We start from the raw sequence: 142,062 nt of genomic DNA, 5'->3' as shown, positions 1-142,062 counted from the left end.
CAGACTAATTTTCAAATTTAAGCTAATTAAATGAGCACATGTTAAATTTTAAAGGGGGGAGGCGGTTAGCTTTCCCCCCAGTGGGCAATGTGCCCAGCCAGAAAGCTACTGTCTGCACGTCCTGTTTACTGTTCACCCGATTTACTGAATTGTTACACAGGTAAGAGCGGTCTCTGCATTTGTTTGTTCCCCAGTTTACTCTTCTTATGCTGTTGTTCGTATTACTTTGGCAAAGACTTGACGGGGTCTGGGCCGAGAGATTCGGCTGAAGTGCGGTCCAACTGGTGGTCCGGGTCCAATAACCAACAAGTCCACCGGGAGAAGGGTGGGGTGACACATATTTTAAGGCTCTCCTTTCGGTCTCTAACTGTAGAGGAGAGAGCTGCATGTTCCCAAATACTGACCACTCTGTTCCGGGGCACAGGAAGAAGAAATGTAAATTCTTAAAAGGGTTGGTTTCTCCTTTAAATGCACAACCCATGATTATAATATAGTTTTTCATCCTAAAAGTATCTGGTGCAGAAAAATAACAGACTAAAATGATAAATATTAAAGTCATGATCGAAGCCTGTTGGGGATCTTATTCAAATGATCATGTGAACTCGAAAACTTTATTCTCCACACATGTATGTGTTCTAGGATTTCACTGGACTTGACTTCATGAATATGAGCAAAGCAGAGGAAGCAGTCAGCTGGTTCCATTTCAAAGTATTTAATCTTTTGCTGGAGTTAGTCACAGTTGAGTATGAAATATGTGAAAAAAATGAATATATTCAATAATGTCCTAATTGAGCTGAACATTTTGAAGTCTGAATGGAGTTTCTGTGTTGAAGTTGTCACAAAGTCTCCTAGTATATTTCTGAGCTGCAGTGACTAAGAGTGTAAACGCATCAAGTCTGTCAGGAATCCTGGCTGGAATTAAAGACATTTTGCTCAAATAAAACGCAGCTGTAATCGTCATTATAGCCTATACTTACTGTCATAAACTATCCTTCCGTTAGTTTCAAAACCAGAGTGGACACATAAGAATGGAGCAGCAAAGTGATTCAGCTGATCTATAAAAATATCTATTGCTCTTTATTGTAAAGTTAGTACTTTTCCCCCTTTCAGGATCCTGTAGGAAAGATGACTGCAAGTTTCCAGTGATCCGATTGGTCAGTATTTGGGCTGTTGACAGGTTTTGAGCTGATTCTCTGATGTTAACCTGCTCCTGAACAGGTTTGCCATGCACTATAGGTTACCATGGTGATATAATCCGGTTGAAAGTGAGCCAGCTTCGTGATGAAAGGAAAACCTGAGTTAAGCCGAAAGATTGCTCGATAAAAAGAGACTGAGATCTGAATTAAAATAATTTTAAAAAGTCTTTATGTAATCTTAGTAGTCATTCATTCATAAGCATGATTCCTACTGAAGGAATAGGAATCAGAGTATTAGGCCTACTTCTGAAAAAATTAATGTCAGCTTTACTCGTTAAGACTTTTTCTGTTTTGTTACTTATTTATTTTTTTGGCCACAGATTTTGACAAAGTAAGACATTTCCACTGTTCCTAATATGTTACTCATGTTGAGGCCTCAGTTTTGTTCCTTTCTCTAGATACTCCTATTTTGTATGTTGTATGACTGTTTAATGAAAATCTGCTCTCAAGTTCAAGTTATATTCATAATTTAACTAAGCCAAGTACTGTATGTTAAAAATGTCACTTTGGTTGAGTCCTGACATGGTAAACACTATAAATTAATCCAAAAAGAAAATCACATAATTGTCCTGTAATATTCCAATAAAGACTTGTACAGTAACTTCACTATCACACTTTCTTGGTTGGTTTCATGAACTGTGGAGAGCTGAAACTTGGCAATGATACGATTTAGTATCTCTTTAGTAGCTGTCTCCTTTAGCTTTCTCATAAGGAAAATATAGTTTAACAAACATAAACATGTATGTGTCTAGTGAGAGCTGCTTGCTATCTATACATGAAAAAAATCCACATTTGGGTGTCTGCTACCAATGCATTTGGGCCAGCTATATTCAATTTGTGGCCTATTACGTTTTGCAGACAGGCCAGTTTGTGTGCTCGAATACTAATCTACTTGTTTCAAATATTATTCAACATGTCACTACAGAGGCAGAGGACACATGAGAAACCACTGAATATTGGTTTTGGTGTTTTTGTATTAATGTTGTTGTCTTTTCCTGACAGAATCAGGGTGACTCCAGACCTCCACCAGATTTAAGAGGCTTTACTAATGTGACTTGTGACCTGTACAAATATTGTATTCATCCATAAAATCTGCTTTCTGTGGATCATTTCTGGAGCAGGTTAGTCAATGTGACATAACAATCTAGATACACAGTCTGGTTTCCTGACCCATTTACTCACTTACCAGAAAACAAAGCTGAATTCTTAATATAAACACCCAACCCATCAAGGAACTTCCAGCCCTCACTTGGTGAGTCTTCTCTTGATTATTGACTGCTCAAAAAATGAAGGGAACACTTAATCATCACAGTACAACACAAAGTCAGTTAAACTTCAGGAATATCAATCTGCCCATTTAGGAAGCACACGTGATTGTGAATCAGTTTCACCTGCTTTGGAGAGCTGGACAGGGCCGTAGAAGGGCATCAACCCAGCAGCAGGACCGGTACCTGCTCCTTTGTGCGAGGAGGAACAGGAGGGGCACTGCCAGAGCCCTACAACATGACCTCCAGCTACTGGTGTGTTTGGTTTCTGACCAAACTGTCAGAAACAGACTCAATGAGGGCCCAATGTCCTCTAGTGGGACCGGTGCTCACAGCCCAGCACCGTGCAGCTTGATTGGCATTCACCAGAGAACACCAGAATTGGAAGGTCCACCATTGATGACCCGTTCTCTTCACAGATGAGAGCAGGTTCACACTGAGCACGTGACAGGCGTGAAGGAGTCTGGAGACGCCGTGGTGAGCATTATGCTGCCTGTAACATCATCCAGCATGACCGGTTTGGCGGTGCGTCATATACTTGGGAGGGGCGCACAGATCTCCATGTCACAGCCTCAGTGATTGTCAGACCTTACGCTGGTTCAGCTGGGTTCCTCCTGGTGCAGGACAATGTCCGGCCTCATGCGGCCAGAGTGTGTAGGCAGTTCCTGGATGACGAAGGCACTGATGCCATTGACTGGCCCTCACGTTCCCCTGACCTAAATCCAGTTGAGCACCTATGGGACGTTATGTATTGGTGCATCCGACACCGATTTTCGGTGTGATTGTGCGATATGCGACAGCCCTCAATGGGTTGATGATTTTGGTGTCCATTGACATACAATGTACATCAGTAAAGACTTTCAACACACCTCCAATGTGTGATTTAAGTGTTCCCTTAATTTTTTTGAGCAGTGTAGTTTTGATTCATAGTCTGTAAAACCAACATACTGAAAAAAGAACAAAAACTAAGTCATAATACAGACATAAGGCTCATGACTACATTGTCAGCTGTGTTGTACACAGAAGTTAATCCTTCACAGAAGCAGTGATAGAAGTAAACCCAGTCAGAGAGAAGCCCAGAACAACAAACACATTTTAACCAATAGTATTTAATGGTTTATGCAACTGTCTGCTAAGGCCCAATCTCCCCCACAGTACTATAAGGTAAACCAGTCACTTGCATTTTATTGGCCAAAAATAAATTCAAAACATACCTAAATAAATATGTGTGTGTATGGTAGGGTCAATCAAAACAGTAACAGTTCTAATTAAAGGCAACTTGAAAAACAACAGTTTCTCCATAAAACTGGTTAAATTGAAAAGTAAAAAAAAATGTAAAAGGGGTCATTCCTCAACAGCTTCCACTCCATATCACGTAACACAACTCTAAAACCATTCAATATAAAAACTGAGGTGGAACACTGCCACCAGCTGGAAGTTATAAGCTTTGGTCACAGGAGTTTGACGAGGAGATGGGAGGGAGGGGTGTGGAGGGGATAGTAGCTTCTGTCCCTCCTCGTCACAAACTATCTGGGTCTGGAATTTAAGCAGGGGGTGGAGGATCCCAGAGCAGCAAGTCAGATGACATAGTGCCATAGATATTTGGGGTTCAATACAATAACAGGCCGGACTGTTTCTCTCAGTTAGGTTCAGGGAGATGAGAACAAACAAAATGTTTGAGCTTGCAGAGTTCAGACTACCTCAGACCAGAATGGCTCATGCAGGGGTGTATGTGTGTGAGTGAGAATGTGTATGAGGCCTTCCGCAGTCCTTTTCATCTGGCCAAGCTGAAGCAGTTCTATACTCCATTTTATTTTCTTTTTTTTAAGCAGAAAAGAAAAATCCCAAACACTGAACCCCACCTTTAACCAACACAGTGCCAAACCTCGCCCCTTGCTGTGCGAGTCGTCCAGGGCTTTGACCCCCAGAGCAGTACCACCCTTTAAAGAAGGGAGGACAGGTAGGCTGGGGTGGGTGGACATGAGAGGGATGAAGGGGTGACATGGTCTCCCTTCACAACCCATCCATAACTTCTCACGCACCCCTTGCTGTCGTCTGACCAGCTTTGCTTGGACTCTTCATGGCAAGGTGGGATGCTGTTGGGAGGAGGGGACACAGTATGGCGTCGCCCCCCACCCACTCGACTCTTGCAAACGGTTCTGTCAGTCAGTTAAGGGGTGTGGGCTCAGTTTGAGGCGCTGCTGTTGGAGGAGCTGGATGTGGAGGCAACAGCCATGCCCAAAGTGCCCGAGGAGGCCACTGACTTGCGGATGTGGGGCATGAGGAAGGGGTCACTGGCCAGCTGGTGCACATCAATGCGGTCCTCCTTACGGTAGACTAGACAGCGCCTTATAAAGGCCTGGAGGGAGAAAGAATGAAAAGAGTGGATTACTGAGCAGGTGCAGATATCAGTCTTTACAATGTTTTGATAAAATAATTTCATCTTTAAATCTTTAAAAAATCCCTCCTAAAAACACATAGATGTGATGCAAACACTAGATATTTAACCAAAGCAGTGAGTGAGGGAGTCCAGTACCTTAGCTTCAGGTGTGACTACTGGTTTAGGAGGAAACTGCACATCTGTTGCCTTCAGTATGGTGTTCTCCTGGAGGATGTCCTGCTGAGACTGGTTATGGCCAAAGGGCTAGAGAGCAAAAAGAAGGACAAGAAATATTATTAAAAAACATTTGTGGACGAAAAATCAACTAAATAAATAGGAAGAATAGAAACAATTAAAGTGTGTTGGTGTTCATTTCAGTTAAAAAAACATAATACAAATGCTTAATTACATACATTTAAAATTTAATTCATGTTACCAGGGTACATATTCCCCCACTGGATTTATTTTACTTTACTAAAATAAGAATATAACTTTAGAACTCAATATCAGCTCAAATGTCTCGTTACAAAATCTTTTCTTCTGTGAGCGTCTCCTACCTTTCGGCCGTACAAACACTGGTAGAAAATAACTCCCACAGACCACACATCCACCTTGTTGGAGATTTTGGGTGGTTCCTTCCCAACAACAAAGCACTCAGGGGGCAGGTACCTGAAGGAGAAAAGAGGGGGCCACATTAACATGAATCACTTCAACAGACCTAATTATACTGTTCAGTTTAAAGGTGCACTTTGTCAAAACGACATGAAAACTTTTTTCCCCCTCAACATGAGGGCTCTCTGTCGTCATGTATGAAGGATGAGTGATTTAATTCAACACTGCACACTTGACAGCCCTGTACATCCGTACATCAAGACACATCTAAGTAATATCATAACCACTTTGAGAAAAGCTATGCATGTCCCAACTATCTTGTGGACAAACACCTTTTAGTTACAACTGAACTTTGGTGTAGATATTACAGTTAGTGTTGCTTTACAAATGCACAATCTCCAACTTCGATATTAATATCAATGTGACAAAGAACTTAACCTACTGAACATATTACATTGTGTACATACAGTGAAACTAACACTGCATCCATTTATAAAATGCTGAGGTATGTGGTGTACTGTAGTTAAGTTTTCATAGCATTTTTTCATTTAATATCAATACCACATTATTGGTATCTGTAGATATTGATTACAATCACATACACATTTTCTCTTTAACATTTACATTTACACAAAACTCCCTGAAGCACAATTTCCAAGTGTTTCGAAGGTATTTCACTGACTTGCTTGTACAGATATAGGACAGTCATTTCAGAGATTAAATGTTAGTTTGGCAGTGTGTAGCAAGGCTGAAGGTGCTAGAAATCTGTTGCTTCCTTGATGCAAGGCTCAGCAGTAAAAATAACAAACACAGTTTATTATATCACACATGATGGCATCCCTGCAACCTTACCAGTATGTCCCTGCTCCTTGTGATGTCAGCTCCATCCCGTCCACTGAGTTGTAGCTGTCATCATCCATGATCTTCGACAGGCCAAAGTCTGTGATCTTGATCTCCCCGCAGGCGGTGCCGTTCACCAAGAGGATGTTGCCTGGGCAGGTTGAGGAAAGGATATACAAACTTGAAATTAAATGTCTGCATAGTTCAGATTCATATTCACATTTTGAATCTAAAATGACAATTATACTTTGGATGATTCAACTGCACAGTGATTGTCTGTTTTCCAACGTAAAAATTGAGCACGTTCAAATCAATCTAAATGGAATAAAAGGCAGCAACACGATTAGAGGCCAAACCATCTAAATTGTTCACATATCAGACACTGTATGATTTTACCCTTCACTGGCAACAGAAACCGGGACACATTTTAATAGATTCAATCCCACTTGGTCCAATCAGTCATGATATCTAATTCATAACTATTAATGCCAAAACCAACCTACTGTGTGTCTGTCTCTTCAGCTGCTCGTTAGTAACTGCTGCGTGTGGTATGTAAACAGAATAAAAACTGTATCGACACTAAAATAGCTGCAGCAGTGAGTCAAGTGGTTAATTTAACAGTATCACTGCTAATTTAAGTCGAAGTAATGCTGTGCCAAGGACATTGAAACAAGATCATACACGCTCTTAGAGTGTAACAGACTGTGGAGTGTAGACGCACCAGGTTTAAGGTCATAGTGGATAATGGGCGGTCTGATCTCATTGAGGTACTTGAGGGCATTAACAATCTGCATGATGATGGAGCGGCCCTCTTTCTCTGACATAAGCTTGTGCTGCTTCAGGTAGAAGTCCAAGTCATTGCCCTCGCAGTACTCCAGGACTGTGCAGAACCTGCTCCACGATAAGGAGGAGTGAGTATTTAGTACATCAAGTCCAAACAAAGATATGGTTGTACGTATTGAAAAATCTGTTTTCTGGCTCAAAATTAACACCATCTGCATAAACATGAGAATAACTTTTGGAAGGCACATATTTAAAAGATGAAATTACTTACGAGTCAGTATCAAGCGAAAAGTAGTCGTAGAGTTTAACTATTCGTGGGTGGTCCAGCTCTTTATGGATTCTATATTCTCTGCATGCATGTCTGAAACAAAGAGCATTTTCAACATTTACATTTAAAAAGTAGATATTGCATATAGTGTGACAATAAATATAATGTTGTATTGCTTTAAGAACTGAACACTCACTTGTGATAATTTTCCTTCTTCTCATCCCTCCAGTTCTTGTTTAACTGGTGGATTTTGACTGCGACATACCTTTGCTCTGTTAGGTCAAAGGCCTGCAAAATAAATTCCTCCTATTAGTTATGAGCTGCATTTGGCACGACTTGGTTTTTAGCTGCAGTGAGACTCTTGCTTCACATTAAACAGCTTTGTTCATTCATCATTTTTACAGAGGTGACAACAGAGTCTTGGAACAACTCTCACATTCTGGCGCAATCATTTACTTTGAAATGCTGATGTCAACTTAGTGTAATGTAATGAAACACACATCCTCAAGTATTTTCCAAAGTATGCACCACTCAGGCAGCCAAGTTAGTTTCCAACACTGCAATTTAAAAAAAAATTCAGCACAGATTTGAACCAACTTCTGTCACATTTAAGCAGCAGAAAACTGGTATTTATTGTAAAGCTATTGTGTGAGATTGCGCCAAATCGGCATGTGACACTGAGATGATATTGTACCTCATTTTCAAGTCTGTAGAACAGCTGTATATGTGTTCACTATATTCAACCAAAAAAATGAATAAATAAAATAATAAAAAAGAAAATAGGGTAAAACGTCAGCTGATTGACATCTTCCCTTATCACTCTTGATACAAAATGTTTTTTCCTTCACAGGAAAAGGTGAAGTTTCTCTCACCTTGTAAACTTCACTGAAACCTCCCCGTCCAAGTAAATGGAGTAGTAGGTATCTGTCATTTAGCGTAGGGTGATCTTTAAATCTGCACAGGGTGAAAAACAAAAACAATACAGTTCAGGAATTTGACAGAGCACAGGGACACATCAGTACAGACTGACTAGGAAAGGAACATAGCAGAAGAAATCATACTGGGAATTATCCTCATTGTGGATCCTTTTCAGTTCACGAATATGCAGGTTCCGCACTCTCTCCAACCTCTCCAGCTCCGCCTGGATCTCAGCTTCCTCCTGCAAAGGACAACAAGAGAAATATTAAAAGCTGTGCAATAAAAAAAACAACAAAACAAAAGAAAGACCACAGTAAGTACTGTATGTTGAAACCAAAAATGTGTCACAAATATAAAGGGCATTACCTTCTTAAGATGGCCTAGTCTAAGTTTGAAAATTTCCTCTTGCTCGTGGTACTCTGCCTGTGATAATCTGCGAGAACATAGAAGCAAACTAAGTGCAACTTCAAACACAAATGCAGAGGAAAACAGCCGGTATAAAAGAGAAGATAAATAATCAAAAGCATCATACGCTTCGCTTTCTGTTCCGTTGGCCTTGCTTTTACGTTTGTTTTGCTCTAGGCTTGGAGGTGGAGTCTGAGCCATGGAGGGCGGCTTGCGTTTAGCCAGCAGCTTCCTCTGCCTTTCAATGTCCTCCCTCTGGGAGTTGATCCTTTCTTGTTGTCTGGAAACACACGGTACATTAGAGTGACATAAAGACCCATTTCATTTCTCTGGTTTGTCTGTGTATGATCTATTTTAAGCTCTTTCCTCTTCTATGAGAATACTGTGCACATTTAATTACAATTAATGATATCCATCATATATAGCGAAGTATGTTGTTCTTGTCTGATTTTACCTCTTCAACTAGCACAATTACAACAAGGACAAAGATTAAAGTTAAAACATGACAAGGCTCACTTGATGAGGTTTTGGAAGGCATATCCATCTGTCCACTGCTCAGTGAAAGACGCCCCATGTCTCACTGTGGTGAAGTGACCCAGTCGAAGCCTGTCCTGCATGCTTTTGTCCCGGCACGCCATCTTTTCTTGTTTTGACTGAAGGAAGAGCAGAGAAACACAGGCATCAAACCAGCGCTTGTTGATTCCACACTTAACTATAAACAATCTAATTTAAGAACACCAACAAATGACCCAATCACTTTGATAACCTGTAATAAATCATGGTGCTATTCAGCAAACATACTTTTTCAATCAGCAGCTTCTTAGACATGGTCACACATTTATTTAAGCGTTCCTTGTATCGCTCCAGCATCCTCTGCTGTTCATCAATCTGCCTCCTCAGGTCACAGTTTGCCTGGAGCAAACATACAAACAAGCATACCAAAAGAATTAACACAATTTTAGAGTGAACACAATTTACAGACAGAAGGAATGTGCCAACTCCAACATGCTTTGAGAGAAAAATCAAGACAGGGAACATGATATTTTTGAAACCATTGAAAATGGCAAGCAGAGTGACAGGGATGAAATGTAATGAGATTAGTACCCGAAGCAAATCGTCTATTCGGCCTTCCTTCTTCTCCAGGTCAGAGTTCTTGTTGTTCTCCATTGCTGTTAGTTTCTCTATAGTAAGGTCAGACTAAAGGGCACAGTGAGGACAAAACATTAATGACGCATCATTCTGTATCAGCAACAAATGCAGTGCAACAAGTAGAGACATCTAACAATGTCTTCCAGTTGCTGATGACTATAGTAATTCATTGGCTTATATGGCAACTATTTAACAGCTCCCTGTTAAATTATAGTAGTAGTAGTATAGTTAAATGTAGTAGTATATTTAAATCACATAAACATCCACTCAACCCTGATATTGTGTCGAGTACCTGTGTGGCTTTGTGGAGCACGTGAAGAGAAACAGGCTTCAGTGAACATGACGAGTGCTCTGTGTTGGCCGAGCTGATGGAGGAGGGGCTTCCCTGCTGCACCTGGGAGGCAGACACATTCATCCAATGAAAACCTTACACATACTGAGAGGGTGCCTTGATTTGTGAATTCCATCACACTGAAGACTTTCTAAAGACCTGGAGCTACCAGTCATCATAAAACACGAGCCCAATCTGGCACAAGAACGTTGCATAAAAATACTGACCAGCGCCAGTAGACACTCAAATCAGCCATCAGAAGCATGTGAGACTGTGCTAAATTCTCACTGAAAAAACACTTATTTTTTTATTTCAAGGCTTTTGAGCTATTAATCTTATTTGAAAAGATGAAGGCCCCCAGTTTACAAAAAAAAAAAAGCTGTGTGCAACAGGTTAATCAAAACTCTTTTCTGTTATCATTTAAATGTCTGTCCGTATGTGTGTGTTTGCATTGCAAGTATTTGCATTTTTTATCAGTATATCCCATTTCTACAACATGTTGCTCTTCATGATTGCTTTCTTTGGTTATAGCTTTTGTCGGAACTTGGGCCAATGATGACAACAGACTTAAAAACACACATTTGTGACTAAATGTTACTAGACAGAACACATCAGATTCGTCCCACCTGTAATTAGTGTTAATAACAAGCACAGAGGAGAGAATGGCAGGAAAGAGTGTTAAGAGGCTAAGAAGAAAGAAAAAAAAAAAAAAAGGCATGAGACAGACCATAGAGCAAACATGCTCACCGTGACAGGGGGGTTGGAGAGGGAGTGTTGTGGGGAAGAGCGGACCACTGGTGGAATTCCCCTGGCAGGGCTGGTACCAGGACCGCTACCTCCCGCAAACTGACAGAAATGTAAAGAGAGACGAATAGGAAAGCAGTTCAGTGGAAAGACCAAGGTGGCTATAAAGGGGTGTTAGAAACAAAGTATGGAAAGTTATGCACCCAGTACTGAAGCATTTTAGAGGATATGAGCTCTGCTGGACACACACACTCTACAAAAAAACTGAACAATTTTGTGCTACTCACCTCAAAATAATCACTAATTTTATGCCCCCTTGCTCCCGCTTTGCCTGGAAGAGAGAGGCAGGGTTCAAAGAGAGGCTGGTATTTGGGATACATGATGAGAGGATCGTAGCAAAGGGAAAAACTTACCCTGGCTGCTGTCAAAGTGGTCTGCTTTCCGTTTTCTCACTCTCTGGTCATTCGCCTTTTTCTCGGGCGTCTGTCGGGAAAGCAGTGGATGTGAATCAACCAAATGTATGATAAAGTAACAGAAAGGTGGTCGGCATAAGAAAATCCTGTTAATATGTGATGCAGACTCACCTCTAGCTCCTTGTCACTGAGCGAGCCCACGCTGCATAGACTCTGATTGGATGACTCATTTTGATTCTGACCTGAGCCCTGTTAATATGAGGTAAAAATACATGAAAACAGGGAGCAAACAAGTACAAAGATGCATAAGAGATGCAAGAGGTATATGTCTTCAAAGCGTGTGCATGTGTACTTGTTGGATACACATGCACTTGTTAGAGAGAGCGCACACAGAGTTAGAACACAAGAGTAAAATGGGTGACAAACAGAGGGAAGGGATGAGGGGGTTTGGCTAAGTACCATCGCCATTAACTTCCCAATGAATCTAGACCTCCATCAGTCGGAATGCCAGTTCCCTAGGTGATGCCTGTCAGTCAAATGAATCACATCAGAATTCAGCAGGCACTGTCCAATCAGGAAGAGATACTTAGTCATTCAGAGCACACTAGAGCTCTCTCACTGAACCCTCCTAAAATGGAGGAACATTAGGCATGCTGCTGGGGATGTATTCCTCCCTCTGTCTGTCACCTTTAGATAATGTCATCCATTTTTCTCCTGTTCACCACGGTCCTAACCATTCTTTTCTTCTCTCTCTGGAGAAAGCCAGTGAAAGATGCTTTGCTTGATCTAAAAATGACAGCTTGTTTTTACACCTCCCCTCTCCCAAAAAAATCCTGGTTGTTTGATCAGACTTGTTCAAAAGGAAATGTACTTTCCAATAATTTTCGTAGGCTCTCTCTGTTCCATTACCAAAAGGTATGCTAGCTGTTTGTCCTCAAAGGATACCAATTTCCCTTTCTTTTAAGCCAACTCAGTGATGACAGAGAGAGCAGCGATGGCACAGGGCCTTTCAAGGTCAAGAAAAAAAATCTAAGCTGCTCTGTGACATTGAAGAGCTTTTAGACGACCAACCCATATTTCTTCATGGCCATTTGTTGACACTCTTCTCTCTCACCCCCCTCTACACACATCTCATCTCTTGTCATTCAGGGTAGCTATGGCATGATGCCTTAGCGAGAGCCGCCATTTTCTCTGCGGCAGCAGCCATGCCATGCTCTGGGCTCAGCTCTGCCTATGGCTGGCACAGGGCCCACTCCTGGCGCTGACTCTCACTCCCTAACTGTTCCAAGATCACCTTCCACAAAGACAGCCCCATCCATGTAGCAAGCAAAGAGGGTGGAAGGCTAAATACAGCCTCCACTCACACCTGGTCAAGAACTATTTCTGCATTCCTCCTTTGCCTTCACTCCTCCTCCCCCTACCACCCCTGTCCCGTCTGTGGCCTTTTTGGCAGGCGTCGCTACTTGCATATACAGCCACTACATCATGAGCCAGGGAGAGATGCCATATCACACCAGCCAAAAAACACAGACACAGCTCAACCTTCTCCAGAGACAGACAAAGAAAAGGAGTGGGGCCAAGCCTGTCCAGGCCAAACAGCAGAATGATACTGAGGTGGACTGAGACAAAGAAAGGAAGAGATTCACAAAAATGTGTAATCAAAGAAATCTGTGATTATAACTTTTTTGACGGGAGAGACTTCCTGTGCTCCATCTCTGTGACATCTGTTGTAACACAAACCTTAGCCACACCAACCCCAGTGAAGCGAGCCTCCAACAGCTCCTGCCGTCGGGGGTCCAGGCTATGCAGTTCTTCCATCATAGCTGCAGAGACAAGAGCACAGATTAAGGAAGTGCATTGTGAGGTCTGGTACATTCAAATGGGAGTGACGGATCACTGTTTCAAAAGGCATTGGACGCGATGAGTCATGGCTGTTTTTAGCTATATGGATGTGGAAAATTCCTGTTCCGAGTCATCAATAAACCTGACAATAATGTTTTCCAGTGTCATGTGTGTTAACCAAGCTCCAGCCATACAATTTGGGTACTTTGTGAAATACTCAGAGTACTAAAATGCACAATCTGTATAAAATTTAGCCAATAACGTACATTAAATATGCATCAAAGACGTAGGCCAGATGTGTAGAGTCACTGTCTGGAAAATTATAGCATCATGTGATAACGCCCTGGCATTATAGGCCTAAGTTACATGGCGCTGGAGTTATGAAAGGTCACTAATGGAGGGGCTGCCAAGTATACTCACAGCAATGGAAAAGGCTACAATAGACAATAAGTGCCCAGCTTGCTAGCTTGTGCAAAGGTTAACGTTTAAGTTACACGCCCTGTTATGTCTGTGGCTTACATACATTATATGAATAATTTAACCTGCTGCATTCGTGTCCGTTTAGGGAGACGTTTTAATTACTATTGTATAACTTAAGCCCGGAGTGGGTTTGATGGCTCAGCTATCATTATAATGAACAGCATAACGTTTTGAAACATCATCACTGAATGATAACCAAGGTAGCTAGCTAACACTGACTACATGAGCTAACAAGCCATCATTTAGCATTGCATTCTAGGAGCTAACCGTTAACGTTAGCTAGCAACATTGCATCTGATTTTGCCAAGCAACGTATCCAAACTAAGCAAATGTGGATTTATATTAACCCAGTCATATTTGTCTGCTTAGATAACACTCATCAAAAATCATTACAGCTACGGTCCGCAGCATTATATTATTTTACAAACACACCTAAGATAGCTAACGTTAGGTAGCCAACATGCTAGCGTTAACTCGTCTGTCAAAAAGAAGCATCTCCTCAGTTCTGTGTTGTCAGGTGCTCGTGCCACGACGCCTGGGCTTATTAACAAAACATATGTGCCGTTATATTATTTTGTTCGGCACCCTCACAAGATACTTACTGTAAATTAATATTTTAACGGTCCTCTGGAGGGCCTGTTGTTAACCCTCAAACCGTCCCCGTTGTTTCCCCGGTGCTCGGCAGACCCTCCCAGGCTAGGCCGCATCCACAGCCGCGTTCCTCGCGTGCTGATTGTTAACGATCAAGACACGGGGGTGCGCGGTGTGGCGCAAGGTAGACGACGGAGGATTCCCTCGGAGGCCTCGACAACTCCGGGTATCCCAAACCCGCCTTTCTGTGCTCCTTAGGCGGGGATCCCCATCACATCCCTCTCCCCGAGGACCATACCGTGCCTCTGTCGGGTACCTCTCTTCCACACAATGGCGACCCTCGAGATCCTGCGTTTTTCACCAGGTATAAATGATGTCTTTAAGCCAGCGTTAGTTACCCCCTATCTTTTTCTCCCCCGGTGGTGAGATGAATTTCGGGTCCTGGCTTTCAGGTCGATCAAAACAAAGTTCGGCTCCAGTCGCCTTCCTCGCTGCGGGGGAGAAACCAATCTTTTTCGGGAGTTGTGCTGTCGCAAGCCGTTTCAGTTGAATCCGGATCGATTCGGTTCGGTTCTCATGTTTTTGCAATGTAAACAATAATCAGTAAAATCTCATATTTTCTCGTGAGATTGTTCAAGAATTTTCACCTTCGTTCAGTCCACGCCTGCCTCAAATCTCTTGTCTGGACCAATGGCAAATCCCTCTGTACACAACACAATTTAACAGCGCCCACCCACACAACCACCAAAATGATCACTTATCAGAAAGTTGCCATTCCCATCATGTTCACACCCACATACTGTACTTACATAATATCAATAAATTGCCAAACTAATGCTATTTTTAAGTAGTCATTCAAACATAAACAGGTGTTTAACCATTCACGATGCTGTGATGGCAGGCAAAGTAGTGTTATAACCAATCTCATGAAATGACTGATTCCTTTGTTAAACAAAGCACTTTGAAATACCAGATCAAATAACCAACAGATTTACAGTTTAGATTTTTATTCATCGTCCATGTACAAAAAGGTGATTGAGTGTTCTTTAAAATCATGCAATTTATATCAAAACATCAGCTGATTAAAAACAGCCTCTGGCAGAATAGAGACATTTATTTCAGGGTAACCAGCCCTTTCTCACATTACTGAACTCATCAGCAGAAAATGAGAAATCATCACTCTTGTAGATGGGATTGCAGCACCATCAGGAACACTAGACATAAAACGAGTCCATCAACATGATGGCAGCTGAGATAGTATGAGGTCTTTACAGAATACAACTATCCAGTTGCGTTCCTTTTATCTCAACCACAATAGAGCCTCTCAGTTCCATACATCCTCAGAAGAAAAAAAAGCCGGCACTGCCTTGATTTTAGCTCCCAGTTTCAGCTGGTTTTGAAAGTCAAACCCGGCGTATCCTCTCCTCTGTCTCAGTCCTGTGTCTCAGGTGGCTGAACTAGAGCCTTGCGGTACTTGCACTGGATCCACACCCTGTACATGGTGAGCTGTTTCCCTCTGTTCACCTGTAGCCTTCTGTCCACAAGGTTCTGCACTTTCTCAAGCCCTGCCTCAGTGAACAGCTCATGAAGCTCATCTGAAATAGAAATATTTTTGTATACATTATTAATGCACAATTCGGCTAAATAATCATGACACATTTTAATGAAGAGGTCCTTATTTTTTACCTTGGGTAAAGAAATATACTCTTGTTCCATCACCTCGTACGTAAAAGTTTTCTGCAAGACACCTCCCTAAAAGAAAAAAAGGGTCACAATATGTCCATTATTCCACAACAAATTGCAAACATTAAATTAACACTTATTCATTAGTGTAGTGCCATTTTAATTTAAAGTATGCCATTGAAAGTATTGAATATAAACCCCCAGTTTGGAAGGTTTTGTGCAGCCGGACTAACTGTTACTATCGGCAAGTGTGGTCTATAATATTCCATTATATATATTTAAGTGCAGAATACTTTGTCATTTAAAATACCCAAACACAAAAGATGCTTTGGTGTGACCCTAATGTAGCAGTCAGTTCTGAAATGGTGGTAATAGAAAAACAGACCTAAGTGAAGCACATTCTCTTTGTATCTGGAGGTTCTTAACAACTATCTGGACTCCAGCCTTCCTGGACTTCAGCCTGACTAACCTTTCTTGAAGCGGAGCTGTGCCATATCGTAGCGCCCATAGTCCCTGAGCAGCATCACTCCCCCAGGTTTAAGGAGCCGTGCTAATCTACTGATGGATGCCTGCATCCTGGGACAGAGGTGAGACGTTAAGACAACCAGCGCGATACCTAATGACTCACACCGAGTGAAAACAAAAAAGAAAGTGAACAAGAGCAGGAAGAGAAAAAACTTTATACTTGTTGGGATGCAATGCTGATAGCACAAAGATTAGCACTATAACATCAAGGGTTCCATCGGGGACGGGGTAATTGGCTTCCACATCACTCAAGTCGTGAACAAAGGCGAAGCAGCGCCCAGGGTCGTACTCTGGATTAATCTGATGACAAGATGGCAATTCAAATTAATTAGTTAGCCCACAACCCGAGATGAGTACCACATCATCCTTATATTAACCCAATCCTCTCACCTTGACTAACTCCACGGCAGTGCCGGAGAAATCACAGCAGTAAACAAAGAGTCCGGGGTCACTGCGAAAAGCAAAGCTGCAGTTAAGTATACAGTGCTCATTGTACCGCACTGTTCAAACATGGCCTGGAACCTCAGAATGTCAAGGTCTTGCCTGCACTTACTTGTTAGTCTTCAGTATTGGAAAAACCGTGTTCCCCACACCGCAGCCAACCTGAACATCAATTCAAACTCCACTTCAGTTTGTACTCACTGACACACAGTAACACATATAGCAGCTAGAAAGATTAGGTAACTGGCTCTCAAATTAATCTCTCACCTCCAGAATACGATATGTGGCTGAGGAGCCAGGAAAGTCACCATCAGCAACCTCTCTGCTTTGCTCCTGATCCAGACTGACTTGACTGTCCTGCTGACCGTCATCTGTGCCACATCCTTCCAGACGGGATTCATGATTCAGGCTACACTGTGGGGCCAACTCTGGGAACTCCGTGAAGAGCCAATGACGGTCTTTGAAGAAACGATTCTCATGGATTGTGTAAAAACCATTCCAGTACTCATTGGCCCTGCTGTCGTATTCCTCTGTAAGAAAAGGTGAGGCAGTAAAAGCCGGTGTTAAAGTCCTAATCTAGTACATTTTGCCATGTTTACAAATCAGATAAATAAAGATTAATAAGATAAATACTATCCATAAACAAATATAAAATTGATTGTGGTGAATTTTACTGAAGCCTGATGCCTAAACCCAATTATCAAAGACAGCTCTCAAACATGAATTAACATAACATAACATAACATAACATAACATAACATAACATAAAATGTAATATGTAATACAAATATAAACAATGAAAAGGTAAATATCTGTATCTTTTATCACATTGAAAATGAATGCATTACAACATTGGGGTACACTGTCCTCTCAATTAGAAACAGTTATAGTTCCGTTACTGAATCCTTGAGGCCGGTCACATTGTTTGGTTTATGTGTACGAGTCATGAGTCAAGGCAACAACAATGCAACCTTGTTTCTCTGGAGGTAGAGGCTGACTGTTTTCTGAGACTTTCTTCTTAGCAGCTGCTTCTTGGTCCTCAGTCCACTCCACATTGTCCCTGTTGACAACACAAAACTATTATCCAGTGTGGGGTAAGTGATGTGCTGAATTCCTGCCCTATCAGGATGGAGATACTTTATATTAGCTCTGATATAATTAGATGTGCAAAATAAGCAAACTCGTAAATGTATGTATCGGAACTGCAAGACAAAAAGTATAAAAACTATATTTAAGTTTTCATTCAAATGTCATTTTGTGATATTGGGATACAGATCTTATCCAGAACAGTTCTTACAGTTAATTTAGACAACAGAATACTATTTGGTACAAACATATAGTAAACTATATCTTTGGGATTTGGACAGTTGGCCATACAAGACAAGACATTTGAAGACTTCACTTGGGTTTTTGGGACATGACCACATGATTACTTGAGTTGCAGCCCTAATTGCCCTAACTATCATTTTTATAACAAATTGACTTAATTGGAATTAGCATTATCTTAGCATTTAACACCCTGTCCTACTGTATGTTCAGATGATATGAGCTGAAATTATGTGAGAGTTCCTCTACAAGCAGCAAATATATGCAGATATCATTGCATCAAAATAACAAGACATCGATCTCCAATCAAAACAATAAACAGAAATTATGATCAATGGCAAGCCATAGCTAACAAATGATAGCTTTTACATCTGGGATTTCTTGCTTAAGTCACCGACCATGCGTTGTGCTGGAAGACCTGCCGCGGGTCTGTGAGGAAACGAGTCCCGAACTGAGGTCTCTTTACATCTCCGGTGGATGAATCTGACAGAATCAGCCCTGTTTCGCTGCTGCTTCGCTCCACTCCGTCCACGGCATGGGGCGCCGCCATGTTGGAACTGACGCGACGGAAGAAGGGCCGTACATTTAAGCATGCTGCGTTCAAAGACTATCAGAAATATTAAATTCAAGACTGATAATAGAAATGCAACACGTACAAAAAGTTGCAGGAGGTGGGTGCAAAGCATTTCAACAGTGGTCAGAATGTTTTTTTTTTTTAACGCATTATGTTGTTTCATGGGCTGTAAATATTTGCTACTGAAATGTTTCCACTTAGTAAAACTGGTTACATATAACTCGGAACATTTTCCCTTGTTATCTTTTCCTCTGTAGTTTTGTCTGTTTCCGCAACACTACGTATCTGCGTCATTCTTTGCCACATTATAATGAACTGTTCCTATTATCCCTTGGCCAAAGAACAGACTGCATCATAAGACCTATTCTGGGCATAAATGGTCGTGATTTATATGTGTGCCATACTGTGCGAGACCCGTGAAGTTGACACGCTTCTTTATCGAGATATCGATGGATGCATAGGTAGCATACAACTAGCTCTACTAATAACTCACAACCAGGCTATAGTAATCCAGCCGTTTACACTCTACTATACGCTGCTTGACAACAAAATGATCTGCACAAGACTTTCAGGCTGCGCGTCTACAGGTATGCTGCAGCTTTTCAGCAGTGCAGTGTTCATACACTAGAGGGAGACATATGCCAGGATTATCTTTGCTAAGGCCTATTTGTGTCACTCTGACCCACATGTATGTGGAGAACGCTGAGACTGAAATTGCATGGTCTCTCTCTCTCTCTCTCTCTCTCTCTCTCTCTCTCTCTCTCTTCTCTCTCTCTCTCTCTCTCTCAAAACCACTCCTTGCAAACAAAGTGACGAACAACAGTATGCACTTAAACTTGTGTGGAAATGTTTGAAATTAAAATCAAAATAGACATTTAAACTGGTTATGGTGCATTTTTGGATTGATTTTTGTTACCACCTATAAGTTCCGCCCCAGGACATTAACCGTCTTCTTGCACTCAGAGTTTTTGTGCAGAGCCTACAGCAGCTAGTTCATAACTTTATATATATTTTTAGCCTTGAGGCAGAGATTTACTGATGAATACTTTGACAGAGACCAGTCAAGGAAATTAAGTCTCTGCATTACATTTGTCTTTTGTACAGATTCATGCACATCTGAAATTATAGCTTTTGCATGCACAGCAAGGGCAACCTTAGAATGTAATTTACTACAGTAATAATCTTGACGTAGTTGTTGTGATGACTTTCAAGTCAGGAGGTACTCAACATCTGGACTGAACTAGACTTACAAAGACCCCCTCCTGGTACTACAGATAGATACTCATCATTTAGAACAATGATGTGCTGTGAGGTTCAGCAGAAGACCGGAGAAATGCCACATGCCAGTGATCAAATATGTTAAAGTGGTGAAACCTAAGTTAATTGGAAGAGGCTTTAAACATGTGTGGTAATTTCCTCAAGAGTCACTTTGATATTATTCATAACAAATAATGAATGTAATTAGAAAATACCAGAATATGATCATATTTGAGGTACATTTAACCAGTGCGATGAGCATTACCTATAGACTCTATATTTGTTGTAGTTGTAACTTAATGTTGATTAATAGTGGAATTAATGACATATTCATACATCCATATCAGGTTGGTGTGAGCAAGATATGATGGCAGAAGTTTTATGACTACAAACAGCATCCAAGAAGTAAATAAAGAAGAGGGGAAATGACGGTTGACCACAAGGGCAGTACAACAGGAAATATTTTCGATAGTTTAAAGAGATTGGCAACAGACAGGAAATTCTCAATTCTATACACTGACATCTATTAAGTAGTATTTTTCAAACGACCACATTGTTTTACACCAAAACACTGGAATTGACTTAATTGCATGAGCAGAGAAGGAGAAGCAAGGTTCCACCTGAAAGCAGAGTAAGGTATAGTTGAGTGGCTTCATTTCTACAGTTGAAAGAAAGAATCAAATTCTATCACATTATCTCGATTACAGACTCAACTCTAAATAACATCAATCTGTACATTGATTCCTCCCTGCTTCAACACATCATAATACAAAGTTTAGATGTACAGTTTTACAGTGACGAAGTAAACGTGACTTGGAATATCAAATAAAATGGAATAAACTACTCACTCATCACATGATGATGCAGCTCAACCTCAACATCTGTTCCTGCTTCCATTGAGTGTGCTCATGTGCTCCCCACTCCAGCAGTCATGTATGGATGGAAAACGTCATGAGGTCGAGGAAAATGTGAAGGAGGATTCATAAGGACTTAGAAAAACACAACTGTGATGCAGATAGAATCCAACTGCATTTACACTAGTTTTTTTCTTAAACTAACTTTATTCATAACACATGGACGATATAAACTCCTTTCCTAACCACAAGAAGAAAGCGAACACAATTGAAATGTTGAAATAAGATAATATGAAAGGAACACAAAAGTAGAGGAAATAGAGTTATTAGAATGATAAAAATAAAAATAAGGAGCTCAGACTTGAGTATACAGAGTCTCCTGACGTGCAGATTTGACATTTTTGTATGTATGTTGTTTGTATGTGTTAGGAAGAGAAAATTAATTTTTAGTGCGTTCCATAACAGGAGGGGAGTTAGTCAAACAACATTTAGAATTTTGTTTTAATGATGATATTGTTAAGTATAAATTCAATATGCTCTTTCTTCATGATGACTCCTAACTGGACAGATCTGAAAGAGAAGAAATCTATATTTATGGATTTGGAGCTCAGTCGATCATGTAAGGATTTCCATCAGTTTTGGATCGTGGCACAAACTGATTCTCTGTTGTTTCTACATTTATGTGGGTCTGCCATGTTGAAACTACAGTGGTGCGTCGCTTTAAATGTTGCTGCAGCAAGGAATTGTGGGACAGCATTTTCTCTTTTCCTATCAAAAAGGAAGTTCCGGTGTTTCGTATGCTAAAGGAGATAAGATAGGAAGCATCGAGGCTCCTCATTTAGAAAACTGGACCAGCTCTTATCATGGCTCCTCCTCAGATACTTCAAGGTCATTTTACTCAGTTTGAACCTTCCTAAACAAAAATTTTTATTTCTCAGTATCTGGAGCTGGATGGACACACGTCTGTCTGACTATGGTTGCACTTGGATCATCTTCCGAATGCACCTACGAGAGCGAGGCAGTTGAGGATCCATCATCACTACCTGTCCACACTGAAGGCTAGTTGTGTCCTTCTGCTTCTGCTTCTTAGGTCGAGGTTGCAGGTTTGGTAGATATTGACGAATGAAACTTGCCCTCAAATTGTAAGTCAGAGTTTGACTATGTTGCCATCTCCTCTTCCCAGTCTGGTAGGTGTTGGTCACTTGAAGAAGGGAAGCATCCCATTGCCCCATGAGCAGCATATTTGGGGTGACAGGATCAGAATCGGCCATGTTGGATTATATCAAGCTCCCCTCAACCCCCACAAGTACAGTGTGGTGCGCTGGCTCAGGGATGGACTGACTTCCCAGAACCGCATGAAGAGCATCCTTATTTCCCTTTTCCAAACAAGGGAAAGGACAAAGGCAAAGAATGTGACAGTGCTGTGTCTTTAGTGGGAGTGCGTGCGTATGTGTGTATGTGTGTGTGTGTGTGTGTGTGTGTGTGTTGTGTGTGTGTGTGTGTGTGTTTTTTAGTCCATAAAAGGCTTGAAACTAGTTCAGCCTCCTAAAGCTCTCTCTCTCTCTGTCTGAGCCTCCTGACTCTAGAAATTTGATTGGTTAAGAACCCCTGCATTCATGTGATCTCATATGCTTTGTCATTTCAGACTCCATTTCCTCTTCCTGTTGTTTCTGGATTTCTTCCAATCCCATCAATTTCAGTTTGCCCAAGTAGAATGAGAACCACTCTGTACAGCTTAGCAAGAAGTATGCTGTCCATGTCGAACACTCACTGATGAGGTGATAAGCTCGAGGTCGCCTGTCTCGCTGGCTTCTAATGCTTCCTGATGATGCCATTTTTGGCTTGGCTCCTAATTGGTTAGTCTGTGTTGCTGCAAGAACTCAGCCATGGGTTTACACAGGGTTTACAGGTCCCAGCATAGTGGCTTGGCTGTCCACGAGCATGGATGTGAAAATTTCTCCAGCTTTTTTCCAGAGGGAATCAACAGGTCCTAATGGCGTTATTAGTGGAAAGAGAAGTTTTAGCCCAATCTACGATTTTTCATGAGAATGTGTCGACTCATTTCAACCAGTCCATCTCCAACATTTGCAGTAGATACTGTAAAATAGTTTAATGTGCAGGTTTCTGTGGTCATTTTGCAATAGTCTGGTGCTGGCTTCACAAAACTTAAGCACCGGTTCTGCTGTACGTTATTGTGGAGACGGAGCAGATACCTGCTGCCATCAGATGGCTATAAAGAGGCTCATAACGCATTCATTCTTGGCACTGAGATTGCAGTGCGCTGCTGGATTTTGCATCGCCACACCCATTTCGGTGTCTCCCATCCCACTGCAGAGCACAGAGAGTCACCAAATGACTAAACCTCTGTGCATCACATGAAAATACCAGTTCACCGGTGTGCCACAATCAATTGGCATGAAAATAAAACTCCATGCCATTTGATTTGTTTTGACAACCATCTCACAGAGTAAATGCAGAAGGAGTTACTTTCTCTATTCAGATGCTTTAAACACTTATTGCTTTGGATCTGAATTATGAATCTATTTTGTAAGTCTGATTAATACAGAGAAAAAACAGCTTTGACGTTTGTTGAAACAAACCCAAATGTCAAGAATCACACAGAAATTGGTGAAGTCAGGTATAACAAATCTTTATTCATTCCCTCAGTGTAAAGAACTAGAACTAAATCACAGACTTCTTTAAAAAAGTGTGCAAAAAACAAACAAACGGAACAAACAAACAAACGGAACAAACAAACAAACAGAACAAACAAACAAACAAACGGAACAAACAAACAAACAGAACAAACAAACGGAACAAACAAACAAACAGAACAAACAAACAAACAGAACAAACAAACAAACAAACAAACGGAACAAACAAACAAACAGAACAAACAAACAAACGGAACAAACAAACAAACAGAACAAACAAACAAACGGAACAAACAAACAAACAGAACAAACAAACGGAACAAACAAACAAACAGAACAAACAAACGGAACAAACAAACAAACAGAACAAACAAACAAACAGAACAAACAAACAAACAAACGGAACAAACAAACAGAACAAACAAACAAACGGAACAAACAAACAAACGGAACAAACAAACAAACAGAACAAACAAACAAACGGAACAGACAAGTATGCAGTGAGTTTTCAGGCTATGTCCTGAGAGAGGATCAGAGCTGCACAACCAAAATACACCTCACACTGAACTAAAATCCGTTATTAACAATTACATGGAACTGTGGCCGATGTTGTTTGATGTGCAATAAAATCTGCCCATATACACAAATAAAGACCATGTTATTTCAGTAAAACACAGAGCTGCTCAGTAGAAAATTGAAACTATTAAACCAAACTATTTACAGTTCAGCAATGGTTGGACAGAGAACTATTATTGAAGCACTTTTACAAATGAAATTCACACTAAAACAGCCCAACAAACACAAAAACAGGTGATGATGCAGTGTTAAAGAAACATGTCAAAGCATTAATAAAGTTACCATTGGTATGGATTTCAAAAACAATAGAGACCACGATCATCACTGTAAACCAAGTGGTGTAAATGATTGATAGGGACAAAGATCTTTACAATCGGTCCATTATTGATCAAGAACGGTATACCAGGCAACGCTAAGCAGCTGCAGCAACGTAAATAATAGGGCATTTGATCACGTCACACAAACAAACACACCGACTGATCGAGGCAGTGGTAGACCAGCATTTCCTGTGTTGTACGAGGTAAAATGAGTCTGCTGGCTTTGATCTTAGAACTGGTTAAACAAAGATCTTATTCTGTAACCAAAATGTCTATCTCTGTAAGAATCCAATCCTGCAATAACAACTCTGTCAGTGGCAATGGCACTTATAGTGGATATACTTTGACACAATCAAATACCCTGTTGTTTACATTGCAGCAGCTGTTTAGCGGTTGCTGGGTGTACTGTTATTGCTCAATAGTTGACCAAGTGCCAGAAATCATTTACACCCAAAAACATGGGAAAATAATTTGCAGGTTCAAAAATCCTGTTTAACTGTTCCACATAGTGCTGCATTCTTGTCAAAATCATTACTATTAACAATTTGTATTAGAAAAAAAAAGGAAGTGGTAATGCATACGAAAGCCCCTGAAGCATGTTGTAATAATGTATTCAAATCCTACAGTGCACATTTTAGGTTCACTGATTTCATCTGAAATTGCCATTTTCGAAAAAAGGCAATTTTGAAATAGGCTGCAGCTGCACTCTGAAAGAGAAAACTACATCATTTAAGATTCAAATGAAACAAGCCTTAGGTATAAATAATACATCAGACCTGCCTGAAGACACTGAAAAAGACCTCAGATTCTCTATGACGACTTCTTGCTATTAAATGGTGATTCCTATTTCCATCTTAAAATGTGAGCAAAAACAAAAAAGTAATACCAAAAAAAATCTCAATCAAGATTTCCCAAAAAGAAGTGACAGTGATTCCCTTAAGTGTAACCTGACAGTGGACTTGCTTGAACTTCAGTCTGATTGCATGTGCATTACTGAGAAAGCGTAAAACAGAAAAGAGAATGCAAACCGTCTGTGACTTATATTAACATTTCTAGTTATTTTTACAGTATGTACAAAGATTTCATCACATCATTGACAGCAATAATAACTGCTCTTCAGCTACAGTAGCTTGTCACGTGACAGTGTGAGCTTCTTCTCATCCATCTCTGAACTACTACATTCCACCTTTGTCATTGAGCCCTGAGTTTTTCTCATCCCACTTGGTTGTTATTTGCCTCGGTACGCTATGTTGGTGAAGGTGGACGTGGCTCCTTTATACAAAGGATTGTTAGCCTGTGGAAAGAAAACAGAGGGTCTCACACAGAGGGTAGCCATATTCTGTTACAGCACTCCATTAGTCTCCGAAGGAGAAGCTGTAGCACATGTTATTATTTTAATTATATTCATTTCTCACCGTGTCCCATTTGGCTTTGGCTCTCTCCTCCTCAAACTTGGCGAACTCTCTGCGATCGTGGATGGTGACCAGCAGCTTCCAGATGAGCAGGCCAATAAGGCCCAGGAGCAGAATGGCTCCGGCCACCGCCAGGAGCACGACCAAGATGTCTGGGCCCTCGGGGCACTCTGACAGCCGGGGGGGGGGGGGGGGGGGGGGGGGCAGGGAGAGCAACAATTCAGTACGCTGATTCATTTGGGTTTCTCTGGAGTGGCAGAGTGTAGCTGTGGTTAAGTGGCTGATGAAGTGTTTTTTAGGAAGTAGCGTATCATTACATGCACACACTGCTCCTCTGGTGCTGTGCTGCAGACTGCCAGGCACAGGGTGAAATTACATTCAAGAACACACTATTCTGTCCTAATAATGTTCCCAAAACATGATGCACAGTTTAACTGTCTCAAACATGCGCAGAAACTCTTACAGTACCTGGCTCTTTCACCACATACAGAATGGATGTGCCACTTTCATCTTCGTAGTACTGGAAGTGCACCACGCAGTCATTTTCATCTTTGTAGGAGCAATTCACTGCATTTCTGTCATGGACAACTGTGGGATGAAGATAATAATAAGAAGAAACATGGTAATGCAATGATTTAAGGTATCATAAGTTAACATATAAGATTCTGCTCATGTGATCAGCAGCAGGGAAACAACACTAAAGCCTTTCCACAACAGGTCAGAATTACACTACGTACAATGGAGATTACAGATGGAAGATTTCTCACCCAGTTTATCCACGATTATAATTTCATTTTTGCAGATTCTACTGCAGCTGTTGTCTTCGGCGTACTGCCCTCTCTTGAAGCGCTGACACTCGACACACGCCCTGCAGACAGAGTCCTGTACTGTAACCTTTATACGATTCACAGTGTCTCTTTAGTGGCAGTGTGTTCAGTTTGATACACAAGCAGTGGATGAAAGAATAGAAACACTAAGAGCTTAGCTGCACGTACATCAAGATGAACCTGTGTTAGTATCTGCTGACATATTGAGGCCACGGGGGAAGGTTTGTTATCATCCTGGAATGTTAAAGCAATCGTAAGCTCTCAAATTCTTTGCTGCAGATTGTTTTTACCGGCGAGCGGCAGGGCCTGAAGACTGCAAAGTTAGCTGTTTAATTGATGGGAGAATTTGTTAAGAGGAAAATTGTTTTAAGGTATGATAAGATTTTTTTTTTTAATTACATGATATGTCATTGGTCAATAGGCTGATCTGTCACTGAGCCCAAAACAGAGCAACATATCTCACCAGCTATTAGCCTGACTGCCATGATATTGGGTATAGATATTGATGGTCCTCAGAATGATCTCTAATAATATGATCGATCCCTTCATCTGATGCCAGTATCAGGTCAAAATAATCCAACATTTTCAGTAGTTGAATTTCTGTCATTTTTTTTCTGTGGATATCCATATTTCATGTCTCATATTTTCAGTTCTTTTAATGACACTGCAATGGCAAATGTTTTGATTTTGAAAATTTAGTGGGTTCACTGCACACATTCATGGTCCCCAAAGGATGAGCCATTTCCGGTTTGGGCACTCCTTTTGCACCACCCTCAGGATTTGGATCTCATAAACTAATTTCATGGTCTACTGCATGAAATTTGTTGAGCACACTCCTGCTCCCAGGGAAATAAAGCCCGTGGCATCTCCTCTAATGCAAACCTTAGGACAAAACTAATGTTTTTAGCCTCACGACTGCTTTAAAATGTTTGTTCTTTCTAAAACAATGCAGCATCTGGGAAGTGTGACTCTGTGCGGTTGAGAATAAGTCACATCAAAATTTACATATTTTATTTTTATATGTTTTTTTTTTCCCTGTTATTTTGTCCATTCTTTCATCTTGTCAGCTCAAACACTCACTTTTTTATGGTGCAGGAATCGGGGCAGGTGGGGCATTTCTCGCAGGTAGCTCCGTAGGCACCAGGCTGAGTGCAGTGACAAACCCCACACTCACAGTTACCGCGGGCGCTGCACAGAAGGCCGATGCTGGACATGCAGGTGTCTGTGCGGGTGGTGCAGTTGCAGTTTTCTCCTTTCCAGCCGGCATTACACTCGCAGTAGCCACAGTTACACCTTCCATTATCTGGAAGAAATAAAAAAAAAAAAAAAAAAGGGTGAGGATGATCATATAAGTCCTTTAAAATATATATTCTTATTATCTTAACACATGTTCATTCACATGTGTTTTTCAGTGTCCATAATCACATGGGTGGGGCTGGGCAAACACTGCTATGAAATACAAATTATGCAATTAGAAAATGAATTACAGAGTGAGTGTGTTTTATTGTTTTAGTTCTGTAATGTCTTTGAGTTGTGTGTAGTTGCCTATTAACCTGTGTGTTATGATTAGGCAAGCGTACCTGCGGATGTAGATTCTGCAACCCTGTAATTAATAGTTAAGTATAAAGTGTGACTAAATTGTTGTTTGCGCAATTATCTACACTTGCATTTTGTGGGTTTTTTTTGTTACAAAAGCCATGTCATTCTAGGACCAGTGTTACGATGACACAGCCGTTTGCTGACAGAATCCGGAGGCGAGCTTTTCTCCCCGGATAACGGAGAGCGACCTCACATCAGCACACTAAGCTACCTTAGAAACAAAGACAGATCCCCAGAGACTACAACGTTGTTAGCAAGAAACCAAACAGGATTTAGCACTGGATGACTAAGAGCAAAGTGAGTGAGTCAGAGCCCAGCAGGATCAGACGAGGGGAGTGACTGGTCATGAAATATCACAGAGGGTTCAAGGGTCCCTAATTCCAAGGCTCAGAACAAATCATCCAGTGTTGTAAACTCGAGGAAACAATGCCCCAGTCTGCACCCTGTCAACTATAGCTTCTCCGCAGGATTGCATTTTTAGAAGTGATGGGATCAGACACGGTTCCTGGTGGTGTTGTCACTGGTTAATGGTTAACACTCTCATGCGAGAGAGTGAGTAATATTTCTTGATGTCAGCAAGACAGCAGCAGAGACATGTTGAAAAACTTTGAAAACAAGAAAAACCGGTGATATGTTTAGTTAAAAACGTTGCGAGACAAGCCTGTCATTGTAACAATGGATATTTTTACAGTGTATAGCACTTAAACTTGACAAGAGTAGTAGTCGAGTTAGTAACTGTCTTGTTCTCATTATCCTGATGCCATTAAGTTGATTCACACACATAAAAGGGAGTTTTTTAGGTTTACATCATCCTGCTCTCGCTGTGAGACTGCACAGTAATACGTCCCATTAATCACATGGCCGGGCTTTAGGGAGGCCTAACGCGGGGGCCATGATAAAAGGATAGAAGCAGGGATGAAGACAGAACAGTTTAAACAGAACGGTGCACAGCTGGAAGAAGAGAGGGAACTGCGGAGATAGAGACATGCTGTAGAGAGAAGAGGTTGGGCAAATTGCCAGGAGAGGAATGCAAACTTTTCTTGTTCCCTCTGTCTCCCTCATATTTATGGGCCCTGGGGCTGTGCTCGCCGACTGCTGCTCCCTGGCCCTGCACCAGGAAATACACAGCCACAGGGAATATCACAGAGATGGAGCTTTTCGTAGCTCCAATTGAGCTGGGGCCGAGGGACGCTTGTTCTTTAAAGACAAAGACTGTCATGACTGTGTTGAGACACAGCGACTTAGTGGTCCAAAATTGAGCTCTGTGGACTCTCTTATAGCGGTTATGGCTTTGTCTGTGCGTGGGTGTGTGGATTCGGTGAGTGTCTGCACCCGAGCCCCTTGTCATCCCTGAATACCTTTAATACCTGTCTCTCAGACAAACAACCTTCATTTAGAAAGATTCCAGTCCTCTCCCTGTTGATACAAGCCTACCAAATTCCTGGTAACATCTGCTCCTTAAGTAATGGTGCACCAACAGGGGGGAAATGTGGGGGTCTCAATGGAGTAAAGGCTGAGATATGTTGACATTTCGTCCCTGGTATCGATCAAGCTCCTACCCTTCCCATGATTCAACTTGATAGCATCTTTTAGACCCCTGCCTGCTTAGTAACCCACTTCTTTCAAACTCGAGGCGTGTTACAGGACAAGATGACACTGGTGACATTATTTTGTCAGATAAAGCAGGGCACTCTTATCTCCATTTAAATCAGTGTTAATATGCACATTTGCTTAATGTATGTAAAGATAAAACAACAGTTTTCCCATTCTGCTATTCCTACGCTCCTCCTCCTTATAATCACAGACCCAAGCTGCTTTTACATTACATTACCCAGTGACAAAGCCTATTAAAGTTTTATCACCGTGATTGAGTAACTGTGCACTGAGCTGTGCAGACTTGTAGTAGGGAGCGATAGAACATCGTGCCCCACCGCTGTGAGTGATAAGGACACTCAGGCAGCACTAATTGGGTGTGTTCTCCGACTGCGAGCTGGTCATTTGTAAGCTTTACTGTTTATGCTCAGCAGTCGAAGTATGCAATTATTTATGTGGCTTTTACAAGCAGGCAAAGACAGTAATAATAATGGGGCATTCGCTTTGAAAAGGCTATGGATTTTTTCATTTGTCAAGCTGAGTAACAGGAAACTATGTAAACTGACTAAGGTGTGTTTACGGACTGATAGGAGAGAAAAGGAAGGGAAGGGTGACCTCATCTTTCCTGCGGCCAGGGGCATGAAATAAAGGGAATGTTCTGACCCCAAGAAAGACCAGCCTGACGTCAGTAGATGCTGGTCTTGTTTTTTTAAGCATTCAGCCCCTATTGGGAAATGGACGTTACTTACAGTATATAGCGCTTTTCTTATCAACCACTCAAAGCTCTTTACAATACATTCGCCACATTCACTCACACATTCATACATTACATACACACCCGCACAGTTACGGATCAGCCATCAGGGGAAATTTTGGGTTCAGTGTCCAACACGCGGACTGGAGGAGCCGGGGATCCAACCACTGACCTTCTTATTAGTGGACCTCCTGCTCCACCTCCTGAGCCGCCGCCGCCGCCGCCCCAAAGTATATAATAAAGGCCATAATAAAAACCTTCTTACCATGACAAAGCAGTGCGCCTTGAATTTTTAGGGGTGGACATGATTGCCTACCAGAGCATCAAGAGCACCTGTTACATCACTTCACTGGTCATGACAAAAAGAAGAAATTTACTCACTGGAGCAGAGCGCATCTTTGAAGTACGCGCAGCTGAAGTCGTCACACTCGCAGTACTTTCCCCACACCTGACCGTATTCGTTTGTATGGCAGGAGCACTGTCCACACAAACAGTTGCCTTTGCCACTGCAGATGGGGCTGCCCGGCTTCGGGATGCAGTTAACATCGTCGGTTTGGCTGTAGTCCTCCACTGAGCAGTCGCATCGAGGGCCCAGACGACCCTGGTGACACTGGCACACGCCGCACTCGTAGGTCCCGTTGCCGTTACAGAGGGGGCTGTCGACTTCTGCCGCTGCCTCACAGTCGCAACCGCAGGCGAAGTCCACCCTGACCTCCAGTGTATCCTTGAACCCCCGAGGTTTGATGGTAAAAGTGCGGCTCTTCTCCTTAGGGCAGCCACGCAACTGAGCGTCCACGCTGAATGACACCTGAAGAGGAGGACATGTCTCTGTGACAATCTGTGTGGGTGTATGTAGCTGTGAGAGAGCCTGCCACTGTGTGTGTGTGTGTGTGTGTGTGTGTGTGTGTGTGTTAACTGTGCCCCTTGCTGCTCTTCTTGAATAAATGTGCTGATCCTGATTCCTGGTGTGACTGGTATTCTGCAGCTGCTCCATGTAGACACCAGATGTGGGACATTATCAGTATCTCAGCTGCTACGTACCGTGTCTCCGATCTTGAGGCCAGAGCAGGACCTGAGTCCCTGGATAACCTCCCCATTCAGGCAGGTGGCATTGAAGGAGAGATTCAACTCCTCCGGGACTCCCAGCAGCTCCAGCTCCATATTAGAGCGAATTTTCTGCTCAACATAAATTTATCAATCACACTTTATTTAGTTGGTTGTATTACACAGATGAAATAAATAACATTCATTTGCATGTTCACCTCACTGTGTTGAACTCAGGAAGCTCTTACCGCATAAGCCTCTTCAATGAGCTGAATAACGTTCCCAGAGTCGTCGGACAGCGTCCCCACGGTCGTGCCCGGGATGAGCTGACTGTACGACTGAGGAGACGCACGTGGCGGGAAGATGAGTTTTTGAGTTTTTACAAACAAAAAATTTAAATAAATAAATTCACGCTGAGACACAAGCAGCACAGTTTGTTTACCTTGTAGAGTGGCACCACAAAGCTGGTCACGGCAAAAATTAAATTGATGTTGTTTTCAGACATTTTCTCGGTAATGAGCGCCAAGGAGGGATAGTCCTGGAGGACACAGGAAGGAAACAGTTTTCAGCAGAAGCCAACAACTCAGATAACTAATAAAAAGCATTGTGAATTACGGAAATGTCTGCCTTCACCAGCACAGTAGATTTGTTGTAAATGTTGTCACTATCTAGGTGACACTTTCCATCATTGGGCTGCACGATGCCCGCTATACGCCCATCCAGTGCAGTGTGAGTTTTGGCGTCAGTGGTGAACACCAGTAGGTGTGAGGCATCTGGGCGCCAGCCAATTTTCTCCTAAAGATGATTGACAAGTAAAAATCAAGTAAAGTTAGTGAAGGAAAGAGCAGTTTAGTTATGCACACACTCATCTCTGCACATCGCTGCACATGTGTGTGTGTGTGTGTGTATCTCTGTGTGATAACAGTTTTTATACCTTGCACACCACAGCTTGCATGACAGCATCAAATCCACCCTCTGGAGCATCTCTATTTCTAGACACATCCTGTTTCCCCACCTCCTCAGTGAAGCGCGCTACCTTATCCGTCAGCTGCAGCACGTGCTTGAACCCGAACTGAGCCTGGCATTTTTCATCAAGTCTGCATATATTGAACAGGTGAGAGGTGGATAAGAAATCAGTGAAGGAAAAAAAATTAATTTGAAGTTGTTAAACTCTGGACAGGTTTCAGAATATTAGAAAATCTCCACCTCGGCTTCTTTTCCCACTCATAACATAACAGCAACCAAAGCCTCCCCACCTACCCATAGCAAGGGTTTGTGACGGCCTCTGGAGGATAGGTGTACATGTAAGGGGACATGGTCTTGTCCACAAAGGCTCCAAACCCCATGCGTAGGTTGCTTGTGGTGCGGCCCATGGTCACAGCGAGCTCACTGCCCAGAGTCTGAAGGCGAGCCAAGTCGTCCTTCATTGAAAAGGAAAGATCCATCAGATAGTAGAGGTCCACTGGGTAATCCTCCACCTGCTTCACTGTCACAGTGAAACGCTTGGTATCGCCTGAGCGGGAAAGAGAAGAGGGCGGGAGGAGAGGGAGGAGCGAGAGGAGCGGGAGGAGGAGGCGTTACACAGGATGAATCAGATAAATTGCACTGCAGGTTAAATGAGCTCAAGAGGTGTCTCTCGACCTTTCAGTGGAAAAGATGAAATATTAACTAATAATACAGTTTTAAAACCAGCTCTGCTGCATCAGACCGTTACAGTAGATCATGTAGAACATTAGTAATGGTCCTGTAGGCGTGCAAGGGCACCAATGCATGTATCTGGTTTTGTACGGTTGTTAGTGTCTGATAAATGTGATATCTGATGTGTGTAAAAGTACCTGATCGTAGTACCATGTGAAGTCTCTGAGGTTTTATCTGAATGACATCATCAGCTGTGCCCGAGGCCTTGTCGCTGAGCGGGACATCCTCCTCAATAGTCATTGTGCTGGAGGGAAACTCCAGAGACGTCGCACTGCACCCTCCTTCCAGCAGGTTCTGCTTCAGGTCGCAGCGGGACACACTGGATCCCCCCTTACCAAATTCCTTAAACAACCACATCCGATAAGTTAAGCACTCAAAGAATTGATAAGTCAATAAAGGACCATTACATAAAAGAGAATGAATAGGAAAAAGCCTTTTTGGTCTGCTGCTTTATCCACCCAATAGCGGGCTTCGTTGTCTCTCCCATGCACCGGGGCTGGTTTCACAAAGACAGACTTTTTTACCGTGGCTTAGATATTACACATAGACTTCAGACAGACGTCTGAATTCACACCTTGCACAAAGCAGCTTAGGTCTTGACTATCTTAAACTGGACTGTGGTACAATGAATTCTGGGTAAATTAAGACTTTTCTCAAAAAGAAAAGGAAAAAAAAAAGGCCAACAGAGGAATGACATCCAACCACTCAGCTCTGTTTACTCCAGCAGAAAATGTTTGTCTTTTGGAAGAATTCAACAGCTACAAAGACATTTTACTTGAAGAGTGAAACAATAAAAAGAAAAGTCTGATTTGGAAAGCAATGGGTGCGGTGCTTACAAACTGTGCCCTTCTCTTTGCTCTCTCCATAACAGTGTTAACAAACCACTGTTTTCCTGTTTTTTTGTTGTTTCATGCTTCTGGTCAGCGCTGGTGTTATTGATTGTTACCATGGTAACATTGGTCTAAGGCCCAAGTTAGCCTGTGTACTTAAAAAGTGTTTAATGTTTCTGGCTTAAAATGAGTCAGTCTGTATTTTTGCCAAATGGTCTTACTTGTATTAAAGTACTGTATGAGCAACATTAAGAGTCTGCTGAGAGCATGTTGAAGAGTCAACCAGAACAGAACAGCAATAAGAAGAATGCAGTTGGGAAATGAGGGTTTCTGTTGCGACTTGCTGCACTGAGCGATGATGTGACTAGACACAATGTGTATGTGTGTTGTGTTTTTACCTCCTGAAAGCACCATGCACAGCTGGGGTGAACAGCCAAGCACTGTCGACAAGTGGTGACTCCTCGTGATGTGCAGATGTTGAAACCTGTGGCAACAACACATGTAACACAAAATACATGTCTTCTTTCCTTATATACAGTCATGGTTGAGGCACAGTGACACATTTATAAAGAAATGGATCAAAAGTATTATGCAACTCTAACCAACCAACCAACCAACCAACCAACCAGCCACGAACACTGATACTACGGCTATCAGGTTCTGTCTTTCACAAGAGTGCTGTTCATACATGGAAATGCTTTTTCAAGTCTCCATTACATTAATAATGCCGATCCTCATTATGCTCTCAGAAAGTTATTTCAGTATGTTAGCAAACTGCCCCAAACCTGTTATTCGATGTAAGTCCACACACATACATTAATACCAAACTCTATTTGTTATCTAGTGTGGTCTATGGGTGTGGCTCACTTGAGCTAAACAAAAGAGCACAGTCACTAATGTTAATTCACCCATGTAAAAAGTGTGAAATATGAGTAAAGATCAACAATCTGACAGATTATATATGAAAACTTGAATATCTGCCTGACATCATATAAACACTCAAATCAACTGACTAAAAAGGGCCCCTAATGTAAATACACACAACTGATGGATTTGATAAGACACATATATGATCCTTCAGTTACAACACTTGAGCTATTCCAAATAAACCCAACGGTAGCTTACAGACTGTAGAAAAGTCTGCCAGTGTTTTTATTTATTCATTTACTTATTCGTTAGGTTGGTTTTTGGCTTAATTAAGAGAAAGTAAACCCATGAAGTACACATACATACTGTATATGTATACTCAGTTATATGCTGACAATGGAACTGAAGACATCCTTGAAGTGACTGTGGAGCAGCCCAGCTCTAGGAAACAGTTTTCACTCCCTTATAAGGAAAGGTGGAGAAAGCTCCAGCGGAGCAATTACAACCAGCACTGCGGCTCCATTCACGTCAACCAACAGTGAATTACTCTTACTAGAGCACATTAGCCTATACTGAACAACTTTTACCATCAGCACATATAAAGTAAAATATATACCTTCGGGGATGCCCCTACAAGTCGGGTGGTACCCCCCCCCCCCCCCCCCCCCCAGCCCGCCTGAGCAGGTGAGCAACTTTTTAAAGTTGCCCAAAGAATAAAAAAAAACATCTTACCGAAAACTTGTGATGCCGACAGCAAGAAGAGAAACAGGATCACTTGACGGTTTAAAAACGTCCCCATGGCTGAAGAGTAACGGAGCCGAGCTGACATGAGTAGTCTGTGCGCCCTGTGGGCTTGTTCACTTCGCAACTTCAACGCCTTTCCTCATTCTTGACTCGACTGCACGCATGTTTGGTCACAAAGCTTTACCTCACACATGAAACTCTTTCCTCTCAGTCAGCTCCGTGTTTGACATGCAGAGACCCGTCTCTCTCTGCTACCATCACCTTTTAACACAAACTTGACTGATCACGACAAATCACTCAAAGCTGCTTCATTTCACTTCATTTTCAAACAGTGACAGACTTTAACAACCACTGTGGTTTTATTACGTTTTCTAAAGAAACAGCTTGACAGATTATTTAGGTCTCTACATCAAATGGATATTATGTATTTTAGCTTTAGTTTTCTTCTTAATTAAACTATACAAAGGAAATCAATCAAACTGCGACTTTAGAACACAATGCCATATTATGAATATCTATTAATAAGTGATTTACTACATTTTTTGTTTAACTTCTGCACAGTCACTTAGCAACGACCACATTCACTAATACTCACCTTTTTCCAGTTGACCTCTGTTTCAGCTGCGACTTGACCATCAGCACTAACATTAATGCACATTCATGTCTATTATTTTGTGACCTTACTGCAAACTGAGAACATGGTTAGAATTAGTGCGGGAGTAGCTCTGCGGTGGTAGAATATTTAACTTAACGTGGCAGTGGGATTAAACTCTGGAGATGGGCAGCACGTTGGACACATGCCTGCGGTGCTCAGGAGTTTGATGCTGCTTCCAGCACAGTTGCTGCTGCAGATACAGTTCATCTGAGACCACACAGCGCTTCTCTCGCGTTCAGTAAATAGGTATAAAGTGACTTAGTCCTATTAAATGTAAACCGCTTGGCATGTCACCCTGCCCTCTACTGGACTGAAGAGAGAACAGCATAACAGTTAATAGATAAACTGCACAAAAACCTATAGATAATCCTGCCATGAAACCCTGAATATCCACTTAGAACTGGCTTCAAAATCAAATCAAATTTGTTTGATTCAATCAAATCGAGTTTATTTATAAAGCACATTTAAAACAACCAGAGTTGACCGAAGTGCCGTTTGATAAAATACAAAGAAAATAGAATAATATGGCAACAGCCATAAGGCAACAAAAGCAAGGCAAGAATATTTGAACTATCCCACAGGTATAAGACAGACAGGGAACAGTTTACAATATAAAACACAAGGATAAAAGTGAAAAAACAAAACCTTAAGGAAACTCAAAAGCCTGAGAAAACATTTGTGTTTTCAGTTTAACCTTGAAAGTGTCCACGGAGGGGGAACACCGCCACAGTGAACGCACGATCCCCCTTTCCCCTCTGCCTCGACCGATGGACAGCCAGGAGCAGCTGGTCTGAGGATCTGGGAGATCTGGGGATGGAAAGGAGGTAGAGGAGCTCAGAAATGTAGGCTACTGGGGCGCCAGACCATTTCAATCCTTCAAGAACAAATAAAAGAACCTTAAACTCAATGCGATGCGAAGTACAAGTGAGATGCTGAAGGAATTACCACAAAAACGTGAAGTAAACTTTAAGTTGTGATAGAAGGACCCCTAGTGGGAAAACATGGCCTACTATATGCTAGGGTCCACACAATAATAGAAGTCATCATGAATAGGTGAAGTCAGTAATTTCCTGACTTTTCAGGGTCCAAAATGACGAGCTATTGGCATGTTATATACGTTCCTTGAAACAGCTCTCTGTCCTCCTCAATGAGTGTATGAGTCTGTTAGTGTCTGCCCCAGAAAACTTCCCATTTCAGTGGATGATGGAGCAGGTGGAAATTTGCCAGCTTCTAAAACGGGGGGTGGGGGTGGGGGTGGGGGGGGGGGGGTGGGTGATGGGGTGGGGTGGGGGGGATAAAAAGAAAATGAGGCAGAAAATGGGATAAAAGCTAAGATTGCCCTACAGAAATGAACTTTGGGAAGTGTGAGGTGGTGGCGGTGTGTATGTGCGTGGTGGGGCTTGTAAAAGCAGACAATGCTTCTTATCTCTGCACTTGTCCATTTATTGAATCTTTATCCCTTTGCCCTGCTCTTATTCTGCAGCTGGTTGCTAAGTTACTGCCACCCGTGTCCAGGAACTGCAGCTAGAAGAAATGACAGAAATAGAGAAGTAAGTAGAAAAGCAATAATAGTCAACTCTTCTGCCGCTGGCATTAAGCTCTTGGTGTGGGTGAATGGTGCAGGTGATACACTGTGGACAATCAAACTCCCTCTCCTGTATTGACTGATTTGAACCTATTGGTTCCGTCGCCCTCTGTGGCGACCACCCCCACAGATGAATGGCATTCTGGGAAGAGCATAGCGCCAGTTGTCCTGTGTAAAAAGCCAGAGAATGGGTCAGATGGCAGCCAATTAAGACGGAACAAGTAGCGAGAAGGAGGGGGGGTTGCTGGAGGAGGAAAGGGGTGGGGGTGGGGGGGGTCCTGACCTGTGTTACATATCTATCTGGAGCCCTTTAAGCTTTTCACTGAGTCTGAGAACGCCGTTGCAGAGGGAGCCAATATCAAAACGGAATCGCTCTCAGACAAAATCTGTGTTTGGTTAGCTACACCTGGCTTACCCTTTCCTGCTTTGCTGGGTTTAACAGGCGGAAGGTGGAGTGGGGTCAAGTAGGGAGATGAGAGTTTTTCTCAGGTGAAAGGGTTGGCCGGCTTATTAAATGTGCCCCAGAGTCGCTGATGTTTGACAATGTGTATTTGTGTTGTGATGCTTTGCTATCTGATCAGCCTCCTCCTCTTCCTCCTCCTCCTCCTCCTCTTCCTCATCCTCCTCCTCCTCCTCCGGCCCCTCTGGATCTGCAGCTTAAACTCCCTCTCAGGGGGGGCGACCACTTATATGAGGAGAAAGTAAAAATAAATAAATAAATAAACATACAACTGAGAACACATGAGGGATGGAGAAATGGAAGAGGGCTTTTCTGTTCTTGCTTCTTTTTTTTTGTTTAAAGCACATCCAGACTTCAGAGCGGTGAGGAGTCCAGTGTAGCCTGCTGTTCAGCTGGAAAGAGAGAAGCTGAGGGAACAGAGAAGACAAACTGGGTGAATGTGGCAAATGAAGGAACAGCAAAGACAAGACAGATCATGGCAGCCTCAGCGTTGCTGTGATGTGGAGAGGCGTTTAAATGGAAATGAGGTTAATGGGCAGCGGCTGAGTGCATGAGATGTCTGCACTGCAGAATCAGAGCGAGGTTTGTTTTGTTTTGTTTTTTCCAATTAGATTCATGAGATCTGTAATGTGTATCTCAAACAAACAGATTTTCTCCAGCCATTCAGACAGACAGGCTGCAGTAGGTGAGGCACACAGGGAGTCTAATATCTCCCTGCAAAGAAAAGCAAAACAAAAGCAATGAAGTCATTACCTCCTTAAAGTACCTTTAATGACTGATGGTTTCTTAGTGCGGGGTGGATGTGTGGAGCCAGTCTGCTGTGGCACTGCACCCCTGCGATCTGTATCAGTGTGTAATAAATGACTGTGTTTACATGTGCGTGATTTAGAGTCCGCAAAGGTGGCAAACCCCTTAAGATCACAACATGACCTCCGACACTTTAACTGCATCTTGTGATACTTGATTTATTCATACTTAACAGCTGAAACACACTTTCTTTTCAGTGTGCCTGTTACTCTCTCTGGTGTTTCCTGGCTGCACACACACACACACACACACACACACACACACACACACACATACTTTTTTTCCAGCACACACAGAGACAAGGCGACTGCCTCTCGGTCCTGCTTTAATCAGTTAATAACGGGACATCTTCAGGGGGAATCTGTTCATTGAAAAGAGGGGGAGTTGTGAGGGAAGTGTGTTCACTCTGGGGTGAAGGGGTTTGAAGGGGGCGTGTCCGTTTTGATTCATGCCAGAACAAAAATGATGAAGGGGTAAGGAGCAGAGGGGAGGTAGGTAGAGGGTCAAACACCACCTCCTTGTTGCTAGGGATGTCTTCACTTAGTTTGTGTTGCTAGGCTGCCAATTCCCTCATGTTAAGTGGAAACGCCCCCCCCCCCCCCATCTTCTCTCCTTCGTCCAGGCACCTCATCGCTCCCTCCCTCTCCTTCTCCTCTAAACCAAAATAACTTCACCAACCATCTGTCACTGGGCTCACAGGTCTACTGTTGCTTAGGAACAAGTCAGACACTCACATTCATGTCTATATGCATCCTCATATGAATACTGTATATCTTCATATACAGCGATATCAACAAGAAGCACTAGTCAGAGTCGTCTCTCTGCCAGTGAGCGGTGCGTCAATGAAATGTGGAGCGTTCGCAACATTTCCTCGGTGTGCTGCTCCAAAGAGTTTGAAGTTATACATCAGCAACAGGTTCGTCAGTCTATGAGGCTTTTCAAAGGGCAAAACTTTTTGAAAGACATTTAATTTAGTTTTCAAAAAGATTTTTCCTCATTTGTAAACTCTTTCAAGTTTTGTAGTTGTCGGGTTCATTGTAAGGTTTTAACTGTAGCGGAGGATTTACATATTGACAGAGAAGATGAAGTGAAAGTACAAGCTACTTTCCATAATCACACTGCAATGAATAATAGAACAGAATCAAATCGCACAGCATTGATTCACATGCTGCCAATTAATTTGCAACGATCAAATCCAAAGGCTAATGAGATTATTTGATCTTATTGTGCACACACACAGAACACTCCTTGTTTCTCTGTTAGCGGAACATTAATAAATGATCTTCAAGTAAACTGTACCTCCTGGCTTATGAAAGGTATTTGTGGATGGAGCTAATCATTGTTTGTACACATGCTTGTCAGGCGGTGGCTGAAAGCTGCTTACCCAGACGCCAGGAGCATCCCAGATTGAATTTCATGGCCTTTGTTTTTAGACAAACAGCAGATTAATCTGACAGGCTCCACTGACAAGTCTTGGGGAGACATTTCAAAATGTCTGAGGCAGTTTTTTTTTTTTATTAGTTTTTTTTATTACCCTGTCCAAGTTCATCACCTCAACTGTTAAATTTCATCCTGGACATGTGAGGTATTAGAATCAAATAGGAAAAGACATGTGTGAGTGTGTTTACATATGGCATGATATTAACTGCTGTTAACATTTGGCTGTGGAATTAGATAATGAATATCAAATCGGTGCGCAGTCTACCTCATTTTAATGTTCCTCCCTCCTCACAGCACTCACAAACTGCGCAGATATTTTCATAAATTTGACATTTCAAAGCACAAACTAAAATCACATCCATTGCATCATTATCGTCATTATCTTGGGCAACTTTCAAACCCAGTGGGCACATTTCCATCCATCGAGTACAAACACTTGTCTTGATGTCTAATTGTATGAAATAGATCCAACATAAGAAAACATGGCAGTCAGGCTTTGTACGCAGATGGAAGTCAATTTATATTATTAACAATATTTAGAAGTAATCTGGTAAGAAAATTACCCCAAATTATTTTAAATTATAGGAGCTAATTATGACAAATTACCTGCCAACGTTAAGAGGGATGACTCAAAGAATCCCAGACTGACTGACTGCTGTTTCATGCAGCCTGTCAATAAAGTATTGACCTCATAAAATGAAACCTCACATTATGCATGAAGTGGGTGATGAGGGACAATAAATGCAGCATCATTTAGATAGAATAATACTTTTGAAACTTCTATTTTCAGTTCATCCATCAAATTGTATATTTGCACTGAGGAATTTTTCTTTACAGTTCAGGGTGGAGGGGCTTCATCTCCACTTCAGTGGGGCAACAGTTACACACAATGACACTTGAAAGACAAACTGATAAATTGAATAACACAGTTCAATAAAACCAAAGCTGTCTGCTGTTCAGGTGGGGTGGGGTGGAGTGGGGGTGAGGTGGGGTTGGGAGGTTTCATTTCAGCTGCTGCCCATAGGGAAGGAAACAGCAGGTGCAGTGAAAGCAGCAGAGCCAATATTTCTGATAAATATTTGCCATGGTTCAATCATGATTTATTAATTCATGTCTTCATTTCTCAACTATAGCATGCTGTGCCTTTATTGGTCCATCTCTCAGGCTTGGGAGTCACAGTGACAGTTTCCTAAGCAACAGACATTAAACTCTATAAATACCTATAAAAGTTTTAATTGTTTTTTTAGTGCAGATAACGATCTGCTTCTCATATTGATTCCAACTGAATGTTGAATGTTTTCAGGTCTTAAAGTATTTTCAACACTTTCATGTGAACACTTTAAAGCTAATATAAGTCTGAATCAATATTGGGGAGGCTCTCAGGCGTCACTGATGTGCATAAATGAGTGCTAAGTGGGTTTCAGAAGAGCACACTTCTGAAGGACTCAAAATATCCATGTTTATGAGTCATTTAGCCTCAGTCCTTAATATTCTTGACTAAACAGACTGGCAGGAACTACCACTTGTAGGAAATGTATCCACTTGTTGAAGGATTTTCAGGAAACATCTTGTTTCCTGGGGAAAAAGGAGGGGGGATAGAACAGCTACACTGCCCCCAGAAAAAAAACATGACAAGTAAAATGTGCATGTTATAGTAAACTCTTATTTAGGAAAGATCTATTTGTTCTCTTATTGTTCTTCATTGGTCGTTACTCACAAGAAAATAAGAAGAAAAATACTAAGTAGACCGAATGCCATAGACTTCAAATTCTCTTTTTGTACATCTGAGGAGCAGCACATTATCTGCGGCCACCTGACTACATCCCCTGGTGATGAGTGGTGGTGTGGTCCACGGGGAGCTCATCATCACTTTAAAACGCACCAGAGACTTGGCACAAAAGAAGCGCTCGCAGGCGAGCACAGGGACTGTCTCCTATTACACCAGAGGGAAACACGTTTTGCACCTTGCGCGCTGCCTAAGAAGACTAATTGAGAGTCAGACAAAAACGCGGAATTTAACTTGTAGAAACTTACTTTTGGTTGCACCTGATGAGACCCTCCTTGACTGCAAGAGACAGTCCGGTGATGTGGATGTGGTCGTTACGCGCCGGAGCTGTACAAAACTCGGTGTTTGCCTGTAAACCTCGACTTTAACAGCCTGCTTTTTATTTTATTTCTTTTATTTCCTCTTATTTTCGTCTGAACAGTCACATGACGCAAAGTTTTGCTTGGACTCCAGGTTTTGTGGTGAGACTGTGTGCCTGCCAAGTTGAGTCGCGTGTCTATCTGCTGATAACCCACAAGGAAACATGAACGTCTCCTTCTTCGATGTGACCCAGGGCGCACTGTTTAACGGGAGTCAGACCCTCGCCGGGACTCTGGCGACTTACTCCGGCAATGGCACCGACAACGTGGTGACCGGCGATGGCGGAGGCTCCCTAGTGCTGCTGCAAGACGAGCGCAAACTATTTGTCATGCGTGTGGTGCAGATCGCGGTGCTGTGCGTGCTGTCGCTCACCGTCGTATTCGGTATATTTTTCCTCGGGTGCAACCTGATGATCAAATCGGAGAGCATGATCAACTTCCTGGTGAAGGAACGGAGACCCTCCAAAGACGTGGAGACGGTCATGATCGGGCTCAGCTAGAATAGGGGGAAGCAGGTACAGTGGAGAACTGGAGCGGAGATCCGGTATGAGGATCTGGTGCGCATTTCCAGCCGCAGGTCAAGACCTGCACCTGCATGTACTTTAAAAGACGCTCTCTCTCTCTCTCTGTGTCCTAGTGAGGAAAGATATGCAAAAACTTCACATTTCCTTCCGCAAATGACCACAGGAAAGTAGTCCAGCGACCAATGTTTGTGCGTAAAGTTTGTGCCTAAGCAGGCAATTGTTTACACGTGGGCCGATCTGTTGAATCTATTGAGTGAATTTCAATATTGCCAACTCGAACAAAGTGACGAAAATGTTTACAAGCGGTTACCTCAAATTTGTGTATTCTTTTTTCTTCCTTTTTGTAAATTTGAAATGATCGTTAATGAATGTTTTTAAAACTGTCAAAAGCATGATTGTGGGTCTGCCAGTGTACTCCGTGGACTTGATGGATATGTGGGTATTCTCTATACAAAGTATTTTTCTTGGTCTCGTTTTGTAAATACTCTTAAGTACTGAAAACTTGCACGTTTTTCAACAGATTCCGTCACAGCTTTATGGGGTGGTTCTGGTCCTGTTTGGCATGCTCGCTAATTGATCTGTAAAGTGATTTTTGGACCCGTTTTGCACTTTTGAAACCACTGATGCTGCATGAATTATTTTGTACCAAAAAAACTTTGAACTTGAAACTGCAGCATGCAATTAAAACACTGAAACGACCATATTAATCTCTGTCATCTGTTATCATTATATCACTACTATCATTATAATTTCAACATTGTATGCATTTAAATCTTTTTTTCTGTGTGTTTCAGAAAATCTTGTTTGCAAAGATATTTTTCTTCCCATATTGTGTTGAAAACATTCAATGTAGAACTCAGTTATTACTTGTTTAAAATTATACCAATCTTTTTCACTTTTTCATTTTAAAGTTATCAAATCACCCTTGTGAAGTTTTCTCTGATCTCTCCCTTCACATCAAATCAGATCCTACCAGTTTATGCACAAGATGAAAGCAATAAGTGAATCCATTAATGCACTAAAGTGGATGCACTTTTAAAAATGAGTGGATCATTTAAAGAAATTAGAGAAGGTTATTTTACATAGTGCTACCTTGAAATGAAGATTTAAAAAATCTGAAGCAGTGAGCTCATATGGCGCAATCACACTTAATAGATAAGTACTCAGTAAAAGCAGCCTGGCATTTATTGCACCTTTATATAGCGAGGCGATGAGGGGCCAGGCTGAGTTATCCATCTTGAGGACAACAGGCCGAGCTCATATTGGCTTCACAGCATTTAATCTGATCTCTCTGAGGAGTGGCCAGCTGCAATCAAGACACATTCAAACTCACCACTTCACTTCCCAGCAGCTGCGGCTGCGCCTGACGAGTTTACAGAGAAGAAAGGAATCCAGAGAAGTCCATGTTCTTCTTCTTTTGTTCCATCAGGAAGTGTGTGAAAGAAAACGCAGATGTGAACAAGCCAGCAGCGAGACAACCTGTAATATCTCAGTATCACAAAGAGGACATATAGGGAAATTCACGAACTGTCATTTTGCTTTATATCATTGCTCTTCCTGCAGATGTGTCTGCAGATTGCACACACCTATTTTCCTTTCTCAAGAAAAAATAGTTGTTTGTTAACTAATTGTATTTGAGACAGACACAAAACCCACAAAAAGTTTCATTCGAGGTGTCAGAATAAAGATTTCAGTTGTGTCCAGCTCAGAATTTTGCTTCAATTTCTCTTCAGTTTCTTCTCTATTTCTATCTACTACCCCCTCTTCCTCTTCCATCTCTCTTATGTGCCCCACTCAGAAGCAACCAATGTTCTCATTATTATTTCAGTGCTTGTTAGGAGAGATGGGATAGATGAATCCTTACAAACACAGCCATGCATTCACACATGTGCCCATTCACCATGCACACATAGGACACTGATGCTCAACAGACCAGCAAAGTCTGACATCAACCAAAAGCATCTCAGAAAAACAACATGAATAAATAAAAGTCATTAGATAAATAGACTTTAATAGCTGACACAACACATATCAAGCATACATATAATAAATACTGTGGATTTAAAGGTCCTATTTTGTATTAAGGTAGATGTCCATGTCTTTTTTGGTCATAAAGCAGGTCTAGGTTCTGTATTAATACTATGAAAGTATCAAAGCCTCAGTCCACAGAGAAATGCACACAGCCTGTATTCAGAAACTGTCCTCTTGGAATAAATGAGTCCATCAGTCCTCTGTGCAGCAGGTTATTATGACCCATAGTTTGGTTTTCTTATTAGACGACATCTAGTGGTAGTAATTATGACAGGAGCAAAGGAAAAAGTGCGGTGACGTAGTATAAAGAGCAACAAAGTCAATGTCAAGATGGAGGATGAGGTGGATGGATGGGTTGACAAAACACAGGAATATGTCACAAAAGAGCGGAGTTTGATTCCCATGTGAAAGTGGCAGTTTATGTTGTATTTTCTATTATCCGTGAGAGGTTCGGCAAAGTTAACCACTTGTTATTATTGTAACCACGACAACAAAGATCGTCTAATGATGAAGAAGTACTTATTTTAACCCAAATCTCGATATTTTCATAAACCTAACAAAGTAGTTTTAGTGCCTAAACCTACTGTTATCATAGTAACCATGGCGACCTAGGTAGGTCATTGTGTTGATTATTGTAATCATGACAATCAAGGTCCAGTACTCTATTTCAGGAGACACTCCTATGGGTCATATCAGAGGGATGAAAATACGACCTATGGCGTTGTTTAGGTTGGAAGACTGGTTGGCCTTAAAACCAGCCGTCAGGACTTTTGTAACTTTGTGATGTCATAACAAAGCAGTCACCACTCTCCACCATGTCCAAAGCCCCAACCACCTGGACCCACCATCCAACCTTGCAGGATTTGGTTTCTCTGAGTGTTTACCTGAAATCTGCTATATTTTCATTGGATCACTCAGTAAACAGTCAGAAGAGAGGCTCAGAGCCTCCTCTCTTCTGATTGGCTCACCAACCTGTTGTTATTAGGGCTCCAGAGAGAAGCCTGAGACAGGATATGTAAAACTACAATGAGATAATTTATGCTTCTTAAAACCACAAAAATATCTTCTTATGGATCAACACTTGAAACTAAACACAAGTGGAAAAGAGGAAAATACGGGTCCTTTAAACATGTTGACATGGTAACCACTACAAAAGATATAAGTGCATCATTTTTCAGAGCACGGCAAAGAGTAATTAATATGAAACCATAGATGATTATTCATCCTCACAGAGTTCAATTAAAGCTGCCATGTCATATTTTCTTTTGAAGCAGGACAACATGTGGTAAAGCATCCAAATTAACAGTAGGCCACTGATTTCACACTGAGATATAAACTGTAGCAGATTTTATATAGAGAGGAGGTCAAATGGTTAAGCTTTATTGTAGTGAATACAGTCATTCTGGTGGAAAGAACTGCTATTATAAAAATCTATTACAGTTCTTTGCAAACCGCTTCCTTTCTTCCAAAGTGTGTGATGTAATCCTCTGGGAAAAAACAAACAGAATTGTTCTGGTATTGTTACCATGCACCAGTGAATGCTTGTTGGAATCAGTAAGTATGTATGCTATTTTTAGAGAGAAAGTAGTTAACTGTTCTGTTCTTCACTTGTTGCACTAAAATGCAGTTTCAAAAAATACTGTATGGTAAATCATGACACAGTTCTCAATGATTTGAAGGGTCCATTGACAGAGGCCCTGGAACATGTCAGGGTTTATAGATGTAACAGGGTGTACTAACATCCAAAACACTTGCACAGGTGCTGGATCAAAAATCAAACTCTTAAGACAAAACAGCTACCAGAGATCTCTGCTAGATCGAAGCATTGCTTTATTTAAATTGCTGTGTAGCATATTAGCATAGTGTGCAGATCTTTTGTCGTATACTTGCCTACAGAATATACAATAGATGTGTATTGTTTTGCTGTTATCATGCCCTATCTAACGTTAGCCTGCTTCCAGACATACACACACATTTTTTTCCCCTTGGTGTTTTTTTCTAATGAGAGCTTTGAAGGTAGAGATGTCAGAATATAAGAATGGAAATGTCATCTTAGTGTGCCAGAGCCAGACGAAAGCAACAGAAAGAAAATAGCCCAGAGAAATGGTAACAAGCATGGAAGGTTGCAGATATAACAAACCTAAAATATCTACGATTAACATGACAAATGTATCAGTGGCAGCAGCTGCTAACACTGACCACATTTGGGATGGGATATGTCACTCACTGACGGTTCACTAACACTGCGATCGTAGAAACAAAGCAGCTAGCATCCACTGCTAGCATAAAGCAGAACAGTTAGCACATCAATGTGAACCAATCTGGCTACATTGATGTTTAGTCTTTAACAAACAGTCAAGCAGATTCTGCTCTGAACAGCCTCAAACTAAAACTATTGTCACTGTTAAATCAGTGTGTTTGCAGTATCCATGGTGTTAAATCTTGCTTGACTTTTGGCCTATATGGACTAGTTATACTGTATATGACACATTCAGTCATACAGTCTGTGCACGACTACTAAGTCACTTAGGAATTAGCATCACACAGTCTACATGGGAAACAACCAACTTAAAAGTTTGTGACAGAAACAAAGGCTGCTGGAGTGAAATGCTGATATCCAAAATCATCACACCCTCACTTCATACTGCACTAAACAACTATTATTAGCATTGGCACGGAATGTTGCAACTGAACATTCAGTGCTAGTGCAAAATCGCCGCACATGAATGCATTCAGGATTTGATAAAACCCTAAAAAACTGGAATATCATGACCACAATGTTAGTGCCAAGAAGTCCCACTTTCTGATTCAATTAAAAGAAAGCATTCAAAATACATTATTGTTCTCTGCCTTTTTTCTTTTTTTTCTTTCTTCACAAAAATCCCTTCTCTTTACTTGGCTCAGCGCCAGTTAAATTACACGCCATCTTGCCTAAAGTTAAGCTTAATGTTACAGGTTTCTCACTTCTGAGTCACAACGAGTCGCCCACCACCGCTGAGCATATGCCAAAGAGTTAGCATGGAGCATCATCCATGTGTCCACAATCTGCTGTGGACACATGGATCGTTATGGTGCTTTTCTTCACTAACTGAATCATCTGCAATAATCATATATTCTTTGGAGAAGGAAGATATGTGCTATTATGGGCCCTCAGGTTGAATTACTGGACAAGGAGACATTTATATGATGAGTAAGACTTCACCAGCGCAGGTTGAGCTGTAGCTAGTTAATTATAATAAGTGCATGAAGAAGATATTAATAGGCTAATCTTGCAGTGGCAGTGCTGGAACGCCACGTTAACATGTTGACCCTTCGCCCCAATCAACATGTGTGCGGTTGTGCAGGTTTGGTGCGTTTCAAGCTCCACGCCCACAGAGCTACTGTACATTTGCTTGTCAAGAAGCGTCACCGCTGACCTTTTACAACAGAGACCTTGCAGAAAATAATGAACCTTGCACTGCCTCTGAAATCATGACAGAAATAATGGTGATTGGACCAGCAGTGGCATTCAGTAAGTAAGGCAGCTCTGCACTGAAGTGCGGCTTTGAGTGAAAATAACCAATACATCACGGTGAAAGGGCTCGTTCTTGTCGTGCTTCACTTTTCCACCAGAAAACTTTGACACAATGCAGATTTGTCAGTGCAGATGACACCATGGAGCATTTGTTGTTCCCTCAGTGTTTTTGATTAGATGGCAATATACACATAAGATCTGTTGTCTATGCTGACACCAGGTCCCACAAGGATGAAGTGGCCTTTCTCAGCCCCATTCAATCTGTTCCTAATGGGATGTGTTGTATTCAAAGGAGGAAGCAATAAAAATGCATGCAATGAGGTTGAGGAAGGGAACCGGTATCTCACATCTCAGGTGAGTGGATGCAAACACCCTCCTTCCTCTTTCTCCCTTTGGTCCATACACATGCACGTACACACACACACACACAGGGACATGACTTGCAAATCATTTCAAAAAGTGTCACATCATAGAATATTTCGCTTTCATTTCACTTGAACTCAGCCTGTTAAAGTTGTTTCACTTATGTTGTCCCTAAAACACAATGTTCTCTAAAATGCACAATTGTCTTAAAGCTATTCTATAAAGTTTTATAGGCCTTCTTTAAGATGGCATGGGGTCCATTAAAACTAGTGGAATCTCTGAACAAAAAAAAAACAACTAAAAACACTGAACACACAGACATCCACGCACAAATGCACACACATACTAACAAGCATACACACACCTTTTCTCCCCGTCACCTCAGGCAAATTGTGCCACATCCAATTCAGCGGGGAACCAATAGTCCTTGCATTCAAACTCATAAAATTTTAAACAAATCTATTATGTGCAGGCAAATGAACAGCAAACGACAAAATTGCCTCATTCTTTCCATTACCCACAACACCGTGAAGATGAAAAGCTGGCGATTACGCACATACATACAATTGCGCGCACACACAGAAACAGAAACACTTAACTCAATTAACACATTTTCAAACCGTCCACAAAATGATACACCTACATCATTTCACACTCACAAATGTGTCTCTGTGCTGCACATATTCTCAGCGTGAATGCGGGCATCATGTGCCAATGGGGCCGCTGTTGATTTCATAACAATGCTGTGCCGTCAGCTACAACCCCGCGGCGCTCTTCACTTTTTGGATAGATGTGATGTGTCACTGTGCTTTTGTGCCTGCCCAGTCCTGAACTTCGCCTGTCAGTATGTCAGTGTGTTCCCATTCCAGCAGCTGCTGCTTTTTGTCTGTCTGAACTTTCAAAATAATTCCTCTTTTTCAGACACTATGAACCAGCTATCCCACTGAATTCACACAAACGCATGGATGAAATTAGGGGATGAAAATAAGAAGTTGACTATTATAATATACATGTGTGGCTTAAAAATAAGTGAAATGGAAATGAGGCTCTGGGATTTAAAAGGAAAAAGAATTGGGTGAGTGCAAAGTGAAAATAGGAAACAACAAAGGCATTATAGTTTAAAGAAATTAATTATTCTCCTTTTTATTCGCTTCTCAACAAATATAGACACTTACTTTATTTGTGTGCTTTGAAAAGCTCAATATTAACCATAATCTTTTAAAAGGGGAGGTCTCCTAAATCCAAACCCCTTTTCTATGAGTCATTACAAACAATATGCAAATGAATAGTTAGTATTCACAGGTTTAGCTCTCACATGTGCTATTCAGTGTAACAAGCTTAATCATATTCAGACGGAACAGATGTCTGCAATAAAATGAAACAAACAGAGAGAAAGCCAGTGGCAGCGTGATCCTCAGCAGCACAGGTGGCCCCACAGTCTGAATCTGCAGCTTTCATGCATTGAGAGAAAACGAAGCGGCCACATCAGTCTGAGTCACTGAGAATGACACGCTCTTTCCCCAGTGCCCGATCTCTCATTGAGGAAATCATAAACTATTCTAAATTCAATTATCTAATGAGCCTCCAACCTGAAGGAAAGTTTCAAATGAAGAATAATAATGCTAACGCTCATTGTCTGTGCAGGCCTTCGGCAGTAAGGTTAAATCTAATTCTGGTGAGGGATGGCAGAGTCATATGTTGCACTAAACCATCATTCATTCGCTTTTCCTGTATTTAACCGAGGATCACGTCCGGGTCAATTGTGCATCTGGATACGCGAACACAGATCCAGTCAGAGCGAGGAGACAGCTCGGCACTGGGGACCGGATCAAAACAGACGGAGGGAGCTTGGCACAGGTTGTGTCTGATTAAGTCAGCATTCAGAGAAAAAGCACTGGAGAGAGGGAGTTGAGACACAATGACACCAGCTTGGCTGCCTTAGATGGAGACGGTCACCATGGGACTAATCAAGCCTACAATAAACAAAAAGCAAACATTCAATAGAATGGGAGCTCATTCTTTCTAAGGCAAATGGCATTAATATGCTTTTCTCTAATGGCCACCTCCTCTCAAGGGGACGCTCGGTGTCTCATCCCATTGATTTCCACTGAAAATCACTTCTATTGACTATAAACTGGTGCACCGTTCTGCAGCATCATTACAAACCCTTCCCATCGCCTACGACACACCTCCCTCCCACCACTTACATTTAAATGGCAAATGCAAGATAATTGGTGTCTGTGGCTAACTAGTTTATTATGTATTAATAAACTCAGAGTGCGCATAGAGACGTGTTAATTGGCTCGAGATGGTGGTAGGCACTTTTCAAAGCTTGCCCACAGCCGGGGGAGGTGGTGGCGGCGGTGGTGGGGGGTGTCTGTCAGTCAGCCCTGCTCCTCAGGGAGGAGAGAAAAAGAGGAAATTATCTCACATTGCTTGTCTGGCTGTCTCTCTGCTTCATCCCTACACGCCGGACGGTGGACCACCAAAGAGAGAGTAACATTCACCCTCTTCGCCCCGTCCTTCACTCTCTTTTGGCTCTGTCATGTCACTCTTGTTGTCTCCAGATATCATCTCTTTTCATCTCTACATTGCTGGAGAAAAGGCTCCAAACTTCTGCTTCCCTGAAGGGATCAAGGTGACGCGGTGTGGCCTCTGATGAGAGAGCTCAAAGCCTCTCTGACTGTCCAGTCATACTTATCAGAGCTTTACTAATCACCTGCCGCCAGGGTTCAAGCAGAAAGAATTACAACACAGCCAGAAACTTACACTGGACTGCAACATGTGAGCTCTCGTTTCCAAAAACCTAAAATGTCTCTTCACATTTATCAGTGACACACAGCGAGAGGAAGAGGACGACATTAAAGCTTTAAAAAAAATTAAAATTTGATCGCGCTCTTCGCTGACATTATCTAAACAAAGCTCATGCACATGCACACATATTCGCACGATTGTGAACACACACATACACACACACACACTGCTACCACCACATAAGGGCTGCAGGGTGGTGTTGCCATAGGAACGGGGAAAGGTAATGGCCATGTTCTTGAGCTGATGCCGCAGGAGGGGTGGGGGGCAAAAGAGGGGTGTGTGTGCGTGCATGTGAGGGGAGGGAGGGGCTGAGGTGGGGTGGGGGCGGCGTGAAAGTGAGTCAGACTTATGAACTAATGATAAGAGCTTTAACTTCACATTTGCCATTTTACTGTCACCATCCGCCGCTGACTGATGGCGGCAACAATTCCGGAGAAAAACAGCGTACTAATAGGATAACATTTAAAGAAATGCAGTATGTTTTAGGCAACAATGATGCCATGCTGTTTGCTTCCAATGCATCCAGCTAATGTGCTTAATGCTTTTAGCTTTGATGCGGAGAGAACTGCTGGGTTTCTCGATGCACAGCCTTCCCTCACCGCCCCCTGGGGTATGAATAAAAGATCCCTACTGCAACGAGCTAACTCTTTAACCAACACTGATGACCATTTCTGTGTGTGTGTGTGTGTGTGCGTGTGCGTGTGTGTGCGTGCGTGTGTGTGTGTGTGTGTGTGTGTGTGTGTGTGTGTGTGTGTGTGTGTGTGTGTGTGTGTGTGTGTGTGTGTGCGCGCATGAGTGTGATTGAATATTACTGAGAAGGGCAAATAATTTAATCAAAACTCAGCAGCCCAGTCCCTATAGAGAGCTATATAAGTGTCAGGTAGCTCCAGGGTCACATTCATATTTTACATATATATATATATATATTGACATATGTGCCTCCTGAAATGTTCTAATAATATCCTATAGATACTTACAGTGAGTTTGTATCGTGACCTTATGTGACCTCGCTGTACTTGGCAGGGCTGCGAAATGTGGATGAAATCAACATCGTGATCAATGAGATTCAGTATTCAAATCAGTGTTAATGCGTGCAAAATCAAATCAAATTCAACTAACTGTGTTTCTCTGTCCAGGCTTACATGAGGCTAAACACTGAATATTTTTGGACATCAGATAATTTTGCAAAATGCAAACATGATGACATCAGAATATTATTGAAAAGAAAGACAATAAATTCTAATATTGAATACATACTTTATTATGGTTCTTTCATGATTTCATTAAACTCTCTGTAAGAAATTACATTTCTTTGGTGGTATTTGCGCCAGTGATGGCAGCAGCTGAGGCTGGAGCCATTATGTGTAATACATACAGTATATCTCAGTAACACCGTGAGGGAATTTCAAAGGTCAAAGGTCAAAGGTCACTGTGTCGTCACAAAACACATTTATGGCCTCTTGAATGTGATACCTCCGGAACGTCATGTGGGAATTTCTTCAGCTTTTACACAAACATCTGCTTGGACTCAAGGATGAACTGATTCGATTTTGTTTGTCAAAGGTGAAAGGTGAAAGGTCATAGGTCATTGTGATCCTGTTTTTGGCAATGACTCAAGAATTCATTCGCTAATGAAGACACAAATGTCTAATCAGATAAAATGATGACATTTTATATCCAAAAGGGTCAAAGGTCAATTTCGCTGTCACATCACAATGTTCTGCAAAAACACTTCAGGCCATTATTCAATGCTTGTAACTCAGGATTCAGACACTGAATTGGTGACACTAATCTTAAGCGTTCACTGTTAAACTGTGGCGATTGTGTAGATCGTCCGTGCTGCCCAGTTGAAGATGTGTGTGAAGCAGCTACGTTTCTGTAGCCTCTTTGCAGCAACATACGTATTTGAAGCTTTGTCTACTGTCACGGCTACGACTTTTTGTTCTATCAGAATCAACTTTATGGGTCAAGCATGTGAGCACATACAAGGAATTTAACCTTTGCTTCGTTTCCCTAAATGACGTTACACACATACAGCAGAACGACAAAGCCTAACAGAGTCAGATCAAATCAGTTTATTTATTCAGCAAAAAATAAACGTTTTTTTAGATTCCTTCAAAGTCATCACGACATTATTTATATCAGACATGGATGTAAACTGCTACTTGACTGGTTGGTGGAGGCATACAACTGTGAGGCAGTAATTCTAATTGCTTTATGTTTTTGTAAAAACAATGTGTTTTTCTAAAGGAGCTGATTTGAGGCGCATGGGCTGCACAGGACAACAGGATGAAAATTATCTTTACGCACCTTTGCCAATTTAACATGGATTATTAGTTTCTTCATCCCTCATAGAGTTGGTCATCGCCTGCTGCTGCGGTTGTTCCTGTTTCCGCCCTTCCTCTTTCTCATCCTCCTCCTCCTCTTTCACCACTTGATGCTTCCCTTTGTGTCACGTTGCCCACACAACGACAGGGGGCTTTTAAAAATAGAGACGATGCCACCCAGATTACAGCGTTTTAATTACAGAGCTAGAGATGCAATGGGGGTGTAGAGGCCCCTTCCACTGACAGGGAGTGGGGATGGGTTGAGGAGGGAGGGAGGGAGGGAGGGAGGGTTGGAAGGCAAGGCGGTACAGTGAATGTAAACTGTGTGCTAATTAGTGTCGCCTACCATAGCGAAGCGCTCAGGCTGCAGCCGTCTATTATATAAGCAATGTTGGCATTAAGTTTCATTCTGAGCACTCCTTAAACGCACACCTGTGGCCACATCACATTTTAAATATTAATGCTCAGAAATCACCTGTGGGGAGACCGGGAGCGATTTAAAACAAGGACACTGTATCACACTCAGGTCCTACAGTAGAGTGATGACACCTATTCTCCATGAGCGCAGTGCGGTTTTCTGTCAACGGGAGAACATTTCTTCAATTTAACAAACACAGATTTTGAGGTATGAATGCTTTAGAGTAACAATTTATCTTTTATATAGCTTTTATGATCAGTGTAAACATTAATAATTGGTTAACATTATCAAACACTACACTCTGGGATTTTAATTGTTTATAAAAAAAAATGAATATTTATAAAAAAAAAAAAAGTTATCCTTGTAGTTGTTTACTACAATTGGATAGGGTGTAAATGTCTTTGTGGGTTTTAAATGGTTTATAATATCCAGATATGGGTCTTTTTAAAAAAAAACAAACATTTATATTTATATTTTGCCTCATGATAACTTTACTGTATGGTATGAAGTATTAATTTTCATGTGCTCACAATGCACTAGTGGCCTTTAAACAGTTTATAAATGCAATTAAACATGCTGAAGACATATCACAACACACTTTAAGCTTAACAATGTGTAACTACTTTGACATCAAGCACTCATTAACAGTTTATACACCAGTTATTGGTGCTTCATAGGAGGACTTACACACACATATAAAACACAACTAAAACTTAAATCTATTTAATGCAATGCATACAATGATGTGCTATAAACCTTACTGTCTTACATATCCTGCAGCAGTTTTTTCTTATTGTCAAATAAGAAGCAAATCCAAATGTGAATATATCTAGAGTGTGTATCACAGTCTGATGTATCTGAGCCATAGAGCTCCATTGTTTCCAAAAACTATTGAAACCCTGCAGTGAAACTGTTTATGCAGTTTTTAATTGTTTGATTTTTTGGGGGGGACTGTTTTGCCTGTATGTCCATACATTTTCAGAACACAGTAAATATCTTTATATGAATGGAGTGTAAGTGTTCAAAGGATATAAATGTTGAAGCAGAATTAATGGAAATGTTTGAAAATCACATGTGCCCTTGGATGTGATAAGTCACATGTGCTTTTAAAGGATGGGTGTAACCCACATGGCTGTGTGCATGGGTTTCACATGTAATCCCATAGGTTTCATATGGGAGTTTACATGGGCTTCACTAATTACACCAGCAAAAAGTTCCAAAACCACATTTTCCATGTGCATGTACATGGGGTCACGCGTGTCCACGTGTGATTTTGCACATGTGAAATTCATGTGTTTTTTCTGTAAAGGTTGTATTCATAATAAATTATATATAGCAAATAGGATGGTAATATATACAGTGTATATGTATATATATATATATATATATATATATATATACATATATATCTGTTTTATTCTTGGCTGATGATTAAGGATGCAGTCTCTGTTATCACCTGTTGTTATATTGTAGCCGTTAGGCAGCATATTATCATGTAACTGAGTCACATGCCATAATGTAAACAGCACCCTCTCTTTCCTGTCTATATAATTTGAAAGTTTATGCTAAATGAAAAGCACTGCAACATGTTTCATTATCTCAGTTGCACACAACATGATGACAAAATGGCAAACTTATAAATGCCAGAATGCAGACTACAATCACCCATCCCTTGAGAACGTATGGACATTATTATCTGACGCTTTACTGTAATGCATAATGGAAACGGACGAGCTTCTATTAGCTGATTGGAGAAATTTTAAACAGCTGTGTTTGTTTAGCGGTGTGTGACCTCTGCCCTCTTTCGTATCACTCCTAGTGAAAAAAGCATTACACCATGTACTGTATGTATCATACATCAACTTAAGTGTATATCTCCTTAAACTCCAACATGCTTTGTTCTCCATGTTAAATGAAAGAGATCCTATTACGAGTTGATCTAGATAAACATCTCATTAGCACAGTAACGACCGGTACTTTTTAATTGGTTGTTGATTAGTTGTTGACTCATACATTTGAGTAAATAGATTCTTATTTCAGATTATTAATATCTACAACATCTACAGTACACAGGATTTAGATTATATGAAAGTGTGGATATGTCTTTACTGTGACATTTAAGATTTTTTTTTGTTTGATCAGTGTCATAAAAATCTAATTACATCCAGTGTGAGTCACTGTAGAAACAGTAAAGCATTAAAAAGTCCAGAGAAGGTGGATACTTTTTATAGGTAAAGTAAGTTTTTGTTCTTTGAGCTGTTCTGCTTTTTAAAAAGTGAAATTAATTACACCAACAGCCTGTAATACGTTTTTGTGTGTGTGTGTGTGTGTGTGTGTGTGTGTGTATGTGTATGTGTTGTGTGGGTGAGAGTGTGTGTGTGTGTGTGTGTGTGTGTATGTGTGTGTGTGTGTGTGTGTGTGTGTGTGTATGTGTTTGTGTTGTGTGGGTGAGAGTGTGTGTGTGTGTGTGTGTGTGTGTGTGTGTGTGTCTGTATGTGTGCTTAGGCGTGTGCAGACTGCAGCATGTGTTTTGGCACCTTGGCAACCTGTTACTGTGTGCCTCTGCACTTCAGCAAACAGGTTAGAATTACATAGTGAGCATCTTTTAAATAATATCAGCTGCAAGCTCCCACTTATGGCGTGGACAGAAGATATTTATCAACACTTTGAGCTGCATGAGCCGAACAATTTCCAGACATTTCCTGTAAGTGTGCAATATGTTAGTTCAGTCTCATCTGTGGCGGGTTATTTGACTCCCAGCTAAAGCTCTTATCTTAGCAACAATTAACCTGCTGCTCTTTGTGCACACAATAAGCATCACTGAGCTTGAGTCTTACATAATAACATAATAATTTCTAGTATTATAAGGAGTGATGTTTTTAATATCGTCTGCATATGGAAGGATAATTCTTTGAGTTTTTTCTTCTTCCTGTGGGGTAGAGCTTCACCTTCTGTATAGGTAGATGCTGCATTTTATTCTCAGCCACAGCGCCTCCAGGCACAGAGCCTCATTACAGCCTCATCTCTCCTCCCCAGGCTCCTCAGCAGCCCACCACTATCCTGCAGCAGCTCCCGGCGACCATGATGCCTCCCGGCTTGGCTCCCTCCATTATGCCAGGCGGTCATGTCAAGGAAGGTATATGGCAGACTGTCACCGAACACAACTACAACTCAAGATTTCACACTTGCAGCTGTTCTTCCCTGTCTGTCACAATAGGCTGCTAGCAAGCACTCAGATATATTATTTATGGTCTGGAGATTTTGACTGTTGCATAAAATGTTTGCGTATGAGAGGGTATGTTAAATTCTACTGCGGCAGGTTTTAGTCAGACGTGTTGTTTACTACGTTTACAGATATCATTCAGTTATTGTAAGTCAGTGACACCTAGTTCAGAGATTCACAGGTCAAAACTCTTTTCAAAGAGCCTCTATTTGTGACCAGTGACTGTTGATTTTTAATGGCTGCCCAAACCCGGCCACTGTGTTCCTTTGACTTTAAATGCTCTAACTGAAACTCAGTCAATTTAAAGCCAAACTTTTGATTTAGAGCCGCATGAAGCAACTTTGCATTTTGCTGAAATATTTGTTACAAGTTTGACATACTGTGTCACAACACAAGAAAAGGGAATTAGACGCTTCACACCAGACTGCATACAGTCAGGTAGAAAAGGTGACTGACTAAAACAATCTTCACAAGTTCATCATGGTAGATCACTCTCTGCCTGCTGCCATACGGTTTTGTGTAGGTTACTTTTCATATTTAATTTGTGTGCACTGAACACAGCCTTACCCAACATCAGCTTTCTCTGGATGTGAAGTAAACAAATCTGTAGAGTCTCAGTTCCTGGAGATGGGACACACTGTTTCAACAATGCCTTGATGGCTGTTACCAACACGTTAGCTGCCGCCCTGACACATGTGTGAATTTGTTTATCTCATTTTACTTTAATTTGTTGTGTTCAAATTCTGGGTTTATTAATGTGGAGCGTCATTCTGAACATGTGCTGAATATCAACAAAACAATCAACTACATTTTTGTGATGAAAAAAAAAAAAAGACAGAACATTGAATTTGTCGACGCAAATGATTTTCATTTTTTAAGAATGTGGATACAACCATGGAAGACAACCCAGACAAAACTACTTCAACAGATAAATAAGGGCACAGCCAGCCATCACATGTTTCAGTGAGTCACATTAATAGTTCACAGTCTTACATTAGCTGACATTATTGCTTTTATTATTTATGAAACCCCTTTCAAGATGGTGAAATATCACAAAGTTTGTCAAGTTACTGAATGTTGCATCACTGAGCTGACAAACAACTGGTTCACAGAGATAACACTCAGATTGCCTGGAAAACTTTTAATGATTTATCAGGGTGACAAATGCTGCTTAAAACTGTAGTCAGCTTCATATATAAACAAGCTTTTAAATATGTGGAATTATAGACTTTTGAATAGACTTTCCTAAACCTTTGTCAGAAAGCATATTTCTATTGTGAGGTGAGTCACTGCCAAATCAAGAAAACAAATACTAAGTGACAAAGAGGTGAGAAAATGAAGCTTGGCACCTCTCGTTCACCCCCTCAGTTTGACACAATGTGGGTTAATCACCTTGTCACCCTGAGGGAAGAGGACAGAATACAAAGACAACAGCAGTGATAGTGTTTGATTTTTTCAACGTGCAGACCTTGTAGAGCTGATGATGATCCAGAATGCCCAGATGCACCAGGTCGTCATGAACAACATGACCATGTCAGCTCTCGGGTCATCCGGGTCCTCAGGCCCTCCGCCCGGCCCAGGCCGGTACCAGACATGGGTAAGGGTCAGTTCAGTTAATAAATTTAAGTCCGAGTTGATGAAAATGGATTTGGATTCTGAATAGAAAATGAGTTTGAGTGTATCACCCTTATCTTGATATGATTAAATATAGGAAAAGATTAATTTACTTAGCTTCACTCAAAAATAAAATTCTTTCACTCCACATTTACATACACTCCCTGATTTTATTATAGAGACTCAACCCTCACTTCCAGCCTATTCCTCCCAATGCTTTAAACAAAGCACCAGCTGGCTGGTTAAACAGTTTAATCTATTTTCATTTCATTCCAGAACTTTGTAAAGAATTTCCCAAATCCAGAATCCACCTTGTTGTTTTAGTGTCACAAGACTAAAACTCCACAAGTGATCTTGATCTTGCACTGAGAGATTAACTGTTTTTCTCCTTCACTGTGTCAGGCTCCCAGAGATCTGGTTATAATTCAGGACAGTGAGGCTGACCCAGAGATATACCACCACTATTACCAGTCTGCCCCATACCTGTCCTGTCCTTCATGGCTCCTGCCCTCACTGGTCTACCAAGAAGACCCCAACAAACCCACTTCTGCTCCACCACACAGAGACAGGTGATCAGAGCTCCCACATGTCCATTACATCTAATATGACAACTCATTACTGCTGGTGCAGAGAATTAACTGTCAGAGCAAATGAAAAGTCAAAGGCACATTCACCACTCTGAAACAGAATGGCTAATCCTGAAAAGAAATCAGATTTATTTGGGAGGCAGCGTGTATTGAATCATCACCTGCTGGCAGCCTGAGACGGTTTCAGACAACGCAAATCCTTGGGATTTCACTTAAAGGGAAAAGGACGTTTTATGCACCTAGGCTCCATCTCGTGAAGTAGATTCAACCAGTGTATTCTCCCATGAAATTCACTTTTAAATATCTCAAACTTACTAATGCTTCGGTAACAATAATGCGTGTTAATTACTGCAAGTGTGACAGGACCTTACTGTGAAGTGAATCCCTGTGTGAATCAAATCTGTTTGCCAATGTTGCTATCGCTAACTGGCTTACTGCCAGCACTACTGTGTAGCATATCAGAGCAGTGCTAGCATGGGCTCAGGGTTGTGGCAGTATTGATGGTTCATAATGACACTGTAGTGAGATGTGGAAAACTGACTTTATTGACTTGGTATTTCTTTAGAAGAGTTGACGCTTTTTGAATGGGAGTTTATAGGAGCCAGAGGTTTTTTGGAGCCAGCCCCTAGCGGCCGGCAGTGGTACTACGCTTTAAGGCACTTCGCATTTGCTTCACTTTTTATACGCAGTGTCTACGTCCATTTTTATGTATGTTGTAGTCTGTTTCTCACACTTTACATTTCTTCTCTGCTAAAGAGAAAAACTATTCAAAACTGTTCAAAATCTCGACAGCAGGCTTAGAAATATTATCAGCCATTTTTTATGAATAAATATTTTACGTAAGATACTAAATTGTGTTTTTAGATTTTATATCATTGCACTTTTTTCTATCATTGGTTTTTGGACTTTTTATCATTGCTTATTCAAACATGGACGATAAAAAACATCCAGCAGACATCACACACTGATGAATATTTTTGAATGTTGTTTGATCAGCCCTGCTGTCCCTCCTCCTCCCCCACCCGGTGCCACCACTGCGACTGTGGAAGTCAACGTCACTCCTGCAGCAGGTAAAGCCAACCACACGGCAGCACTCAGCCAACAGCCAATTAACATGGTCTGCCCCCGTGATGTCAAAGGGGTCTCTGAAGTGGGGTGCCAAGAGAGGTCTCGACAGGAAGCATCATTATAATTATGATGGAAAGGGTACTGCAAGTGATTATGGTGCTGTTGATTGTTGATTGGTTGAAGAGATTGGTTCGTCAGATGCTTTAGATTTGTGTCATAATTTATCTTTGTTTCTTTCATAGAGAACAACTGATGAGACAGAAGCAAGAGAAAAAGAGAGAGTGATTAATATTATTACTCACCAAATATGTTTTAATGGGCAACAGTAGGAAGGAAAAACTATCTGGAGTTTATTAATCTTCACTCAAATGTCCTGATCTCACACTTATGTTTGTCATTTTTCTCTCTTATTATAATTCAATTTCTTTTAAGCTACTTTACAATGGCTGGAATAGGAAAAGATTTATGATATTGTGCAATATTAAAGGCATTTTTATACCTTTATTTTGTTTAACATACATTACTCGAATTGTCCAGTAGGGAGCAGCAACAGATGTTAATTGGCAAATAGACCACAGGCTGTATTGACAAGCTGTATTGACAGTGACTCTGCATGCTATAGTGCTGATGACGGCCATAACATACCACTGTGGGCAACAAGTGGAACACCGTGTAAGATCTATTTTTGTGTAACACTGTATGACCTTGTCTTTAAATACACTGTGATGAGTGCTTAGAAGGATATGAGGAAGTGAACTACTCAATCCCTTCAGGTGATGACAATAAAAGCAAGAAAAGTCTTGAAAAGTGCATGAAAATAGTGCAATTCAAGAATTGCATGGAATGTTTTGGACATGCCATAAGCAAGAAAAACATGGTGAGGCGTTTGACTGCTTTTTCTCATTGGTTAAAACTCAAGTAAAGGGAAAGGTGTTGAGATAATGTACAACTGTTTGACCCAATTCTCAAGGTTTGTATTTACTTGCTTGCAATAGCAGATAGCAAATGGGACAACACAGTGAGCAGGATGCAGCGGAGACAGCTGAGACCATAGGAAAGAATTTCAATGTCAGTTTAGTAGATTTGTCCGTGGCCACACAAGCCCTCTAAATTCCCACATTCCTTGGCATCCACTGAAAATAGTATCGGGGGTTCGGAGGTTTAATTGGAGTTTTAAAAGTGGATTGTACTGTGACAGTGCTGGGTGGGGCGAACAGGATTTCAGCAGCAGTGTGGGAGGGTAATTTTAAAGATAGGGAGTGAAGGCAGCACACCCAAATCTCTGATAAAACACTAGGATTAAGAGCTCAAATGAGAGGAACGTGCCGATACGACTGTCTCTCCACTGTCTCCTGGGCAATGCCATTGTTTACTCAGCTATTAATATCAAACCACCACACGCTGCCTATCACAGGGAGACGAGTGAGAGCGACGAGAGGCACAGCAGGTCAGAAGGGGCTAAAGACACAAATATTCCTCTGAAGAGGAATGAGTCTTCGTTAGAGAAGGGCAGCTAATGGCAGCAGTAATAATTGATAAGTTAGACTGAGTAAATTGTAGATTTAGAGAGTGAAAGAAGAGGAGGTGATGCAGTGCATCCATTACAGCTCTGCACACTAACACAGTGGGGAACAGTGCGTTCTGTGTTGAGAACAAACACAGGAGGTGGGACATGAAAGATAAATGAGGGATGTAAAGTGGTGATGTGGGGTTTGTTCCGAGGGTGGAGGACACTGTGACAGTATGTAGGTAACCAGATTATGGGAGACAGATACTCAGCTATTTATATCAGCTTGTCTGGCAGGTTTCTGTCATCGTGTTCCCTCATAAAATTCATCATTTTCCAAATTGATATATTTCTTTCATACGTTCTAATCCTTTTGCTCATATTGTTGTATTCATATATATTTCAATTTACTATCATATCATATCATATCATATCATATCATATCATATCATATCATATCATATCATATCATATCATATCATATCAGATCATTCTCTATATTGTAACCCCTGATTGCTGTATTGACTTTATCCCCATTTCTCTTTGTTGCATCCCATTTTCTTCTGCCTAACCTGTTATCTTCAGGGATCATGAGGTTCTTGTCTTTACTTTTCCACTTCAACATAAAATTTAATAAGTGTGTTCATGTTGCATCTTGGACAGACAACATAAAGACCAACAGGTGTTGAGCAACATAGCTTTTATTTGTAAAAATAATAAATATCTAGGACAAATATTTCAACATCATTGCACACATTTCAAATTCATTTACACCACTGGGTATTCTCAGCTACTACAGTGTCTGTTCCTCTACCATATATAGGTATGAACCTCCACTCAGCTATCAAGGTAGATCAGCTAGTACACAGTAAAGAACAGGTTATTAATTTTCCTAAGTCCTCTTGATTGGAGGTGTCAGCAGGCACACACACGCACACACACACATATGTACAGCCGCAGTGTGTGATCACGCCGGAGCATTCTGTACTCTTCACAGAGATCAGAGACTGTCAAGGGCTTCTGGAGGCCTGGATGCTGACCAAGGCATGTTCCCCGAGCGCTCACCCCCTCCTCTTCCTCTTCCCCCCTGACTCTCCCTCCCTCTTCCTATCTCTTTTTACAGTCTGCTACCTGCCTCTGCCTTTGCCATGTCATTTTCCATCTGTCACTTTCTACATCACTGCACGCCTCCACCGCCTCTCACAGGTATAATCCATGAGTCAGACGACCACGAGAACACTTCAATTTACCTCATGAGGATATTTACACATTGCGATACAAAAGAAGGTGGAAAGGAAGTGCATGCAGCATGGTTAAGGTGCACCGGCACATGCAACCGTTGGGTCACAGTGATTACACTGAAGAGATCAGCAGATACGATGAAACCCAGCCGGCCAGCGCGGGCAGAGATTAGCCCGTGGCACAGCTGGGAACTCGCACCCTGACTACCCACGACAATATGAATGCCTTCACACAACCATTTCTAATACTGCTGACCACCAAATGCCAACAATGACGTGAAAGCGTGACATTTACCTGGTGCTGTGCTCGCCAAGAAACACAGACAGTGCTAAAAATCTACAGTATGTAGGGTTTATGACGAATGTCGCTAGAGATTAATCTATATACATCTTGTCATGCTCCCTCCTGACACGCTCTGCTCAATGACTATCCTTCTCCATCTGTCATCCTTCTCTTCTCTCCCTAACATCCACTCTTTCTCTTTTTGTCCTTTTGTTCTTCACCCTCTCTGAGCCTCCAGGGACATGGAGCGACCCAGGGCTTTGGGCGCTTTGGCGAACTCCATGAGGGTCGGCTTGACAGGGGGGAGATCTCTTGTGATCTCCCCCACGGTCCTCTTGCTGGGACAGGCTCCGTCTGGGTTGGGGTAGGGCTGCAGGTCCTCCTCGGTGTGTGGGGCTCCGCGTCCGAGCCTGACACCCAGCTCTGCGGGGGTGAAGATGGGCAAGGGGAGGGTGTTTCTCTTCGGCAGCAGCTGGTGCTCCCTGACCCCTCTTTCCACAGTGCCCACTCTGAAGACGCCAGAGGGGCAGGCCTGTACCAGCGAACGGGCCTGCCACTGCCGGGACAGAGTCTCCCTGCGAGAGTCGTCATTCATGTTCATCGTCTGCCTGCAGCAAACAGAGAAGAGTTGAAATTAGAAGAGTGGGAGCACTCACTGTGATTCACATATTCAATTAGACTGTTACTGTCTTGCAATATGAGAATAGGTCTATCAAGAACTTGCCAAGCAAATGAGCAAGTAGATCTCAGTCCGTATCTTATGATGGTAATGAAGGTTTGAAATCACAGCTCTCACCTGTCCTGAGGTTGAGTTTTCAGACTGACACTGTGCCAGTCAGCGCTGTAGCTCTCCCTCTGAGGTTTGTTCTCCTCCCGTACGCTGCAGGTGAGCTCAGCTCCCACCACCACGCCGTTACGCTTCTCCAGGACGGTGCAGATTGGCATCTTCTCTGCTGTGTGAAGGCCTGTCTCAGATTTATCGTTCTTGGTGATCACTCCCAAGGGCTGGTCTTGCGGCTGGGATGTTTGTCCGAGGAAAAACAGTGATGCTACAGCTGGCTGTGTGTCACCTGGCTTCCACTGTCTCTCTCCCTCTCTGTGCTGTCTATGCCTGGGCTCGGGTCTGTCCACGTCTTTTATAGATGTTCTGTTGCTATTTCTGAAACATGTTGTCACTCTACAATCAGTGCGCGATGACATCCGACACCAAGTGTTCCATGTCTCATTCCCTGAGAGCTGGAAGCCTCTCTGAGGAGGGGTTAAGGGTAATTGGGCTGAAAATCCTCTGATTCTCAAATTGTATGCACTGTCCCCTCTGTAATCACTCAGCACCAACATTTTCCACTTCAGCTGTGATCACAGTGTCTTAGAGGGGCCAGTATCATGGAGACACTCTGTATGGCGATTATATAAGTATGTAGACAGACACACACAACAGGTTTAGTCTTTGGAGAGGAATCTTAATCAGGTTTTGGTCTTGATGTACATGAAGCAGCGAGTGACGCCTCCCTAATGTGGAAATATAACAGTGATGCAGCTGTTTTTCACCCACAGAGAATCTTTCAGGCCTGTAGGTTAAATATGCGTGGATGAGGAATGACACCTCTGTCACTTGGAGATAAAAGGTGAAAAGCCAGCGATCTTCACGGACTGGCTTCATCACGTCCCACTGACTTTCATTTACAGGATATAATATAAGGAGTTTATACAACAGCTGCGCTTTCTGACAACATCTACACCCCTCATTAGATGCCATTACAGTGCGCTGCCTCTCAGCAGCGGCGAGAGCTCCATCCCTGGTGATTCATTACCACGGTGACAGAGCACCGCGCAAGCCATAATCAGCTCAGGTTACAGACTGAAGTACACACACACACCCATGCGCACATGTACACAAGCATTCAACTCTGACAGTTGTCTGCTGGTGTGATGTTACTACCAGTCCCTGTCTCTGACTCATTCATCCACATCAGGTACCGGTATCATCGGATAGCATGTATCAGATGTATCGGGAATCAAGTGTGATGTGTCCACAGTGACAAGAAGCTGATCACTCACACTGTCTTTAAATGTGTTTTACATTCGGGGCACGTGGAGTAATGACTAAATTGTGCAATGTGCTAAATCTGTAGATGATGACATTAAATCATAACTGAAATTGTTTTATATTATATTGTCATTCATCATCTGTTTTTACACCAGCCTCCACAGGAGTTCTAGTTGTTGACAGATACATTAACAAACACTTGTATCTGCATACGATGACATTTCTAAATCCTTTGATAAATGTTACATTGCTTATGAATGGTAAATCAGGGGGATTAAAGCAAAGTGTTCCTTTTCATGCAATTAAGTGCTACTGTCCTTCTGCTTGTCGAGTGCAACAACATTTCAATTTCTTCTCTGCAATTTCTCAGGAGAGCGCTATTGTATATCATAAATACTGCTCAGTGTCAGAGAGAGAAAAGAGTAAGAGCACCATAGGCATCACTGGGGTCACGCGTACAGTCATGTTATGACACCATGGCAACCATGAAATGCCAATTCAGAAACCTAATAAGTCACTATGCAAGGTCTTTCACCATTGAGATCATATCTTTTTAGAATCAACTTGACGCTGAGCAATCAGGTTTTGAACTAGTGCACAGACTGACGCCTTTGATCTGCTTTTATTATAATGTGGGTGTTCACCTGCTCCAGCGGCAGGGGGGAAATCAGATGGCTCTCTTAACTGTTGTTGCGTGAGTCATGCAATGCTAATGAAGCCAGGGATGCGGAGGGTCTGTAAAGGTGAACAGTGATGAGGTAAGCCCTGTCACAGTGATCACCCCCTCGCTTCGTCCTCATCCCTCCACCCGCACCAGACCAGACCAGACCAGGCCCGGCCAGGAAGAACTTTGTGTTGCATAACAACACTGCCGCAGCTGCTGGGAAGTGACATTTAAATGAGCTGTCACAGAGAAAGAGATGTGGAGTGGGAGGGAGAGAGAGAGGGAGAGAGAGAGGGAGGGGGAGAAGGGCCACTGCAGGATAAGGCTCAGGCCTGTCAGGAGATGGTAAATAAAGCAAAATATTGTGAGTGCAAGTTTGTTAGATGTAACTTTGTTTTTTTATTTGTTTTTTGGGGGGTTTTTTGTGACAGATGAGTGAATTTGGGAGGACACAGAGGAGCCTCCTACACAGGTCAAGCTGACACAAAGTGCATGTTAGCAGCAAGAAGAATCTGAGGGAAAGTTCATTTCCATTGACTCGTGTATGGACACTAGCACAAAATCTGCAGTTTGACTCTACACTCAAGAAAGTGCAGCGTGGTTTCTGTGAACACATTTTTGGGATGATTATGCTGGGTCAAAGGGGTTCATTCATTTTACTGTCTGAAAGAATCGACAGTAATATTAGCTGCTTACTCTGGCCATAACAAATGTAATATTGTTATGAAGAGAAACAGTGACAGTAACATTACCTGTCAGCTTTGCCCTCTAAAAAGTTAACAGTGAGGTAAACAGAAAAAAATAACAATATAATGAATAATTGAAGTGGATGTAACTCAATAAAATGTCAGTAGCTAACTTTAGATGCTAAGTTATTCATTTTAATATCTAGTTAAAATGTATTCCAGTTAAAAGTATTTTCAGCATCATTAAATGCTAACATTTCCCACCACAAATGTAATATTTACAAGAAATTAAATGTTAGCTGTTATTTTGGTGATCAACAATCTAATATTAAGATGTTTAAATTGTAAAGTTACACTAACTGCATTTTTCTGCAATTAAACAATTCTGTTAAAAAGATAACATTAGCAATAATCCAATGTGAAGGGGAAATGAAAACATAAAAGTGACAGTAACAGTAGCTGCTAAGACTGGCCATCACAAATTTAATATTCATATGAATTAAAAGGCTTAGTTAGTTTACCTGCCAGCCAAGTGAGAAAGGTTAAATGAAAAAAAGCAACAACAATTATTCTAAAGTGAAAGCAATACAAGAAAATATCAATAACCTTAGCTGCCCAATTGCCCATTAACTATAATAACTAGTTAAAACCTGATATTTAAAAAAAAAAATGCCATCGAGACACACTCTTCGCTTGTGGCTGCAGACGTTTGTTTCAAGGCTTCCTTCGACATTTTGACATCAATTACACCCGGCGGTGTTTCTCCAGCATACAGTGTATCATCTATGTACATTTGTATTTACACAATTATTCATTATGGGAGACAAATTTTTACATTCAGTGGCCTCTTTCTGTATAGTTTGTGTCTGCATGATTATAAGAGATTATGAGTACACAACAGTAATAAGTGTTATAATATACCATTGTTGTTATTGTTATTATTACTAAATATAAGAGTATCAAGGTAATGAGACAAAAAAAATAACCCGCCATGTGGGTAACAGAGTCAGTTTCACTCACCAGGTTGGGTCAAATGAACAACCCATCCTCCTGGTTTAAATGGTAAAACCCAGCACGTGTTGTGTCCCACAGCGGTGGAGTTAAGGTTGTGTTATCCTTAACCCAGCAGTTTTTTTGAGTGTACTGTTTCATTCTAGCACCACAGAGTGGCACTGGTATTGTGTCTGTGTGCCAGTGCGGCGGCAGGCCGGTGCCGTGCTCAAAGCATGTGCCTCACAAGAGTGTCTCTCTTACATAACAACGACAACAACAACAACAACGTCCAGCTGACCACCAAACACCATCATCACCTCTCGCAAGCCAACGTCTGGTCCGGTCCCAACGGGATGGTCAGATGCAGGACAGCCTGCACCAGGCCAGGATTTGAGTAATGTCTGTGGATCGGGGCGTGAGCCAGCCATGGGTACACAGGCGGCAGGCCACGTGAGGGCCCGGGACACTTGTATCCCACTTCACAGGAATGTTGCTCTTGTGCCACAGTTTCCGTATAAACACTACCCCGTACTCACTCGACTTCCATGCAGCAAATTCTTTCTTTTAGTTTATTTTGAGATGCAAATTCTTCTGTTATTCTTTGTCATCTGTGGAATTGTGGAAACTCATATTACTTCACACGAGGCAGTTCAAAGGAAGACATCATACCAACATGTGACACTGTACACATATCAGGCTTTGGGCTGCAACTTTATTTAATCATGAACTGCACACTATAACACATACACAAACTGCCACAAGTTCAGAAATCTTTCACATTTTCAGCAAGTTGCTGGAGGGCAAAAAAACCACACCCTCACATCCCCTGGAAGTCACACACAGTCATTTTAAGGGTTCAACATACAGCACTTTACTACATTGTGTTTCCATCTGCTAGTTTCCAAAATGTTTGAAGCCAACACTGCAGACTTTAGTCAGTTAAAAGTATTACTAATACTGGGCTATTTTTTCAGTGTTGTTACCAATCATGTGATCGGATGAAATGAGTGCTGATAATCATAGGACAAAATATAAAGAGGGTCTGCTCAAAGGAACATCGCTACCCTGAAGGTTCACAACAGCTGAACAATAGACAGGCTAGGAACTTGATAAAACAGAAAACACGCACACACATACACACACATACACATACACACACACACACACACACACACACACATACAGTTAACACCTTGGTAATATTCACCTGAAAATCTGCTAAACCCTTTTAGATTTTGACCAGAGAACACAGACTAAGACTCAAGCTGTGCAGTTTGGGGGAGAAAGGAGAAATTCTTCAGCCTAAAACTTCCAAGAAGCCGCGGCGACACTGTACGAGGCAACAGACACTTGAAGAGAGGAGCTACACAATTCACATCCAGGTCTAAAGGGTTGATGACTACTGCCCCCTGCCTTGTGTCTGTTATTATTACAGCCAGTAGATCTTAAGATCTGTCACTCAAGTTTCCATCTTCTCTTTCGCTCTCGTCCTCTTCTTCTTCGCCTCCCCCATTCATGGCCTCCACCCTGGCCAGCAGCAGCGGCAGGCTGAAGTTGAGGCCTGAGGGCATCTCCTCGTCAGAATCATCCCTCGGCGGATAGAAGCGCTTTGCCTTTGCTAGAAAATCTTCAGCTATATCAAGATACAGGAGACGATCCTGTGAAGAGGGAGAAGGAAACTGTGACTGTGAGGAGTGTTTACTATCTTTTAAACATGTTAGGAAAGAACGGCCGTGCCTTCATGATGTAGCAAACCTTCTGTTGCACATACCCACCCTAAATTTAGTCAGGCAAAAAGCCATATCCAGTTCTAAAAGAAGTGTGGTCGTGTACTCTAAAGCTTGTGTGAAAATCTCAAAAGATAAGTACAGATTTGTGTAGCAGAACTTTTTGTTTTCTTCTTTAGTACCCCATTAATCACCTCATGACCCCTCGATTTGTCTTGTGACTCTCAGGAGGGGCCCAACCCCCGGTTTGGGAAACATTAGACAAAACAACCATAAAATAAAGTATAAACTGCAGCGTCAACTCAAAAATGTTATAATAAAATATATAATATATAAATATACTATATACTACATAATTTATAGCACATTTTGCTGGTAAAATTCTTGTACTTTTACTTAAGTAGGATTTTAATTGTAGGAATTATATAGTATTTATATAGTTTGTATACTGATACTTCTTCCACTGCTGTTCAGTAGGCTGGATCTGTGCCTCCTCTAAAGAGGATCCACCATAGGTTCATCCTGAGTTCATGGCCCTTACCTCATGGTTAAGACAAAGATACTGTTGTGACACCAACATTCAGGCAAATTAATGACTTATTTAGAAATCAGATTTGCAGTGGGACAACCTTGTCAAGTTTTAAGGACATATTTGGTCTTGAAGGGGGCAGCCTCTCAAATAGTTTATCACTGCTTATCTACTTCATAGGGCTTGAGGAAAGCACCCCTCACTGTGGCCTGGAGCACAGGGATGGACAAACCACGCCACATTGGGTCATGTTAGCATGTCCAGCATGAGTGAATATGTCTCACTTTTTTTTTTTCTTTTACACCCCAAGCTCCATGTCACAGCAGGGACACTCTCACAGCGATACCTAAAGGTTCAAAGTTCTCTGCAGTTCTCTGCTCTCACCAGGATGAACAGATATCTCTCTGGAGGCGGTTCTCTGCTGCTGAAGATGGAGGTCTCAGAGTGGAGTGTGTGAAGAAGGGCACGTGCTGCTGGGGCATTACGCATGCGGTCATGTGAGGCACCGGCAGACACTGTCAGCAGCGAGTCTGCCTCCGCCATGAAACCTAGGAAAGAAGGCAAAGCATCTCTGGTAGTCTCTGTCTCATCTGGTACTCTCTATCCCCCCTCATCTGTCCAGCCTTACCTAGGTTCTCCAGAACCGTCTTCCATTTGTCTCTGACTTCTCGGCGGGTGTCTCTCATGGCCTCAATGTCGACGCTCAGACGGCGATAGCCCTCAATAAGAAAAGGACAAAGGTTTTAAGAACCATGTTCCTTCAGCTTTGCATCATTTCTCATCTACCCTCTTGTAATTGTATCATTTGAGCATTGTCCTGCTGAGTCACAGCTGCTTTGAATAACTGATCACAATAATTTCACAAAGCTTATGATGACTCTTTTCCACCGCTGTGTAGGTTGTTATTGGTTTCTTTTTTTAGCCTCAGATTAATATGATTGAATGAGGCATCTGGGAAACTCCCCCTCACATACCGTGGATCCCATGCGGGTCTTGTTCCTGGCCTGCAGCAGGGTGTAAAGGGTCCGGTCATCAGCTCTCTCCGAGTGGCTGGGGTCTCCTGGTTCACTCCACAGGTTGGTCTCCTCGTCACGACGCTTCTGGACTTCACGGTTAAAATACTCCAATGGATCTTGACTGTGTGGTCAGCCAACACACACAAGCACCCAGAAACACACTCATTCATACAATGACTATTCATATATAATGAATCAAATGCAACACGCGCACGAGGAAGCACATTGCCTTGACACTAATAATAATAATACTCATATATTAATGTGAAATGCGGTGTCTCTTACGGTACTAATGGCTGCTTCTCATCCTCATCATCTTCGTCACCGGCGCAGCAGCAGCAGCAGAACTGCATGCAGAACTTCTTAAAGGCTGAACCCATCTATTAAGAAAAGAGTCACCGTGCAGCAGGTGTTCACAATGTCAGGTAATCCAGAGGGAAGTTGTGTTTCACTCGGGTCTTGGTTCTTCAAGCAACAGTGAAGGAGATGCCAGTGGTGAGTCTGGCCTGATATATATGCACTCAGCTGGATTGCTTTAGCTCCACAATGCCGCTGTCCCTGAAGGTGATCTGAAGAAATGCTGCTCTGAAGAGATTTCTTACAAAGGGGACCTTATTCACAGCCTATATTTAAAAAAAAAAAAAAGAAAAAAAAAAAAGATTTGGGAAAGTAAGAAAAGGTAGCTGTCACAACATGCATGTGGTCCACTAACTTCTGGGAAAAATGAACAGAAAGAACAAAATGTCAAAAAAAAGTTACAAAGGTCACTGATCCCCCCAAACTCTACCTAATCTTCAGCTTCCCATTTTCCAGGACCCCACCGCGGCTCCTCGTCCAGTAGAGGTTTGTCCTCCAGATCATTACCCTGTCTGGGTAGAGAGGCTCAGGCATATGGCAGCCCCAAGGACTGGTGCTTCTCATCAGCCTTACATGAAGGACAATGAGAGCAGTGAGACGCTCACTCTCTGATCGATTCTAAAACAGACATATTCACACACCCATAGCCTCAGAAGACAGTCACAGCACAATCATGTGAGCTGCTCCATCTCTCGTCCTTAGCATTGTGTTTTGCCCCGAGGACAACATATCTCCTCTTCAACAGTGGCCTGAATTACACACTTTATCCAATCCACCGTGGCTGTATTGATTTAAAGATTGTTTAATTTCATAGTATGTGGTAATTTAAATTATCTAGCTGTAAATCTGTGTAAAAGTGGTCGAATAAGAATCTTTTTTTCTTCATGGATTGCTTTGAATTTCTGACTAGCTCAAATGGCTTCATGTTGTTTTAATGTTCATGTTTCATGAAGCCTGAATGCTGAAGTCTGAGGCGTGGAGGGTGACTCGACCTCCAGAAGCCAGCCTAATTCTAGAGAGTTCAGTTTTGCAACGGTAAGTCACACACGTGACATATGCTCAAGTCACAAGGTACCATTGTTTATGACAAACACCCCTGGGATCTGATGCTGAAAAGTACCATTAATTAGATTACTGATCTGATGTTACCAGCATCTACAGTACAAAATAAATACAGCAAGAGGCTTCCAGTAATGAACAGGTTGTATCATATATTTTATTAAACATAAGACACTGATTAAGACTCAATAAAAACTGTTGGTCAGTTGTGATGATTTTAAATTAACATGTTTGATGAATCTATAGACAAATACATTCAAAAACTATAATAAAGGAAAACACTAACTCAAGTTGTCTAAGCAGGGTTCATGTGTATACAGTATACCTTTGGTGAAAGGTATGAAGCATTGACTTGACAGAGTAAAATAAATGCAAAGCAAAAGAAAAGGCCGACATGTAATGTTACTGTGATAAAGGCACCAAATTGTTGATATCATTAATTACTTTCATTTGACATTCCTTCTGTACAGTAAGTAGCTAAAAAAAAAAAAAAGAAAAGAAAAAGATTCTGTTGACAAAGCACCCAGCCAAATCTCAATAAGCACATACTCTGGACTTCATGAAGAAGAATCCTTTCAGGGTTCCACAGATGACAAATTAAAATGCCTCGAAGCCGTAGTAGCCATGTTGTGAGTGTGATGTGGTCATTCACAGCATCAGTTACAGCCATAAATATGCTCCATAGAAATATTGACTAAGTGTCTTCATGCCATATTTCTCAAGATTAAAAAGCAGAATAATTTGCTCTCTTTGGTTCGACTCCACATAATTTGAACAGGATTTCAGACATTTTTCTGAGGTTCGTCATAACACTGAGGTGCAGAAAACTTAATAAGCTGGAAGTGATATCATTAAAAGATTAAACACATAATATAATGCTTCATATGTAAGAAATGACAGAAAACCCTCATTCAGCACCGCATCTCAAGCCTGAGGGGAGCCCAGTACTAATGTCATATCAGTACAGTAGTAACTTTTTTTTTGTTTTTGTTTTTGTTTTTTGTTTTTACCACAAGGCCACTTGAGGTTAATGGCACAAACGATGACATTAGTCAGTGCACAGCATCCAGCATCCTAATTTATGAGCAGTTCCATCATCTTGGTTTTTTCTTTTTTAACTGAGCTTGCTAATGCATCTGCAACACTAACTAACACTAACCTGATTTGATACTTGGTTTGACCTCCTGCCTGATTTCAAAGAGCAAAACAGACGCAGTGTTTAAAAACCCTCTGTAATAGCCGATAACTAATAATGTTAGCTGATAGATTTTTGCACCCTGATACAGGAGATGAGGTCAAACTGAGAGCCTTTCGCTGGTTGGATCAGTGGTGTCTCCCTCTAGTGGCACTTTGACAGCGAGTGACTTCTTTCCCCATCTAATCACAGTGTAGTTAGGGAAAATAAAGTTCGTGGAAAACAGCTTTTACCCATTCAAATTACATGTTTCTTGAAGATATGGCTGTGAATTGTGGGTTTGTTTTAGGGCAGGTGCACCAGAGAAACATAATTAAGCCATTTCAGTGAAAACAGACAAAAAAAAAAAAAGCAGCAAATCAATGGCTAACAACGTGTGCAGTAAGATAAGGCTCAGTCAAGCCGTTGCGTCTGTTCTTTTGTAAAAAGTAAAATAGATGCCCACACACTGAGGATCAATCCATCTTCATCTGAGTCTTCATGTTTGAGTAAAGTCCACCCTGCCATGAGATGCCTTCAGAAAACAGGTCTCATTGCACGGTGAGAGACATGGCGAAATAATTACAGGTCCACCTCAAAAATATGTTTGTGATCACACTTAAAATAAAAAATAACATTGATGAAGTTTAATAATAAGGAGCAACATTGTCTTTGACAAGCACATTACTCCTCTTCTCATGTGCCTGAAATGTGCGGTCACATGTCTCACATCTCCAATGCTTAGAAGTGCAGTCTTTTCTGTTACTGTAGCACATCCCTTCAGCTTAGCTGCATCACAAGGGTACAGCTACGCCCCTTTTTTTGGGGTTCAATATACTTTAAAAAAAAAAAAAAAAACAGTAGTGATACCTCCAAACCAGCTGTGGCACAGTTTGATGTCTCTCCTGTTTTAAGTGAGGTGGTGGTGGGAGCGGTGAGAGGGCCGCAGGTCAGCGATACGTTGGCGTAAATGGGACATGAATTCAAACATGGTGGCGGCCAGACTCTGGTGGATGAGGTAGCGGGGCAGACGACCCTGATGAACCAAAAGAGTAAGTGTTAGTTGTTTTCTCCTCTCATATTATATTATAATTTCTTTTTTCATTTTTTCTTTGTCTCATCATTTCCTGTAATTCATACGCTCAGGCTTGTTATTTATATAATTCTGTTAATAGATTCTAGTATAATTACAGACCAATCATGTTTAAAACCCCATATTTCTTCTATCCTCATTCTATTTTTCTGCTTCCTGTCACTATTTGCAGCTGTGACAACAACTTCTCTAAATATAGACAGATTGTACAGGGTTCCCAAACATCCTGGAAAACATTTGACCAGTTTCCAGTCATGAAAAACATATGGAAAATTAGACAAAAAGTAAAATGTCCCGGAAAATATTGCATGTCCTGGAAAATTATTTCAACAGTCTCTTATTTTCGGGCAAAGTTATTTTCAGGGTCATGTTGCTGTTGAAATGGTTGGCTAGTTTATGGACAACAGTACTTTTGAATAGGCTGCTATCTGTTTTGTTTGGCAACGCTGTGAACGCATCACATGCTGCAGGCTGGATGCTTTACAACCTAAGTGGCCAAAAAGTCGCTTTATTCTTTAAATATATGCAAGTTACTGTTGGTTGCTAACTGTGGTAGTTTTTATTAGGTTTATTGATTAATGTATTCTTCCCAACTTGTTTGAAACTGTTGAATAATGGATTAGCATGTTTGCTTCAGCTGCTTGTTAGCTTGTTTTACCTGTAGTTAAAGGTTTATGGTTTGTGATTCAACTCTGGCGGAGCAAAGGTTTCTAATGTGTGTTGCCTCATTGCTGAGAGCTGTATAATAATAAATAGGAAAATGGGGTCAATACAATGAATGGTAGCCCAACTGCATGTTAGTCAAACACTGACTAAATACTCGTTAACGACACTGTTTACTATGTTAGCATCTTTGTTAGTGTCACCAGGTAAAACAGACCATAATATGACATGAAATGTTTAACTTCTGTAGAAGTAGCTCACAGTGGGTGTGAATAACCAGATTAAAAATCTCACTTCCTGTTACTAGGAAAGGAGCTAAAGTGTGATAAACTAAGACCCAGCAGCAGTAAATTCAACTGAGTCGTACATTTAGCTGTAAAGTTCGGTCTCGATTTGTCAGTAGGGGAAATTATCGGCTATTATTTTGTTATTGGTGTTCAGGCAGCAATGGTTAATATAATTTATAAGAAAAAGTGAGTCAGGTTATAAATTATTAATGATGATGATAATGATACATTTATTAACAAAGTTGTTGCGATCAATTTGTGATAATTTCACAATTGAGCATGTTACTGATTTAGCCATGTATAGACACCACTTATTTTAAACTCAGACTTCCACAGATAGGAACATATTGGTGTAAGACGTGATTCCTGTCCGTCATATGAACTACATCATCACAGTAAATGTCTCGGAGAATGAGGGAACCCTGTTTTACTAATCTTAAAAGGGACAGACCTTCCCTTCTTGTCTCAGACATCAAAGAAACGCTAGAGTAATTGCAGCGTGTTTGTTTTCACCTTCAAGTCTGTGTTGAGGATCCAGATGAAAGTGCAGACGGACGGGTTACTGCTGGACTTGAGGACCACAAATCCTCCTGGACCATTCTCTCCCCTGAGGCCGGCAACAGAAGCAGAACAGAAGACAGAGAAGTTAAAGAAATTAAACTAACACAACTGAACTTTTATTAAAATCGATATAATTTTCTAATTTACTGGATCAGTGACAAGGAGCCCGACTACAGGCGTGTTCTGACCTGACGTAGCGACCGCTCGGGGGTTTGGCGTCATGTTCGGTTGCCATGCCAGCAGACAGGTAGCAGTCTCGTTTGCGCTCCACCCGTCGGACATTAACAAAGTCCCTGAAGGAAGAAAAATCAATCGGACAATCAATGGACGCAGGAGACAGAAGATAGGAAGAAAAGATGTCAGAAAAGAAAAAAGCCACATATTGAAGCCTGCTGATCTACCTCGCAGACACAACTCCCCCTGCTGCTCCAGCAGAGACGTCATATGATACGAGAGTGTTGTCGTCAACCCTCTGGAGGATCTGAAGAGAAGGCAGGAGGCACTGTTAGACTTGTTAGACAGCAATGAAAAAATGTTCAAAAGGACAGAAAGATGAATAAAAAAAAAAAAAAAAACATGTCCACGTCGTCACCTGGCAGGCAGAAACCGTTTTGTTCCACTGGACCATTTTCTCTGGTTGCAGAATTACCTCCTGATACACAAGCTCAGCCTGACACTGCATAAAGGCCTGAATAGAAACAATAACACACATCATCTCATTTAGCATCATTTCAGAATAATGGTCAGACTAAAAAAAAAAAAGAAAGAAAGTAGTGTTAAAAACATGGGGAAAAATATATGTGAACATCAATCCTAGTACTTGGTTGCAGCCTATTTTCTGGCCCTGGTTTTCTGGCACAGTCTTTTCTTTGTTGTTCACATGATCTCCAGAGGCTGAGGTCAGCGCCATGGATTTCACAACACTAATTTTAGACTCTGATAGCCATTTCACAACCAGTTCTCATGTGTGTTTACGATCATTGTCCTGATGGAAAACTGCCTCATGTTATGTTTTCCTCCGCATCTTATGAAGGAGTCCTCTGTTCCGAGACAAACCAACAGCCTTGACTTGTATAATACTGCGATTTACTTGCTCAAACCACATCTTCATTACATCACTCTTAGTATAATGAGTGTGACTCGAGATTTATGTAGAAACAGAACATAAGACAAATTGCATTTACTTACATCCACCAACAGAAAGTTTAAAAAGGTGAAATCAGAGTTCATTCCCATTCTCAACCATTTCAAAATATAAAATTAAAAGACCCCCTGTGGAGTTTTTCCACCAGTGGTAGCAGTATGGAGTCAAGTTTTAACATGTTGGGCCCCATTTTGTTTATATCACGCATGTGCATGTGCATGTGCATGTGCATGTGCATGTCCATGTCCATACAGGTGATACGATACACATCTCTGCTGTTAGTTTCATGTTTTTTGTTGACCAAAGTTTGTGGTACTTTGCCAAGAAACATAACAATGCACCAACAGGGTGCAGAAAATAAATATTTTAAATATTTCAAGACATGTCTGTGCAAATGTTTTACAGGAGAGAAATCCCTTGAGATACACACCATGCATTGATAAGAAAACTGAGTGTAAATGTGATTGTTTGCTTACATGAAAACTAATATTCTGTGCTACTGTAACCAGATATCTGATTAGAAGAGAAAAACAATGTTTTTTTTTAATTAACATTAAAAATAGTTTAGTACAGCAGAAGCACAGCAGCTGCTTCACTTAATGTTATAGAAGGGAAAAAAAACAAGACTTAACATATTCTACAATCAGCAAGGTAAATCTGTAGGTCAGACTGATCTATTGATCAGTACAGTACATATCAACACATTTTAACACAGCAGACTTGTGTCTATGTCTAAAATAAAAACAACCTGAGGTTGCTCTGGCTGTGACTTAGTTGTTTATCATTTACAGCAATAACTCCTCAAGTTACAGCATCAAATTCAAACAGCCTTCAGTTATGGAGCATCCTGTACACAGCAGCTTCCTCTCAATTCCTCTATGAGAGATTACACATGTTAAAAGGAAGCCCTTTGTAACATGACTCCAGTTTCTCTGAAGCTGGTGTGACAGCACCAGATGTGTCTTTAATGACTGATTTAACACCCATTAGTCTCGGTTATTTTACCCTCTAGAGGTTCATATACAGCGCATCATCTGTAAAGTGAACTTAATTAAGTTATGGTGGAGTGTTATAAAAGGATTAAAAGCTGCACTGACCTGATCTGCTCTTTAATGTGACAGAGTACAAGGCAAAATCAGACGTATACATAAAATGTCAGTGAGACATATTAGATCCTACATGTGTCCATACGGTAAATGCAGTACTGAGTCTAAACAAGATTCCTTTGGGTCACTACTGGTGTGTTGTGATGGTTTGGTTTCACAATGAATACACAGGGGGCGGCTGTACCTTGAGAATGAAAGTCTTTCCATGGAAGGGAATCTCCAGGGTGTAGACAGAGTCTCCCATGTCCTGACATGAGACAAAATACTATTGGTATCATCATGCTTTTGCTTTCATTTCAAGGATAAAAACAACTCACTTCCTCAAAATACTGAATGATCTCTTGAGCCAAGTCAAGTTTATTTATATAGCACATTTCATACAACATAAAATCAATGTGCTACAAGATAAACTGGAGTGAACAATGTGGTGTGGCTAGAGTTAAGGCTCGATTGGTATTTCCAGTGTTTGCAGGTTGCTAACATATCTGGTTTGACTGAGTTCAGCATTAATCAGATAAGTTCATGAATCCCTCCTTCGCTGCTTTTCTTATCAGCAAAGAACTGTGATCAAACCATTTTATTAACACGTTAGTACAGTGGTTCCCAACCTGTGGGTCACAAATGTATTGCAAGTGGGCCAACAAATCATTTTTAAAAAAACAGTACAATTTTGGTGAGTAAATGTAATTATATAAATATTTAGAAATAATTTTTTTTTTAAATGTTTCAAAACAAAGAGATCTTTAAAAACATTAAAAATGTTTAAAAATGTTTAAAAACTCCTTTCAGTGGTTTTTATTTGTCGTTAAGGCCCATCACTGTGATAAACCAATGATAGGAACGTTTATGTTGTCGCCAGCCTACATGTTTCCCCTGCTTTCGGTTCAGTCCTGAATGTTTGATCGTTATCATTAAAATAAAAAGCTCTGAGAAGGTATTATTTGGTCTCCGTATTCTTATGGGGTCAGATGTGGGCCTCCAACATTTTTGAGATTTTAAAGTGAGCCATGAGTTGGAAAAAGTTGTGCTGCAATAAAATATGTGATATGTGGCTACGTCCACACTACTAGGTTTTAGTTTTAAAACTGGCGTACAGTGGAGTTTTCAAGCGCCTAAAAGAGAGACTTATGGAAACGCTGCCCTGTTTTAGATCGAAAGCTCTGGGGTTGGGTTGTCGTCTGGACCAGCAAAAAAGGGTGACCTTTGGAAACGATGATGTAGACGCCCACAGTCGCTCCCTGATTGGTTCTCATCAGCCAGAAACTACCAGTGGTGAATACTGATATAGATATTTGAGAGTTAAAAAAATAATAATAATAATCTGAGAATTATATTTTCAACATAAACAACTAATATAATTTTTTTTTTTTTCACAGAACTGTAACGAAGATAAATACTAAGCTGGACATTTTGCAGTTGAAAAATCAACTTGGCCAATTAGTCAGTCCAATCAGTGCCATCTCCAGATTCATTAAACTGATATTATATTTCCAAACAGAGTAGCAAAACACAAAAAAATATTTTGGTGACTTTAAATATTCAGGAGTTCAACACTTCATCAGTGTCTCACGCTCATTTAAGCAGCCACATATTTATTGTAGTTATACACACAGGCTGGAAACACTGAAGCCTTGAAGCCTTCGAAGATGCTTCAGGTTGGGTTCACATCCAGTGTAGACAGATGTACAGATATGAACTTGTGTGTGAGATTGAAAACGACAGCTGAGTTGCCAATGGTGTAAATGCATTCAGGGCAAGCTGGGATCAGAGTATGATTGGATCAGCCATACCACATTTGGAGGTGGTCAGGCTCACATTGTGTTCGGATCTCAGCCAGTTATAAATGCAAAGACCCGTAGATCAGATGTCTTTATCCAGATACAGATCATATGTTAATACCAGGGGTAAATGGGCTCAAGTCAAGCCAGTGAAATGTCCTTGAACCTGCATCCCAACCAGAGAGCGAGAGGAGACATGTTTCTTTTGGATAAACCAAATATAATAAAGCAAAGTCATACACTCACATTGTTTTTTTCAAATTTCCAGTTTTCCTCCTGGGCTAGGATCTGTTCCACCACGGACATGGCCTCACGACCCAGTCTAACGTACTCCTTCTCCTAGAGGGGGAGAAAAGACGATAGACAGAGTCACAGTCATCAGGTGAAGATGTAAGAAGGTATAACAGATGAGTATAAAGACTTTAGAAACTGATTCAGGTACCTGAGCAGTGACAGCTCTGCGCCCGAGACCCTCCTCATCCAGATCCTCTTCAGAGCCTGCAGATACAAGTTCAGGGCCAAAACTCAGCTTGTAACTCAGCTTGAGAAATGTACAAACACACTGGGAAGAATAAACCTGCTAAATCAGACTCTGACTTAAGAGGCTGACTTAACATTTACTCATCTATAATCACCTGCGACAGATTCAGGTGGAGAGTAGAACTGTCCGTCTGAAACGGCGCGGGGATAGATCATAGGGGCACGTTCACAGGCTGCGTTCACCACTGCTAGGTAAGCTAAGGTCAAAGAGAGAGAACTGTTAAATAAGGAGAAACTGGTTTCTAACAAGTCGACTTCAGACTTCAGTCCGGCGTCTCTCTCTCACCTCTTTCGTCATCTGCTTCCTGCGTGAGCACCTTGAAGTCAAGAAACCAGGTCTCCAGCCAGGCCACCACAAAAGAGGTGATGGGCAAAACATAGCCAAAGGCATTCTGGGATAGGAGCTGTGTAGAGACAGAACATATGTCATCCTGTGGCTGCACAGCATTAAAAAGGACTATCACAACATCCACAACAGATGTGAGAGTTGCACTTTATGTTGGTTTATGTTGCCGTTTTGAATATAAAAAGTTCACTGAGTTATTATAAATGAAATAACTTGATATTAGATGGAGGGAAATCCAGATGACAATATCTGTTTGATTCTCTGTGGTGCATAAAACAGTAAAACCAATAAAACTCTCATCATCGGATAGTACATTACTGGCATAAAGCAGAAGTGAAAAAGCTGAAGTGGTTTTAACAGCATCTGCTTGCACTACAAACACACACACACACACACACACACACACACACACACACAACTGTTCAAGTGTCACACTCACATTAGATACGATAACCTTGACAACAAGGAAGACACTGGTCACTAAAGTGGTAATCTGTGGAGGAAGGAAGGTTTGAATTTCTGTCATGATGCATATCCAGCACTGAAAATATGAGATTTTACAGTATTTCATCAGAGCGTGTGTGTGTGTGTGTGTGTGTTTGTGGTCACTTACCGCAATAACCCACCAATGCTTTAACCGAAAAGCAGCATAACCCACTTGTAGACACAGGAAACGAAACACAGCGAGGAGCTGAGACAAGCAGGAAGAAACAGAAGAAACAGGAGCTCGGCCATTTAATGGTATCACATGCTGCAGACATATTGGCTTTGTTAACATTTTCTGCTCTTGTGTCAATAAATGCAGACATGTGACCAAACTCAACAGCTCATTCAGATACTATAAATCACGCTGTATGACAATGAAATCAAATGAAATGTACACAAGAGATTTGGATTGAACCACTTACAAAGATGTCAAAGAAGGAAGACTTGAACTTATAACGGACAACCTCATTTTCTAAACTGTCCCAGATTGTGCTGGAGATCTGCAGGAGAACAGAGCAGAGTCCACATCAGAGTCAAAACTGAGTCTTAACCACCGCTGCTGCGGCCAAACAAAAAACAAACACTCACGTTCAGCTCAATAATCCAGAGGAGTGAGATGAAGAGCAAATCGAACGTCACAAAGAGGCAGAAGGTGCGCCGGACATCAGAGATGAGCCTGCGCTCTGCAGGTGGTACGAACAGGTACGGGGAAGGGAGGGACAGAGAAGTAGAGTAGGAAGCGTTCAGGGAGGCGATGGCAGGGAGACTGCCCCCAAGCTCCCCATACTCTCCACCCGGCATTCCTGCGGTGAGACAGGAAACTCCCCCCTGCAACAAGGGAGATAAAGTTGGTGAGTAATGTTGGTTACATTTAGTATCACTGTCCGCTCTGAGGGGAGAATATGCAAAAAATGGGGCTAAAAAATGCAATATTATATTAAACCCACTTTAAGCTGAAATATTAGACCTATGATATTATTCAGTGACAATGAAAACAATCGGGTGATGATTCATTGTCATCGTCAAATCTAGATGAAGACGAGACACACAACTCCTCTCCAGCGCACAAGTTTTCAGCTACTTTGATGAGCTTGCAGTGAAGCTCACAGTGGTCTGTGCCTCGCTCTGTGTGTGTGTGTGTGTGTGTGTGTGTGTGTGTGTGTGTGTGTGTGTGTCTGTGTGTGTGTTAAGAGTTTCCAAAGTTAGAAAGAGATAAGAGCAGCGAACACAGCAATGCATAAATATCCTTCACTTCTCTCTCTGCTCTGCACTCAGTCTCATGACTTCCACACCCAACCACAGGCCAATTCATCAGGTTTAAGATCCAGAAGTACACATGATCCATTTGTTATATTCTGATGCTATTTTATAGTAAAATGCATTTTCCTTGTTCACTGCTACATCATCTAGATAGTTGTGGTTAAGAGGTGGTTATGCTCTTTCTACATACAGACCCACAATCAGTCATCTGCAATGTTACATTAGCTCTTCCCCCATTGACATCATTAAAACCCCTTTAAAACCCCTCTCCTATCGTTAGGCTTTTAATTAACATCATGAAGTTATAACTGACCACACTCCATCTTTTATGTGTGTGTATTTATTTGTTCTCTGTGCAGTGCATTTGTTTTCATGATTTTATCCGGATATTCTATACTTTTATTAATGTATTTATATCCTCTGATTTATGTCTGTTTTTATTTGATTGTAATCATCAATCACATAATCCTATAAAGTAATCTCTATATAAATTACTTTGGTCAACGTTTGTTGTCGTTTTTGTTTAATTTGATCACTGACTCTGCAATATTACATTTAAACTAATGTTTTTCTCTTGAAGATGTTCCTGTAAAGCTGCCAACTCCATGACAGGGACAGAGACTACAATCTGGTCTACACTGAAAATGAATATTCTCTGTGTAAATAAATTAATATCAAATTAAATCATTTGTTTGCCAGGTGTTTGGAAGTTGGCATATGATGCAGAATTTGATGTGAACTTAAAACTCAGCCTACTTCAAGTACAGTTTAGTGGTGGATCATTTATTGCACGACAACATCAGATTCTTGGCAGAACAACAAATCTGATTATTGTTAACCCAGTGACTCACAACCACTGACTGAGTATCATTTGTTTCTTGGACTATTCGTAGACAATCAACTTGATGTCAACAAGCATCATGAGTCATCTCAGGTTTATTTATTTACCTCGCAGAGCTACAGTTATCAGCAGTTGCATAGGAATCTTTTCAATGTTTAAAATTCATAATAATTTTCAGACCCCCCCCCCCCCATCTCCTCCCCTCACTTCTGCTCGTAAACAAACAACTATGTAGAGTCTGTCTCTCAGCTAGCTAACTTACCGTTGTTAACAAGACACACACAACACAGACAGAAAATAATCACCAGAGCCGCTGCTCCACTATTGCAGTTAACACTTGTAAACAAGCGCAGACGACCAGAAAGGACAGACGGAGAACAATTTGCTAGCTACTCCAGTTAGCTTTTACTGGCTAACCACCATCGTCTCTATGCAAGTTAGTTTCACTGGCTAACTGTTACACCGTGAGAAAATGAAATAGACACGTGATGTGTCAAGTGGACACTTACGGGAAGTGACGCCAAGACACAAGAAAATACAGTCAACTTAACCCCGCATCAAATTATCTCATGAAGCCCCCAAATTAAAGCATGAAACTCACTTGATTTATCGCATCATCATCGCACAGCAAGTCTTCCGGTTCAGACCATTCAAAGAAGACACGTCGCGGCAAGATGAGTCACTGCCTCTCTTCAGCACGGCGAAACCCACGTGACCGCGGACTCCAGTGCCCACAGTTTGTAACCAAATATCCTGTATACAGTCTCTGGTGTAATTACACCTCTGTCCGGTTCAATGTATCGATGTCCGTATCGATAACAACAACCTGTGCAAGACTGTTGGCCTCCACCTAGGGACTACAAATGAAAATGTGATTCTAGCTATGTCTGGTACAATACATGTGTTATGCAGTTAGTAAACAATAAATAGAAATGAACAAATAAAAAACTAGTGGATGGGTCACAATGTGATTGTAGGCTGGGGTGACATAGCATGTTATGTATTTAGAGACAATTAGATATTTAGATAAAATAATAATAATAATTATTATTATTATTATTATAACCATCATCATCATAATAGGGAAATGGTTTGTGGTTTTTGTTGGTTTTCATGCGTTCTTATTTTATTATAGTTTAATATGCAATCTAGTTCTGTTGCAGTATATTGTTTAATGAAAATGCAGTTGGTATTAGGTGTATAATGTGTAGTAATGAATAAACCATTACTGTTTTCTAGGTTAGAAGATTTAGTGAATCAAGTGTGCTGTTGTTTCTGATTTGACGTTTAATAGAATTGCTTATAATCCTGGGTACACAGTGTCCTCTTCTGTCCAAAGCGCGTAACTGCAGCACGTTTATTGTTTTATTTTGAAAGTATAACCGGAAGTATCCCTGTGCTTGTATCAGAGACAGTAGAGAAATCTTTGCTTATATTACTAAAACTAGTTAGTCTATCTTCCCGTCATTCACACCAAACGTCCGTCGAGGACGTTCAAAATAAAATCTTTCAAAGTAGACAGAAGTGTGCACGGGCTGTTTTACAGGAATAAAAACGTTCAAATCGAAACACTACTACAAGATGTGGACCATGGTCTTATAATACATCCATGATGTGGACCTATCGATCTGTCAGACCCAGATGCCAAAGATCACTGGACCACCACTGGCTCTGTCAAACAATGTAAGAGAATAAACTATAAAGTACTTTCGATTTCGTTAAAAAACAAAATATGACCTTAATAAGCCTTAAAACGAGTTTGTATCAGCCCTGCAATATATTACAAACATATTACATTTCACCCATGCGCTACAAAGTGTTTAGTTGATCAGAAACATCTTATTTCATTGCATTTTAAAAAGCACTGCATCCTTATGACCAGACCAAAGCAAAGAAATGAGAATAGCAGGGTGTTATGTGTTTTTGCTTTTTGTTTTTGACTTGTTTTTGAAGGCAACGATAACTCTCACTTGTCGTGTTCGCCTTTCAGCAGAGGAAGGAAAGCAAAGCTTTTTGGATTAGCACGTGAAAAACAAGTTTAATATGTAGAATTTGCAAAATTAAGAAAGACCAGTTTAATATTTTCTCGTTTGTTACATGGATTAAAAATATTTATTTTCTTTCAGTCTATTAGTTGCGGATAGTCACTAACCAGCATGTAAGAAGCATCGTCCTGCTTATTTTTGTTGTTGTTGCTAGCTCTCATTCATTACTGGGAGCCCAAAGAATAAGGAATGAATGCATGAATGAATGAATGAATGAATGAATGAGATGTTTGGCGCATGCATTGTGGTGTTGATTAATGTCAGATTGTTGCATAAAGTACTCACTATTAGATTTATTCTGAGCTAATTAGAAAAAAAGTTTAGCTTCCATCATCAACTGACTTAAACATTTTGTGGATATTAACTTTTTGAAATAGACAAACTTTAATATGGTTTGAATTCATTTAGTATATATATGTATTGTGGCTATGCTGTATGAGGACTGTTAAGACTGTTAAGACTGGATTTGTACAGTGAAACAATATCAATGAATCAATGAATTCAGATCACACACACACACACACACACACACACACACAATAAGTACAGATCAGGTTGAAGGAGAAAAAGGAAAAACGGTTTATTTTGATATATTGTTGCTCACTTTAAAACAACCACATCACATTGAGAAACAAGAGAATGGGGAAATAAAATAAAAATAAAGACAGAATAAGCAGTAAGAGTTCATACATGTCTTTCCATGGTTGCTTTCTTCTGACCCGGGAGGAGAGGGGAGGTGGACGGAGAGGGGAGGTGGACGGAGAGCGGAGGAGGGAGGACGGCGTCGGCTGCAGAGCTTCAGCACACACAGCCTGCTCACCCAGTCATCCAGCAGTTTGGGCAGGTCAGAGGTAAAAAAAAAAGTTTCATACAGTTTTTTATATATACAAACAGAAAGATTTATTCATCCTGTGGCACAACTGGAAAAAGTCTTATAATCAGAGCCTGTTTCTTTAGTTCAATTGGAAATGATGGTGAGTAAAAACATTTAAAACTGTTGTTGACTCCATGAAAAGAGAGAGACCGAGTGAATATCTGTGGTAGAAAGAGTGCAGAAAGTTTGAGCAGTGACCGTACAGTGCCTGGTTTTCTGTGTGCTGCATGCTACATGCAGGCCTGTGAGTCTTTTGAGTATTTGGATAGAGTCAGTAGAAACAGGACAGAGCTGAGCTACTCATACACCGAACAATAGATTAGAAAAATAGCTCTGACAACAGATCCGTGACATACAGATCATGAGTGAACGATTAAAAAGATGACAATAGAAAAGTGTTAACATACAAAAGGAAATCTATGAGTCAACACTATTGGAAAAAAAAAATTCAAATTTCCTTTTTTTTTTCTTTTTTTTTTGATCCTTTAACAGGGAGTCAGTTCACAATGAATCGAGTTCAAACGCATGAGGCATGGAGGAAATGGCAGGGTTCTGTATTTCAAACAAATTAGAGGTAGCTTTAATTTTAAGTATGCTCAAAAATGAAAAGTATGGTATGAAATAACAACACACGCTTGCTCATAAATTTACCACAATTATAGACAAACATTTTGGTGCTTATTATTAGGTCATACATAAAGTGATACTCCAGGCCACATGTTTTTAGTACCAAGCTTTGAAAATGGTCACTGTTGTAATCAGTTGTAGATTAGTTATAATCCATGTGGTTATTTAACACAGGTCTGAAGCAATGTTAGCAGTGAGAACAGTAAACAGTGAGGATGACAGAAATGAGATGACATTAAAAACAGTGCAGCTGGATTACATGCTGCAGAGATGTCATTACTGAATATGAATATATTAAATGACAGTTCCTGACCATAAAAAGCTTCAAAAACAGGGATTGATTTTATGAAAATATTAAAGATTATAATTTAAAAGTACTTTGCCAAGGTTGTTCTTTGGTGGAGTATCACTTTACATCTGTCGTTCCTACTTTCTACCACAAGATGGCAGTACATGCACATTTAATGAAAGGGGCTAAAAACCAAACTGCTGCAAATCAGTGGCACATGTACCACTCTCATTTAAAGACCTTCAAGTACTTATGAAAGGGTCCTATAAGAGACAGTCTTTGTTAAAGTTAATGTGGTGGTTATTGCCCTCTTTAAAGGAACATTTTGCTCTGTGCACAAGCATTAAGGAAGAGAGAGGACTGGTCTTACGGGATATTTGGTCGCGTTGACCTTGGCCCCCTCTACTACTCTCGTTATAAACAAAGGGACATTGGGCCCAGGTGGCGTCTGTAGTCTGCTCTGTCAGTAGATCATTCCTCACCTGCTCATATGGGCTGGCTCCTAACAAACAAACCCTGTCCTCTCCTTAATCCACCTGACCCTTCAGAGGTGAAGCAGTACAGAAAGCTTTGCTCGCTCACATGCTTGAGTATCTGTCTTTCAGTCGACCCTTCGCTCATCCTCACTTGTGCATTCAGACTCCACATATTCACACATCCACAAAACACCTACTTCTTCATCTGTTTTTTTCTGAGTTCTTCATATTGTAACGACACACCTTCACTCTCCCCAAATCTTCCCTCCAATCGTTTGCCCCACTCTCTCGTTCTCTCTCGCTCTCTTTCTCTCTCTCTCTCTCAGTTGCTCCCTCGACTGTTCTCCTCTGTTGTTGCCTTGGTTTTGTCCCCCTCCTCGTCATCCTCCTCCTCCTCCTCCTCTTCCTCTTGTGCTGCTTGGATTTGCTTGGCCATCTCTCTCACGCTGGAAAACTTGTCTGACTGCTCAGTGGTGGCGGTGTCTTGGTGATCTGAGGAGGCAAAGACTGATGTCAGAAGAGGCAGCGGTGCAATCACAACACCTTGTTTTGCTTTTAGGAATGTTAACCACTGATATCAGTGCACCAAAAGTGTCATATGGAGTGTGTTTGGTTTTGACTAACATACTTGTGGAGTTAATTCAAATGTAAGAGATGCCTGGTGGGAAGGAAGACGTAGCATTGACAAGAATTAGTCAATAAATTGAATTAAAACATTAATTGATGAATTGTTTTAGGGAAAAAAAAAGAAGACAAAATCCCTGCTTCAAGCCTGTCTAATGAGTGCATTTGCTAGTTTTCTTAATCCTCTGTGATAGTAAACTAAATATCTTTGTGTTTTGGACCAAAAAAATAACATTTAAACACATTATCTTTAATTGTGGGACAGTGTGATGCATATTTTTGACTATTTTCTAACATTTTATAAACCAGAAAATGAATCTATTAATTAAGAAAAAATCTGCAGATTATTAGATAATGAAAATAATTGTTAGTTGCAGCTCTATATGCCAGATTTTCTCTCTGTGCTTGGAAGCAAAGATTGCGTAATACTATTGACATTTGTTGCTTGTCATAATTGCTTATTTAGTGTCACTGAGAAGCATATATGTGGATTTGACAAGATGGACTGTACAAGTAAAAGAGTTACACTTCTGGTGATTTCACATGAACTGTGTGTTTATGTTCCTTTCCACTTCATAATTTCAGAAACCAACTGGATGAGAAAGGAAATGAGACTGTTTATTCTTATTTCTGCAAAGCTCGTATGTTTAAAACACTAGGTTTCCATCACGTCAGTCAGGTGAAGATCAGTTAACACTTCATTTTAATCTATTTCTGTCTGTGACGGCGTCGATGGTGCCAGAAACGTGTCGATGAAAAGACTGGAAGAACAGATGAAGTGCAATCAAAGGACCCAGTCAGGATCTCTCAGCATCCTGCCCGGGTACTTTGTGTTTCAGCAGGCTTCCACAAAGGGATTTATTGAGAGAGCCTGTCATCTGGGCCAACAGAGCAATAATTCTGAATGAAATGCCACTGCTCTCATGTGATATCGTGGAGATTAAAAACCTATAATTTTGCAGCAACAAACAAAATAAAACATAATAAGGGAGTGTAGAAGCAGAAAAGTTCAGATTTGTGTTCTGCTTTCTCAGCTTTACTTTGCTGGAGATCAAATGTGCACAGATACTATATCCAAAACATTGTCAAAAGGTTTTATATTCTGCTACTGAACATGAAATAATAGAAGAAGGGTTGAAATACTGCACAGGATCATAGCCTCGTTCTGCACATGCAGCACGCTCTGTGTGCTTACTAATCCTGTCTGGCCTCTCTGGCTGGTGTAGGTGTTGGTGCTGGGCCTGTGGTCAGTGCAGCGCAGTGCAGTGCGCCCTCTGACAGATTTGGGGCGAGAGATAATATGACACTGGGGCTGTCTCTCAGCACATAGAGCTTCGCCTGTGCTGCTGGCCAGTGAACAGAGGAGCTTACGTTACCCTGAAAACTGCACAGGGCTCTTCCTCTGAGAGCAGCAGCTCTGACCTACCCGCAAAATAGTATGGCTCTTATATTTTATGTTATGTCATTTGTTGCTGTGTCTGCTTTCCTTTTCCTTTCAGCCATCACTTAATTATAATTATAATTTGTTTTTCATCATCTTTAATGACGGACAACATATGCAACCGGATGCATATTTTTTTCAAGTGATAGTCAAGTCTGTGGAGGTTATTATTCAGGCTGTTCAAGGACGAAAGACAACAATGGCTCCTTGTAACGGGAAGAAAAGGAGTTTGATGTCTCAAGCTGTGGGAAATGTGTGCAGACATCAGGATAAATATAAAAGGAAAAGGGCAAACTCAACCATTCACACAACCCTAAAGGAAAAATACACCTTTATATATTTTCTCATTGCATATATCAGTATTTGTTCTGATTGTCAAGATTGTACACGTAGAGGGGATTTGTTTGTCCAAACTGACATCATACATTTGATCTTATCTTCAATTTTCCTAAACAGATAAGAAAGATATACACCACCAAAGCAAAACCAGCTTTAGAAAATCAAGGCACAATGCCAGTGGTTGTGTTTTCATCTGTATTGAAGTGCCGCAGGGTGTATTTTTCCTTTAAAGAACGAAAACAACGGTGCTGTCCTTGTTGCCTCTGTGTGCAGTGCTGTGGTCCCAGCCGCTCCACAGAGAGCCTCCCTCTCACCAGCAGCTTTGGTGGGAGATGTGTCCTCTCCCTCCTCTCCCTGCCAGTGGTCTTCATCCTCCTCCCCTTCACAAGGGTCTTCCAAAGGAGGGTAGACACCTAGGTTCTGCATATGTGCTTCAGCCATCTTCTGCACAGCTACACACAGGTAAACACAGCACACACACACACACACACACACACACACACACACACACACACACACACACAGGGAGACGGCCACACAAACACATGGACGCAGACACAAGGATACAAGGATAAAGGGATATGTTGTTTTGGTTTTACCACGCTTCAACACTGTCAGTTTTTATCAAGCCTCACACGGGTTTTTGAAAACATGCCAGGCAGGCAGGACGCCAATTAAAGACATGCACTGACAGACAGACAAACAGGCGGGCATGCAACTGCAAAGAGGTGTCCCACACTGATTTTTACAGTAGAGCTTTCGCGGTTGTTTTCTGTCCCTTTTCTCACCCTGTTCTTCCATCTGTTTGTTTTTACCCTTGTCTTTCCTCGACTGCCCGCCCTCCTCAGCGCTCTCGCCTGGCAGTGCTGACTCACACTGTTCTCTCTCTCTCTCTCTCTTTCTCTCTCTCCTTACACACTCTCCTCACTTTTGTGACATTACATCAACTCCCCCTCTCACTTCCTCTGGGTCACCTTGGCCTCTTTCACTCCTTCACACCCTCAGACACACTGAGGCAGGTCGCTCTTTCTAGCTTAAGGTAGGTTACGTAATTAGAAATTATTGCGAGATAGCGCTCTCTCTTTCGCTCTCTGCATATGAGCTGATGAAGGCGCCACATGCAACACACACCCAGACGTCCCCAGTAAATGGAGATCTGCTGGGACGATGAAAAATGTATGTTTCTGCTTATTTAACAAACACATGCAACAAGCAAGAAGCCACATGCATGTACACATGCAAGTCCATGTCTGTGTTCATGTATGTCTTATGTGTTGGTGTTCATGCTTGTGTGTGTGTTTGTGTGTGTGTGTGTGTGCGTGGCACAGCTGTATACACAACTGACTGTAATCCTGGATGATCCAGACTTTCCTAGACTCACACTCAGTGTCTCACAGCTGTCACACTATAATCTCTCTCTATTTCTCCCTTTCTCTCTCTGTCACACACAAATATACAGGTCCTGCTGTTGCGCGCACAATAAAGACCAGAAATACGTCTATGCATATCACACATGCACATGCAGAGAATAGAGAGGGAACAAAGGCTTTGAATACATATCTACCCATCTGTCACATGCATTGTTTTCTTTCTATTATTATGAAGTATGGAAAGCAAGGAGGAAGTCGACTGTAGCGAAGCCCGGTAAAACAAAAAAAATAAGGACTTAAACACAAGGATGAATCACAACACACACAGCTACCACCTGTAGTATCAATACTGCTTGTACCGACCTTTGAGTGATGGAGGCTGATACACGTTAGGATTTACACGTTTTGGTTTGAGCACTCCGTTCTCTCCCACAACCCACTGCAAACATAGAAAGAAAAAACAGGAATTCACCTTTAAATCCTCCTGAGAGACGTGTTTTAAGACATATAAAAAATACTCTGGAATAATGATTTGTGTCGGGTGAGTTTTTCCACAAAAAAAACTTTTATAACTTTGAACTGTAATATATTTTTAAATTACATGTGCTCTTTCTCCCTGGTGCAAGAATCCAGAATTTATGAGTCTGCAAATATTCTACATTTCTAACTAATGGACACAATACATCTCCTACTTCACTAGAAAGTCCATTCCCAGTGTGTGTGCACTGGAGGCTTCAACATCACACTTGTGTTAAGTTGCATGTTGGACCATGACTGGCAAAGACTGGTGCAAGAGAGAGAGAGAGAAAGAGAGAGAGGGAGAGAGTGACAGAACAGGGGGAAAGACCAACGATAATGATAATGATAATAGTAACAGTATCAGTAGCAGTAATAATAATAATACTGACAACTATACTACAACTAATAAAATAATAATCATTATTATTATCATAATTATAATAAAGTCCTGCTTGTTTCGATAAACTTTTATCACGGGGTTCAGTTATTTTCAGTTTTCAGCCACATCTCATGGTCTTCCTCCGTGAGAATTTACTGTCAAACTGTTCGTTCTAAAGTCAAGAATGAACCTTCGAGCTCAAAGAACTTAAAATGTTCAACAGTTTAATTTAAAGGTCACTGAGTTTGAACTATGGCTGACACGACATGAGTTTGTGATGACGGACACTTCGGAGGATCCAGCAGGGTTGAAGCAGTTTAAACATGACAAGGTAAACACCAGTAGATGATACAAAATCACAGATAAAAATCACATCACAACAGCAATACTTTGTCGTGAGTTTTGTTCATGAGTGGGTGGGAAAAAAATCAGAGGAGGAGGGCAGATGAAGATGCACAGACACTTATTATAAAAAAGTGTTTTGACTTCACCTTTACCTGATGGGTGGACTGATCATCCTCAGGAGACGTTTGGTCGGCTACTCTGAACAGCGTGGCGGGTGTGGGCCTCCTGCGCCGGATCTATAAACAAACACACACACACAAACATAAAGGGCAGCCATAACATACACATGAATAATTCAACCGGCCAGTACTGTATTATTAATAATGCTCAGCTCAAAGCTCAATGTTGACAGTCCCTGCTGGTGAAAGGCGTGCTGGGCACTCAATGGCTTCAGCAGTGCTGCCGCCCAGTTGGCTGATGGGTCAACAGCCAAACTCAAGAGTACTGGTCAGGTCAGCGTGAACGCCACGGTCAGTGGAGCAGAGGAAGACTCATTATGTCAGTTTCTGGTTTCACAGACTGATACAGTACACAGTGGGAGTAACGCAGCGTCGAGCTGGAATTAAACTGATGTTTGCTGCTCATGTCTGAAATGAACCGGCATTAAAGAAGTGTATTTTTATACTGGATTGATTTGAAATTAAGGACTTCCTCACATAATGTCTTAAGTGCGTTTGATTACGCGAGTGCACCATGTACAGTCATGTACGCCCTTACAAACAGAGGGACCATGGAAATAGGATTTTAGATTAAAAGAGCGGTGGCATTCAGCCTCAGACACTCCCCTCCACTGTCCAGTCTCCCTGCACGCTGTTCCCTGGAGGCTGAAGCCAGGTCGCTGACGGCCTGAGAGCAAAGCCCAGGGCCTGGCAGACTGCAGGTCTGCACAAGTCACTGTGCACAGTCAACTCTCTGTCTTTATAGGAACAAATACCCAGCTGTGCCCATACATCCAACAACCGGTATCGTGCCCTGCTGGTGGGAATGTGCCCCACAGTTTTTTTTTAATGATGTCTCCAGATTAACTGCTGATGAAAATAATCAATATACAGGTTTGCAGAGAAGCTGATTGCTGTGCAGGATTGGTTTAAAGTTTGTGTTCAGTTCAAGTTTAACTCTGGAGTAAATCTGCAAACTCTCTACAGGCAAACAGGAAGTGAGCGTTTGATACTCAGAACATTATTTTCTTGGGGGGTGCAGTCTCACTTTATTAACCATACTGAGAGGCCCTGGGCAGAATGTGTGGGGCCTTTGCTTCATAAAGAAAGATTTACACTCAGAGCCCAGTGCTTTGACTCACTTTCCAACAACTCTAAAGGATTAATAGCTGACATCTGTAAAATTGCCTCTTGGGTATAAATGCTGCATGAAATTTTTTTTTTTTAAAAGTACACAGAATGAAAAGTGTGCAGCTAAGTGGACATGGCAGCTCAGACAAACAGGGTATTGAAAGTGTCCTCTGTGGACGAAGCACAACCTTGACATGAACCTTGGAGCCGCTGTTTACGGCACCACATAACATCATAGGGAGCGAGTTAAGCAGCCTGACCGTATTTTGCGTAAAGCTGCGTTGTGGTCGAGTCGTGTTTGTGTTCGGCTCCCCTCTGTCTTGTTAAAGCGAGGTGTGCGTCATCAGAGCGAGGCGCGTGTTGCCAAAGCAGCGGCTTGCAGGGCCTCGTTGTGGAAATCAAACACGACAACACGGACTAATCGAGCGTTGATTTCACCCTTATGTATGACACCAGACACGCATTTTAATCTCGTCGTGCAACGTCCCGCTTTCCTGTCTCCGCTGGATCTCTCACACTATCTGTCTCTCGCTTTCACCTCTCATCTCCATCTCACTTGATCCTCTGCTTCGTCTGTCCTGTTTACCTCCACGTCCACCCTTCACTCCTTGGCAGTGCCATTACCCTCATCCACTTCTCCTCTGTCCGCCCCGTCACCGGAGTGCGTCATAAGTGAAATCATATTATAATCCTGTTGTTTGCTGACATATCCATCCTTTCCTCTCCTCAATTGACCCCCCCTCCCCGTCTCCTTTATCTCTCTCCCCTGGCAAGGTGTGAAGGCCTGGGGCTCCACGCTGCTGTGAACCCTGCTGACTCTGCCTGCCTGACACCTGCTACCAGTGTTGCAGGGCAGCCGGAGGTGGCACACACACACACACACACACACACACACACACACACACACACACACACACACACACACACACACAGGAGAGTAAGCAGACACCAGATGTTGCCATGACCAAACCTATGCCAGAGTCCTGTGGCATTAAAACCATTTAACTGGGAAAACCACTGGATTGTTCCTCTGAATTCTAGTCTTGCAAACTTGTGACATGGTGAGAGGTCAGGAGGTACAGGAAGGAACAGGAAGGTATAGGAAACAATCCGATGGTTGTCCAGTTGATTTATCACCATGTCAAAAGATTGGTTAATTGGTCAATTGAAAATCAATTAATAGCAATTATTTTGCTAATTACTTAATTGTTTTTTAAGTAAACATGAAAAAAACAAGTCAATTTCAAAATGTTCTACTTTTCTCTGTTTTTTATCATTGTAAAATACATGTTTTGGGGTTTATTGCTTTATTTTGTGATATGTTATTCAAACAATCAATATCAGTTATGACAATAGTCAGAAGATTAATTAGAAATGAAAACAGTTGTGCGCCACATTCGTTATTAACTCTAGTGAATACATACGGTATTGTTTTTAACATAACTCACAAAATATCACTTCCCCATTTTACCCTTTTTGTAAACCATTTTTTTAATTTCTAATTTCTTCTTAAAACCACACAATCTCTGCAACACCTCTCCGGTCAGCTTTCCTTCTGCTTTTTCAGATGTTGTTCAGTTACGTCTTTCTGGTTGATGGGGTTTGCATCCTTGTTCTATTTTATGTAAAATACAGCCCTGGATAAATCCACAGGTCCTGCTCCTTTTCCTAAATTTCTCAAGAGAGACATTTATCAGTTTTACATCAACTGTAAATTCCCAAAGCGATGAATATGATGTCTCGGGCCATGTACCTTCATCCTTTATTTTTCCTGTATCTGTAGTGAAAATTATAAAACAAAAGCCAAAGTTTCTTTAATGACCCCCTAAAGTGGTGAAAGCCTTTTTTCCCCCTCTAATGAGGCGTCGTTGATAGAGACTGTTGCACAGTGAAAGCCGGGAAAGAGCTTCATTTACTGAGATGGAGATAAAAATAGGGCTAGTGAAACAACTGGAAGGTAAAATGACTGGATGGGATAATTGAGGTCACTGAGAAGCATCATCGGATGATCTGTTTACCTGAATGTGTGCTCACATGCAGTGTGTGTGTGTGTGTGTGTGTGTGTCAACAAGGTTATCATCATGGTGGTCTTATGAAATGCCAAGACTTGACCTACTAATCTAGGAAAAGGACAACAGTCCACGTCACAGACAGGCTGTAAAACAGGTTGTAAACGACACTAAACCACATGTGAGTATTAAAATCATGGAGTCAATAAACACAAATGGATGCAGCAAATACAGGTATCTCTTTCTCTCAATTATCAACACAAACAGGACGTGACGGTGGAGGTGGTGACGTGCACTGTTGCTGTATGACATTGGCAATGCCAGATGACATGAACACGCATAGTGACTCTAGTAATTTTCCAGCCTTAAAACCACCCCACTCTGCCCAAGTTACATAACATTGAATGCGACTTCCTCATTTACGCCAACACTGGGCCACAGCATGTGAGATTACTGCTGCTATGCTTCATCCTCCCCCACCACCACCACCACCCCCCCCTCCCCCCTACCTCCCTCTTCTACTCCTCTAACCCCCTCCCCTGGCCCCAATCTCCCAAACCTTCTCCTCTGCTGGCAGCCGTAGTTTTTGCACCAAGATCAGTGGAGTTGCTGTGGACTGTGCACCCAGGGGCTCTAAGCAGGTTGCTGAGGTGGCCTTTCAGCCGCTCCACAGGTGTACGCCTGCAGGCCTCCCCGAGAGGCAGCAGAGCCTCATTAGTTTTCCTGCAGAGCTTTGGTCTCAATAAAAGCATCGGCTCGTGGATCGTAGCGCAGATAGGACATACATCAGTTCCTCTACAGCTCATGAGTGAAGGAGGGTCTACAATGCATGAGAGAGAGAGAGCACTGATAGAGAGAGGAACCTTTCAAACACCATTATATGTATGTTCGTTGTTCCATTCTCATTAATGACTACATCTTTTTATCCCTTATTCTCACTGATTGGATGATGATTTCTTTAAAACTCTGTAAATCCATTTCAAAGTGTGTTTAGAGATTCAGGATATAAATGAAAATCATGCAAATAGTTGTGTTTCATGATTGTCAAACCTAATTGAAGGCTAAAGAGGTTAAGTAGCCAGGAATGACTCTGATATGAGACTCCAGTACCTCACTCTGTGCTGTGCGTGGGGTACATGAGTCATTGGTAAATGTTGACTTTGCACACGTGTTTGTGTGTGTGTGTGTGTGTGTGTGTGTGTGCACAGGTATGTGTGTTGGCTCAGCAAAGTCTTGCATAGCAGCCTGGGTGCAGATCGGCTGATATGGGTCTGTTCCCCGGAGCCCTTCCTCTAAGCTGGTGCTGCCGTGGCCGGGCCTATAAAAAGCAGCGGCAGTAGGACAGAGAAAACTAGATCGGAGGAGTCTCCGGGGGATCTGAGACAGAAAGGCTCTAAAACCAGTGCTAACAGCCGAGCGTCTCTGGGGGAGTCAGGTGTGCAGTCAGGTGGCCTCGACGCAAAGAAACACACCATAGATTTCTTTCCCTGGCAGCTACCATCCCTTGTGTCCATTAGAGCTCTATTACATCGGGGCCATCCTATCAAGCAGTGTGTGTCAACTCTCTCCGACAGAGGTGGGAGCATCAATTGGTTCCATATGAACCTCGCCCTCTCTCCTGGCCCAGCTGTAACCCAGCTCTGGATGGATAGATATAGATTTGTTCAAGATTGATTAGTAGTTGTGGCTGCATCTGCCCACTGGCACATACTGCTAGAAATGAGCATGTGTGTGTGTGTGTGTGTTTGTGTGTGTGTGTGCAGAGAACATACAGTACAGTACAGTACACTGATGGGAACACACATAAGCTAAGGAGCAGCACATGGAGTAATTTTTTTTTCACAGCTACAGATGTGCAAAGAAATGTAGGATCGCAAACCAGCCAACAATAACAGCAACCCAAAACTAGAAACGAGAACAATATGTGAAACTGAAAGACAGAATTGGCATCCAAATGTGATGTAGCTCTGCTGCCCTTCCCACTGAAGATGGATGACCATTTTGTTGTTGTTGTTGTTGTTTATTTATCCCTTATTTCTTTGTGTTTTCACTCTGTAACCCCCAGTTCTATTGTCCTCACTCTCTTCCTGTTAGGAGCCAATCTTTAAATGCCTCTTCTTTAACAGCCTCAGGCACCGAACACTGAAACGTCCCTCTCTCTCTCTCTCTCTCCTCACGAGGCCGTTCATCTCAGCTCTGTCAGTCTCTGGTTGATAGGTGCTCTGCTGCAGTTTTATTCCGTGTCTCTGCTGTCATGATCTTTAACTGGTTTCCCCCCCCTCCTCTTCCTCCTCCTCCCCCTCCCAGCGAGCCTTTTAAAATGAATTGGCAGAACCCCGTGCGGTGCTCTAAGTGCAATCTAGCAATGAGTTCAATAACACGATAAGGTGAAAAATGATCCCTCTTAGTTTGAGTTGAGTGTTTTGTTTTTTTTTTTCTGTTAATGTATTTCTAGTGCAGACAAATACAATACTTCCCAGGTTGCTTGAGTTCAGTTATAAATAGTGGAAACAACATTGCATTGTATTGTCTGTGGGGAAACGTTGCACATTTAACCATTGGAAACATATTTAAACTACAAGAAAACATATGAATGCATTTTTGTGCAAGTGCACAGTGTGCAAGGTTTTGTTGTTGGGATAAAAGATAACAGATCATCATACGCTTGTGAGCATATTATCAGTGGAATTTTAATTTTGTGTTTTGCCCAAAGAAGTGGAGACACAGTTAACTATTGTCTGGGTTAAACCCAATTACCAGGCCAACGTGCCCCCATCCCGACAAAGCTGGCAGGCAAAATGTTTCCATAAGCATGACAAATAAACAACCAGAGGCCAGTGATCAGCTCCATCATGTGAGAAATCGCTCTGTCAGACACATTCAAGCCACACTCAGCCGTGACTCACAGACAGCGCTGCCAGGCGGCTTCTACGAGGCCTCGCTGAGTAACACCCGCTTGTCGCGTTTCCAGCTGTTTCAAAGAGGGTCAAGGGCGAGGTTCCACAAATTACAACCCCAGCTGCAGCTCAGTGAGGTGCGAGGTCATTCACTCCAATTCAAATGAACGTCATTGCTGAATTCCCATAAGCCCGAGATGCTGCTGCGTGTTGCTTCTCAGCATTCACGTAACACTTCTGTGGTGACCTTTGGCCCCACCACTGGCTAACTGAATAAACAGATGGCTGGAGAAAGCATCTGGAGGGGCTCTCCAATGACCCCCAAATAGGAAATGTAATTATGCTGCACCCACTGGCAGAATGATATCATACTCAGACAACAACCCCCCCCCACTCTTTTTTTCACCTTCTCCTCTGTCTCACAGAACCCCTCCACCCACCCACCCCCATTATTTACGTAATTAGCTGCTGGTAGCTGTTTGGCCCCGTTGTTCCAGAGACTGTTGGAAGAAAGGTTTACCATCACAACACGACGGCAATAGTGTGCCAATGGATGATGAGTGGCAGGAAACCACCTGCCAGGCCACAGCGAGCACTTGGAGCAGCACACAGGGCGAGCCGACAACAGGGGAGGTGCCAATCAAAGCTTTCGCAGAGACGATGGCACGGCGAGCAGCCTGCAAACACTGAGATAATTCTTTTTGTTTTTTTCTGGCTCATGCACTTGAATTCAGTGGTGTTGCATTGTACAGCTGACAAAGACCGACTCCAGAGGTCAACAGACGCATACAAACAAAGTGCAGAGTAGCTATAGTTACTCATTTGCAATGTCATATGTACCAACAGGTGATAAATGAAACAAAAAAAGGCTACTGTTGATGGTTGCTGTGCAGCTTCCAGTTCAGTGCTTGGATGCAAATGGTATTTATAAACTCAGCTAAGATTATAACCAAGATTTATCAGCACTAGGTTGAAATGGTTAATTCTTTCTCATGTGGTTGCATAAATAATATTTAAAAAATGCATCTGAGACAGACAGCCATTTGTTCCTGGGATAGTTCTACATAACCTTGTTTCTGCTTTGAGCCATTCCCTCCGGAACATGTTGAAGATGACCCGGTGTGCCCCCAGTGCAAGCTCATTAAGTCTCAGCCGGATAAAAATGAAAAAAAAAAAAAAACACACTGTCAACCACTGTGACAAAAATCAGAGATTACAATAGGCGCAACAGCAGTAACATAATAATGCCATGTCTTTTTCGGTGCTGAAACATTTGTCACACCTCAGTGTTTCCTCTCAATATGCCTGCATCAGTGTGATCTTCCTGTGTTGACGAGGGAAAGGGGGCTCCAGCTTTGGGGAGGGGGGGGGGGGGGGGGGGGGGGGGGGCGGCTCGGAGGTGCAGTTCAGTGTCTAGGTCAGTTGAAAGGTCTGAAAAGTCAGGTCCAGCTCCTGTCCATCCCTTTCCCCCATTTCCCTCCCCGTCATCCCACTGCTGCCCCTCTAATCCTCTGCCTCTCCTCTCATCACGGATATGGCTGCTGCTGTTGTTGTTGTTGCTATGGCTGGGGTTAAAAGATGAAGTGCTTCAGATACACTATGATCTCTCTGCACGATAACAGACAGGGGGAAAAATGTGGATAGAAAAGAATGAGTGTACATTAGGGGGGATGTATCTCTTCATATACTCTAATCAGGCCTGACTTGGTTTGATTAACGATGATCCCTAAAGCGACAAGCGAGTAACTAATGACACCAACTGACGAAAGAGGATTTGTTGACCATAACGCTGAAAGGCTAAGGGAGCATGTTGCAGTGTCACAGGCCCTCAGTCAGTTTGGTAGCGTGCTTGGGCGGCGCCTGAGGTGCAAAGGACATTATGGCAACTCACTGTGTATACTGTCATCAGGCGACAAATCACTCTACCCGTGCTCAATATTTGTGTTTTTGTGCTGTTTACACATCACACACGTCCACGCACACACGAGCCAAGAGAAGATGACAGACTGTCCGGTTAGTATCATCATTAAAATGGTATGTTTTTCTGAATAAAACACAAATGATTAAAGGGGATTTCTTGCATTGCACTGCTAAGACAAAGTGCAAAAAGGGGGCATGAAAGGAAACGTTGTGTTAAACAGATACAGGCCATGAACATGTTGTTCCAGAGTCATTAACTAAACAAAATCCCTGCACTGTCAAAAAAAACACATAAGCAAAACTACAGAAGACAGAGACCCATTGATTGTGTCCAAACTGCAATTACAATCTGTGGTTTCCAGCAAGGCAATTCATCTTTTTTAAATAATTTATTTCCCAATTCATTTTTTTTCTTTTTCTTTTTAGAAACATCAACAAACTGCTTTGGGCAAGCAACTTTGGGAACATTTAAAACTCATTTTCATAAAGACCTGACAGGTCACGTCACTGGGCAAACTGAGTCAGACTACTACAGTGACATTCCCGATTGTCCCCATGCAGGGAAAGATCACTGCGCCCTCTTGCCCAGTCCCAGCATGCTTTGTGCCATCCAACAAGATGTCCTTTCTGGGAGTGCATGTTGACAGTCCCCCAGACTGCTAATGTTTACCCACAAACACACGCCGCATCAAAGGTCGCTGTTTGATGTTTAACCCAGAGACTGGACTGGGGAGGACAGGGAAGGTTGGAGTGGGGTGGGTTGTGGCGGGGAGGGTGAAGGATAGGGTGGGGATGGTGGGCAGGGCGGGGAAACCTAAATCACGCCCTCCATATCCCATATAGGTTTAACATAGATTAATGTGGAAGCATTGGACTGATGCCCCTCACCATCCTTTGATATTCTCTTTGGTCTTCTGTCAGTTCTAAGGCTCGTCATGAGCTCGACCAGATCAGGATGATTTGAGAGGAGGACAAACATAGAGAGATGTCTGCTTGGTGAATCCACAGGGAGGCAGACTTGGAGGAAATCAGAGATGCAGCGTCTGCACCATGACCCTAATCTCTGTCCATTATGCACATTACCCTACGTCACTTGGTGTGCGTGTGGAGCGGGGGGTAGGGATGGTAAACACAACCATGTGCTTTCTCTGAGTTGTTGTAGACAATGACAACATTGCCCCTGACCTCCGCTCAATGTGAAGATTACTAAAGAACGATAATCTTAAAAAGTAATTTGTCCTTGGAAGATTTCAATAACATACTCCGGTGACACCAAGGATGGCAGCGGACAACGAGAAAGAAAAATAAAGTGAGTTTTTTGGAGTCTAAACAATTCCAGTACAGGCACTTTAGGTTTTGAGAGAATACCTCTAATCAGAAAGAAGGGGCTTACACAATGATGTAATATAGCAGCGAGGCCCACGAATCTGGAGAGTGAGAAAGTTTGCTTCTGTTCAGAAACTTTAATGTACTGAAGAAGACAAATACAAATGTGTCAAAACTTGGCTAAATAAAACTAAGACCATCTGTAAGTCTAAAAACCACTAGGGGGAAATAAGAAGGATTTTTTTTACAGGAGACACTGTGGACATGTAAATGAGAATATATTCCTTTAGGGTAAACAGTCACAAACAGGTAAAAGATGTCCAACAAGAATATCTAACACCTTTGAAGGATGCACAAATAAGTGTCTGTTTTCTCCCACGGGATGCAATATTTCACTGTGTGGGAGGCATGGAAGCATCTCACATTAACACCACGCATACATATCTACAAACATGCAACAGCACCAATATAAACAACCTACCCAGTCACACAGAGGTGTCCATTAAAGTTGACCTTTTAGATGCCAACGGTGGGGGAGCTTTGTGCGGCATAGTTGTGTGCAGCTCGTCTCCATAGTAACAAGGCACCAGTTCAGTTCAGTCGATAGCGGGTTTTCGGAGTTTAAATGCCATCGGAAACAACAGTAACGAAGGAGTTACCAGTTGTGTAATAAGTTCGGAAGAATAGTATAATCATTAGCAAATCATTAGCAAAGATGGACTTGTGGGCGACAGTAATTGCTGTGGGATGGGGAGGGGAGGCGAGGGGAATGAAATGAGTGTCTTTAACTTTTATCCCTGCCCACCCACACATCCCTGGAGGCCCCCCATCTGCCCCTGGTAGATGCTATCTGCTTTTTTAAACGTCCATTCAGTTTCCCATACTCCCCCTTCAGCGCATTTGTTTCCAGCATTCACCCTCTTGCACACATATTCACATCCACCCAACTCATTTCTCACCATTGAGTGTCATCAGCTGCAGACCTTATATTGCTTAAGCTCTTGAAACATCTACATCACAATGATGCTGACGCAGAAGCTTTAGCCTATGTGAAGGTAAAGGCCCGCTGGAGGAGAGCCAGCCAACAAGCCTATATATAGCTGATAACTGTGCGACCATAAGGTGATTGAGCAATAAGGTCCTCCCCAAACCAGAAGGAAGTGAGAGACCTTTTTTTTTTTTTAAATTGAGGGGACAGCTCACATATGGTAGATTGATATCCTGTAGTTTCTTGGAAGAGACGATAGAGATCAGATCATGTGGACAGGACATGAGAGATTGAGAGAATAAGAGGGGGCAGAGGAGAGCAAGTATTAACGTGTAAATATGGAGTGAAAGTCTTGTGTTAAGCATTTAAATTTGAATTTAGTCTATAACTCAATCTCAGAAATGAGATTAGGCAACTTGTTTTGTAACACAAATTTACTTTAAGTTGATACAAAAAGGAAACATCACACTTGATTCATCAAGATTTGCCTGCAATAAAGTGAAATTATCACACTTTCTTCACCACCATGGAGGAAACGCTTCTCTCAGCACTATCTACAACCAAACTTGTTATGAGATGATGATCGGTTAGAGGGTACGATGGAGCATGATTGCAGGCCGCTCTAGTTCATTAAAAGCCTCTTTTATGCAAGCTGTGAAACAGGGACATTCACTGAGGGAGCTGACCCCAGACAGGTGAACCCAGAGATCAGGTTGTGTATCTTTACCCTCTCAGCTTTCCTTCATATAGCACATCTCTCTCTCTTGCTTTCCCGCTCCACCTCTCCTCAAGCTCTCAGGAGGGATGAGCCATTGGCCTCGATCTACCTCGGCACCAAACGCTTCCTACTTTGGCCCACTTTCCCCTGTTCTAAAATAAGAGCCACCCGCATTAGAGCCAAAAAGAAAGATCACAATAGTCCCACCAAAAAATGAGCGTAATGATACAGGCAACGTTATCCGGCACGTCTGTGGCAAAGCAGGACTGAAGGATCTTACTAAAAAGATCAGATGACAGAAGTCACTAACGTGCAGGGAGATAAAAAAAAAGAAGTAATTATTACAGGGCCATTACACGACAAAACAAAATGTCAACAGTTTGTAGCTGCTGCTGCTGCTGCAGTTACAAAAGAGGGATCAGGCTTCAAACACAAGATAGTGACTTTTGTGTCAATGTCATTTTGTTAAACGGGTCAAAGATGAGACAGCAAGGCACTAATCTCATGAGGAAACAGAGGGAGGGAAATGTCATCATAATTTCTCAACTGTGTGGCAGACAGAGCCAGAAAATCCAGCCCTGCATGAGAAACTTGTCAAAAATGAAACAAAGCAGAGAGAAAAAGTGATGCAGGAAGAAAGGCGTCCTGAAGTGGAGAAATCAGGCCAGTAATGGTACAACACTTCATACTATAATGCAGTCACTTTCCTTGAGTGGGTGGCAGTCACTTACTGGTGAATTGGTCAATAAGAAAGATGTAAGATGAAAGATGTAAAACATTTCTATCATACACAAAAAAGCAAGTCAGAGCTAAAAGCTAAAACTAAATCCTCATTTCTCCTCATGGGTCAAACAGTAATCTGTCCACCGCCTGCTCACCATCTCCACTTGCCGAGGGTCCAGGTTGGTGGGCGCAGAGGCCGGCACAGCAAAGTGGATCTTCTTCCTCTCCTTGGACTCCCCCTCGGCCTCGGTCGACACGGAGGGCTCCATGACTCTGGATCGTGGAGGTCTGACTCCCAGTGGAGTGGAGGGGTCTCTGCCGAAGATCACTATACCTTCCCTGGAGGAACCTCCCACAGCTGGGTAGTCCCACACCTGAGAGCTTGTCTCCTCTCTCTCCTGCCTCACTCCTTCACACCCTGACTCCTTCTACTTCTTCTCTTAGCAAAACATCAAAGTGAGCTGACTCTCTTTTCTCACCACCTGTCCTCTGTCCCTCTCTGGCTGTTGCTAATATTCTCCTTTGCCTCTCTTGTTGTCCCTTTCTCTCTCTCCTCCTCTCTCTCTCTCACTATTTCCTCCCTCCCTCACAACCTGTGCAGCAGGAGTTGAATGAGGCACGTCCGTCCTTAGATCTGGCTGTGAGGGAGAGAAGTGGGTGGGGAGGTGGTGGAGGGGAGGGGCCGAGAGCCAAAGGAAGGTGGAGATATTAGGGGAGGGGGAGGGGCCAGAGCGAAAAGGGGAGGAGAGGAAAGAGGATGTTGCAAGGGGCGGAGGTGGTGGTGGTGGTGGGGTCTATCTAAGCTGAGGTTGATTTGTAATCAGAAAAAAAAATAATAATCTCATCACATCAGCTGAGCCTCTTTTGGCCTCTATTTGTGAATGAGAGATTTATGCTGAGCGAGGGAGGGAGCAGGGGGTGCAAGGAGGGATAAACAAGAAGAGAGATGCGTGGAGTATGCGGGGGGAATGTACACGGGCATCCAGCAGCTAAGCCCATGCCACTGACATCACTAGATTTATTAGGCTCGGTGGTGTTAAATACGTGATGCTACGGCCAGTGATTTTCAATGAAAGCCCCGTCACAGTCACAGTGAAATGCTCAGGCTGTCCATTTGTCTGCCGCCCTGCAGAGATTCATCAATAACAGAGAGAAGTCCCATTAGAATGTTTTTAACCTGCAAACAGCTTGAATAAATCTCAAGAGATACTTGAGGGGTGGGTGGGTGGGGGGGTGGTACATAAAGATCTTTAAATGAAAAATAGACAGAGAATGGTGGATGTAGGGGGAAGGAGAGTGGAGGCAGATTGTTGATAGCAATATAAAAGGAGTAGAAATAAAAGGGCAGTTCCAGTGCTCTATTTTCAGGGCCTTGCTGTTATTTCACTCACATGGCAGAGGGATTTGGACAGTAGGAGAGCAGTGGATTTGGCCTCTGGGCAGAGTTGAGCTTTGGCATGGGCTGGAATGAAGGAGATATGCGCAGTGGTGGTGGAGGAGGTGGAGGGGGAGGAAGAAGAGAATACAGGTGGCTGGAGGGGTGGAACAGAGAAGGAGGTCGAGGTTGTATATGGCACTCTGGAAGCGCAATTGCTGCCTACAGAGTCCAGAAAGACATTAAACAGTCAACTGAGTGTTTATCCCGCCAGTCAGAGCAAGCTGAACACGCCAGCATGTTATTTATTCACTGTTTCCATGCGGGGGTGGACAAGGGGAGGTGGGGGTTTGATTTTTAAAGGGTTTGTCTGGACTCTGCTACAAAGCCACCACTGTCCAAAGCAAAGCACCACCTCCACATGCCTGCAGGTGGCAACTCATTATTGCATCTATATGAACCCTATGACAAGCTGGATATGCCAGACAAAATACAGACTAAGCAGTTGCTGAATGTTTCTGAAGAAATTAAAGCTTTTTCAGTCACTTGCTGCCATTTGATTTTGCTCCAGAGTGGTTGCATAACTTGTAGTGTGTTCGGTAGGAATTGTGCAATATTTCATGAGGAATGTGTAATAGGCTCTGTTAAAAGCCCTGCTCACTACAGGCTGCAAAATTCAAGAAATCATCTAATGAAACCAGTGACTGAGTGATTTTTGTCAAAAGATAAGGGGATGAATAAACAACGGAATATTTATTATTTCAAAGGCGACCCAATCAGGGAGCGAGGAGAAGTTTTTAATTAATAAGGGAGGCCTCGTGAAGCTGTAAAGGCACTGTGTCTAAGTAGGAAATAAACACACCTGCCCTCCAGTGCCTTTGTTATCCGTGTAGACAAGTTAACTACAGATTGTATAGAGAGGTGAGATATTACCATAATAAGAAAGAGCTGATTAGCTGGTGTCATATCAGCACTGTGGTCATTAATACCAGCAAGACAAGGGGATGAGTATCAGTCAGAAGAGCTCCCTCCTCTTATTGTACCTCCAGTGACTGTGGACAGGAGAGTGGAATACTTTTTTGAAGGACCTCTGTGTAGGAGTTAGTGGCATCTAGCGGTGAGGTTGCAGATTGCAATGAAATGGATACCCCTCCCTTTCTAAGTGTGTAGGAGAACCTATGGCGTCTCTCAGGCAACGTTAAAATGCAAAAGGCCCTCTCTGAAGCCAGTGTTTGGTTTGTCCATTCTGAGCTACTGTAGAAACATGGTGGCGCAACATTGCGGGCTCGGTGGAAGACAGCCATGTTGCGCCACCATGTTTCGACCTTTGTAGACATGAAAAGCTCATTCTAAGCTAATACACAATGATTATTAGCTTCAGGTGATTATACACAAATGATATCATAATCATAAATTTCATACTGTGTATGTATATGTGTGTACACACTGGTCCTTTAAATGTTTAGGTACTATATCTTGCCTTTTCACATCCTATGCTTCTACAGCATACAATGACAGTGGACTACGCACAAAGGTAGACTTAAAACTACAAAAAGCAAAGCCCACATCAACTCATTTAGGACACCATATGTCCAGAATATCCTCAAAATACTTTAATAACTTCACATTGTGCTGAAAGCCGGTGTTTGGCTGCAGGCTCCGATTAAAAGTCTGTTCTGACCACACATATGGGTGTGGTCCAAGGTGTGCTCTGCTGTCCCTTTGACCACACCTAACAGTGATGTCACATGGTCCTGAAGTACACTTGTAGATCACTACAGCTGCACTGTGGGAAGTTAAACAATTTTCAGCAGGACAGGTGTTAAATTTCTCTTTAAGGAAATGTGTCACATCATCTGCCACTTTCTTGCAAAATTCCTTTTCCAAATATTTGTAGCTACTTCATCAGCATATGCTGATCAGTGTATAGCTTCTGTGTACTGTCTATTTAAATTTCCAAGTTTGGACAATAAAGTTTCTGCTCTGTTCTATTCAACTTTATTTGTATAACTAAATCAAAAGAGTTTCATCTGCAACCCCAATGAACAAATCTGGGAGGACAAGCCAAGATAAAACTGGAAAGAACATGAAAATCGTCAAACACAGGCTGAACAAGCAAGTGCAAGGCTGGCACAGTAAACATAAACAGGATGATCAGCTGTGATCTGAGAAGCCAGTGTAAGAAGAGGCATTTAATCTCCAAAAATAATTACAATTCTCTGGCAAAATAAAATGTGTATTTCAGGCTTGGTTTGAGGATTTAGAACCCAAAGTAACTGCATATAAATATAAAGATGACTGAATATTAAGAAAATTAAATAGAACATGTAATCATTTTATTATTCTTGTCTACTAAAATAGATTTACATGCTTCAATGCTCCAAAAAGACATTTTTCTTATACTGTACATCTTTTATTGCTGTACTCCTCTGAGGATTCTCTGTCTGAAAGGCTTTGTTAGATCTCTGGGCTCATTAAAGCCCCTCTCTTCACTCTGGGCTCTGATTGGTCAATTTGCCAGCGGAAACTTCAAGTTCCACCCATGTCTTGCTTTCTAGCCCAGCTGTAGACAAATGGTTGTGACTGTTACAATGGGATCAGTTCCGGCTTATCAGTTTGAGCATACATCCACAGCACCAAGCGAGCAATTCGTATATAACTGAATCGGCGCCATTTTGATCCGGCATCCTGCTTCAATAATACATCCATGGTCCGATCTTGAATGGGAAGATCATAGATCTGATCCACCTTCGCAAGCTGCACTAGAGCAGGAAAACAAGTACACCTACTGCCTGGCAGGTGGAAGGAGGGAGGGAAGAAAAAGTACTGCAACTAAAGTCGCTCAATAAAGTTGCTTGACAGTCTGTAATGGACTTCACATGACAATAATCATAACTTCAAATACTTTTATGAAAAACCCTTTTGATTTTTTTTGATGTGTGGACACTTACGGACTAAAGGAATATAAATAATGTAGGAATGTACAGACAATCGGACTTCACCGCCGCTTCAAAGGTGGGAAGTCGCCACAGCTGGTTTACAGTGCTGGTAATATCTGAATGAATTCTGCTTTTTGTTCATAGTTACTGAAAAATTAAGTGAATGGTTAAATTGTGGGTAATTTATCCAAGCTAAGGAGGTAGCCTACAGCATGTCAATATTGACAAACGTTTAAGCATTTATATCTTTGAGCATGTTGCTAAGCTGCTTTGCCCTAATGGGATCAGGTCGCTGTCGACACGGTTATAAACATCACAAATCCCCAAAAAATTAAGCAGAACAGTCTCCCACTGGGCGACATTGCAAAAATCCAGTGTCAAATTGTGCAAATTGTTTTTGAAGTAGTCCTTGAGGTACCGGTGTTGTATCAAAGTCTGTTCCCCATTCAAATAGAGTTTCCCTCCCATTACAACTGTGTTTCCTATAGCACCCTCCTTTGGTGGTTAGGGTAAGGATAAGGTCACAGGGGAAAACTAAAATGTTCGGAACAGTGGAGGGAACCGTGGTACAAATGAATTCCAGCCACTGAGTTCTTTGTGGTTCATACAAAGTAGATTTCTCCAGGCAAGACAATGTCTTTTTGGCATGGCTACAAAACAAAAAAAAATGGCCTTCATTTTCAGTAGTTGTGTGCTGTGCTGCATATCAAGCTTGCAGGCAGTGTCCAGCTTGCAGGTGGATGGCATAAAAGATCAAGGAAGTAAAGCCTGGACCCCCAATGAAGTGTTTCATCAAAATTAGAAAAAAAATAGTGTATAATAGGTCACAATTGTTCATAAAAGGTCCATAGTGGTTGCTGGAACGCAACCCTCAGTGACAAAGTAAACCTGTAGGCTATGTGCTGCACTGTAGTTTACAAATAAGAAATTAGCTAAATTTGCTGCATATGAACCTGTATTTATGGTTAAAAAAATGTTTATTTGAGGACAGAAATTTAAATTCACCATGCTGCATAATACATACCGGCTGGATTAGAGCACCAGAAAATCAGATTTAGGGCACCAGTAAATCAGATTGTTTAGAATTCAGACAACACATTCTGTTCTTGGGGAAATCCAACCATGTTTACCCCTCGGGGGGGTTTGCTCTGCCCCGTCTGCTCATCGTCTACAGCTTCATGAGAGCAGTTAGAGTTAGGTTGGATTAAAATGTGATGCTATTTGGCTTTCTTGAATATGGAGAAGTTAAACACACTGACAAACAACACTATGTCAAAGCAATAAACAATAATGTATAACCACAAACATGAGCAGTCTCCTCCTCTACCTGTATGGATTACCAGAGTGACAAATTGTCAGGTAAGCTCTCAAATCTACTAACACAGAAGTGTCAGAGCAGCCAGGCATTGTGAAATCCCCGGGCCTTCTGTCATATTAACAAAATGACTCCACATTCTGACACACTGACAAGTACAACAAATTGCTCTCATTGGAAATCAAATAGCCAGTCTTCACTATATGAACTCATTCATGCATAAATGGATTAGCAAAGAAAATCACTTCAATTTTTATGTCCTGTGTGTATCTCATCGTGATGTTTCCAGTTGTCCTGATGCTGTGTCACTTTAATTCACTGGTTAATATTTGATCTGTTATTTGTACATTGTTATGTAATAGCCTCCCTACAATGTGTTTGTGGGTTTGAATACCCCTGGGGGCGACTGTGTTTGTTTGTACCTCTAATTAAGCCCGATGTGTCATTTGCTCTGCTCGGGATGCTGCTATGTGTATTTACAGATATTGTTAAATTAAGCCCGTCTATATGTAGGCCCACATGTGTCTGCCTCTATTTTTATTGCGCTTTGCCATGTTTATACATTTTGTTTCAAGCACGTCATGAAATCACTGCGTTGGCAGATGCAGAGGAAAAACTTCCTGAAGAAAGATCACACTTGCAGCCTGAGAACACCAAGCTTGATAATAACTCCAGCAGCAAGTGGGGACATGCTGTACAAAATGTGTGCCATGTGAGCTATACAGCACGCGCGCACACACGCGCACGCAGGCATGCACGCACACACACACGCAAGCACGCACGCACGCGCACACACACACACACACACACACACACACACACACACACACACACACACACACATACTGGAGGCACTCCAGAGCAGCTCCAAAGACAGATTGGGAAAAACAGTGTAATTCTATCTACTCCAAAACGGGGCATCTTGTAGCATGTGACAGTGGAACAAGAGCTGACAAAACCCTCCCTGTTATGACAGGCCCCTCAGACCCCCTACAGATGATACCCCACTCACTATAGAGACAGAATACATTCTCAGTGTGTACTTTGAATGAAGTATGGCAAAAAGCAAAGGGAGCAAGAAACAATATAAGGGGGACGGGGGGGATAACATCTAATCTAACAAATATCATTTTTAGAGTCCACTCCCAAACCCTTCTCTTTCACACTAGCTAATTCTCTCCACCTACCAGGCGCTCCAGCAGTAATAAGCCGATACCTTCACAAGGGATTTCAGGGACAAACATCACTGTAAAAGGTGAAATATTCCATTAATCAGGATCACAGAGAGGCTTTGTACTGTCATAGCAGGTGTCCTGGTAATTCTACTGAGGGGCACAAAGAGGCATTGCCTGCCAGTCAACACCTCACTTGACCGCTCACTCCCCCCTCCCCCCTCCATTCAGTTATATAATATACTATCACACAATAAGTACATAGTGCTTGCATGAACAGCTATAGCTACACCTGGGAATCAGTATCAATCCATAGTTATGTTGTATTGTGTTGGTGATGAAGGATGCGAACGCTCCATCTGCTGTCCTGTCGGTGTAACTACAGGATGGACTGAATTGGAAATCATGATATTATACACTGCCTGGCCAAAAAAAAAGTCGCCACCTGGATTTAACTAAGCAAATAGGTACGAGCCTCCTATTGGATAATTACTGCATGGGCGATTATCTTTCAGCTGGCAACAAGTTATTTATCCCCAACTGGTGCAATGAGTTGCTTCTCATTTCTTAAACAACCATGTCGAAAGACAAATCCCGTGGTCGTGGAAAAGATGTTAGTCTGTTTGAGAAGGGTCAAATCATTGACATGCATCAAGCAGAGAAAACATCTAAGGAGATTGCAGAAACCACTAAAATTGGATTAAGAACTGTCCAACGCATTATTAAAAACTGGAAGGATAGTGGGGACCCATCGTCTACGAGGAAGAAATGTGGCCGGAAAAAAATCCTGAATGATCGTGATCGGCGATCACTTAAACGTTTGGTGAAATCAAATCGAAGAAAAACAACAGTAGAACTCAGGGCTATGTTTAATAGTGACAGTAAGAGCATTTCCACACGCACAATGCGAAGGGAACTCAAGGGATTGGGACTGAACAGCTGTGCAGCCTTAAGAAAACCACTAATCAGTGAGGCTAACTGGAAAAAAAGGCTTCAATTTGCTAGGGAGCATAAAGATTGGACTCTGGAGCAATGGAAGAAGGTCATGTGGTCAGATGAGTCCAGATTTACCCTGTTCCAGAGTGATGGGCGCATCAGGGTAAGAAGAGAGGCAGGTGAAGTGATGCACCCATCATGCCTAGTGCCTACTGTACAAGCCTGTGGGGGCAGGGCTATGATCTGGGATTGCTGCAGTTGGTCAGGTCTAGGTTCAGCAACAGTATGTGCTCAAAGAATGAGGTCAGCTGACTACCTGAATATACTGAATGACCAGGTTATTCCATCAATGGATTTTTTCTTCCCTGATGGCACGGGCATATTCCAAGATGACAATGCCAGGATTCATCGGGCTCAAATTGTGAAAGAGTGGTTCAGGGAGCATGAGACATCATTTTCACACATGGATTGGCCACCACAGAGTCCAGACTTTAACCCCATTGAGAATCTTTGGGATGTGCTGGAGAAGGCTTTGCGCAGCGGTCAGACTCTACCATCATCAATGCAAGATCTTGGTGAAAAATTAATGCAACACTGGATGGAAATAAATCTTGTGACATTGCAGAAGCTTATCGAAACAATGCCACAGCGAATGCGTGCTGTAATCAAAGCTAAAGGCGGTCCAACGAAATATTAGAGTGTGTGAACTTTTTTTTTTGGTGGCGACTTTTTTTTTGGCCAGGCAGTGTAGATTATTGACTTGTTTGATCTCTTCTTCTTCCAGAAGTCATTCACATTCATTTCATTGATCCTTAGCTTTTTTTATTTAACATTTTCTTGTCTTTAATTGGTTTACTTATAAACAACTCTTCTTGTCTACGTGTACTTTTATTAATTAATTTGGAGGTGTGAAGAACTTTTCAAACAAGGGTTATTAAATTAAGATCCTGCTTGCTGTTTCAGCAGCATGGATGTTTGACTTAAACCCATGTTGTTTGATTGAAAGACGGTTTCTTCAACCAGTAGGTGGTTTCTGCTGCAGCACTATACACACAAGAGAAAGACATGCCCCAAAATGGTGCACTGAGCAGAACAGGCGAACAGAAAGGGGATTTGCTCTACAGCTGCACTTTTATTATTAGTATCAGACACCCAGGAACTAATATCCATCTGGAACATGTTAGGGATCATCCCTGAGAAATCAGAGAGAGAATAAGGAGAGATATCAGGAGACAACAGGAGATGAAAATAAAAAAAAAATTAAAAAAGTTGTGAAACAATAGCGTGGGAAAGTATAAGCCAGTTTAGCATCAGTGTGGAAGGTTGACTACCAGAAAAACCATGTTGGAATCCACTGCAAAGTGATCAGCTAACAGTTTCATCCTACATTATAAAGACCTAGCTCCTCATGGCCAGTACATTTTATGTAAGCACTGTGACAGTAACAGTGACAGTGCTTTTCTTCTTTGGGCCACAAGAAAAATATGTAATTAATTTACTTGATATAATTTAATTTTTTTTCTTTTCATTTTGGTCAGTTTTATGTTGTTGTTGTTGTTGTTGTTGTAGTGTTTCTGTCTGCTAAAAAAAAGACATATTTTAGACAAAACATTTACTATAGACAACCATTATTACCAGACTAATAGTGTGTGAGTGATAAACATGACAGGTCTACATAAATTCCAGTAGATGGCAGCCTTTAGTTACATTTGGCTCTTAAAAAAAAGGCTCATCCCATGTTGACTGGTGAGAGCTTCCTTAATGGGGTTGAAATTAAGACTGAGCTGCTCATTTAGGATGAAAGCAAATTTAAAACCTGTCACTACTGAGGGACATTGAATAGATGGATAAATCACTCTTAACAGGCTGTGGCTGCATGCAAACCGAGATACAATGCGGTCAGAGAGAGAAAACCTTCGGATACATGACGAAGACCCATGAAGGTGAAGGAAACACTGAACTGAAGTGACACTCCTGAAAAGGTAAGGGAGTGAAAGATACTCTTAAACTTAAATTTGGAGGTTTTAGTGACGTAGGGAGGGAAGGGAATAAAACAAGCAAACAGAAAAACAAAGATGAATGTTAAAAAGGACAACGGGGGGATGAGTGTTTGTTTGACTGAATCCATACATGTGTGGGTGGGTGTGAGGAGTAAAGTAGGGTGGGGTGTTGGAGATGTAGCAGGTGGAAGACATGGTGGAGGCAGAGACAGAGAGGACGTGGCAGTAGGGCAGTGATTTAATTAGCACCCTCTACCCCCTCCAGCCCTTCACTCATAGCATCAATAATGCATGCCCCCTTGTTTCCACTGCCATAATTAATCCTCTCTTACTATAATTAAAAGCCAAAAATCCCACAAGATGGTTCAGCTTGGCCAGGCACGGGTTGGGTTGGCACGGGAACTGATGAAAAACTCTGGAGCCTCACACACACACCCTGTGGGCCGACAGATCGACAGACAGACAGACAGACAGACATGTTGACAGAGAGATCAATAGTCAACCCAACTCCAACACAGGCAGAGCGAATGAGGCATGAAGGCAAGCTATAATACCCGGAGAATGTGACATGCGGGCACATTAAATGAATGAATTTGACAGACTGATGACATGAACCACTCCTTGAAAATGTGCTTTCCTGTACCGTGTTTGTGAATGAGCGAGAAAGTGAGGGAAGGGAGCGAGCCAAGCACTAAATCTACCGACCCCAGAAAAGGAGGACGGGTGTACAAGTGCACATACGCACACACACACACACACACCTCTACACACTCACACATACTTACGCAGGCATCCTGCTCCCAGATGAGGTTTCATCTCCGCTGCAGCCAAGCCAGACGAGAGGGAGAGGTGGAGCTTTCTGATGCTGCAATTAGGACCACACTGTCTGGGCGAGCAAACAAGAATGAATATTTCAGTCCGGAGATCTCCATGGGTACCTATGGTGGGGGCCTGGCACACCTACAGACACACACACACACACACACCACACACACACACACATAGACAGATACACAGCTTACCACGGCTGCCAGAATTATTCACCTCCCAATCACAGATGCCACAATTATCACATCAGTATCACTGCGTAAACGGTGCCAACTGTTATGCTCATTGAACTATTGTACAAGGTTTACAATATCAGTATAAATATGCATCAGTAGGCGCAGACGCATGTAGCTGATGGTTTCTCCTTCATGAAAATAGGTGCAATGAGCATCCAAGTTTGGCCACGTGCCAGGGAACAGCACAATCGGTAGAGCAGAGGTCACATCTCGTATGCAACCTAATCTATTTTTCCTCCTCTCTCTCTACTTTTCTCACCTCCTCCTCCAGACTTTAAAGTACTCACCTCACTCAGTCACCTCTTCGAGGTCTTCAGCAATTTTTAAACGGTGCTTCACTTCAGAGGCTCCAGTGTGCACATCCTCCACCACAGCACACACTCCCGGCCACACACAGGACTTGTACAGTAGGAGCACTCCCTCCGGTGTGGGTTCATTGCGGATGCTCCGCGCAGCCCTCCTCCTGCCCCGCCGTCCTCGGCCCCATCTCCACTTGATTTATCGCTCTAAAATACCACTGCACTAATTAGTCAAGTAATTAATTAATAGGCATTTGCATTTGTGCATATGCAATTAGGGGGCTGGAGAGAGGAGAGTGCAGATGGGGTCCGGGAGTCTGGTGGGGGTGGGTGGGTCCGTGTGTGTGTGTGTGTGTGTGTGTGTGTGTGTGTGTGTGTGTGTGTGTGTGTGTGTGTGTGGGTGGGTGTGCTGTATTTCATATTTGTGCCAGCAGAAGTTTGCACTTCTTCCAGAAAGACAAGTGAAGTGCAGGTCATCACCTCACATGTCTGACAGTGAGAAAAGGAGGAAGGGAGGGGGAATATGACAAAGGTGTGGAGGTGTGGCTTGATGACTTTGAAAGGCTATTGGGTGTCATTTGACCATAGAGGGAAAGGAGTGATGGAGATTTTGATATCTTAAAGGGGAAGGGCTTCAATTTTGCATTTTGATTACATGCATTTAGCCTATGAAAAAGCACAGCAGGTGGCCCTTACTTAAGACTAATCCGCATACAAACAGGATGCAAAGTCATTCTGAAATATCATAATTCCAAACAAGCTCTCCTTCAGCGTTTCAATATCAGATCAAAGCCTCCCTGATTGGAGTTGCCTTGAGCTCAGTGCTGGCTAAAGCCACACTGTTGACATTTAGCATTTATTTTGGCAAGGTGAGCTGAAGGTTGTTTGGGACTTGTTGAGAAGCATCAACCCCCCATGGCTGCAGTCCTCGCATCTCCCCCCACCCCCTTGTCAGTGCAGCTGAGGTAGGATATAGGGCACTGATTTGGCCAGCAGTGAGGCTTGATGCCCCTCTACTGTCCCTGCACACACACACACACACACACACACACACACACACACACACACACACACACACACACACACACAGACACACACACACACACACACACAAACAAACACGGATACAATCACCCCACCGTGGTTTGGTGTAGTGCCAGGTTACCATCCCCTCATCCCATAAGGGATGAGACACATTAGTGAATGTGCAGCATCACGGCTCCCTAGCCACAGCTGCCACACTACTGGTGACCCCAGGGATGAACCTGCAACCCCCCAAATGCTCCCTCGGTTGTGGCTGCGGAGGAGACGTAGGGGTGATTCAGGCCCAAGGACATGATGAGCTTCTATCAGCTATTTCTCAGCTTTCAGGTCCCTGTTCCCTGGGTGTCTTTGTGCCAAGTTGGATTTGGTGGTCATCGAGCTCATTTCTCCCACATTAACTCCACTAATGTCTGCTAAATAGAGAGATCTCTGAGCTGGGATGGACACAATGCAGCAAAGCCGACATGCTGGGGGGACGAGAATGCTGGTGGCGAGGAATTCTTGCATGTTCGCCACCGATGTGCCAGCATGCCTCCTCCTAAATATTGGGCACCTCTGCCAGCTCCTACTAGCACCAATTCCCTGTCATCTATAGCCACACCCCCCTTCCTCCTCATTTTTCATACATCCCTAGTGGGCCTGCACACCTGGGTCTCACTCGCTCTCTCTCTCACCCTTTTTTCAGTATGTCTCTATGTCTCTCTCTCTCTCTCTCTCTCTCTTACGCTGGCCCCTGCGGGCGCCCCTCACTCAGCACTGCACACTGGAGACACCAGCAGCTCTGGCAAATCCTACACATTCAAACACAGCTACCAGTAAACATTTGATCTTACCACTGAACCACATAGTCCACACACACACACACACACACACACACACACACACACACACACACCATACATGCAGCAGAAGCCTGTGTAATATTATATCTTTTAATCTAACTAATTCGTGGCTTTGGCAAGGGGGTCATCTACACCCGGTGTGGTGCCCACAAGAGTCAGAACAAATCACAATTGGTTTTGGTTGTCGTTCCTCTGAATACATGGAAGCATAATTTGATCCAATTAGGTAAATAAATAAACAATATGCCTTCTGTTCCACAGCCTTAATGCACTTATAATGCATCCCCATCCCCCTACCCCTGCGCTGCCTCTGAACCAGAGATGTGGTGGAGGGTAAACCTTGCAACTAAACCCATCATACCCACCTTTCATTTGCCAAAGAGTTAATTGATTTAATTATATAATAGGCTTTAAATAGTATTATTATATTATCCTTTTGAACTGATAACCAGTATATAAGAATAGAGTCTTTGACATAGGATAATTGATTGATTGCTTGTGTAGATATGTTTTTATAGGCTGGAGGTCATAGTTTATCGAGTGTATTGTCACTTAATGCATATAAAACTACAGTATTTTATAGCTTAGACACTTCAAGTGTGACCCTGAGGTGTAACCACTACAACGCTCCTATTGGGAGTCACAATGACTAAGACATACATCAACCTTATAATTTTTCATTGTATATTTACCTCCTATAGTATCACTATAACCGTCCTCATGGTGAATGCTGGAATATCTGTGCAGCTCCCCTCTAAATTACATTAAACACTGACTGGTGAGTTTGGCAGGTGAATGAGAAAATTCACAGGTTTGACTAAAAAAAATTGCCTACATCCCTTGAAGCAGCAGCACAGGTCAACAATGATGAGTTTTGTTGTTCCACCATTTTATTTTCTCCCTCTCTTCTGTTTTTCCTCCTTTTTTCTGGCTGTGTGAGCGCTAGCGCGGTGACAGATGGCGGAGCCCTCCTCCTCCTCCTCCTCCTCCTCCACCACCACCACCACCACCTCCTCCTCTACCTCCTCCTCACCCTCACTCTCACTCTCTCTCTCTCTCTCTCTCTCTCTCTCTCTCTCTCTCTCTTTCTCTCCCTGTGTCTCTCTTCCCCCGGGAGGGCAAATCTCTCCGAATGCGGGCGCATGTCAATCACCGGGCTCTCATGTGATGGCTCTTGCCGGTGACGTGCCAGCCATATGGGCGCTGGCATCACAGCCTTAGCTGGTATGTAACCCCGTCCCCGGTAGCTCGCGGTCGCCACACGCGCACTCACTCACTCATACACACACATACACACACATATGTACACACATGCATACATGCTCACTTACTCCCTCACACATATACACACAGACACGCCAAGACGTTCACGTTCACTCGCAAGCTCCGGTTATTCGAGTGCGCGCGCTGGGAGAGAAGCACCACGAAACAACTCGTCAGTGAGAGAGAAGCTTCGCGCGCTGCCCGCACCTGCACACTGATGAGGAGCGTTGCTTCGCTCGTGCGGTCCTTTAAGATGGTCTGAAACTCAAGCGCGTTTATTTCTTCCTCCAATCCTCTGTGAAGAGCTCGAGCTGAGGTAAGTTGGAACATAAACAACAACACTTGCTAAAAAAAACCCATAAAAAAACAAAATCAGGATGCTGAAGTCCCGGTCCAAAATGGAGGAGAAAATTATCTAATAAAAAGATGAACATGTATGTTAATGAAGGTGTTCATCAGCGTTTTATACAGTTCTAATATACTTTAATAGGGTGCCGTGGTGAATCAAAGCACTTTTATCGCTTATCATTTGTAGGGTAAAAGGTTAATTTACTGGCATGAATCCATATGGAAATCTATAGTCGCATTATATCAGTGACTTTGCTCTGGTATGTTCGTATCGATCCACGGCATGTAGCCTTCGTACAGTGTCTGCTCTGGTGACGGCACATTTTGAAACCAGTTCTACCCAAAATGTCATAAATGCACATACACGGAATTTCCAGTTTATTAGATTTCTGTATGGGCTCGCTTGGACAAATAGCTCTTCAGTTCCTCTCTCTCTCTCCCTCCCTCCCTCACTCTCTCTCTTTCTGCGTGCCCTTCAACTTTTGACATCCAAATCTACCTGGATTATAAAAGCTAAGATCAAATACCACGCTCGAGTCAAAAGGCAAGCGTCTCCCGGCCCCGATTTCACTCCTCTACAGGATCACAGGGAGCAAGTCCTGAAGACTGGAGTAGCCCCTTTACAGCAGCAGCGGCGGCGGCAGCAGCGCGCAGGCTGTAAATAGATCATATCGGACACTAATTTGATTTAGAGATTCCTGCGTCTGGACCTTAAACCAGAGAAACAAAAGACTATGAATGTGCAAGATCAGATTTTGTGTGGAAGATTTTGGTCTCAGCTCCGTCGCCTCTCCGAAGGACGTCCTCGGTCTTAATGGGAGATTTATTGATGATTTTGTCGATGATTTGCATGTTCAATCTCGGAGCAAATGAAAGGGTGGGACAACGCCATTGACTGTGACAGGCAGTGTGCAGCAATGATTTATCTCTGTTTGTCCAGTCTCTTCTTCAGCAATCCATCTCCACACAACACTGTTGAAAGCGCAGTGGAGTAGATGCAGTGGATTTGCAAGCTTTGACTATTTGTGCCTCACGAGTTGTGTGTTTTTTATATTTAACGAGGGCTAAAAGGATACAAGCGATTTCCATCTGTAAAGGGTTAACGCTGTCTAAAAAAAAAAAAAAAGGTGCTTTGAAATCATGCACTCGTGCATATTGAATTACGTGTGAAATGTATTTCGTGTAAGCTGCACGCTCTGTTAATTAAACGTTGTTGTGTTTTTTTCTTCTAATTGAGCAAACCTCCTGAGCCTGAGATTTCAAAACTAGATTTTGCCCCTGGCACACCCCCTGAGATAATTAACCAACCATCACAGCCTTTACCTTAACCGTGGGCTGCGAGTCTTTCTGCTGCTGCACTATAACAGGAGAAGGGAAGTGAAAACATGTTAGGGAGGGAGCCAATGGAGGCTTATTGAAGCTGTCAGAGATCACCTCGTCTCTCTGTTGCCTTTTTTTTTTCCTTGGATGAACTGATTTTACTGATCAAGTGGTAGGCTGACCGATTTGGTTCCTTTTTTTCTCAAATGTATTTAGCATGTTTGCGTGTTGGTTAACTGTTGATAGTTAATTTGCTAATAATTTTTTAAATTGTGATTCGTTATAGCTGAGCCAACAGTGATTTTTTTTAAATATTTTAGAATTATTAATTAAGTATTTTCACCTAAAAACACATTATTATTCTTATTCTTCTTATTCTTATTCTTCTTATTATTATTCTTATTATTATTGCGATAACATAGATAAAAGTTTGACTTTTTTTAGGTATAAATTATAATTCTGCTACTTTTCCTCTTGGCTGTGCTGCTCACAGGCCACGATATTAAATCGCTCTGAAAGTCCTTTTCCAGCTTGAGTTAGGATGTGTCTATAAGCCTTAATTTAATCATCAGCGTGACTTTAAACGGAGCTACAGCCTATCAATTAAATAAAATCCCTTTCGCCTCCTCCGAGGAGAGAGGTGTATGGTGTGGATGAATAGTGCTGGAATGCAGCCAGGAGTGTATATGGGCGTCAGGAGGAGTGAAAGTGGGGGCCCCCATGGGACCTGTAATGTGGCCCCTGCCGCTGGGACCCGCTGCGAGAGGACGCGACAGGGCACACGGATGACAGCAGGGAATTAAATGGGGATCCGTCTGGCTGTAACCCAGCGCAGAGCTTTAGGGGATGATTTCTTTTTCTTTTTTTTCTTTTTTTCTTTTTTTTTTTCATTTTACACTTGTTGTCCTTTAGGCCAAAATAATGAATCAAATATATTTTTTATGAGAAAAAGGACAAAGCGTCACTGTGTTAATGATGAGATTTATTGACCTTACACATTTTAATTTACTCTTCGTCAGTAGAACTTAATAGTTGGGATGTTTGTAGTGACCTGCGCGAGCCAGTTTAACCTCGACCTGTGTTGTGTTTCTGCTGTGGAGTCTTATGACACAATTTTGTTGGTTTTCTTGTTATTTTCTTATTATGAAGCCACACAGACTCTGTGTCCATGCCCTGAGCTTGTGAGGCCTCATTTTCGATTTCATTTTCTTTCCCTCCAGAGCCACAATGTTGACGAGGCTTTTCAGTGACCCCTCGCTTCTCCCAGACGTGCAGAAATACTCCGGCTGGGCGGACGACAGTGACAGCGAGGATTCCAAGATCAAAGATGAGGACCATGACACACAGGACGACATGGACTCCTCTGATCTGAGAGGAGACAGCAGGACGCACTCCGAACACGCCGGGGAAGACGACGAGGACGACGAGGTGGAGGAAGAGGACGACGGAGAGGACACAGAGGGGGAAAGACCCAAGAAAAGGGGCCCCAAGAAGCGCAAGATGACGCAGGCCCGAATCGAGCGCTCCAAAATGCGACGGATAAAGGCCAACGCGCGAGAGCGGACCCGCATGCACGACCTAAACTCTGCGCTCGACAATCTGCGTAAAGTGGTGCCCTGCTACTCCAAAACGCAAAAACTGTCCAAAATCGAGACGCTGCGTTTGGCCAAAAACTATATCTGGGCCCTGTCGGAGATATTGCGCAATGGTAAAAGGCCCGACCTTGTGTCCTACGTCCAGACGCTGTGCAAGGGTCTCTCCCAGCCAACGACCAACCTGGTGGCGGGATGCCTGCAGCTGAACTCCCGTAACTTCCTGACTGAGCAGCAGTGTCAGGAGGGGGGCAGGTACGGATCTGGCTCCTTCTCCATGCACTCCTACCCCTACCAGTGCGCACGTCTGTCCAGCCCCCACTGCCAGCCGGGCTCGAACTCGCATCCGCTGAGGACGCACGGCTACTGCTCGGCTTACGACTCTCTGTATGGTGGAAGCGGATCCCCGGAGTACAACAGCCCCGAGTATGAGGGGCCCCTCAGCCCGCCCCTGTGCATCAATGGCAACTTTTCCCTGAAGCACCAAGGCTCCGCGTCCCCCGACAACGAGAAGGGGTACCACTACTCTATGCATTACTCCGGCCTGCCTGGCTCCAGATCCACCGGGTCCCACAACCTGGTGTTTGGCTCCTCAGGGGCCCGGAGCGGCATTCACTCTGAAAACGTCCTGCCTTACCACGACATGCACTTACACCACGAACGGGCCCCCGTGTATGATGAACTGAACGCGTTTTTTCACAATTAAAACGAGAAGCCTGTTGTGCGTCCCCTTGCAATCAACAATCTATCCACGGCACACTTTTTTGACAAGCTTACCCACCAGGATTTAGGCATTCTGGAGAGATGTTTCACTCGTTGTCATTGGTGTTTTTTCCTTTAATTTATTCTGTATTGAACTTGCTATAGTCAGGGATGTAGTGGAGAGAAATCCACCTAACCCACAATCTTATTTATCCAGCTTTTTCAGGCTGATATAAATCTATAAGATGAAATTTGATGATAAACAAATCATATCAACACCTGAGGATAAAGGAATTTCAAGTAATATGATGTTTTTAAAATGTGATTTGTGTTTGTATTGGTGGTTGTTTGCATTTTGATGACTGGAAGTCAAAGTTTACCCACTTCTTTATTTACCACTACATCACTGGCTACAGCTACACACCCTGACATTGGCGGTGATTTTCTAATAATATATCATTAGAAATAAATCAGTGAACAAGCTAATGCAAATCACATTTACTCGCCTGTACGTGCCAGATTTGGGGAGGGTTTTTTTTTTTTTTTTTGGAAATGGTCAAATTTAAAGAGGAAGTTTAGAGGAGGGGAAATGCTGAATCGAGAGTGATGTGCTTAGTTGGGTAGTTTTAAAGGAATCAGTTCTCCATCAAATCAATCCAATCGTTTCGCATCTATGCAAAACCCAACGAGACTACAGAGCAAGGCAGCGAGGCCCAGGAAGACACTGTATGTTTCATCAGCACTGTTGTTCCACGCACGGGTGTGTGCGCGCGCACACACACACACACACACACACACACACACACACACGCACACACGCACATACACACACACTCACTCACTTGCACACTTGAATTAACACAACGAATCTGACAATGGCTGGGCTGGCCACAATGTTTGAACTTCTACTTCTTCTTAAAAAAAAATCTAAATATAATGAAATCAAACATTTTTTTTCTCATTTTCGTTTTTTATTCTTATTTAATCATATGAATCTTTTTTCTTCTTCTTGAGCCATTGTACTGTATTTTCATTTCAAGTAAATTTTGATTCAATATTTTCATTTTAATTTGCAATCTGCTGTTGAATAAGTTATTATTATTATTATTATCATTATTATTATTATTATTATTATTGCACGTATTTATTGTGTTGTTTTTTGTAATTAATGTTAATAGTCCATGAAAATGAAGGGATCCCATGTGTTGCTGATCATTTTTTCATAAAATTCAAGTCTTTCAACTTTGTATTCAACCAACTGTGTGGTAAAATAAAATGACAATAAATGAGACTGTGCAACTTGATTTTTTTACACCCATCGAACAACCTTGGCTGTTCTATTAAACCTCTAGCATTATTTAAATAACTTGAGTTTCCCTTCACAATCAGTGGAGTATTAATAATACTTCTTACGGTAAACGGCTCAGCAATGTGTATTTGTGTAAAAAGGTGCAGCTTAAAGCTTTTCTGAGAGCATTAGTCTGCACGAGTCATTGTGTTACTGGATGAGAGGAGGCTGACCAGGCCCGGTGCCACAACCTGCAGGAGTCCCTCACAGAGCCTCGGGGCCTTTATCTCATAAAGTGGGACAGGAGGGAGAGGGCAGTGCTGTCATTCTTCCCGTTGAAGTGAAACGGTGCCAACGCGTCATTTTTGCTTGGCAGACAGTTCAAAGTTACAAAACAAGTCTTTAAAAATGTATGGGAAGATTTTAATTGCAGACCTCGGGACGAAAACAGATTTGGTGTAAATGTCTCTACAGCAGACTGATGAGAGTCTGGACACCCTGCTTCACAAATACAAATAATAGGCTACACATTCAGTGATGCCAAGCACTGCACTCAAGGTCATCGGGGTAATAACGAAGGTCTGCTTCATGTTTTCTTCACCATTAAGACTCGATCCGTTTCAGCACCGCGGAGAGCTCCTGCAGCTGCTGCTCCGTCCTGACTTTAAACCTTTTTGGTAAAAATACAAATAATCTGAACATACTGTTGACAACGTGACACTACTGCCACACAGTAATGGACCTGTCACTGTCACCACAATGCTTTAGAAGCTGGAAATCACATTTGAGGAGGTATTTACATCCAGAACACACACGCGTCCTGCAGGTCTGTTCACACCAGGTTTCAAAGCATAAGAAAAAGGTAAAACAATATCACGTCAAGACATAAAAAATAATAAAAACACATCTCCAGTGTTTTATTACATATTTTTTTAGATGCCTAATATATTCCTGAGGTGATTATTAATTTAGGAGCTAGTAGACCTACTTGTTGAAACGTGAAAAAGAAGTTATTTCTTTGTCTTTTGTAAATAAAATGACCTGCGCGGCAGTGACATGACATCAATACAGACAACATGCACATATCTGCTGTTTTAAAATGGTCCTTATCTTTGGTTTCCATGCTTCGATAATGCATCAAACATCAGATATGAATTATGAAGTCGACCCCCTTTAATGGTTTCACCTCTTTAACTTTAAACACACATCTCATATTTATACATTTTATATGGAATTATAAATATTTATCTGTTTCAATCAATTCGATCTGTGTGTTTATTGGATATAATATAAACATCACACACACATTAAATAACCACATATAGGAAAGGTTAAATAATAATATCTTTTCTTCAATATTGAAATATCAAATCATATTTAAAGAAAACTGGTGAACACACACGCACACGCACACACACACACACACACACACACACACACACACACACACACACACACACACACACACTCACACACACACAGTGCAAGGGGCAGCCGTTGCCACCCCGGCTGGGTTTGGAGCGCTGCCCCGGGACCCATATGTTCCCCAAAATGTCCTGGGTGCTCTCTGCTGCTGTACGGACACACACGCGCTTTGGGTGGCGAGTGATGGTGACCAACAGTTTATTACTAATATCAATATCAATACCTGAAATAGCTCAACTCAGATTATTATTCCGTCTCATTTAAAACAAAACTGCGTGGATAACAGCTGAAGCTTTCGGCCCTGGTAGGTTTAATATTGATCTTGAAAGACTATTAATTAAATTAAATTAAAAAAAATACAGGAATGCAATTAAAAAACCATAAGATGGACATTCATTTTTTTCTGGAGCAACTGACCATACATATTTGCCAATAATTTCCCGTCAGTCATCAATAATTCCTTTGTCCCCAAGAAGTGAATCTCTGAATGTGAAAGTTTGGGCGATAAAGAAAGAACTTGTGCTATTAAAGAACATACAAGAAGCCACTTCCTGTGTGTAAGACATACAGTATAATATAGAATAGTTATTTTGAAACTAGTTTTTAATAAAAAAGAGCAACAATATTTCAACACAGTTCGACTTAAAGTTAAAATAAATAACAGGCTAATTTTACCCAACAGATCAATACCGTTTTCAGTGTTGGTTTTTCTTTGAAATAATATTGAATTACAAAATAAATCCAGTCCGTAACTGAGTTTTTGTAACGAAAAAAATAGGTTCTTAATATAAACGTATCTCAAAATGATACAAAATAGAAAACGATAAATGAATTGAATGAAAAGAAAACAGCTTCATTTTTTATGAAATAAAAATATGCACTGAAAAGTCTAACACTTGTGGCTGCATCAGCTTTTCGTTATAGCTATACATTTAACCAATGCAAAAAAATATTTTGTAGACGATTTGTAAAATATTGTTAATAATTCTTAGTCAGGTTTATTAGTGTTTTCGTTCTTGTGCTGCTTGTTCTAGTTTATAACAGATTTTACGGTCCAGTCCTTCAGGTTCAATATAAAAGCAGGACTTAATACAACATGTTCCGTTTGGCAGGTGCTTCTACCTGTGAGTGCATTCATTTAGTCTGAGCTCCTGGTGGGAATCCAACCTGCAGGCCCGCAGTGTTGGCTCAGGTTGTGGGTTTTAAACCATTGAAGAAACCCCGAGGCCCACTCTGCTGTTGTGTTGTGTTTCACTCTTGTGCTCGTTTTTTAGGCCTCTATATTCTTTCTGGCCGCATCAGCAAAGAGTAAAAAAAGTTGCATGCATTTCTGGAGGAGCCAACCCAAAAGTGAAGGCAGCCAGCAGTGGGAGAGGGCATCTATCAAAATACTCCCCGAACCCCCCACCCCACCCCACCCCTTCCACACACACACACACACACACACACACACACACACACACACACACACACACACACACACACACACACACACACACACCACCACCACCACCACCACCACCACCACCACCATCACTACCACTTCCTCTTCCTCCACAGTCCGGAGAGACTGAGAGAGAGGGAGGCTGGCAGGCTGGCGGAGGAGAGCCGTGCCAAGTCCCTTAATGTTCCCCAGCAGCAGCACCAGGAGCTCCGGAGAGGACAACCCAGTGTGTGCGCCAGTGTGCCAGTTCACCGGGCCAAAGTGGCACTGCTGGGAGGAGTCGATGTTTCTTTCCTAATTTTTGCAGCATCTGTTCATTATCCAGGACGTTTAAAAACGAGAGCGCTCATCCTGAGTAACCCTTCGCCACACACACACACACACACACACACACACACACACACACACACACACACACACACACACACACACACACACACACAGACACACAGACAGAGACACACACACAGATACACAGCAGTAAGGCGGTTTTGTGAAGAGTTGGCCTATGAATATGCATATTTCCCCCTGATGTTATGTTGTACATGAGCTCATGCATTGAAAGAAGGCTGTGCTGCAGCCTCAGAATTAAACTTGTGGTTGTTAACAGTCCTTAGATGTGGTAACCTTGTAACATAACAGATTAATGACACACACATAGACACACACACACACACTTTCTTTCTCTCTCTCTCTCTCTCTCCTCTCTCTCACACACACACATAAAACACACACATACACACACACAAACAAACACACACACACACAAACACACACACACACACACACACACTTTCTTTCTCTCTCTCTCTCTCACACACACACACACACATATAAACACTCACATACACACACACACAAACAAACACACACACAAACAAACACACACAAACCCAGAAGCCAAATTTTAAAGAAAAAATGACAGATTTTTAAATAATTTTGATTAAAATCCAGTTTTTTGCAGTTTGTTTTTTTTAGTGTTGAAGAAAATAAACTTTTAATTCAGTAAATAAAAATGTGTTAATTGGACAAACTCACACTGTGTGTGTGTGTGTGTCGTCCTTAAAATTAACTATTTGAAAGCAGTGCCACACTTCTGTTTATTAAAACACAAACACGCAACAATAACTGAAGCAACACAAAACGACTTAATAATCACCTGATGTGCCAGAACATGAAGGAATTCCCAGGTGTTCTTTTTAAATCGAATGATTTTACACATTTCTGCAAAACCTTTCCCCTTATTTCATTTTTCTTTTGAATTAATCCTTTAATACTTTGCTATCTAGCATTATGCGAAAAGTCTTAACTAAAAAAAACTTCCAGTGGCACTCTGTGCTCCACTCAGGATGAAAAGTGAGTGAATGAATCTCGCTGTTTAAATTATCATGTTCATGCCCACTCTTTTTCTCACTCAACTTGGTAGGAAAAAAAAATCAAGAGTGTTTGTCCGACATAACAGTCAATAGTGCGATTATCAAAATGTCACAAGTACTATGGTGTGAACTCCAATTAACGTCTAGCTAAAATAATAACCGAGTGTTTTTTTTTGTTTTTTTTTGCAAAATGCAGATATCAGCTGATAATATGGATATAAAATATGTGAGAATTAAAGGCATTTAGGATTCAATGCAAAGGAAAATAATGTGAATATTTGCAACTATCTGTCAGTGATTAAAAACAAAAGGCAATGCAGTTGAGATGGGCAGAAAAAATACAACACACACTCACACTGATCACCCATGCATCTGAATAATTTATGTCTATTAAAAATGGCAAGAATAAAAGGACATAAACACAACACTTGGTGCATTGTGAACTTATCTGGCTCGTGCACTCAAATGTTCCACATGTGCGCAGAGGAAACAATCGCGCAGACTTCGGCCAACCTCTTTGCCAGACTGTAATGCCAGTGCCCCCGCACTGCCAGACAAGGGGAGCGGGCCTGTCACTGGCAGTCCATTCAGAGCAAATTCCACAACATCTGTTTGTTATCACACAATGGGGCACGGTGCGGCACGGGCAGTGGGGCAGAAGACGAGGCAGAAGCTAAACTGAGAGTGTGCTATACTGCTGGAGGTCCTGCCAAGGGAGAAACAAGGGCTCCAGGAGGAGGAGGAGGAGGGAGTGGGGTGGGTGGGAGGTGAGAGGGGCAGGGAAGCACCGGGTGTGGGGGGGTGGGGGGTGAAAAGACAGAGGTGGAGATCCGGTAGAGCGCCAGGTAGGTTTCAGGCCTTTGGCGGGTGGCCAGATAGCCTAGGCTTTGCCGGGGTTTGGGCGGTGCCAGATGTTGACGGGGGGGTGGGGGGGGTGGAAGTGTTTGTTCAGAGACTTTGACAACAGAGAGAGAGCAGAAAGTCTTCTTGACCTGTCCGACAGCTCTCTCCCTCGGCCTCTGTTGAGGTATGCTCCGGAGGTGTCCGGCGGCGGGGCGTGTCTGGCCCGTGTTTAGGAGGTTAAGTAGGAGCGTGCACGGGGACGCAACTGGATCAGAGACGGGGGTGTGTAGGTGGGGTGGTGAGGAGGTATGTAGGGAGAGGGGGGTGGGGGGTCGTTCGTTGCTGGTCTGCACAGATGGCATGTGTGCGTGCGTGTGTGCGTGCGCGTGTGTTATGATAGGGTTGGATGATGCCCTGGTCACATGGGCAGCAGTAATTGGCCTCCATATTGACCAGTTTGCAGTGCTGGGGGGCGGGCAGTCTCCCAGCTGGACCTGTCAGATGGCATCGCATCCACCTCACTGATCACCCCCCGGACGACCTCCGCACCTCTCCCCTTTTCCCTTTCATCTCTCCCTTCTCCTTCATCCCTTCATCTCGCCTTCTCTCCGTCACCTTTAATCTCCCGTTGCCCGCCTTCCTCCGCCGTCACAGGGATGACCTGCTCCGTCTATCACCGTCCACTTCCCACTGCTCCTCCAAACTTAGAGCGAGGACTCTGCATCTAGAGCATGGACTCATTTTCCTCCTGAACGAGGTGTTCGGTGATCAGGATGGAAACACAGCAACTTCCGTGTTTTCATGGCTGAATAAACTAAATCTTGGGCCATGTTGAACCAAGCCAAAATTTATTTTATCATTTCATTTAGATGTATTGTATATTAGACTGCAGTTAGGTGTTCTCAAAACACTTTTGATACACTTTCCTGGTGACTCATTGTTGGTGATGTGCTACAAATTTCAACTAAAAAGAAAATTTCAGCAAAAAAAGCACCAAAGTTGGATTTGTGTGGTCAAACCCTGTTGAACTTGAAATGAGATCATCTTGTCTTAAAAAAAAAAAAGACATCCACTGTTTGAATACACCCACAAAGAATCAATGTATATCAGCGTAACTTGACAGAGAATTCATAAGAGGCCTCGCTAACAACTGTCTCTATGGGCAGATCGTCCCAGACTAACAACAAAATGTCAATTCATTTCAGGGAAATTCTAATGCAAAAAAAAAAAAAATCCTTTCAATTAGCCACTTCTTTAAAGGAAAACACATATTTTAAGTCTGCAACAGGACTAACAGACATGCTAAAAGGAGAGATTTTTCTTTTCTTTTTTTGTTGCAGTGTTATGGTGTAAAACAGACCTCTGTGTATCTGACTGACTTTTAGCGTGGTATCACCCTCCTACCCGGAGCAGTAATGGTGTGTGTTTTGCTGTGAGATGCCCGACTGTGAGGAGTTAGCGCTATAGAAAGGATTTCATCCCAGACTTGGCAGGGGAGGGTCTCTGGGTACGTGGAGAACAATCGTCTCTCCTTCGGTCCTGTCAGCCAGCAAACACAGAGAGCTGGCACACACTCAGTGGGAAAAGAGCGGGAGTGACAAGGGGTGGGGGGGGGCGGGGGGTGGGTGGACACACACACACACACACACACACACACACACACACACACACACATACGCTCTCACACACTCACACACTGATATACACTTGTGCCCATCCCTTCCTCACAGTACCAAAATGGGTTCTGATGATGCCGCCGGGGATTGTGGGATGACAGGCTGGTTCTGCAAAGTGGATGGGAGGACCTCATGAAAATAGTCTGTAAAAATGACCACAGTGTTGCTGTCAGACTAACAGACAGACAGACAAGAGAGGGAGGGAGGAGAGGGAGGAAAATAGAGAAAGAGAGGAAGAGATTGGCAGAGCAATACAATGTCTGCCAGGCCGGCCCCTCTGCCAGGGGAAGCTCACATGGGAATACATGTATGAGAGTTTGTGTGTACGTTCAATATACACTCATGTGGACAAGTGTTTTGATCCTGCAGCTCCTCTTGCTATCTGTGTTTGTGGATACATGTGAATGCAGGAGTCTAACTGCATGCTGTGTGTGCATGCATGCATGTGCGCCTTTATGCGTGAGCAAGAATGAGGAGGAGGAGGAGGAGGAGGGGGAGGTGGGAGAGGAGGGTGAAGAGTGTTTGTGTGTGTGTGGAGGATGAGGAAGTGGGGGGGAGGTGGGGGGGTTGCACGTTTAAATTCTGTGACATCTGTTCATTACAACTAGAGTGTGTTTATTTTTATACAGCCAGCCACAAGCAGAGAGCTCGACTGGCACCGCTGGTTAATGTACCAGCCCGCTATGACGGCAAAGCAAATGAAATATTAACCGGCAGACAGAAAGAATGAGGAGAGGAGCGAGGACAAAGGGAGAGAAAGAGGAAAAATGATAAGATAATATGTGACAAAAATGCGCACGCACAGCGCCTTCACTCACGCACACAGAGTCCCCGTCCGGATTCCAATTAAGGAGAGAGACGCAGACAACCAACAACTCACAGGCGAGAGGCCTAGAAAGCCGCACTCTATATGTGCTGCATGTGAGAACGAGCAGGGGCATGAAAATGGCTCAGAACAGGTGACGCTTTATGGAAACAGGTTGCCGTGCATGAAGATAACCAGGTCACTCCTTGTTTGGTGTATTTAGTCATTTAAAAAGTGTCGAGTGGCTGGTCTTAGAAGCCCGGATGCTCCTTTGGAAGGATGTTAGTGTCCAGAGCTGCAACACCTATGAACAACATGCATTGTATTTTTGATTTTCTATCTATTTTTGACATCTTTTTTTAAAATTAAGTTTCATGTGTATTGCTTATTTAATTGGTCTTTTTTTAGGAGCAGCACTTGTAGTGTCCGTTCATCAGTTAATCAAGTAGTGTTTATACAGTTTTGTCTTTAAACTTTGGCCCCTGATCATAACACACCTGGAATTAAATGCTGGTATTGTAGCGCTATAGCTTGTCCTTGCCTGCTTTGCTTTTTTCCCTATGCATGGGTGACCACAGTAGTTTCATCTTTGTGAGAAGATCTATCTATGCAGTGGGACAGTAAATGTAGCAGAGATGTTCGGGTGCGACCACTGCTGAGGCCACAGTGGTTTTTTTTTTTTTAGTTCAGCTGAGGTCACTGAGTCCCGCTGCGAAGCCACAGCGCTCGACCAACAGTGGCAGAATAACACGTCTCCAATCATCCTCCTAACAAACCAGACTTTTGCATCAACAAGCCCCCTGCACTCAAACCCCCCCCCTTCCTTTCAACTGCCCGCAGACCCACCACTGCCCCGGCCCCACTCCCATACTCCCCTGGGACGGCCTGCTCTGGAATGCCGCTCATGGGGAAGAATCTCGCTGCAGGCGCTCAATATGTCACATGTGTCTCAGAGAAAGAGCGAGAGAGAGAGAGAGAGAGAGACAGAGAGAGGTGTGGCAGGTATGGTGTATTGCTTTTACACGGCAGTGACAGGTTGTCTGTGTCTACATCTATGTGTGTGTTTGTGTGTGTGTGACAGATTCCCAGATTAAAGGTTTAAAGGGTTCAGATTAACAGGCTCAGGACACAGTGCCCCGCTCTGAGCAAAAGGGAATTAGGATGGCATTAACGTCTCCTCTGCACCAGCACATTAGCCATTCATTACCGTGTGGTTGCACAATCAGTACCAGGCCGCCCCGCATTCCCCTCTGTGTTATTGCTTTCATGACAATGTTAACATGTTGGGATGCTTTGTTATTCATAGTCCATTAGCAGGAATATAATTCAGATCTCACTTATCATTAGGCTCTTGTCACTTGTCCTTTATTTCTAAAACATTTCCTGGAATTAAAAAAAAAAAAAACAATTCATGCAATGCTTGTATAGACGGCAGTGCCCAGTTAGATTCCTGCTGCACAACAGTGTATCCTGGCTTTTTAAATGTTTCCATTAGTTGAGCATCATCGTAAAAAATGTGAATGTATGCGATTGTATGAAAACAAAGAGAGTCAAACCCAAAAGGCTCGTGAGCCACAGCTGGCCTCTACACTGCGCTGAAATCTGTTCACCAACATGTCAGAAATCTGCAGGATTGCTCCGTGATTCCAAACATGTGCGATGGTTTCCCAACACAAGTTGGTCAGGGGGAGGTTGTTCGGTCTGGGAGGTTACAGGAGGCCACCAGGAATATGAAGTTATTTTTCTGAGAAATTTCACAGAGACATGACACTACAGCCAGAAGGAAAAAAAAAAAATCTGTGTATGTAATATGGTTTAAGACTTGTTTGGGCAAATATTTGTCATTATATACATGAAAGCTGGAATGGAACAAGGCACCATTGCCAATTTAAAATACAGCAAGCCAAAATAAAAACTGAGTGTAAATTAAAGAAATGAGATGTGGAACGGCTCACAGCTCTGTAGATGTTCTCACTCAGCTTTCTTCTACAGTGCATGGCATGCTTATGTTATGAAAACAGCACAGAAAGCATATCATCAATAATTTTCCTTAAACCAATGACCCTGTGTAGGAATAATCACCTGTATCTGCAGCTCCCTGCGGCTTTACAGAGCTTCATAGTTGTAGTTTCTCAGCGGCAGGGACGAGGCAGACCGGTCAGAGTTGAGGGAAGGATGAATGCAGCCAAATACAAAGATGTCCCTGAAGAAAACCTGTGACCTCAGACTGGGACGACGGTTCATCTTCCAACATGACAATGATCCGAAGCACAGAGCCAAGAACAACGCTGGAGTGGCGTGAGTGGCCCGGTCAAAGTCCAGACTTAGACCTGTGAAGAGACCCTGAAGGTGGAAGTTTACAGATGCTTCCGTCCAATCTGACAGAGCTTGAGAGAATCCTCCAGAAAGAATCGGACAAAGTGCCAGGTGTGTAGAGACTTATCCAAGAAGACTCAAAGCAGTAGTCGCTGTCACAGGGTTTTCTACTGAATTAAGGGTCTGAATTCTTTTGTAAATAAGAGATTTCAGTTGTTGATTTTTCATAAATTTGCACAAAAAAAAAATCTAAAAACCCATTTTCACTTTGACATCATGGGTTATTGGTTGTAGATTGATGGGAAAAAATTACAATTGTATCACTTCGCAATTAAATCTACAACACAATAAAGGGAAGTGTTCTGAGTACTACCTGAAGCCACTGCACATTCACAGCTGCAAATGAATGATAATGTAACTGTTGGATGTATAAAAAAAAAAAGAAAAAAAAGAAGTAATTGTTTGTGAACAAGTCATATCAACTTAAAAGGTGATGAAATGTTGTGTTCGAGATGTTGTGTTTTCACTGCAATCGCCAAAAAATAACCAGTTATTGCAGGTTTAAGAAGCGACACCTTGTTTGGCAGGAAGCAACAGGGGATGTTGGAAACGTGGTCTTAAATTTGAGAAAAGCAACCAGTACAATGGTGTGAAATACAGGCTACAAATCTTCTCCACCGTTGCCTCATTTTATAATTGTACTAAGGTGTCACAATAGATTTGGCATCATTAAACTGATGTGTAAAAGTGCGGATGAAACACCTCATAAAGAATAACTCGCCTAATTCATTAAGGCACGGCACAACTCTCAACTGCAAACTTTTCTGTGTTTTCCGCGTGCCTCAGTGTGCCAAGAGAGATGTGAAGACATGGATTGACACACCATCTCTCCTCCAAAGCCTTCCTCCTCAGCCTCGCCAGATTAAGGGATTAGCAGGCAAGGCGAGCACTAAAGCTGGCTAATTCTCACCCAAGCACAGAGAGCTAAGGCTACCCAGAGCCCCGCAGAGCCCTGCTCTCCTCAGAGCAGCTGTGTGGTGGAGGGAGGGATGGAGCCGCTTCCCTCTGAGGAACCAGAGGAAAAGAGATAGAAATCAAAGCATTACTCATATGGCTTTCTCTCTATGGCCCTGATGACTTTTTGTTAATTAGCACAGACCGCTAATAGTTCACGCGCAACCTCAAACTTCTGCACACCACAATTTGCAAATATAAACTTTTCTCTCTGTAATTTTTTTACTGTTACTCTCATATGTAATGTTTTTCTATATTTACACTTTTGTTTTGTTCTATATTCCATAAAGTCAGTGCGTTACAGAGAATACGGATATAGCTGCTTTTGCTTCTATCAGTGCAGTTCTATGCCCATTTTTAGTTTTCTATGTTAATAATCTTTTTTATTTTTCTCAATCATATTCTTTTGTATTTGATGCATCCCAATTTTACTTGTTGCGACAGTATTTTATATATTTTGGATGGTTTTCTTTGTTCAATAGAGTGCTGCAGGAGGAAATGAGTTAGCATTTTAGCACTTCTGGTTCCTCTGTGGGTTTTTTGAATGTACTTTTGGTTACATGGCTGAAATAAGGTTAACGACAATGGTTGACTTTTTATTCTACGATATAAAATCCATCAGTAAATACCCAAGGCGTGATTTCTTTACGCTTTTGCATCTCTTAAAAAAGGCCGGTTGCTAACAAGTGGCTAAATGAGACTACAGAGCGTGTTGGGGACGTTAAACCTCATCACGCCAAACACGAAACCCGACCTACTCATCAGTCCGCTTTGACAGCCTCATTCATACTCGTGCTATTAATACAAATTATTACTAACTTTCTAAGGGGAAAGGTTTTTTAGAAGAGGTAAAAGCTAAATCTAGCTACAAGCTGAAGTTTAGCGGGGTTGACGTTGAAGTCATGTGACCGTGGTGTAGTTTGTTTACAGCCTGACACTGGCTCTTTACTTTTAGCAATATTTAGGCTTCAAAAATCCTAAAGTGGTGTTCATTAGTGAATATTATCCTGCTGAAGAAACTCTGTCAGTATCATAAACTTTACTTTGTCATGGAGCTTATTTTCTGCAGTAATCCAAAAATCCCATGTAAAAATCTCATTGGCTTTTCGTCGGGGGAACTGCGGTGACGCTGCTAACATGCGGCTTGGTCTCCAAAAATACATCATCCCCACGGCGCTCTATAGCTGACAGTAGAGAGACGATGAGAGAATAAGGGGAAAGAGAGATGGGCAATGACAAACAACAAGACAGGATCTCTACTGTTCGTGGTGGGTGCTTTAACCTGAAATCCAATGTGGAACCTCAGGATCATATAGAGTTTTATTGCACCAAATTTAATCACACTGGACTTGAAGTGATCCAGGTCAATAGAACAGAATCCAGCAATCGACACTCCCTCCTCTAAATGGAGATAATGCGATCCCCTCTTGCAGTTACTGTGATTAGGATCCATCCAATGTCGGTGGCAGTTCAAAAACCTGAGCAGTATCATAGTGTCGAATAAACCATCCCCACCTTCACTGGCTGTGAATGAGTGGAACTGAATTTTCCTACCTCTTGTTTTATAATGACAGTGCAAGACATATGGAGTAGTTTATGTTTTCTATCTTCACATATGACTGATGTTGTGTTTTCGTCTCCCTCGCCGACGGTGATCCTAGAGAAACCGCGGACACACACCAGGCAAAGCAAAGCTGCATCTATCTGGTCATGGTGTCGAGCAGTGTCGGCCCTTTCACACACTGTGTTTCTTCACGATCTTTGAGGTTGAGAGTCGGATGCAAAACTCGGGAATGATTCAATCACCATGGAAGTAAACCAAAACCCAATCAATCAGTGAGGCATCTAATCTGTATTTAGCTATCAGAGAGGTTTGCTGGTTATGGCTGTGGAATCTTCTTTTCTTTTTTTTCTCTTTTTTTTTTTTTGAAGGAGATCCAAGCTATCAACCATCAACGCCAGTGCTTTACAACAATATTTACTACTTCAGTTGGACGAAGGTTGGAAAGTTGGCGGGACACAAAGGCAGACAATGAGGCGCGGGAACGAGATTTCCCAACAGTGTTCCATCACAAACACACACCCATTCATCTTAAGTTTGGGTGCACTTTGGAGACCGAACGCAAGCAAACGACATCCATCTCCGTTCACGTACGGTAAACAAGAGGAAAGGCAATGAAAAAGAGAGAGAGAGAGAGACAGGGATAAAGACAGAGGAAGAGAGGGGCCACGGTTTTGGGCGCGTGCTCTCCAGCGGGCAGAGGACAATGCAGAGCTGGCAGAGTCGGTGCCTTGTGCCAGAGGGAATAGAGTGCCACATGGTGCCCCTTATGAGCGGGGCCAGCCTGGAGGGGGATGTGGGCCACAATGCATGTACGCGTGTGCACTTGTGTCTGCTTTTGTGCATGCACGTGTACGTACATGTGTGTGCAAGACCATCCATACCTATATTGTATATTGTATATTGTTTCTAAGAGAGCTAAGGAGGATGCATCTTCAAGTTTTAGGTGTAATATATGTAGATTTTTGTGTGTGTGTGTGTGTTAGAGTGCGAAACTGGTTGTGTGAATGTGCGTGTGTATGTGGAAAGGAGGGGGGGTACAGAGAGGTGGGGCACAGGGTGTGTGTGTGTGTGTGTGTGTGTGTGTGTGTGTGTGTGTGTGTGTGTGTGGTGCTGGTGGTGGTGGGGGGGAGTCCCAGTTCCCTTTTGCATCTTAAATTCCTCAACATCTGTTCAACCCTTCTCTGTGGTAGCAGCAGCGGGTTGTGATGTGTGTGTGTGTGCGTGTGTGTGCATGTATGTTTGTATGTGTGTGTGTGTGTGTATGTGTTGAGTGTTTGTGTCTCTCTGCATATGTGCATGCTCTGCTGAAGGTGCTGGTTGTTACCCGCACCTTAATTAGAAGGAGACAGAGACTCATTTTCAACAATACTTGCAGGTAATGTGACGAGCTCACGGTGAATACAGAGAGACCCACTCACGTACGTCCAAAAGCTGTGACGGCTCCTCTGCCCCCAGCACCGTGACCCACATTACATCTTAATTTCAATACCTCTGATCAAAACCATAATGCATGTTACAGGTCACAGTCTGGGGGGGGGGGGGGGCAACATTAAAGCGTGCAGCTGAAACAGGCCGACACACGCACCAACTAGGTCAACATTGAATGGCCCAAGAGTGAGTGCGTCCTCGCAAGGCGCGGGCACGCCTCAGTGCATCCGGCACAGTCTTGTAGCACAGATTTGAGGGAGAAGTCAGTGAGAGATGTGGGTTAGCATTAGCAATGCCATGTGTGTGCGTATGAATGTGGAATGACAAAGATTTTTTGAAATGAAATATTTAGGTCCTGTGTGCCACCTCCTGAGCGAGAGCGACAACAGTTTTCGAAGCACAAACACACACACACACACACACACACACACACACACACACACACACACACACACACACACACACACACACACACACACACACACACACCGCTCTGGGGCCTGTGGGAGCGGTGGAAAGGATGTTTTCTCAGTTACTGTACACATTGTGGGTGCTTAGATTGTACTTTAGCGTTTTCATTTTATGCTACTTCACACTTCTACATTTTATGGAGAAAAAAAACTGTACTTTTTATTTCACTGACACTGCAGGGAATCATTACTTTGCAGATTATGGATTTTAATTAGAAAACATAACATCAAATTTAAAATATACTGCTATAGTTTAAATGAGCAAACAGTATAAATCTGATAAAATTAACTCTACCTGAACCAGCTCTAACATTAAAATGTCTCTTACACATTAACAAAGCAATAATAGTACATTTTTTTGGATGATATTTATGTTCTTTCACTTTGCTAAAACTTTATTTCAGGAGTTGTCTTGTGACTTTTACTCAAGCCACTGGAAGTTTATAAAGTTTATTTAAGTAAAGGATGTAAACACCTCTGTCAGAAACTGTGCACACACATCCACGACCTCTTTCCCAGACACTATCCACTCAGCACCCCTCACTAACCCGGTGCCAGTCTTATGCCACCTTGATGCCAAGCCTGCCAAACTTATGTCACATCAGAGCAGACCCTGTGTCAACTCCTCACAGTACATATGCCAACCCGATGCCCTCCACATGCCAACCTCATGCTACATCGGTGGCAATCCTCAGACAACAATATGCCAACGGAGGACCTCAGCTTGGCCCAGCGTGCAAATCCCCACGACGGCGGGCACCGGGCGACACTGTATGGAAGTGGAAAAGGTCAAAAGTCGCTGGTGAATTAGGGTTCAAAGACAAATCTGTCGTTTTGGTTCTTCTTCAGTGGATGCAATTAGCAGCGAAATCCTGCTCCCAAGCCCCGCTTAAGCTCTAATCTCAGAGTCTGTGGGTTCCCTCCAGTCTGCCTGTCTACCAGCCTGTCTCCCACCACAGCCCCTCACCTCTGTCTCTCTCTCCTGATGCCTGCTGGCACTTTGGGAGCAGTGCCCCTCCAATCCCTGTACCACCCCTCCCTCCTCCACCACCACCACCACCACCCCCCACCCCCCTCCTCGCAACCCCCCCCCTCCTCCTCTGGATGCCAGCCGACGGCCCTCACAGTGTGGCACGCCATCTGCTGCCGCCCGCCCCGGCAACCCATCCACCCCCTCCCCTCCTCGCTAACTCTGCCCCCCCACCCCTGCAGACAGCAGCTACCCACAATCCCCCTCTGCCTCAGCCGCGCGGCGCATAGAACAGGAGGCTTTCGCACAGATCACTTCACCCCCTGATGCCCCCGCCAGAAAGCAGGAAGCTGGGGAAAGTGTGTGTTTGTGTGTGTGTGTGTGTGGTGTGTGTGTGTGTGTGTGAGCGTGTGTGCGTAATGGAGGCGGCAGGGGCCTTACAGACAAAGTAGTCAAGCTTTTAGTTCTGTGTGTAAATAAAAACAACACACATACTGTACACGCGTGCACACATGCACAATAGAAAACACATGGTGCTGCTACCTCATTTTTTGGTTTCTTGCTGAATTTGCATCAGAAGTTATCAGTTCTAACTCTCTCTCTCTCTCTCTCACACACACACACACACACACACACACACACACACACACAGAGCAAAACACACTTAAGTTTAGTTTTGTGGTTGATGTGCATGCTCACACACATCTCGCTCTTTCTCACATGGATAGCTGAGTTAAAGGGTCAAAGTATGTTTTCTGGATCATATCATTTACAGATATTTCCATGAATATGTGCAGTATATCTATATATATATATATATATATACACACAATACTTCACTTTATTATTGCTGAAGGGGAAACTGACATGACGTTGAATCATGAAATATTTCTATAGATCTGAACACACGTGCTGCTGCTGTTTGGGATCTGACGGCGTCTTTGTGGCCGAGTTCTCTGATCACCATTTAGCTTTGAAGAAGACAGAGAAATAGGACGAGGGACATCAAACTATAGCAGGAAAACGAGAGAGAGAGAAAGAGAGAGGGAGCAGTGCTCCATCCATCTTGTGTGGGTATGGAGCCTCATGGCTGGCACTCTATCCATCAATGAGCGCAACATTAACTCTCTGGATCAGAACCAACATCCCCAGATCTCTCTCCATCTCTCTTCCCCTCCCCTCACTCTGCTAAATACACACACCAACACACTCACACACACATGCACCATTAGTATTCCACTGCCATCCATGAAAAACCCTCAACATCCACCTCTCTACC

General features: G+C 42.3%; 10 protein-coding genes across 21 annotated transcripts; 3 read left to right on the top strand and 7 right to left on the bottom strand.

The window, feature by feature from the left end:
* Positions 1-3,550: 3,550 nt before the first annotated feature.
* Positions 3,551-14,919, bottom strand: tlk2 (tousled-like kinase 2). Of its 4 annotated transcripts, XM_056401456.1 has the most exons (21): positions 14,229-14,917; positions 13,045-13,127; positions 11,476-11,553; positions 11,305-11,374; positions 11,179-11,222; positions 10,895-10,993; positions 10,109-10,210; positions 9,772-9,864; positions 9,469-9,579; positions 9,184-9,320; positions 8,795-8,947; positions 8,629-8,695; positions 8,406-8,503; positions 8,217-8,298; positions 7,541-7,632; positions 7,348-7,437; positions 7,015-7,184; positions 6,306-6,444; positions 5,399-5,510; positions 4,998-5,105; positions 3,551-4,820 (listed from the first exon to the last, which is right to left on the bottom strand). In XM_056401456.1, the coding sequence occupies exons 2-21, from the start codon at positions 13,123-13,125 to the stop codon at positions 4,647-4,649; spliced, it is 2,100 nt and encodes a 699-aa protein (XP_056257431.1). In that variant the 5' UTR covers positions 13,126-13,127; positions 14,229-14,917; the 3' UTR covers positions 3,551-4,646. The 4 variants fall into 4 exon arrangements, with proteins under 4 accessions (XP_056257431.1, XP_056257430.1, XP_056257433.1 ...); XM_056401455.1 differs by having other exon boundaries at positions 8,629-8,947; positions 14,229-14,919; XM_056401458.1 differs by lacking the exon at positions 10,895-10,993.
* A 288-nt stretch (positions 14,920-15,207) lies between these two features.
* mettl2a (methyltransferase 2A, methylcytidine) lies at positions 15,208-18,757 on the bottom strand. Its single transcript, XM_056401459.1, has 9 exons — positions 18,591-18,757; positions 17,838-17,926; positions 17,134-17,396; positions 16,979-17,028; positions 16,816-16,876; positions 16,586-16,725; positions 16,370-16,476; positions 15,904-15,969; positions 15,208-15,812 (listed from the first exon to the last, which is right to left on the bottom strand). Exons 1-9 carry the CDS (start codon positions 18,740-18,742, stop codon positions 15,649-15,651), a joined length of 1,092 nt encoding a protein of 363 aa, XP_056257434.1. The 5' UTR covers positions 18,743-18,757; the 3' UTR covers positions 15,208-15,648.
* Positions 18,758-23,511: 4,754 nt separating this feature from the next.
* LOC130185404 (integrin beta-3-like) lies at positions 23,512-42,861 on the bottom strand. Of its 4 annotated transcripts, XM_056401871.1 has the most exons (17): positions 42,774-42,861; positions 38,762-38,899; positions 37,142-37,254; positions 34,580-34,665; positions 33,489-33,693; positions 32,914-33,166; positions 32,588-32,750; positions 32,287-32,448; positions 32,096-32,191; positions 31,902-31,991; positions 31,651-31,785; positions 30,991-31,417; positions 27,744-27,966; positions 26,604-26,704; positions 26,305-26,424; positions 25,840-26,006; positions 23,512-25,718 (listed from the first exon to the last, which is right to left on the bottom strand). In XM_056401871.1, the coding sequence occupies exons 2-17, from the start codon at positions 38,773-38,775 to the stop codon at positions 25,653-25,655; spliced, it is 2,421 nt and encodes an 806-aa protein (XP_056257846.1). In that variant the 5' UTR covers positions 38,776-38,899; positions 42,774-42,861; the 3' UTR covers positions 23,512-25,652. The 4 variants fall into 4 exon arrangements, with proteins under 4 accessions (XP_056257846.1, XP_056257849.1, XP_056257850.1 ...); XM_056401874.1 differs by lacking the exons at positions 37,142-37,254; positions 38,762-38,899; positions 42,774-42,861 and adding exons at positions 35,781-36,053; positions 36,388-36,676; XM_056401875.1 differs by lacking the exons at positions 37,142-37,254; positions 38,762-38,899; positions 42,774-42,861 and adding an exon at positions 36,388-36,675.
* Positions 42,862-43,047: 186 nt separating this feature from the next.
* rprml (reprimo-like) lies at positions 43,048-44,107 on the top strand. Its single transcript, XM_056401876.1, has one exon. The coding sequence runs from the start codon at positions 43,049-43,051 to the stop codon at positions 43,382-43,384; it is 336 nt and encodes a 111-aa protein (XP_056257851.1). The 5' UTR covers position 43,048; the 3' UTR covers positions 43,385-44,107.
* Positions 44,108-59,568: 15,461 nt separating this feature from the next.
* Positions 59,569-61,620, top strand: LOC130184707 (proline-rich protein 29-like). The gene is made up of 4 exons (XM_056400747.1): positions 59,569-59,695; positions 60,115-60,281; positions 61,296-61,369; positions 61,610-61,620. Exons 1-4 carry the CDS (start codon positions 59,579-59,581, stop codon positions 61,618-61,620), a joined length of 369 nt encoding a protein of 122 aa, XP_056256722.1. The 5' UTR covers positions 59,569-59,578.
* Positions 61,621-63,557: 1,937 nt separating this feature from the next.
* tcap (titin-cap (telethonin)) lies at positions 63,558-65,508 on the bottom strand. Its single transcript, XM_056401678.1, has 2 exons — positions 65,195-65,508; positions 63,558-65,006 (listed from the first exon to the last, which is right to left on the bottom strand). Exons 1-2 carry the CDS (start codon positions 65,341-65,343, stop codon positions 64,616-64,618), a joined length of 540 nt encoding a protein of 179 aa, XP_056257653.1. The 5' UTR covers positions 65,344-65,508; the 3' UTR covers positions 63,558-64,615.
* A 3,956-nt stretch (positions 65,509-69,464) lies between these two features.
* mreg (melanoregulin) lies at positions 69,465-72,440 on the bottom strand. Its single transcript, XM_056400746.1, has 5 exons — positions 72,346-72,440; positions 72,019-72,181; positions 71,673-71,763; positions 71,429-71,592; positions 69,465-70,446 (listed from the first exon to the last, which is right to left on the bottom strand). The coding sequence occupies exons 1-5, from the start codon at positions 72,438-72,440 to the stop codon at positions 70,234-70,236; spliced, it is 726 nt and encodes a 241-aa protein (XP_056256721.1). The 3' UTR covers positions 69,465-70,233.
* A 1,168-nt stretch (positions 72,441-73,608) lies between these two features.
* On the bottom strand, positions 73,609-85,450 carry stard3 (StAR-related lipid transfer (START) domain containing 3). Of its 4 annotated transcripts, none has more exons than XM_056402349.1 (15): positions 85,357-85,450; positions 83,243-83,482; positions 83,077-83,154; positions 82,782-82,859; positions 82,608-82,661; positions 82,109-82,226; positions 81,918-82,019; positions 81,725-81,780; positions 81,529-81,621; positions 79,689-79,751; positions 77,847-77,942; positions 77,656-77,735; positions 77,443-77,547; positions 77,207-77,300; positions 73,609-75,686 (listed from the first exon to the last, which is right to left on the bottom strand). In XM_056402349.1, exons 2-15 carry the CDS (start codon positions 83,453-83,455, stop codon positions 75,561-75,563), a joined length of 1,356 nt encoding a protein of 451 aa, XP_056258324.1. In that variant the 5' UTR covers positions 83,456-83,482; positions 85,357-85,450; the 3' UTR covers positions 73,609-75,560. The 4 variants fall into 4 exon arrangements, with proteins under 4 accessions (XP_056258324.1, XP_056258325.1, XP_056258322.1 ...); XM_056402350.1 differs by lacking the exon at positions 85,357-85,450 and adding an exon at positions 85,265-85,356; XM_056402347.1 differs by lacking the exon at positions 85,357-85,450 and adding an exon at positions 85,061-85,200.
* Positions 85,451-87,355: 1,905 nt separating this feature from the next.
* ppp1r1b (protein phosphatase 1, regulatory (inhibitor) subunit 1B) lies at positions 87,356-106,616 on the bottom strand. Of its 2 annotated transcripts, none has more exons than XM_056401746.1 (5): positions 106,109-106,616; positions 94,230-94,319; positions 93,204-93,279; positions 91,785-91,922; positions 87,356-89,558 (listed from the first exon to the last, which is right to left on the bottom strand). In XM_056401746.1, exons 1-5 carry the CDS (start codon positions 106,220-106,222, stop codon positions 89,389-89,391), a joined length of 588 nt encoding a protein of 195 aa, XP_056257721.1. In that variant the 5' UTR covers positions 106,223-106,616; the 3' UTR covers positions 87,356-89,388. The 2 variants fall into 2 exon arrangements, with proteins under 2 accessions (XP_056257721.1, XP_056257722.1); XM_056401747.1 differs by having other exon boundaries at positions 94,236-94,319; positions 106,109-106,615.
* A 13,471-nt stretch (positions 106,617-120,087) lies between these two features.
* LOC130184527 (neurogenic differentiation factor 2-like) lies at positions 120,088-125,455 on the top strand. Of its 2 annotated transcripts, none has more exons than XM_056400476.1 (2): positions 120,088-120,518; positions 123,091-125,455. In XM_056400476.1, exon 2 carries the CDS (start codon positions 123,098-123,100, stop codon positions 124,166-124,168), a length of 1,071 nt encoding a protein of 356 aa, XP_056256451.1. In that variant the 5' UTR covers positions 120,088-120,518; positions 123,091-123,097; the 3' UTR covers positions 124,169-125,455. The 2 variants fall into 2 exon arrangements, with proteins under 2 accessions (XP_056256451.1, XP_056256452.1); XM_056400477.1 differs by lacking the exon at positions 120,088-120,518 and adding an exon at positions 121,064-122,042.
* Positions 125,456-142,062: the final 16,607 nt, after the last annotated feature.

The sequence above is a fragment of the Seriola aureovittata genome, chromosome 17 (genome assembly GCF_021018895.1).
Source record: "Seriola aureovittata isolate HTS-2021-v1 ecotype China chromosome 17, ASM2101889v1, whole genome shotgun sequence".
NCBI classification, from domain to species: domain Eukaryota; kingdom Metazoa; phylum Chordata; class Actinopteri; order Carangiformes; family Carangidae; genus Seriola; species Seriola aureovittata.
The sequence above is the reverse complement of the archived record's forward strand: the minus strand, read 5'-3'. Positions and strand labels throughout refer to the sequence as shown.

Coding starts and splice junctions, on each gene's coding strand:
- ppp1r1b (XM_056401746.1), bottom strand. CDS start 106,222: ATGGAGCCCTCCGTGTCGACCGAGGCCGAGGGGGAGTCCAAGGAGAGG. Junction 94,320..106,108: donor ACCCTCGGCAAGTGGAGATG/GTGAGCAGGCGG, acceptor GTTTGTTTATAG/ATCCGGCGCAGGAGGCCCAC. Junction 93,280..94,229: donor AGTCCACCCATCAGGTAAAG/GTGAAGTCAAAA, acceptor CTATGTTTGCAG/TGGGTTGTGGGAGAGAACGG.
- stard3 (XM_056402349.1), bottom strand. CDS start 83,455: ATGCCGGGTGGAGAGTATGGGGAGCTTGGGGGCAGTCTCCCTGCCATC. Junction 83,155..83,242: donor TCTGGATTATTGAGCTGAAC/GTGAGTGTTTGT, acceptor GTTCTCCTGCAG/ATCTCCAGCACAATCTGGGA. Junction 82,020..82,108: donor GGAAGCAGATGACGAAAGAG/GTGAGAGAGAGA, acceptor CTTTGACCTTAG/CTTACCTAGCAGTGGTGAAC.
- mettl2a (XM_056401459.1), bottom strand. CDS start 18,742: ATGGCGGCGCCCCATGCCGTGGACGGAGTGGAGCGAAGCAGCAGCGAA. Junction 17,029..17,133: donor CCACATATCGTATTCTGGAG/GTGAGAGATTAA, acceptor ATTGATGTTCAG/GTTGGCTGCGGTGTGGGGAA. Junction 16,877..16,978: donor CCAATACTGAAGACTAACAA/GTAAGTGCAGGC, acceptor TGCTTTTCGCAG/TGACCCCGGACTCTTTGTTT.
- tlk2 (XM_056401455.1), bottom strand. CDS start 13,125: ATGATGGAAGAACTGCATAGCCTGGACCCCCGACGGCAGGAGCTGTTG. Junction 11,375..11,475: donor TCAGTGACAAGGAGCTAGAG/GTGAGTCTGCAT, acceptor CTTTCCCGACAG/ACGCCCGAGAAAAAGGCGAA. Junction 7,633..8,216: donor GTTTCAGTGAAGTTTACAAG/GTGAGAGAAACT, acceptor TTTATTTTGCAG/GCCTTTGACCTAACAGAGCA.
- mreg (XM_056400746.1), bottom strand. CDS start 72,440: ATGGGTTCAGCCTTTAAGAAGTTCTGCATGCAGTTCTGCTGCTGCTGC. Junction 72,182..72,345: donor GAGAAGCAGCCATTAGTACC/GTAAGAGACACC, acceptor CTGACCACACAG/TCAAGATCCATTGGAGTATT. Junction 71,764..72,018: donor AGACCCGCATGGGATCCACG/GTATGTGAGGGG, acceptor TTTCTTATTGAG/GGCTATCGCCGTCTGAGCGT.
- rprml (XM_056401876.1), top strand. CDS start 43,049: ATGAACGTCTCCTTCTTCGATGTGACCCAGGGCGCACTGTTTAACGGG.
- tcap (XM_056401678.1), bottom strand. CDS start 65,343: ATGCCAATCTGCACCGTCCTGGAGAAGCGTAACGGCGTGGTGGTGGGA. Junction 65,007..65,194: donor AAAACTCAACCTCAGGACAG/GTGAGAGCTGTG, acceptor TGTTTGCTGCAG/GCAGACGATGAACATGAATG.
- LOC130185404 (XM_056401871.1), bottom strand. Junction 31,992..32,095: donor TTGTGGTGCCACTCTACAAG/GTAAACAAACTG, acceptor GCGTCTCCTCAG/TCGTACAGTCAGCTCATCCC. Junction 27,967..30,990: donor CAAAGATGCGCTCTGCTCCA/GTGAGTAAATTT, acceptor TATTTCTTCCAG/ATAATGGAAGGTGTAACTGT.
- LOC130184707 (XM_056400747.1), top strand. CDS start 59,579: ATGATGATCCAGAATGCCCAGATGCACCAGGTCGTCATGAACAACATG. Junction 59,696..60,114: donor CAGGCCGGTACCAGACATGG/GTAAGGGTCAGT, acceptor TCACTGTGTCAG/GCTCCCAGAGATCTGGTTAT. Junction 60,282..61,295: donor GCTCCACCACACAGAGACAG/GTGATCAGAGCT, acceptor TTGTTTGATCAG/CCCTGCTGTCCCTCCTCCTC.
- LOC130184527 (XM_056400476.1), top strand. CDS start 123,098: ATGTTGACGAGGCTTTTCAGTGACCCCTCGCTTCTCCCAGACGTGCAG.